General features: G+C 34.2%; 1 protein-coding gene and 1 non-coding gene across 10 annotated transcripts; both read right to left on the minus strand.

The window, feature by feature from the left end:
* Positions 1–33,163: 33,163 nt before the first annotated feature.
* Positions 33,164–113,784, minus strand: Rbm26 (RNA binding motif protein 26). Of its 9 annotated transcripts, none has more exons than XM_077795225.1 (22): positions 112,104–113,784; positions 89,926–90,044; positions 88,271–88,407; positions 84,890–84,978; positions 84,049–84,266; positions 81,985–82,245; positions 80,972–81,211; positions 80,390–80,560; positions 79,878–80,033; positions 75,343–75,454; positions 74,124–74,283; positions 71,146–71,310; positions 70,530–70,661; positions 69,414–69,485; positions 62,851–62,976; positions 62,329–62,403; positions 60,840–61,007; positions 59,327–59,431; positions 55,961–56,161; positions 53,110–53,196; positions 44,598–44,711; positions 33,164–37,126 (listed from the first exon to the last, which is right to left on the minus strand). In XM_077795225.1, exons 1-22 carry the CDS (start codon positions 112,172–112,174, stop codon positions 37,106–37,108), a joined length of 3,000 nt encoding a protein of 999 aa, XP_077651351.1. In that variant the 5' UTR covers positions 112,175–113,784; the 3' UTR covers positions 33,164–37,105. The 9 variants fall into 9 exon arrangements, with proteins under 9 accessions (XP_077651351.1, XP_077651350.1, XP_077651346.1 ...); XM_077795224.1 differs by having other exon boundaries at positions 33,164–37,129; XM_077795220.1 differs by lacking the exon at positions 33,164–37,126 and adding an exon at positions 42,157–42,905.
* Positions 36,201–36,305, minus strand: LOC113190777 (U6 spliceosomal RNA). The gene has a single exon (XR_003301827.1). It is a non-coding gene; the product is annotated as a U6 spliceosomal RNA (small nuclear RNA).
* Positions 113,785–144,179: the final 30,395 nt, after the last annotated feature.

Below are 144,179 nucleotides of genomic sequence, written 5' to 3' on the forward strand. Positions count from 1 at the left end.
TTTGGTGTTATGTTTAGAACCTCACACCTGGACCACTGACACTATCTTCTAACTGGACTCCCTTTCTCTCGGTTTTTCTGCATCTTACAGTTTCAGCATGCCACCTGTATAATCATCCTAAAATATAACTTTTATTGTGTTAGTCTGTTACAGCTTGCCACTAGGACCATACAGCATCAACACAAATTCCTTTTACTCATTAGAACTTTTATCTTTTGCATGAACTTCCTCTTAGATAAAACCAGGTTTTAGTCATTGATTTTAAGAAAGATCATCTGCTTTCTCTTTCTTTCCCCATCCATAGCCTCTACCTGGTACATGGCCTCTGGTTTTATTTTAGATAAATCCCATCTGCCATTTGCAGCCTCTTATCAGTACCTCCAAAATCCTCAGAACCATGCCTGGCTCTGTAAATACAATAATATTTGTGTGTAAGTACTCACAAAACAGGGTTCCACAAAAATGACATTCATGTTTGGGTTATTTTTTATGGTTGTTTTGTTTGGATGCTTCTTCTTGTTTTTGTGGTACTAGGGATTGAACCCTGGGGTACCCTACTACTGAACTACATTCCCAGATCTTTTATTATTTTGAAATTGGGTCTTGCTAAGTTACTGATGCTGGCCTTGATCTTGCAATCCTCCTGTCTCAGCCTCCAAAGTCATTGAGAGTACAGGAATGTGCCACTGAACCTGGCCCAGATGTATTTTTACAGTCAATATCATGGTACTTTTGAACTGTTGAAACTAAATTTCAGAGCTTTTAGGGGCCACATATACTCTTTACTTCCTTTAGCACTTGAGCTTGAAAACCCCACTCTGTGACATAGCTTGCTGATAACATAGTTTGTCTCATAATCGTTACCTATATTTTTTAACAAATATGTTTTGTTTATTTTTTCAACTAACTTGTAAATTTCCTAAGGTCAGCAAAATGTTACATACAATTAAAAATTTAAATAGGGAAGGAAGAGTGGAAAACACTTTGTAAGTATAATTAGCCACAGAATTTTGAAAGTCATGTGTCTTTTCCCCCAAGTCCTGCCAGCACCAAGAGCAGGAAGATATCTTAAAGCCACTCAGGTACAGAAATGGTTTTATTCACTGGAGAAAATTTATAAACATTTTTTGTCCTCTTTTTCCCCCACTTCCACCAAATGGACAGCTTTTATTTTCATATTAATTGATGGATTCCTTCGGTTTTTTACCTCAACTTAATTTGAATAGTCAAACAAAAAAATTCTATATGCAAAAGCATGCATTTGAAAGATCTTCAAATCCTAAATAAAAGAAGTAGTTGAGGGCTGGGGATGTGGCTCAAGCTGTATCGCGCTCGCCTGGCATGCGTGCGGCCCTGGTTCGATCCTCAGCACCAAATACAAACAAAGATGCTGTGTCCACCGAAAACTAAAAAATAAATATTAAAAAAAAATACTCTCTCTCTCTCTCTCTCTCTCTCTCTCTCTCTCTCTCTCTCTCTTTCTTAAAGGAAAAAAAAGTAGTTGAAATAGGTAGGTTCAATAGAGAAAAATGAGGAATGATGGTTTTAAAGAAAAAAATACCAAACTCAGTAGAGGACACAAAAAAGAATTTTAGTTGTTTATAATGGTTTGGAGATGGGAGAGGAAAAATGCCAGTATATTTTGAGAAAATAGAAGGAATAGGAACATAGAAGTGATTTATTAAATGAATAAATGAAATACTATTATTGGGTGCTGACTGCCAGCCAAAATTTTATGCACCTTACATCACAGGAACTATGTGAGGCTGGTACAGTTGTTCTTATCTGAAAGATAGGAATCAAAGTTCATGGAATGTACCTGAGGTTACACAGCGTGTAAACAATAGCATCAGGATTCAAACTCCCATCTGAGTGTAAAATCTATATCCTTGGAACTAGCCTAACTAAGCTTAACAGAATACAATAAAAATAGTATTCTTGGTAGATGACAATTGGTATCATGCTTTAATTAATAAAGACTTGTAACTTTGAGAAATAGAACAATTCTAACAATGTCACGAGACAAACAGAGTGGAATTATTCTAATGTGAAATGAACAAGAAGAGGGATGAGTGTCAGGCTGAGAACTGCAAGACCGTGGTAGAATTTTCAACCTGAGTCCTGACTTGAGATGATACCACAAAGGCAGGAATGCTAGCTAGCATGAGCAACACTGGGGAGGGCCGTGGCCACAGTTGACGTTGTAGGGCAGCTCAGTCTTTTGGGATGATGATTCTACAATATAATTTAAAATCCATACAGTGTCTAGGCCATGTAACACAGGAACCTCGCCTCCAAAACCTAACTCAGAGGACTACAAAGGGTAGGGGTAGCTAGGAAGGAAGCTTGAATGAACAAAATAAAGATAAGTGCATTTACTTATAAAAGAATAAAAGAAAGGACTGGGAAATGTTGCTCAGTGGTAGAGCTTTTGCCTAGCATGCCTAAGCACTGGCTAAGGGGAGGAAAACTTTGGAAAAGAATCAAAAACTAGTAATAATATAAATGGTTGGGGAAATACTAGGTAAACTATGGAACTGTATATAATACCATTAAAATGTAAATATGATTGCTTAGAAAAGGATTTAAAAATTGGTCAAATGCAAAAGTAATACATTATATGATAATTGTTTGAAGGGATAGCTATGCTTAACCTGATTTGAACATTACACTATGCATACATGGATCAAAACATCACACAGTACACTATAAATAAGCACAATTTTATGTATTAATTAAAAATTAAGAAAATCTTTAAAATTTTCAAAGTAATACATTAATCCTGAAAACACAATAGTAATACTACTAGTTTTGAGCAAATTCTGATCTAAAAAACATGTGCTAACTAATTTAGAGCTACTCTGTGAGGTATCCTTATCATCGTCTTTATGTAGAAGAGAAATTTGATGGAGCTCACAGCACAGATGCCCAAGGTCACACAGCTACGACTACAGACATTAGGCAGACTTGAACCCATAGACTCCTGCTCAAAAACCCAAATTATTAGCTTCAGTGGTGATGCTACAGCCATGATTATAACATCCATACATAACCAATACAACAATGAAATGTATGTGAATAAGAATAAGAAATCTTCCCGAAGAGGAATTACCACAATTTGTAAGTGTAATGAAAGTAGACTAGAATATTAATTAATTTTGTTCTTACTCTATATAAGGCTCTGTACTAAGAGTTTTATTAATTAATTCTCTGATAATGGTTTCAAACATTCAATCCTTGGAGTGGGTTGTGAGTTTTTTTTTTCTAGATTTTTGGTTAGAGACACAAAGATAATTAATATTTACCCAACCACTATTATTCATATGTAAAAATTGAAATTTGTACCACAGGCTCATAGAGACCATCATTCACAAACTAAGAAATTTAAATGACATAAAAGTAGTGAAGCATAAACACCATATATATAGTGGTAGTAAAATTATTCCCCTGGGTATTGAAAAACAAAAAAATTCAACTCTTAAATTCATCACATATGTTTTAAAGTAGTAAGCAATTCATTCCATTCTAAAATGGGATTAAACATTTTTAAGAGACTTGTGGACACTCAAATTTTCAAGTTAGATTTAGTTCCTCATCATCTTAGTGGGTTGTGACAAAAAGACACATTGTTTTCTTTAGGATATGAACGTAGAAAATGAAACTTAAGTATATACTTGCTACATATTTGCGTGTACACATTCACATATTTTCCCATTAATCCACTTCATATGACCTACTAAAAACAAATCCCAAAGGAATAAGGCAATAAATGATGCCACTTCCAACTTTTGCAAACCACAGACTGTCACTGGAATGTCACATTTCATTTTAACCCAATTTCAAGATTATCACCCTCAATTCTCAAAGGTGATTTAAGCCATATTCATCTTTAAAAGGTTTCAACTTTAGTTAATGCCAACTTGGTTGATGCTTGAACATCACATACCTAAAATATTAGAAATGAATTAATGCAGCAGAGCAGCCAAAGGTATTGTTTTAAACAAAAGACATTTTCTTGTGTGACTTCTAAAAACTGACTTTTGTCTATAGACATGCTACATTATTGCAGTAATGGGCATCAAGAAAATACCAAGCTAATGCCTTTAAAAATAAAATAGTTTAGGTGTCTTTATAACAAACACTGGCCTGGGTTGTGCATATTACACATACAGATTTTCAAAACATTCATATTACATACTATTTAAACAGAGCTTCTGTGATGGAGTATTGTAAGCAACAAAATTTTATCCATTGTTTCTAATACTATTTCAAATGAAATCATTTGAAACCTTGATTAAAAATGTATACCAGTATGTCAGGTCAGGTATTAAGGAATAGGAATATGCGTTTTATGACCCATTATGCAATTTTTGTTATTTAAGAAAGAGAAGGTAAGAAACAAAATAGCTCATAGGTTTTAATATGACATAAAGCTTGCCACAATACCCATCCTTAAATTTCTTCTACCAAAAGGTTATATAAAGAAATAAAATTATGAAAAAAAATGCAAGAGCACATGGAGGCATACACCAGCATTATGAAAATCAATTTAAGAAGTGCAACTACAGTTGTCTTTCCTGGGTTTTTAATTATGTGTTTGTTTGCCATGGTGGCCTAATTTAGTCCAGAAGATGAGCCAACATTAAAAGCTGGTAGGAGAGGTAAGTAATCCCCAGGGTGGGCTGCTTGTGCTCAAGAGTTTAAAAGCTACATAGACAGAGGCAGGAGCCAAGGCACATTTGAGAAGGGGGTCCACATGACAAACAGTGAAGGGCGAGCAAATCAAATTTTTCACAATTAGTTGAACAACAACTGTGACAGGTTTAGCGCTTAGCATTTTCATTTGTGTGCTCAAATTTGGTTATCTGTCCTCTTTTATGCAAATGCGATGTGACAGGAGAAGCTGGGAGCACTGGAGCAGGCCAATCACTCACAACAGGGGCTAGGGCTGCTCGGCTGAGAGGCTGGGATTAAATGGACTGAATGCTGATGGATAAATGACATGAGCCGCGCTGAAAGCCTCATGAACTGATTTAAAACTTCTAAGGGAGGATGCTAAGAATATAATTATGCTTTATGCTCCAGCCTAAACTGTCAAAAATAAAAAGATAAAAGAAGAATATAAATTGTACCAAATGAATATTATCAGCATTCATAATTTAGCCAAACCCAATATGTTTATCCTACATTGGAAAATAGATAAGATTGCAAAGCCGTGTCCTTACACCACAGGCCTTAGAACCCAAGGAAAGTTTAAACATTTACATGCAAGCACAATAGAAAGGAATTCAAGTCACCACAGGCCTCTTTTTAAAGGGTGCCATCTCCAATAAGACAGACATCCCCTCTGCAAAGTTGGCACAGTCAGTTCATTGTCAAAAGTATCTTTACTCCACTGTATTGCCTCTATAACAAGAAACAGGTACAAAGGAGTGGCTCCTTTGATCACAGAGTCTTGAAACACAATCACCAGTACCTAAGAGACCAGAGGGACCGTTTCTATGAATTTGCCCCCTGTTCCACCCACCTCTAACATTCTGTAATTGAATCAAATGCAAAGTTGTCAAAACATGCTGGACCCTGTTATCTTGTTTGCTTCACCTAGGTCTTACGATTCTATTATTGCAACAATTTCTTAATAGAATGCTTTACAGTGCTAGATTTCTTACTGGAGTCTCCTTCTGAAAACAGATATCTAAACTATTCTCAGTTCTTTTCAATATGACTTTACAATTTCTTTGTTATCACTATGTATGCACATATGCATGTGGCTTTCTGAGAAAACATCAGTGATATTAGACAAAAAGAAAAGGCCCATATATAAATATAAATATATATATACATATATATATACACAACACACACACACATATAAATTGATATACATAAAAGAGAGAATATAATCTTAAATCCGTTTTAGTAAAGGCAGGATACCAAACAGTACAATACAATAGGAGGAGAGGCAGAAAACAAAGGTGGTAGCAAAGGCAAACCATGCATTTTGAATTATTGTGTTGTACCCACATTCAATAAAATAAAGACATTAATGTTAAGATAATTTTCCCAGTAGCTGATGCTATTAGTTAATAGAATTTTTTTCATTCTATAAGATCTTTGACAAGATTTGCTACTGTAGACCATCTCTTAAAATTCATAATTGTTTACCACAATATTAACCACTATAGAGACTGTCATAAAATTCACAAAATACTTATTAGTGTAAATATGTGTATAAAGAAAAAGAAAAATATGAATTCCTAATGAAAGGTATTTGACCTTAATGTGCTGCTATGTAAGAAACAACCAAACTCATCCTTACCAGACTAGAATATTATAAATAAAATGTCTACTACTAAACCATTCTTGTTTTATAGAAATATACATGTATGTGTGCGCATGTGTGTGTTATATACACCCATTTTACACAAAAAAGTGCACAAACCATAAGTGTGAACAGTGTTGAAAGTTTATAATGTAAACCAACCTGTGTAACCATTATCCTTACGAAGAAATGGAGTGTGACCAACACCACACAAGTCTGTGACAGGCCCCTTCACAGGAACTGAGCCCTCCAATTGTAAGCATCGTTCCAAGTTTCATCACAGCAGTATGGCTCTGCCTGATTTTTTAAGATTCATACCAGTTGACTCACAAAATCTATATTCTATTGTCTGAATTGTTTTGGAGAGGCGTGTCTGATTTCTTTACTCAATAATACTGAGCCTTTATCTATATTGTTGCATAAGTAGTAGTTTCTTCTTTTTCATTGCATGATAGTTCATAGTATATACAGAATGTTCTACCATTGATGTACACTTGGGTTTCTTTCAGTTTGGGACTATTACAAATGCTGTTACAAATATTCTTGTACATTTCCTTTGCTGTAAATATATTTTAATATCTATGGAATATTTATATCTATGGCATTTCTGAGTCTTTGGATATATATTTTTTAATGCAAATTTTAATGAACATGATCAGTAGATCCTCCTTAACAGTATTCTAAAGTGAACAAATTGCTTTTTATATAGTAAAGGAGTCTCACTATTCCCTATAATTTACCTTTTAGGATACAAAAGAAAGAAAGAAAAGAAACCAGCAAGGAAAAAAATGGCCAAAATTAAATATATATACTACACACATAACTGTAAGCAAAAAAAAAAAAACTGTGGTTAAATTGAAAATTTATGTATCCTAGCCCTGCCCCATTGTATATGAAAAGAAAGAAGTGGAGGTTTTAACTGTGGACTCTGATGCAACCTGCTGAAGGAGTTCATTAATTGTACTGGAAAATAATCACTTTATTTAATGACTTCTTAAAAAGTGTGTCAGACTAAAACTAGATATATCCACCCACAAATCCTAACCTTATTTGGCAGACACAGCACTCATGCTATATCACTCAGAATATGAGATACATTTTTATTCAGGATATGAGTCATGTTTTTATTCCTCTAACACATCTGGGGTGTTTGTTTTTGTGTGTGTGAGTGTGTATGTCTGTGTTTAGGACAGAAGACTGATTGAGCTTCTAGTTTGTAACTGTGATTTTCCCGTGAAATAAATGGACAGATACTTCACTGCTTAGCCAAAAGATGGTCCAGGCTGTTCTATAAGCTAATCATTGCCCTCTGACTCATCTGCTGCCAAATAGATATACACAGTTTTAGAAAAAAATTCAGCTGCAACTCTTTATCTATAGACATGCCAACACATAGAACTCAAAGTATGAGCAACAAAACTCTCTGAGCGATGTCCAGGTCTCTGCCAAAAAGATTTGCAATTAAGTCCATCCCACTCCTTCCTTCCATTCCTTTTCCTTCCTCCCTCCTTCCCTTCCCTTCCCTTCCCTTCCCTTCCCTTCCCTTCCCTCCCTTCCTTCCTTCCTTCCTTCCTTCCTTCCATCCCTCTCTTTCTTTCTTTTTTTGAAAATTTACCAGTTTTATTATCCTGAATTTGAGAAAAGCAAAAATAAAAACAGTTGTTAGAGCAAACAATATCTGTCATACCTATCTAAACACACACATACACACACACACACAAACACAAACACACACAAAAGACACAGCGTTGCCAAATAGCACAGCATTGAAACATTTTTTAAAAAGGACTCTTTTCAAAAATTATCTAAGAATATATCCAAAAGCACTGAAGTTAACAGATTATTAAAGCGACAAAAGGAAACATACACTAATCTGGGAAGAGAATAATCTAGTCATTTTACAGAAAAAGGACCTAAATTCTAATTATATTCCTTTTTTTACATTATTCATATAATAATTTGGAGTTATAGAATTTATTAATATTTTTATATGTATATATTTAGTCATATGTGGAAATACAAAGGTACAGTACATAATAACTATAAAGTTTGGGGATATTGTTTCAAAGCACAATTAATATGTCAAACAAAACAATTTATGTATTATTATAGTATTACTTTCTTAATAGGCTATGATAACTTTTTTTTTTTTTAAAGATATAGTGAGAGAGGAGAGAGGGAGAGAGAGAGAGAATTTTTTAATATTTATTATTTTTAGTTCTCGGTGGACACAACATCTTTGTTGGTATGTGGTGCTGAGGATCGAACCCGGGCCGCACGCATGCCAGGCGAGCGCACTACCACTTGAGCCACATCCCCAGCCCTATGATAACTTTTTAATAAGCAAATTAGGATTATATCCATTATCATGGGTCCATATTCATATTGGTAGTTTAATTTAATATAATTAACCACTTAATGTCAGTCAGTACAAATAAAAGCTGTATACCTCCATTTTTATGAAATGCTAGAATAGATAAAACTAATACATGGAGACAAAATCAGAGCAGTGACTGCTCCTGGTCCCCAATATCTTTTAAAAGCTCACGGGAAAAGGGGGTTAGCTGTGGATCTCTTCCCTCCAAAAAGGTCCCAGTTCTGAGAATTTTCCTACTTCTCTCCAGAAATCCACATGTTATACACAGGAAGGGTTTTTTGTTTTCTCATTTTTTTTCCTTTCATTATTTCATCACACGCATTAATTAGCAGTGTTTCAAATGACTAGCACACAGTCGCCTTGTCACTCAGTGGCTTCCATATGACCTTTCTTCTGGTGACAGGCTCCTCATGCTACTTTGACTCTCACAGGCCCCTCTCATGGCACCTTCCTGTCATTCTCCAGCATAAAATTTCTTTTTTTGAAATTTTTTTATTTGTACTTTTTAGTCATACACGACAGTAGAATATATTTTGACATACATACATGGAGTATAACTTCTCATTCTTGTGGTTGTACATGATATGGAGTTTTGATGGTCATGTATTCATGTATGAACTTAGGAAAGTTATGTCTGATTCATTCTGTCTTTCCTATTCCCATCCTCCCTCCCTTCCCTTCATTCCCCTTTGTCTAATCCACTGAGCTTCTATTCTTCCCTCCCCAACCCCTTGTTGTGGGTTAGCATCCACATAATCAGAGAAAATATTTGGCCTTTAGTTTTTTGGGAATGGCTTATTTCACTTAGCATGATAATCTCCAGTTCCACCCATTTACAGCAAATGCCATAATTTCATTCTTCTTTATGTCTGAGTAATATTCCTTTGTGTATATATACTACATTTTCTTTATCCATTTATCTGTTGAAGGGTACCTAGCTGGTTCCATAGTTTAGCTGTTGTGAGTTGAGCTGCTATATATATTGATGTAGTCAAATCACTATAATATGCTGATCTTAAGTCCTTTGGGTACATCCAGCATGAGATTTTTGTTTCAATCTCTATATCCGTGGAAAAGCTAGGTCCTCTCCTGAAAGACTCCTGACTTCTGGACCCCTTTCCAAAGCCTCACATGAATTCCAAAATGGGCCCTCTAGCACCCCTGTCTCAGTCAGTACACCCTTCTTCTCTCCCTCTGATATTCCACTTTTGGTCAGCATAGTTCAGCCACTTTCCTTCAAAACTCTCCCCTAAGGCAACATCCCGGGACATATAAGTTTCCATTTGAAATGTCTCATCTCCTGTCCCAGGCAGTCAACTCACATTTCCAGACTCACATCATGTGACCACAGTTTCTCAAACAAATATCAGAATAATCATTAACACTGATACTTTCATTTTCTAGGCTCCAACTTAACCAAAATAACCATCCAAAATATAAATAAACTGTAGGTAGACATTCTGTTTTCAATAGTGTCAAAATGTTTAAATTATCTCTCAAGAACACATTTTTATTCATTATTGAACCCTCAGCTCTGCCGCAGTCCGGCTGCAGCAAAATAACGGGGGGGGGGGGGGGGGGGTGACGAGCAACTTGTGTAGATTGATACAGTAGGAGTGGGAGCCCTTTATTGTAGGACAGGAGGGGTATATATACATTCCACACAGCTTATCTTAATTAGCATAAACTAGATACAGCAGTCAACCAATAAGGAATCTCCACACTTAATGGCTCGCTGGCATTACTTCACAAACCACTCCCTCTAGCATTTTGCCAGGCGGCATCCAGACTTGTTTACAGACTCTAACACAGCTCAGCTGTCACCTCCTCTGAGGAATCTGCAGCAAACTCCTTGAGACAAGTTAGTCATTTCATTTTCTGGGTTTCACAAAGCACAGTAGCATTTAACAGGTTGTATTATAATTACCTGCCCACACGTCTTCCTTCCCCACTGGCCATGAACTCCACAAGAGCAAGGACTATAACCTTACTCCCCTTTCAATCCCCTATTTCAATTCAATTCAGCAAATATTCAACACTCAGCACTGTGTTAATTTTAAAGTTACCACTTAGTAAATATTTCATGTAGAATGAAAGTACTAAAGAAGATAAATTTACATTCTCTGAAGATACTTCCAGGGACACCGAGCTCTGGGGCCCCTTCTATTCAGTGAAGTCTGTCTCTGTTCTACTCATTTAAATAAAACTTGCTTTCTATGCTTGCTTCAGCATTTCTCGGATGTTCAATTTTCACATAGAGATATGGGACTTGGCTCTGATTCTTATCCCAGATATCATATTTGGATGTCCCACCAAGACTGTTGCTGAGGCAAGCTCCTTCACAAAACACATCCCACATCTTTCTGAGGTGCATCTTTCTCTTTCTTTCTGAAGGACAATAATGGGTACCTGTCAGCTAATTAAATGCAATTAGTGCAAGCCACTATTTACAAGACACAGGTGAGAGGATTCGCAGCCTAGGCAGTTCCAAATCACCTGTCCCGGTGGGTCAGACATGTTGAGTTCCGCCAACACTGTTTCTCACTGTCTTATCCAGGCTCGGAGTACATTTGGTGTGAGAACATAGTGTCTCTAAACCAGGTCTGCCTTTGGATTCATGGAGACTTATAGATCAATGAGCAACCATAAATTAAAATTTAAATGAGACATGGATACAAATACCTTTTAGTTAATGTGACCTTTAAAAAGCGGTTCAATTAGATAACAGATGAAAATAAAGATGCCTTTAAAATTACTAACTCACAAGTTTTTCTCTGTGGTCAGATAATTTAATAGAGTGTTGGTTTCTATAAACTGTCTTGAATATAATATCCATTGTTTCCAGGATTTTTCTTCAACAAGAAAAAGATGGCTAGTACTGTTAACTACACTTGTCTGATATCTTGTTTTTTATAGTTAAAAATGAGTAAATTAGATTTAACATCAACGGAATTATGTATGTGTTAGAGACATCTGATTAATTTACAAAGTTAAAGTGCTAAAACATCAACTGCTAAGTATAAAATCAAGTATCTTAACTTCTTAAATTCCACAAGATAATATATTTAAACATTAAATGTGTTTTCATAATTGGTAAATGGAAAAATATTTGAGATTGTTTTGTGTCTACGTCTTCACTAAAACAAGGTTACTGAGAGTTAAGATTCTATGAGGTATAATTTATATACAAAGAGTATAAGAGGTTTCAGTTGGGATTCAATTAAAGTACTGCAAAAACAAAGTATTCTATAATATTAAAGTGGAGTAATTTGTCTAAATTTAGACATTTCATAAGGATTGTTTCAGAATGTGATTTTAAAAAGGTTCAACAGCTAGGGAAGAGACACAAGAAGGTTCTAAGTAAGGAAATATATTTTAATATGAAAAGTAGAAGAAAAAATAAATGTTTCTGGATGAGAAAGTCTTTTATGTGATAAAGTAAAAAGTTGTAGAAAATCTAAGAAAGTTACAGAAGGTTTGTGGAGGGAAAATTTCAATAAGTGTGTGTGACTAAATTGGTTATTTATAATTAGCATAATTGGTTAAAGTTATTCAAGATTTTTCCCTATGTTGAATATTAATATACTGATAAAAAACCTTAATTCTCTATGGGTTAAAGTAACAAAGATTTCTTAAAATATTAACCTGCACTTATCTATCAAGATAATCTCTTATGTCTGTTAAGTTTTATTCTTTAGAGAAACTAGTCTTGAAAAAAAAAAAAGAAAGAAACTAGTCTTGAAGGAATTAGGGTTTGTACAACTCTGGTTAAACAACAACTTTTATTTTAGAGTGTTACACTACATTACTGAGTCTGAATTTTTCTTTAAAAGCTAAACTTGGTAAATATAAAAACATCAGTGTAATTGTAGTGCTACTACTGGCTTCTTGGTATAATAAATGTATTCATATCTTCAAAGTATACAAGTCTTTAAACTATAAGATTTAGAAGAACATTTTACCAAGCTAGTGTTCTATAAACTAAGGTTTAAAGTAAATGTTTGGGATTATATTTCTTGTTTTCATAGCTATTATAAAAACTCAATATGTTTTTATTCTTGTTAATTTAATTTTGTATTTTCCTTGTAAACTTTACCTGCTATATTACAGAAGTACAACTTCTAATATAACAGCTGAGTTAATTTAAGATAATAGGCCATCATCTGTAGGACAGAGAAGATGTAAGGCTAAATGCCAGTACTAATACAGACCCCAATTAAATAGAGGGGGTAAGTAAATGTAATGTTGTAGACATTGAAGTTAAAACCCAGTACTCTTACTTTAAGACTGGTGAAACTGGCTTGCTGGATGTTTAAGACGAAAGCTTAGAGACTAAAGTTAAGGAAGTAAAGGGCCAAGAAGAAAATAGCCAATATTTGGTTCTTTCTCTCTGAGTTAGCTTGAACCCAGGGAACAAGGGAACTTTTCTAAGGGTTCTGTGACTCTGGGGCACATGAACTTCCAATCAGAGGGGTCACTGAGACCCAGTACTGCAGAAAGCCAACCAATGAATATGTTGCAAAAAAGGAGGAAATATTGGATATTGGAGAAGGGAGATATCTCTGATGCTTCCAAGGGAAGCCACATGGTCAAGGAGATGCTGGCTCACCCTGGCAGATGACACTAAAGGAGCTAAGAGACTGCTCTCAAGTTCCCAAAAGTGACCGCCCTGAAGGAACTCAGCAACTCTTAACAGTAGATAGGTACAAGGTCAATTGTTATAAAAGATATATATATATATATATATATATATATATATATATATATATATATATAATATCGAAGTACAGCCATATCTGGACTTTTAAAAGAAAAAGAGAAAAAGACAATAATTCTTTTAATGTAACTTAAGATACACACTTGTGTTAGGCCCACCAAGATAAGTAAGATTGGAAGCTACAAAAGAGAGATTTCTAGATGAGAGTGCCAGATAACTATCAAAAGAGACTATCAGAGTCAGAAGGGTTTTGTTTTTGTTTTTGTTTTTTATTTTAGTCAATTTAAGGCCTACAAATCTTCCTAACCTCCTACACACATAGACTTGATCTTTGCTTGCTAGTATGATCTAGTCCTATGTGACAAAAATAAAGAGATCTTTACTAAACATAGAGGTTATGCCAATAAAAAGATATTTTACAAAAATCAGATGATATTAACTACATCTTATGGGGACATCTGTGACATTATAAAAACTAAATGATAGGTTTACATTTCTGATAACTCTGGCAATGTAACTAATAGCCTTAAAGGTTTACAGTCCCAAATCCAGGCCACATCCTCCTGACCTTATTATGGATACAACTTCTTAGCTCTTGCATTTCCTGGTGAGAGATTACTGATATTCATTGATATGTTTCAGATGCTGTAACATTTATTTTAAATTAATCTTATTCCGGTATTTGTGTCTTTTTGTTTCTCTCATAGAAGCACTCACATCTCAAATGACTTTACAATCTGTTCTTTTCAAACCAGACTTTCGCCAAGACCCCTTGTCTGACCCAAAACATTTCTGAGAAACCCAAACTGCTTGCCCCACATGGCCTCCTCTCAGCTCAAAACAGCAAGAACAGTAATCATAATCATCCATTTGCTCCTACAGCAGTAAGGATTTCCTTTGGGGTGGGGGTGGGAGGGTGAGGTGGGAGGAGAGGGGTTGAAGCATGGTGGGAAGGGACAAAAGAACAGTCACGTAGGTAATGAATGTTTGGTTCAGGAAGATAGGGCTGATTCAAGAGGAAATAAAATGCTAATAACCTCCAGAGCCCTTCCCTCTCTTCTTCTACCCTTTTGTCAAGATAACCTGCCTCCAGGGAATCTTACCCCCTGCAAGTGGTTGTTAATAAATGAACACCTCCTGGGCTGCTCCCTTCCTACCTGTACCCCTGGGTGACTTTATTCCTGCCCTTGGATCACTCCATTTTTTTTTTTGTTGGTCGTTCAAAACATTACATAGTTCTTAATACATCATATTTCACAATTTGATTCAAGTGGATTATGAACTCCCAATTATACCCCATATACAGATTGCTGAATCACATCAGTTACCCTTCCATTGATTGACAAATTGCCTTTCTAGTGTCTGATGTATTCTGCTGTCTGTCCTATTCTCTACTATCCCCCCTCCCCTCCCCTCCCCTCCCCTTTTCTCTCTCTACCCCTTCTACTATAAATCATTTCTTCGATTTGTATTATCTTGTCTTACCCCTCCTTTCCTCTTATATGTCCTTATGTATAACCCTGAGGATAGCCTTCCATTTCCATGCGATTTCCCTTCTCACTCCCTTTCCCTCCCACCTCTCATCCCTGTTTAATGTACATCTTCTTCTCAAGCTCTTCGTCCCTACCCTGTCCTTGTTTACTCCCCTTATATCAAAGGGGTCATTTGGTATTTGTTTTTTAAAGATTGACTAGCTTCACTTAGCATAATCTGCTCTAATGCCATCCATTTCCCTCCAAATTCTATGATTTTGTCATTTTTTAATGCAGAGTAATACTCCATTGTGTATAAATGCCACATTTTTTTTATCCATTCATCTATTGAAGGGCATCTAGGCTGATTCCACAGTCTTGCTATCGTGAATTGTGCTGCTATGAACATCGATGTAGCAGTGTCCCTGTAGCATGCTCTTATTAGGTCTTTAGGGAATAGACCGAGAAGGGGAATAGCTGGGTCAAATGGTGGTTCCATTCCCAGCTTTCCGAGAAATCTCCATACTGCTTTCCAAATTGGCTGCACCAATTTGCAGTCCCACCAGCAGTGAACAAGAGTGCCCTTTTCCCCGCATCCTCTCCAGCACTTATTGTTGTTTGACTTCCTAATGGCTGCCAATCTTACTGGAGTGAGATGGTATCTTAGGGTAGTTTTGATTTGCATTTCTCTGACTGCTAGAGATGGTGAGCATTTTTTCATGTACTTATTGATTGATTGCATGTCCTCCTCTGAGAAGTGTCTGTTCAGGTCCTTGGCCCACTTATTGATTGGGTTATTTGTAATCTTATTGTCTAATTTTTTGAGTTCTTTGTATATTCTGGTTATTAGGGTTCTATCTGAAGTGTGTGGAGTAAAGATTTGTTCCCAGGATGTAGGCTCCCTGTTTATCTCTCTTATTGTTTCTTTTGCTGAGAAAAAACTTTTTAGTTTGAGTAAGTCCCATTTGTTGATTCTAGTTGTTAACTCTTGCGCTATGGGTGTCCTATTGAGGAATTTGGGGCCCGATCCCACAGTATGTAGATCATAACCAACTTTTTTTTCTATCAGATGCCGGTCTCTGATTTAATATCAAGCTCCTTGATCCATTTTGAGTTAACTTTTGTGCATGGCGAGAGATAGGGATTCAGCTTCTTTTTGATGCAAATGGATTTCCAGTTTTCCCAGCACCATTTGTTGAAGATGCTATCCTTCCTCCATTGCATGCTTTTAACCCCTTTATCAAATATAAGATAGTTGTAGTTCTGTGGATTGGTTACTGTGTCCTCTATTCTGTACCATTGGTCCACCCGCCTGTTTTGGTACCAGTACCATGCTGTTTTTGTAACTATTGCTCTGTAGTATAGTTTGAAGTCTGGTATCGCTATACCGCCTGATTCACACTTCCTGCTTAGCATTGTTTTTGCTATTCTGGGTCTTTTATTATTCCATATGAATTTCATGATTCTTTTATCTATTTCTACAAGAAATGCTGTTGGGATTTTGATTGGCATTGCATTGAACTTATAGAGAACTTTTGGTAATATCGCCATTTTGATGATGTTGGTTCTGCCTATCCATGAGCAGGGTATATTTTTCCATCTTCTAAGGTCTTCTTCTATATCTTTCTATAGTGTTCTGTAATTTTCATTGTATAAATCTTTCACCTCTTTTGTTAGGTTGATTCCCAAGTATTTTATTTTTGGGGGGGATATTGTGAGCAGAGTAGTTTTCCTCATTTCCGTTTCAGAGGATTTGTCGCTGATATACAGGAATGCCTTTGATTTCTGCGTGTTGATCTATCCGGCCACTTTGCTGAATTCATTTATTAGCTCTAATAGCTTCTTTGTAGACCCTTTTGGGTCTGCTAGGTATAGAATCATATCATCTGCAAATAGTGATAATTTAAGTTCTTCTTTTCCTATTTTTATGCCTTTAATTTCTTTCGTCTGTCTAATTGCTCTGGCCAGTGTTTCGAGGACTATGTTGAACAGAAGTGGTGAGAGAGGGCATCCCTGTCTTGTACCAGATCTTAGAGGGAATGCCTTCAATTTTTCTCCATTCAGAATGATGCTGGCCTGTGGCTTATCATAGATTGCTTTTACAATGTTGAGTTATGATCCTGTTATCCCTAATTTTTCTAGAGTTTTGAACATAAAGGGATGCTGTACTTTGTCGAATGCTTTTTCTGCATCTATTGAGATGATCATATGGTTTTTATTTTTAAGTCTATTGATGTGGTGAATAACATTTATTGATTTCCGTATATTGAACCAGCCTTGCATCCCAGGGATGAATCCTACTTGATCATGGTGTATAATTTTTTTGATATGTATTTGAATCCGATTCGCCAGAATTTTATTGAGGATTTTTGCGTCAAGGTTCATTAGAGATATTGGTCTGTAGTTTTCTTTCTTTGAAGTGTCTTTGTCTGGTTTCGGAATCAGGGTGATGTTGGCCTCGTAGAATGAATTTGGAAGTTCTCCCTCTTTCTCTATTTCCTGAAATAGCTTGAAAAGTATTGGTGTTAGTTCCTCTTTAAAGGTTTTGTAAAACTCTGCTGTATACCCATCCGGTCCTGGGCTTTTCTTAGTTGGTAGTCTTTTGATGGTTTCTTCTATTTCCTCTATTGTTATTGGTCTGTTTAGGTTGTCAATATCCTCCTGACTCAATCTGGGCAGATCATAAGACTTAAGGAATTTATCTATGCCTTCACTATCTTCTATTTTATTGGAGTATAAGGATTCAAAATAATTTCTGATTATCTTCTGTATTTCTGAAGTGTCTGTTGTGATATTGCCTTTTTCATCCTGTATGCTAGTAATTTGGGTTCTCTTCTTCTCTTCGTTAGCATGGCTAAGGGTCTGTCAATTTTATTTATTTTTTCAAAGAACCAGCTTTTAGTTTTGTCAATTTTTTCAATTGTTTCTTTTGTTTCAATTTCATTAATTTCAGCTCTGATTTTAATTATTTCTTGCCTTCTACTTCTTTTGCTGTTGTTTTGCTCTTCTTTTTCTAGGATTTTGAGATGAAGTATGAGATCATTTATTTGTTGGTTTTTTCTTTTTTTGAGGAATGAACTCCAAGCAATGAATTTTCCTCTTAGAACTGCTTTCAATGTGTCCCATAGATTCCGATATGTTGTGTCTGTGTTTTCATTTAACTCCAGGAAGTTTTTAATTTCCTCCTTAATGTCTTCTAAAACCCATTGATCACTCAGCAACCTATTGTTCATTCTCCAAGTGATGCTTGATTTTTCCTTCCTTCTTTTATCATTGATTTTCAGTTTCATTCCATTATGATCAGATAAGATGCATGGTATTATCTCTACCCCTTTATATTGTCTAAGAGTTGCCCTGTGACATAATATATGGTCTATTTTTGAGAAGGTTCCATGTGCTGCTGAGAAAAAAGTGTAACTACTTGATGTTGGGTGGTATAGTCTATATATGTCAATTAAGTCTAGGTTGTTAATTGTGTTATTGAGTTCTATAGTTTCCTTATTTAACTTTTGTTTGGAAGATCTGTCCAGTGGTGAGAGAGGTGTGTTGAAGTCTCCCATGATTATTGTATGTTGGTCTATTAGACTCTTGAACTTGAGAAGAGTTTGCTTGATGAACACAGTGCACCATTATTTGGGGCATATATATTTATGATTATTATGTCTTGTTGGTGTATGGTTCCCTTGAGCAGTATGAAGTGTCCTTCTTTGTCCCTTTTGATTAACTTTGGCTTGAAATCTATTTTATTAGATATGAGTATGGACACTCCTGCTTGTTTCCGCAGTCCATATGAGTGGTATGATTTTTCCCAGCCTTTCACCTTCAGTCTATGAATATCTTTTCCTATCAGATGCGTCTCCTGTAGGCAGCATATTGTTGGGTCTTGTTTTGTGATCCATTCTACTAGCCTGTGTCTCTTAATTGGTGAGTTTAAGCCATTAACATTTAGGGTTATTATTGAGATATGGTTTGTTCTTCTATCCATATTTGTTTATTGATGTTACTAACCCTGATTTGTTATCCTCTTTGACTACTTTCCCCCCTTTACTGTCCTATCTCCCATTGTTGGTTTTCAATGTTATTTTCCATTTCCTCTTCCTGTAATGTTTTGCCAAGGATTTTTTGAAGTGATGGTTTTCTAGCTGCGAATTCTTTTAACTTTTGTTTATCGTGGAAGGTTTTAATTTCATCTTCTAATCTGAAGCTTAATTTCGCCGGATACACGATTCTTGGTTGGAACCCATTTTCTTTCAGTGTTTGAAATATGTTATTCCAGGATCTTCTAGCTTTCAGAGTCTGTGTTGAGAGATCAGCTGTTATCCTGATTGGTTTACCCCTAAATGTAATCTGCTTTCTTTCTCTTGCAGCTTTTAAAATTCTCTCCTTATTCTGTATGTTGGACATTTTCATTATAATGTGCAAAATCATTCGGCGTCCTGTAGGCTTCTAGGATTTGGGAATCTGTCTCATTCTTCAAGTCTGGGAAGTTTTCTCGTATTATTTCACTGAATAGACTTTTTATTCCTTTGGTTTGGAGCTCTGTGCCTTCCTGTATCCCAATGACTCTTAAATTTGGTCTTTTGATATTATCCCATAATTCTTGGATGTTCTGCTCATGGTTTCTTAGCAGACTTGCTGAGCTGTCTATGTTCTTTTCCAGTTGAAATACTTTGTCTTCATTGTCTGATGTTCTCTCTTCTAAGTGATCTACTCTGCTGGTAGTATTCTCAATTGAGTTTTTAAGTTGGTTTATTGTTTCCTGCATTTCTTGAATTTCTATTTGTTTTTTTTTTATTACCTCTATCTCCCTGTGAAATTGATCTTTTACTTCCTGGATTTGTTTGTCAATGTGATCTTTCATTGTCTGATTTTGCTGTCTCATGTCTTCCTTGAGACTCCAGATCATCTGAAGCATATAAATCCTGATCTCTTTATCTGACATTCCATCTGTTGCAGCTATTATCTCTTCTAAAGTTGAGTTGACCTGCATTGCTTGTGGTCCTTTCTTTCCTTGTCTTTTCATACTGCTCGCGTTTCTTTCTGCTTGGTGCAACTGTTGTGTTTTTGAAATTTACCCCCTATTTATTTATGTTGCTCTTGTATAGTTGGGAAGTCTCCCTTGCAGGGCGGGTATTGGCTGTGCTCCTCCTCTAATTATGGTGGTCTGTCTACCCCGCTGATTGGTCGCAGGTCTGCCCCCGCTGCGGGCACGGGTGGTGGCTTTGCTCTGCCCCCACTCCAATTGTGGTAACCTAACCACCACGCCCTGGGGTCGTTGGTCCTGATCTGGATGTGGGTGGCGGCTCTGCTGGGCCCCCACTCCAATTGGTGTGACGAGTCTACAGCGCTGGCAGACCTCTAGGCCGGTGGGTCGCAGTTCTGCACAGCCCCCACTCCCAATGGGGGTACCTGACTACCTCTCCAACGGGGCGCTGAGCCCCCTCCGGACCCGGGCGGCGACCCTGCTCCACCCCCACTCCAACCAGTGTGACGCGACTGCCTCGGTGTTACGTGTCCACCATGCTGGCAAGCTACCTGGCCTGTCTTGCCAGTTGGCGGCAGGTCTGCCTGCCCTGCTTGCTCGGATGTCAGTTCTGCACAGCCTCTACTCCAAATGAGGTTACTTGGCTACCACGCTGCGGAATCGCTGGTCCTATTCTAGGCGTGGGCGGCTGCTCTCTTCAGCCCCAGCTGCATTTGGGGTGTCATGGTACCACGCCAGCGGGTCACTTGGCCTGCTCTGGGCGCAGGTGAAAGCTCCACTCTGCCCCTACAGCACCCCGCCGGACCCTGATTGAGAAGCAGTCACCGCCTGTTCCCTAGCCTTGGGCCAAAGCAGCTTAGGTAGCCGGAACCCCGCCTCTCCGATCCCGATATACTCTCCGCTGGGAGCTGGCTCCAGGGAGCGACCCCACGGGTTCCCCAGCCCCAGGCCAAAACTGTTCTGGGAGTAAGAACCCAGTCGCCCCAAGCTCAGCGCACGCTCCACTTGGAGCTGGCCTCCACCGGCAGTCTCTGCAGATTCCTCAGACCTGGGCCAGGTTAGCCCCGGGAACCAGAATCAAGCTGCTCAGTGCCCAGCGCATGCCTTGCCCAGCACGCGCCTCTAGGAGTATTCTCCAAGAGAACCCCCGCCCCGAACCTGAGCAAGAAATCTGTCTGCTAGACGCAGGCAAATACCAGCCTGATATCACCTGTTCCGTAGTTGAATGGGCTGAGATCAGTAGAACACGGGGATGATTACATCATCTCTCTGAAATGGTGGCTGCTGTCCTCCACTGTGGTCCGACCGGTGTCTGGAACCAAACTGGGCCGCTTCTCTCCTCTGTTTCAAAGCCGGAACTCAGCACTAAGGGCTCCGATGTACCACTGGCGGGAGCCCCTCCCCCCCCCATCCGTATCGCTGTTCCCCCGCTCCGGCACCCTGCCGCTCCCCGGCACGCGCCACAGACTCCAGCCTCCGGGCGATCGCCTGTCAGGCTATGCGACCCTCCGTGCGGGGAAATGGAGCTCTCAGAGCCGAACTTCTCACGATGGAAATCTGTCCACTAGATTCTGGAGCACCTCAATTTCACTGGAACTTCCCAAAGATATCCTTCAGCCGTTTTGCATTGTCTTTCTCCCACTTGGGGTGATGCACTCCCTTCGCCGCCATCTTCCTATTCTCTTTCGGATCACTCCATTTTTGGTCCACCTTTTGGTCACTAGTCACATAGGCAGAATGGGGGAGGAGAGAGCATGAGAACAAAGGGAATCTAAAATGTACAAAAGGGGCAGGACACCTCCACTTCTTTGGACACCCAGTTCTGGGGCCCCTTCTCTTCAGAGAAGTCTATCTCTATTCTATCTACAATATATGGCACATGTAGCCTCCTCTCTACCTCCTGCCCCCATACCAGACAGCACTAACCGATCATGGTGTTCTTTCTCATTTAGCCCCACCTCAGCTTTAGAATCCTCAGCACTCAACAGGCTGCTTTCAGGAGTTGCTGATAAAGATGAATTCTGCTTGCTAACCTTGATCTGGTTTCTTCTCTTTTATTGCAGATAAGCAAGGTAAGATTCTGAGTGTTTTAATGAGCTTGCTTACGTGACAGAGCTAATTAGTACCAGATTGAGAAACTGATATAACTCCATTTTTGAAAATAAATAGCAGCTTCTAAGGAAGGGGGCGTGACCCTTGTCCTTGGAAAAGCCCACAGAGCACACCTAGGTACATCAGCACCCTGCTGAGTTGTTGTCTGCAAATAACAGGAGAGATCTGCAGTGCCAGGTGTCCTGACTCTGTTAGGCTAGATGAGGACCCATAGCAACCCCCTAGCAACCACCAATCAGAATGAGACAAGGAAAATACCTGGGATGCCAGATGACCCCCCAGTAGTTTACGATGGTTGATAACATGTTGTGGAACTATGTAGTTCAGCACATACACCCCTCATGGCTTAAACCAATCAGTTCAAAGACATCCCCCTCTTACACTAACCAATCACCCCTACCCAGTGAATGTGCTAATCAATGTTAAGAGTTGTTGTTTGATTTTCCCCTGGTATGGAATGATTTGCTGTGTGACGTTGTGATGCATAGAGTATCCCCCCAAAACCTATAAAATCTCACTGAACAAAGGACCGAGGCTCACTCCCTGGGACCACTGCGATGACGGGAACAGTTGTGAGTCCAGGCTCGAGCTTGCAAAAAAGACTCTTGTGTGATTGCCTCAGATTCTGCTCCTGGAGGTCTATTGGGGTCCCACAAATCCGGCATTACGAGATCACCTAAGATTCCTTCCACCAGAAAACACTTTAATTTTACAGCTGGCTAATAGGAATGAATACTTTAGGGAAAACACTAGTTTTGTTCATTATATGTATTTATGTTTTTTGTTCATTATATGAATTTATACATAAATGAATATGTTGTTATTATATGTAAACATAATTTACTATATTTATATTGTAAATATATTTATATAAACATACATATAATAAAAATCATACTTTATATGAAATATTCATTCCTTTTAACCAGCTATAGGTTATTATAGATATATCCCTGTGTAATATATTTTGTGTTATATAATATATACATATGTATTTTTAAGTCAAAGTGACATACTTCTGAAAGTGTGTCATAAAAAATAGTAAATTACAGAAAAAAAAAAACAGCCTGAAAATAGACAAAAGAAGACAAGAAAAGACCTTGGACATGGAATCACACAAAGTTTAGCCATTTGAGGGTAAGAAATAAAATGAACTATTAGCAAATAACAATGACAAACTTTGAGAAAAGATGTCTGATTTCTGTGGACCAAATAAAAACAGTTGCCACTGACTTCTGGTTTCTATTTGGGCTAGTTGTGTTCATTTATATCATTGCGTGGTTTACAAGGGTTTACATGGTTTACAAAAATATGAAAACTAAGCACTGGCTCTTGTAACTTATATCTTTCATTTAGCTTCTTAGCATAACCAAGTCATGTCTAAAACAAATAAGTCATGGTAATTAGAATATAAGCAAGACTCGTTTTCTATATTATTTTTGTAACTTGGCTATTGACTAATTTTTATAAATTTTCACTGTATAGGTTAAAATCATATTCCTCCACAGAAGCAGCACTGCCACCACACCACTACAAAAGAAACAGTCAGGGAGGATTTCAGAATATAATGGTGGAATTTTTTAGACTGCTCAAATGCTATAGATAGTTATCTCTATCATTCACAATGTTGATGTATAAAAGAATATCTGTAAAAGAAAACAAGAGTTATATTAAGAAGTAAGTGTAAGCTACTGTTTTCCTTTTCAGACCATGAGCTTAAAATTCTCCAAAGAGATTGACTTGTTTCTTCCAGCTGGGGTATGAGAAAGAAACAGAGAAAGTTGAAATAAATTAAAGTCTCAGATTCCTTAGCCTCCTTTTCTTTGAGAAGAGAAACTGAAAGATATTCTCAAAGAATCAACACCCAGGATACCTCATTACCAGAAATAGACAGGCAAATGAGAAAAAGAGTAAAGAGAAAGCAACCCCACAGTCTGAAAATAGATAAAAGAAGACAAGCAAAGGCCTTGGACATGGAATCACACAAAGTTTAGCCATTTGAGGATAAAAAATAAAATGAACTATTAGCAAATAACAATAACAGACTTTGAGAAAAGATGTCTGATTTCTGTGGACCAAGAAAAAATATTTGCCACTGACCTCTGGTTTATATTTGGGCTAGTTGTGTTCATTTGTATCACTGCATGGTTTACAAGGGTAGTAGACTCACAACAATGGCACTGTAGATGGAGACAGGGGTACCAGAGCAAGGCATTAACAATCCTCTTTTGGCAACAATTCCTGAGAGAAATGATGATGGCAGCCAAAGCAGTTATTTATCTAGTATCTATCACACCCAGTAGGTGTCTGCAAACTATATTTCCCAGACTAACTTGACAGCTAGCTTCCAATTAACTTCTGCCAATGGAAAGCACTATTGGGAGATCTTAAGGTGGGACAGGGAAGAAAGAGAGGAAAGATGCTTCTACTTCCAGCTCTTGTGTGTATCCTTCCAGCATCTTTTATCACTTTCAGAACAACCACGTTTTGTCCCCTTAGAAGTCTAGGTACCAGTTGTGAATAGGTCCCTTTTCTATGACAGCTGTCTTCTATTCTTAGAGAAAGCAGCAACCTCCCTCAATTACTTCTAAGCTGTTGTAAGCAACACTTATTATCCATTTAGGTAAAATGTTACATGAATTTATCACTGGGAGACAAGAAAGTAACACATCTACATGCTTTGTTGTATGTGCATAAACTGAATAAAACATGTACAACAACCAATCACTGACAGACTGAAAGAAGAAATGAAATTGTTCACAGATGCTGATGCACATCTCTTATTTACACAGTGGTTTTTCGACTAAAGAGCTACAGAGAATAGTGTTCTTTACACAATTAATCACAATTGATTTATGTGGCAACTAATTTTTGAACCATGGTATTGGAGTGCTGGTGTTAAGTAAGGAAACTATGGTAATTAAAATTCACAAAATCACAACAGTGTAATGCAAGGACTGCCCATATTTACTTCTATTGACTCAACTATTTGGGGGTTCAAAATTTCCTTTTGAATCATAATTCATTTCTTTCAACAAATGCATCTCCAGATAGACTTGATGAATCTTTTCCTTTTTCAAACAAACTCATAATAAAGATTTTCAAGGGCTGGGGCTGTGGCTCAGTTGTAGAGTGCTTGCCTAGCATGTGTGAGGCACTGGGTTTGATTCCCAGCATCACATAAAATAAATAAATAAAGGTATTGAGTCCATCTACAACTAAAAAAAATTTTAAAAAAGATTTTCAAATAAGAAGAGAAATATGTTCCCCTCTGTTTCTCTCTTTCCTTAAACTGTTTACACCTTTGTTGGCACTCACTAAGTAAGTCATGACCATTGACCCATTTGTTTTTTAATTGTGGGCTACTCTACTCAACTGCCTTTGTTCAAGGATATACAGCCAAAAAATAGAGGTGAGTTGAGGGATCTGTAGATTGCAGTTGGTCTGGAACAAAGTTTGGATGATTATTTGCAATTCTTAACCACATCCTCCTCCAGCCCTTGTAAATATGAGAATTCATCTGGATTCCATCCTTGGATTTTGCTCTTTGTAAGCTACATGTGCTTAGCGTGGAATCTCATCTATACATATAGTTCCCAGATCTGTATCTGCAGCCTAGACATCTCCCTGGGCTTCAGAAAGCACACATCTACCTGAAGGATATTTCCACTTTGATATCCCAAAAGGCCATGAGGATCAACATTTCAGAAATAAATTCAACTCATCCTCTTATTCTACAAATCCTTTCCTAACCCTGATTTCAGGATATCTATTACATGTCCATCAACTTGATTGTTCATCACAAAGACCTAGCACTTTTAAAATACCCAATGTCCTCCCTGCTACCAATTCATACTCTTTATCGTCACAATGATTGTTAAAACCTGAAAATATAATCAGTCCTTACTTCCTCACTCTTATTCCTATCCTTCTGCCATTCCATTCCCTTTCTCCTTCTAAACTTTCAATGATTTCCCAATACTTCAAGTTAAAGTTCAAACATTTAGCCATGCTCTGAACCTTCTTTCCAGACTCCTAGTTTCTTCTGTTTTTTAAAACACTTTACCTTCTGATCTCTTCATGCTCCTTTGCCACTCCTCTGAATAATTATTTGCATAAATTAGTATTCATGAGAAATGTTTTTCCTAAATAAGATAGTAGAAAAGAGAATGGAATAGAGCAGAAAAGGAAAATTATAGAAGAGACAGCAAGATGTTTGTCTACCCATGAGCTTCAGAAGTTTAGGCAGAAAAATAGAGTTGTGTTCAAAAGACACATTCTGAACAGATGCTATCAATTGGACCCCAGAAACAAGAAACAAAGATTCACAGAGCTGGGGATAGGTCATTAACTTCTCAGATTACAGTACAGCTTTGGTGAACAGAAAATGTAGGCTAGGAAGGAATGTAGGCACCAGAAGGACTGGGTGTACCCAGTAAAGCAGTGTTCATACTAAGGCCACGATGATTGGCCAGAAAGGCCAAAAGAAGGATCCTGATGAGATTGGAAAGAAGAATGTTAGGGGCATCCTTGAAACTAGATATTCTAGGGAATTCCCAAGTAAAACTTGGAAAAATGGTAAAAGGTAGGTGATATTCAGGACTTATGCAGATGAAGATTATGCAGCAAATTATATTCTCACTAGTTGAATAGAAAACTGAAACACTCTGATGAAAACTGTCTTGCTTCAATTGTCAAAATTAAAAATAGAAGGAAATGTTTTTCCTTGTCTTGCCTCTAGTTACAATGGAGGATTTGTCTTCAGTCCTATCTAAGGGCAATCCCACTAATTGTACTTTGAGTCTTTTCTCATTCATCTTTTTGGGTACTTTAAACTATAAATATTGTCTACTCTTCATACTGGCACACATTTCAGATGGGAAACACAAACATGATTAAGGCTGGTCTCTCTTTACCCTACCTGACTTGCAAACTACTACCCTCTCTCTCTACTACCCTTAAAAATGTTCTCAAACACAGGAAATAAAAGGGATAAAAATAGGAAAGGAAGAAGTCAAATTATCACTGTTTTCAGGTAATATAATCCTACATCTAAAAGATAAAAAAAAAACTCCATCAAAAGACTGCTAAAGCCAATAAACAAATTTGGCAAAGTAGCAAGTTACAAAATCAACATACAAAAATCAAACAATAACTTTCCTATATATCAACAATGAATCTGCTGAAATAGAAATCAGGAAAATAATCCCATTCACAACAGCCTCAATAAATACATACATACATATATACATACATACCTAAGAACAGATCTAACCTAGGAAGTGAAAGACCTCTACCATAAAAACTATAGAACATTAAAGAAATAAACTGAAGAATACCTCAGATGATGAAAACACTTCCCATGTTCATGGATAGGCAGAATTAATATTGTTAAAATGGCTATACTACAAAAAGCAATATACAAATTCAATGCAATCCCCATCAAAATACCAATGACATTCTTCACAGAATGAAAAAATATAGTCCTAAAATTTATTTGAAAGAATAAGAGACCTAGAATAGCCAAAGCAATTTTAAGCCAAAAAAGCAATTCTGGAGGCATCACAATAGTAACAAAAACTGCATGGTACTGGCATAAAAACAAACATATAGACCAATGGTACAGAAAATAAGATACAGAGATAAACCCAAACAAATACAGTAATCTGATCCTTGACAAAGGTGCCAAAAACATACATTGGAGGAAAGACAGTCTTTTGAACAAATGTGCTGGGACAACTGGTTATCTATATGTAGAAGAATGAGACTAGGCCCTTAGTTTCTCTCATCTGGCGCATGCGCGCGCGCACACACACACACACACACACACAAAATCAACTCAAAATGGATCAAAGAACTAGGAATTAGATCAGAAACTATGCAACTCCTAGAAGGATCAACACTCCAGCTTTTAGGCGTGGCAATGACTTTCTTAATAGGACCCCTAAAGCTCAGGAAATAATGCCAAGAATTAATAAGTGGGACAGCATCAAATTAAAAAGCTTCCACACAGCAAAGGAAACAATTAGTCATGTGAAGAAAGAACACACAGAATGGGAGAAAATCTTTGCTACCATCTCTTCTAGTATAGGATTAATATCCCAGAAGATTATTAGCTAAAATATGTAAAGAGCTCAAAAACTTTACACCAATAAATAAATAAATAAATAAATAGGCAAATTAACTAAAGATATTTCTTAAAAGAAGAAATACAAATGGTCAACAAATACATCAAAAAGTGTTCAACATCATTAGCAATCAGGGAAATGCAAATCAAAACTACACTGAGATTTCATCTCACACCAATCAGAATGGCAGTCATCAAAAATGCTGAAGAGAATGTGGAGAAAAAGAAACAGTTTTACACCGTTGGTGGAACTGTAAATTAGTATAACTGACATGGAACCACCATATACCCAGCTATACTACTTCTCCATATTTACCCTAAAGAATTAAGGGTAGGGGGGCTGGAGATGTGGCTCAGCGGTAGCGCGCTCGCCTGGCATGCGTGCGGCCCGGGTTCGATCCTCAGCACCACATACCAACAAAGATGTTGTGTCCGCAGAGAACTAAAAAATAAATATTAAAAAAAAAAATTCTCTCTCTCTCTCTCTCTCCTCTCTCACTCTCTCTCTAAAAAAAAAAAAAAAAAAGAATTAAGGGTAGGGCTGCGGTTGTAGCTCAGCGGTGAGCGCTCGCCTAGCATGTGCAAGGCCCTGGGTTTGATCCTCAGCACCACATAAAAATAAAATAAAGATAAAAATAGATATTAAAAAAAGAATTAAGGGTAATTAATTCTTTAGGGTAGCTGGGGCTGAGGTTGTAGCTCAGTGGAAGAGTGCCTGCTTAGCACGTGTGAGGCAGTGGGTTCAATCCTCAGCACCACATAAAAAAAAATAAATAAAAGTATTGTGTCTATCTTCAACTAAAAAACAAATATGCAACAACAAATCCCATCTATATTACAACTATAATGCACCAATTAAAAAATGAGGGGAAAAAATCCCCCCAAAATAAAACACCTTGCCTATATTCTGTCTCTATAACCTTAACTTCTTTTGGCCCCCATAGCCATCATTTTAAAAACAAACAAGCGAGAGCTAGGGATGTGGCTCAAGCATTAGCGTGCTCGCCTGGCATGCATGCAGCCCGGGTTCGATCCTCAGCATCACATACCAACAAAGATGTGTCCACCGAAAACTAAAAAAAATAAATATTAAGAAAAAGCAAAACATAAATAATAACTAAAATCAATTTCTTATCCTAAAATCTAGAGGATATTTTTGACATTTCATCTTATCTTATCTACCTTGCAACAGTTGACACTGTTTATCATTCTCATTCCAAAATCTTTTTTTTGTTGTTGTTGACTTTGTCCTGTAAACTCCCCTTTCCTGCTCTTCCTCCTACTTCTTAGGCTGCCCCTTCTAATTTTCCTGTGCAAAATAGGCTTACACTAGATTAAACAGAGTTTCAAACTCTATACTTGATCTCCAGAGACTCTCATCCTTACCCATAGATTAAGATTTCCATACGAATACATCTCAAGCTTTATGTCTCCACACTACAGCCATACTGGCCTTCTTTCAGTGCTCCAAACACATCACATTTGATCCCTCTTTACTTTTGCACAAATTATCCATCAAGAATACACTTCCCTCATACTAAACTCTAGCTCAGTTTTCATATCTCAATTGAACTTGTTATGAAAAGTCTTTCTTTACATCATTTTAGGTCATGTTAATTTGCTTTACACCCCCATTTGCCATTTTCCAGTCTGAGGTCTTTTTTAGGCAGCAGGTTTGTGGGACTGTTTCATTTACTGGCCATAGTTATAGTGTAACCAGTGGAATAAATGAGTCTGCGGTAACTTCAGAAATTCTCAGGTATGCAAACCCAGTTTATTCCTTGTATATATTTGAAATTCTTACTCTCAAGACCACATTCTTTTCAGGGAGTACACTTCCTTCCAAGGCAATACTCTAGATTCTATATCTCCTTTGTAACTACTTAGATGTCATTCTGGCTTTGTGTACCTTTTGATTTTCGTTTTTCTAAATTAAACTAATTTTGAGATCATTTTAAATTCACATGTGGTTTTAAGATACAATAGATATCCCATGTTCCCTTTACCAAGTTCCCTCTGATGGTATTATCTCGCAAAACTGTAGTACCATTACCACATCCAGAATATTGTCAGTGGTAACAGTCAAGACACAGAATACCTCCATCCTTATAAAAATCTCATTACTCTTTCATAATCATGCCTTCTTCCCTCCATTCTCCATAACCCCCTAAATTATCACTTCTATAATTTTGGCATTTCAAGAATGTTATATGAATGCAATTGCACAAGAACCATTTGAGATAGGTTTTTTTCACTCATTATTATTTCTGGAGTTTCTTCCAGAGTATCAGTGGTTTGTTTATTTTTACTGAAGAGTATTATTTCATGAATAAATAAACTGGTTTAAACATTCACCCACTAAAAGATTATCTTCAGTGTTTTACTACTATAAATAAAGCTCCAATGAACAATTGTGTATAGAAATAAGTAAATGCCCAGGAGTGCAAGTTCTGATTCATACGCCAGTTGCATGTTTAGTTTAAGAACTAGGCATACTGTTTTCCAGAATAGATGTATATAACGTTTTCACAAGCAATCTAGTTTCCCTGCATCCTTGTCAGCATTTGGTATCGTCACTATTTTTCCGGGCCACGTGGGCTCTCCCGAGCTCCGCTCCTGCCGCTGCTGTCGCAGAGCATGCCTGCTGCCTTCCTGCTGGGCGCCTTCCTGCTAGGATGTCAGTGCACGCTGGCTTGCAATCTTGCAAACCGGTTGGGCACAAAAACACAAGCCAGTCAAACTGAAACAAAGTTTTATTTTGTGAGAGGCCGTGTGCGTCCCCTAACAAGCCGGTCCACACACGTGTGTGTGTCTACCTGAGCCGGGGGCTCCACTTCCCCCGGAACACCCTCCTACCATCCTTTCTCAACCAATGGGAACTCTCCCATTACAAGAGTGACATGAGTAACCTGAGTCCCGTAAGGGGCCCAGGTAAACAGCAGGAGTCCAATTACCATATGAATGTAACTTAACATAATCATAATCTCAATGGCTGGCTGGCAGTCACTAAACCCAAAGGTGCCTGTATCAATATTTTTGCTGTGGCTCCTAGCAAATATTTTCGTCAAAAGCCAGAAATTGACCTATCATTCCTTAGTTTATTAACTAAATATTAAGTTGGTAAGAAAGTGTAAAATTGGCACATTACCCACTAGACTTACTTTTGATAGTTTTCTAACTCCCAAACTGCAAATACTTCTTATAATTTCTAAGTATTACTTCTAGACACTTCTAATATCATTTTCCAAAAATTAGGTTTGGTAATGTCCCTGACACTACAAATATCTACCTGCATTTCCAGACACACTGAAAAACTAAATGACATCTTTGTGATAAATAAAAGCATCTTAATATCAAAAATGCTTCAAGAATACCAGATACTTGAAAGGCTTACTTTTTTGTGTGTGATCTGTACATTATCTCCCTGAAATCAGAAGTATCAGTTGATCTCATTAACTCCATGTCCTAAAATTAAAAAAATCCTCAAACACACTGTATACTGTAAGAATCATGGTTCTCAGAGCACTGAATATAAAATACTGTGTGACACTTTAATATCAGTTAGACTTATAAAAAGTGAATCAAACTGTGAATTGAAGAAAATGCTATCATCACTGTATACAATACCTCAAATACTGGAGTTCATTTCATATATTGTATATTATATCCAAAATGTGCCCATTCCCATTTAAATAAAAGCATTACTATCACAAGGACAGCTTGAAAAATATAGTTTGCTGGATATAATTTTCCTATCCTTGTATTTGAATACACTATCAGGTTAATTCCGCATCACGTATGACCACAAGAATAGGATTCTAATTAGTATGTTATGCTCCATATATGTATAATATACCAAAATGCACTCTACTGTCATGTATATCTAAAAAGAAGTTATAAAAAAAGAAAAATATGGTTTGCAAGAAATTTTTCTTTCCAGTAGGGCGGATTTTCTTTCAAAACCTTTTTTAATGAAAGGAAAGAAAAAAACAAAAAAGGAAAACTAGGTGGAACAATTATCTTCCCATTATTTGATTGTCTTTTATACTGCATTTCATATTTATGTGCACCAGTATGAAGAAAACACAAATATTTTTCAGGAAAAAAAAATCAGTTCGAAGACAGAGATATTTCCTGGTTATGAATTCTTAATTAGTGACCAAATTCTTATAATATGGTATTAGAAATGGGAATTACAATCCTGATACTCCCACTATTTTATCTATTAAGATATGCCATACCTTCAACATAGACTACTCCAAAAACATTTTCTTAAAAAATAAAAATGTCATAAAAAATTACTTAAAAATATGTAGTTCCAAGAAAGGACTGCTGTGGTTCACAAAATCCTGGAGACTATATGTTGTGGAAAACATCAGTAACAGTTTCAATACTATATCACAGCTTACTTATTTTACTAATAAGCATAATATGATTTGCCATAATATAAACATGGAATAAATTCAATTGAGTTCTAAAATGTGCAAACAAACTCAACTTAAGCTATTTTCAAAGTTAAATTATGATAAGTACCTACCTAGATATTTGCATGTATTATCAGCTTTGTAAATGATAAAATGCAAAATTTATCAAAAGTTTTAAAAATCAGTATGCTTTGACTAAGCAATTCTGAGGATGTATCACAAATAATCGAAGGTACAGATTTTCAAGGATGTATTCATACATTCAAGGAATGAAAAGGCCTATCTACCCAAACTAAGAATTGATTCATTACATGATTCATCTACAAAAGATGGACTCTTAAAGATGGTATTAACTCTGCAATAGGCTACAAAATAAACTGTATAGTCACATTTTAAAAACGTCTAGTGATCATTTATAGATGAAAGGCTATTATACTACATTTTGGCCTTTTAACATTTCTAGCTTCTCTACAATGACACATACTACATATCTTTTTTTTTTAAAGAGAGAGAGAGAGAGAGAGAGAGAGAGAGAAATTTTTAATATTTATTTTTTAGTTTTCGGTGGACACAACATCTTTGTATGTGGTGCTGAGGATAGAACGCGGGCCGCACGCATGCCAGGCGAGCGCGCTACCACTTGAGCCACATCCCCAGCCCTACATATGATCTTTAAAAAGAACTAAAAAGGACAAGTTTGTTCTTTGTGGAAAAAATATATTTGGGTTTAAATGAAGGCTAACACAATCTTCAAATACTCTAAAGGCATGAATATATACACATACATCTGCAAATATACGTGTATATATAAAATGACTATACTGTTAAAATAATTTTACCAAGATTAACAAAAGTTCTCCATTTCACAACCGTTATCGCTTTAGATTTTTTTATTGAAACAGTGAGATGAAAATGCATTTTTGCAAGTTTTCATAAAATCCACTTGATAAAATTAAATATGAAATGAACATGCTAAATGCTGGGAAAGTAGGCCAAATCAGATCAGAAGGGAAAAAACTTCAGGTGAAAATTCAAGAGAAATTTGAAAGCTTTCAATGGCCTTGGGGATTGATACTTCACTTTTAGAAATCTATGGAATTCCTCCTTTGACATCATAATAGTATTTCTATACTTATCACTCCTAAATTGTTGGCCACAAATGAATAGAGAAAAATTCCACCAGTGAAGAGGCAGAAACTAGAGAGGAAAAGGGTAATGAAAATTTATGTATGCATATGTGAGAGGAGTTATTAAGCTATCAACACATCAGAACCAAAATTAAATTAAAAAAACAAGAATGAGGGGTGAAGAGGCAAGAGAAAATATGGAGCCATTTCTTTGTACAGACAATTTTCAGAATTCTCAACTGTTAATGCCCATTGGGTACATATCTTTCTAGTTCATAATAATATAGCTGATGCAAGATGTAGGACAATTCTAAACGTTAACAACTGTTTTTAGTAAGACTATTTTATTTTAAAATTTTTGAAATATAAAAATAATAAACATTATGGATATTTAACAAACAAAACATAATTCAACTATAAATAATAAAAATGTTGACAACCCCACATAAACCATGTAATACTATAAACATTCTAAGCATACAAGAGTAGTTTCTAGTTCAAGTTTTGCCTTTTTAAGTTCAAGTTTTATTATCACTTTAAAAATAAACAAAAAGCTGCTACAGCTTAACCAATTACTTTCGCTCCACTCAAAGAGCAGGGAATATTTTTCCCCATGCCAACACACATTCATGAAATGGGATACTTATGGGCACAGGTATTAAACACTGGAACAATCCAGTCTTCAGACAAGAAAAAACTCCTTTGGTGTTTTTAGATTCAGCAGTCCACAGAAACTAAGTTAAAACAAACCACTTGTTAAAGGAAATCTTGTGCCAGACAATATGTTCTGAAGTAGTACCACTCAAAACAAGTTCAGGATTCTGAGAATCAAAAGTAAACATATATGAATGCTTTGCTGATACTTAACAATAGTATCTTAAGAACATTCACTAAGGTGCTGGAATAAAATTTGGGGACAAAACAAAAACTCTACACATCAATGCAAAACTTGTACAATGTAATAATACATCTCTTAATAACTCATCAAGTATTCTGCAAATAGTCAAGAATTACTCTGCCTACTGTTGAGTGAAAGAAGGCAACTTGAAGCAGAGTAAGATTACATAATATTTTAGTACTAGAGAAGTTTTCCAATTGACGTATGAGAAAACAGCCATGCTGAATACATTTAAAATTTTAGTCAAATTAATAACCTTCTTATCAAAATAATCTTTTAGGGGAAGCTGGGCACAAATAAGTGTACAGTCATTCTGTACCATTTCCTTAAATTATGAGGTGTTTCAAATAGGCTGGGCTCTTTACTTGACTCAGCGTGAACCACTTTTATAATTATGCTGCTAGATTAGAATAAATCATAAGCAATCATAGATTAAAGCCTAGCAAAGTCTAGACAACAGGTTCAAAATGATTAACGAAAGGTTTTGTAGCACCAACGACTTTTTCCTAAGACACTTGAGGGGCCTGTATCACTTTAAAGTATTATCTTGTAAACAAGACCAAAAATATTCAGTTGATCTGTACTTTGAGCATAAATATTTATAAACTCTATTAAAAAAACAAATATAGCATGACTAGAGTGGCTAATAGTGTAAAATCTAAGTATATTGAAAAATATAAAGATATATAAAAGGCTTCCATAATGCAATCATGCAGAGGTAAACCACTTCATTCATTACATAAAAGTGATTCTGTACAGTTATCTACACATAGCTCCATGAGAATCCTATTTAAGAAAATTTAAAAAATGAGAACCTATCTTTAATCAACATATGAGGATTTAAATACATAACTGACCAACTGGATCTCACAGCAATTTTCAAAAAACACAATGATCTTAATGAGAATCAAATCATCTTGACTTTTGATTCCCACTGGCATATTCAATTTGCTTTAATTTAAAAGCAAAGGGAAAAACCATGACAAAGTTGAAGGTGGTGGTAGATGGTCCACATCCATTAAAAAAAAACTTAAGAGCAAGTAGGGTCTCTTCAGAAGATGTTCTTTGGGTTCTAATCTAGCAGCTGAACTACTACTTTAGGGGCAGAGGGTCCTTCCTTGAAAATCAAAAGTACCAAACTAATCTGGGAAAATGTTTTTGAATTCCCGGTAGCTAGCTACCTGCTAGTTTGTAAATGCGAGTGCCCCCGGCCCCCTCAAAAAAGTCAAGTTTAAGAAAACAAATGCCTTGTTAATAACTATCAGAAGACTTTTCACAATATGACTTTTCCCTTAACCATGCCTGTGTAACCAATGTGGATCAAAACAGATAATACTATGTATTTATTATTCTTTTCATTTTTTATGAAGACAATCACGATGCATATTCAAGGGGAAAATAATGTAGAATAGTCAGCTTTGCACACAAAAAAAGTATGTCTGGATGAACTTAAAAAAAATGGTGAATAGAATCAGTGTAACTTGACTTTTCTAATAAAGACTTGAGTGCTTAAATGCCTAAGAATCTATGAAGGAATACTGAGAAAATTTTTTAAAAAGAATATTGAGTGTACATGAGATTTAATCATAGTCTTGGTAATTCTAAGCCACTGTTTATAAATAATTTGTACACACATTTTTAAAAATATGGAATGCTTCACGAATTTGTGTTATCCTTGAGTATGGGCCATACTAATCTTCTCTGTATCATTCCAATTTTAGTATATGTGCTACGGAACCAAGCACTATACACTTTTTAAAGCAGCTGAAACTATATAGTCTTTAACAATGTTAGACACATTATACTATTTCCCCTTGCTCATCTTTGATCATCTTTTGATGTTTGATTACAAGTGAAGAAAACAGGAAAAGCTGTGTAAATTGGACATTTAATAGATCTCTTTCAATATTTATAATCCACAGATCATCATTTATTACTCAAAAAGAAAATTATTCTCCTTGTTGATTTTGAAGAGCTAAGAATTAAAAAAAATATTTGGGTAAGTGGTGCTGGCAATGAAGTATATTCATTAAGAAATGGGCAAGCATTACAGTGTGTAAAAATATCTCATTTGTTCAAAATTATTTTAAGTGACTATTGTAATCTCAGAAATATAACTTAAAACCAAGAAAAAATTAAAACCAAACTATGCTTAACTTTTTAATTCATTTTCTTCATTATAAATTGTTCATGCTCATGAACACACACAGTATCATGGCTTTATAGATTTCCCAGACACAATTCGCAATTTGGCTGAGGTTGATGTACTCATATTAGGAAACTAAGAGGCCTTGTTCCTTCTTTAAGGTGTTTAAAAAAATAGTGGCTATAATGTAAGGGGAAAAAACCTTTATGAATAAGGTCACACAGAACACACATTCAGATACTTCTGGACTCAGGTGTACTGTAAAGATAAAATGCTAATTATAGTACATGTAAACATCTATTCAATTGATAAAGGGCAACAAAATGATAGGATGATATTATCATTAACAGTCGTCTCCGGACAGGAACAGGTCTTGCTCTTGTAGTCACAAAACTAAATTCAGGCAATGATGATCTCTCTCTGCTGAAAAAAGAGAAGACTATTAAAAAAAAACTTTGCAAGAAGCAAATAATTCTAAAAATTGAGTCACACCATAAATTGATCTCCAACTTTTCTAAACATTAAAATAATCTTTTTGAGAAAGGAATCATAATCAAAGTTGCAGACAAATTACACAAAGGACTAGCTTTGGACTAAAGTGATTTTAACAAAACTTCTCTGCATCATGCTTCTTTGAAACATCAAGCTTCCAAAACTCATAGCACTATAACATGGTTCTGACTGAAATTTTCAGTTAGGAAATCTAGATCCTTATCAGGTTATATATTCATAGAGGTGTGGGTAGGCAGAGAAAAATTTTAAAAATATGAACTCCAAGGTATTTTAAATAAAAATAAAAATTTTCTTAAAAGTAATTGCAAGGTATAACTAATTTCCTTAAATTCCATTCAATTACCATTTCATTCTTTAAACACTCTGTATGGTATAAAATTCTATACTAAGTACTAAGGTCAAAAAGAAATGCATCAAAATGAGACAGTATCTGGTATACCAAGAAAGACTAACTTTGGATGATGAGAAGAAAAGTGAATGGATGAAATAAAGAAACAGGAAGGGAGAGACTTAGGAAGGAGTAAATATAAAAATGGGATGTGAAATTAAAAGTGTTTTCAATTAATTAAGTAATGAGCACAAAATACTAACAAAGTGCAAGATATTAGGTGTTTTTCTACTAAAGAAGTATGATGTTTCCATTTGAAATTATTGACAATGGGGGTAATGTTCACCAAAATTTCTTTCTTCCTAGGACTTTTAGGTAGCTATCTTAGAAGACTGTTTCATTTGATAAGTATATAATGTCAAAGAGAAAAAAATAGAACTACTCTTTTCTAAAAATCGTATACATACCTTAGAACTAGCCAGTTCAAGATGTTAACAAAAATAAGTTTCTAATACATGGGAAAAAGAAATTTTCCTTCTGCCTTACAAATATTTTACAGTGGTGATTTAATTCTACATTAAATTTCCATTTTTAATTTATAGGATTTTAGAAGTTCTGAAAGAAAGCTCAAAAAAGTGAACTAATTTAACAATCATACAGGACATCTGTTTTAAAAGGCTAGCAAACTTTTTATAAAAGGGGGAGAGGCTCATAAATACTTAGGTAAATTCTAGGAGAACTAAATCTAATTTTCTATAATTAGTCTGTTTTATGTGTAAGGGGAAAAAGAAAATATGGATGGATTAAATCTGTATGATACTCTGATACAATCATTAATATTTCAACATACCAAACAAGCAACTGCTTTTTTTTTTAAAGACCTTTATGCCCAATAGTTAGTGTTCCAAATAAGACTGGAAATACAGTGCCCCAAAACCAGTTTTAGTAACAAGATGTTTTCTTCTATTAAGTTCAGCTATACTTGTTATAAGTAATCAGCTAAAACAGTGAAGCCTTGTCTTTACACTACTGGTTGTTACATTGGATTATATGACGATAAAACAAAAGTTATGGGATATTCTCCATTCCTGCATCATAGTTTCATTAAATGTATGGGCATCAAATACTTAATTTTTAAAATGTTACAATTATCCAATAACACTTAAAACAACAACTGCTTAGAGACATAAAATACTGAAATATGTAAAATGACAACTCAACCATCCCTTGAGGTAATCCTAATCAATCTTTTAACCAGTAATATATAATTTTCCTGTTTTTTCTTATAAGCAGATAACCTACATTGCCCTTAATCCTTTCCCATCCCCAACTCTGCCTGCAACAGCTCATATATGTACAGTAAAGCAAAAAACTTGTTAGTTGAATTATAGAATTTAAAAATGTTTCTACTTTTAGGTAGCATATTGTAAAAAAAAGAAAGTAAACTGAAATGAATAGAGTAGATTTAAATCCATATTTGCATATGAAGAGACTTTTTGCATTACAGGCAGATATTTTTATTTTTAAACCTTGAGTTTAGAAACAAAAGGAAAAGTTATAATAGGGAAATGGAAGTTGCTAGTGAATAGAGAAGTTAATTTTTACTTATTAGTAGGTTGAATGGAATTTGGGAAGTCTACATATAAAACTGTACCAAGAGATATATTATATGTATTATCAAAATGACATCTAAGTTGTTTCCACTGATAAGATGATAGAAACAGCAGCAACAACAGACATAAAGAATTGATTTATGTATATTAAATTGTTTTGGAACACTAAAATAGCACCAAAGAAACTACACGTTTGAAAGGGATCTTAGAGATCATCTAGTCCAACCCCTTTCATTTTACAGACAAGGAAACAACTCTGGATAAGGTAAGAGACTTGTCTAAGGCCACAGTTAGTTGCAGAGCTGAGACCAAAAACTGTTATCTCTTAACACTTGTCCAATTTTCTATACTAGGTCACCTTTGGATATAAAAAATTAGTGGGATGGACTAGATTGGTGATTCTCAGTATTTGCAATCACATTCTCTAATAGAAACTCAAAGGCTATATTACCTCTGAAATCATAACATTTAACACTCCCAAATATTAATGCCTTACTAATTATTGTGGAAATTTCACTAAGACTGTAAGTATAAACCCTCTAAAGAGAAGTTTAACTGTATCCACTGTTTAGCAAAATGGTCTCAGTGACTGAAAAGACCATCAAAAGAAATTTTTGTAAAATTGATAAGAATTAACAAGGGAGGTAATTGTCACCCCATTACTGGAGATTTAAATATGCATTCATTCATTATATTATCCAACAAACATTTGAGTGCCCACATGAGCCAGGCTTTATGATAAGCAGTAGAGATAAAAAGATGAATAAGACATGGTCCCCTTCCTAGAGGAGCTTGTAACATATAAACCAGATAAATTATATTACAACATAAGAATTGTAACAAAGATATGAACAAAGTGCTGCATTAAAAGGGAGGGTAAAAGTATGAACTTCCTGATGACAAATAAATATATTAATTTTGTGCAGTATCTCTGAGACAAGAACTACCACATTTACTATAAACACAATCTCATGACTTATCAATAATTAGGAAAGAAGTAGTAATGTAGTTTAAATTTTTGGGGGGCTGGCACAGGTGGGGACGCCTGTAATCCCAGTTACTCGTGAGGTTGAGGCAGAAGGATCCCAAGTTTAAGGCCAGTTTCAGCAACTTAGTTTGGCCTTCAGCAACTTAGAGCTAGTCTCAAAAGCAAAACAAAACAAAACAACAACAAAAAAAAGGTAGGGGGTGGGGGTTGGGAGGAATCTGGGGATGTAGCTCAGTGGTGAAGCACTCCTGGGTTCAATCCCCAGTACCAAAAACAAAACACAAAAAGTTGGCACTGAATCAGAATGCTTATATTCAAATCTAGTCCTTCCACTCATGAGCCATGACTTTGGGTAAATCACTCCATTTCTATTACCCTAAGTTTCCTTATCTGTAAAATGGGAATTAATGACTACTTAAAATTAATGAATACTTTAAATAAAAGAACATGTAAAAAGTACAACACAGAGAATGAGTATTTAGAAACATACCCATAAAAATCCATAATAAGTAATATTTATAATTAAAACCATACTAATGTCTATAAAAGTATAATTTCTGAACCTAATGAATGTTGGTAATATTTAATCCTCATACTGTCAGATCAAAGTGAAACACACTTGTCTTCTGATTCATTTAAAGCAACATGGTTAAAACATTTAAAATTCTAGGTTACTAGGAAATTTAGGCTAGGTGTTTCTGGTTAGCTGTTTATGGGCTGAAATAAACAAAGCAGGTAATTTCAGGTACATTATAAGGGAATTTTACAGTAATTTTGGAAACATTGGGCGAAAATTTACTAATCAAATTATAAAGCCAAAAATCAGCATGGAGATTTAACTGGCCTTCGAAAGATTTACTTTCTTTATAATACCTGTTTGGTGTAAAGAGAAGAAACGTGAGCCTCTGCCAATTTGGCACCTTTCACGACTACTAAAAAGAAAAGAAAAGAAACTTACCTAATGAATCAAAATAGCACATAGTCAACATACAAAAGACTACATAAAAGTATATCATAGATATAAGTAAAGTTTTTGGTAAAGTAAGTATTTTTGACAACTGAAATCTGAGTGTGTAATTTTAAATATAAGCAACTGCAAGTCAAAACACTCCTACAAAATAGTATTACCATCAAGAAAGTACAACTTCAACCCAAAGTGTATGGGGAAGTTAAAAAAAAAAAAAAAAAAAAAACCAGCATCCATAAATAACTTCACTGGCAGCAGACTATGGTAGTGGTGGAATTAGTTTTTGATTATAAGGTCTCCAATATGAAAGAAAGTGATTTTTTTTAAATGTGATTTTTAATATTATCTCTATAATCTCAAGAGAGGCAGAAACACTTGTAATTGAAATGATGGATTTTAAAAATAAGTATAATAATCTCCTACCCCCTCATTCTACAAAGAATATATTTATTTCCTGAAAACTGCTATATCAACTTTCAATAATCATGTTCACTTGCCAGAGAAATCCACTTAAAAATCACAATATTGTTGCAAATTTCAAAGATTTTTATACAAGTATAAGAAATGCACACTTAAAGTATCAGACTGGAACACTTACCAAACAGTGTTTTCCTAAAGTAGTATCTATAGTACATTTCTTTATTCATACATCTTCAAATGGTCAAGTTTTCTTTCATACATCCAAAATGTAAAATGATGCTTTCTTATTCACCAAATGTTAGCTCTACTTGAAGTCTGGCTCCAAACTAATCAGCCTGCTTTTAAATTTTAAGACATCTGTTGAAAATTTATAGGATGAAACCAAACTGAAGTGGTAGAATTTTAAACATTGGATTGTACATTATTGTAAAGGTATCATTAATCATTAAGAATAAGTGATTATAGCTTCTTTTGTGATAATTGGGGGGAAGGGTAGATCACCATCTGGAATGGTCTATTTATTTTAATTTTTTATTTTCTTTTTTTTCCTTTGTTCTTTTTCTTTCTTTTCTTTTTTCTTTCTTTTTTTTTTTTTTTTTAATCAAGGAACATTGTCTTGGACTTTTTTTTCTTTTTGTCACTTTTTTCTTTTCTTTTCTTTTTAAGAGACCATTCCACTTTATTTTTAACATCCAGATGCATAAGGACTCATATGTAAAGCAGTCATACACCATTATCATTAAAACCCATGTGATAAAATACATACACAAGTCCAACAAAAGGCTAATACATAGTAAAGCCTAAGCATACTACTATGTAATATTATGAATACATAACTTGGAGACTTTAGTTAGAGTACTATGTTATCTATTCATTTTGAAAACATTCATTAAGATTTTAAATGCAAATTCATTCCTTATTTGGAGTAAAACAAAATCCTCTAAATTATAACAAGTATTGGGTCATATTTTTTCAGACCTATTCATTAAATTACAAAGAACCCAAAGAATTCTGTAATGTTCAGTAGAAGTATGTAATAAAAACATTGCATATGTTCTAGTGTGATGTCTTTAGCAATTGTTTACTGAAATAAAATGCAAACATCAATCTTTCAAAATACAGGATCAGAAGGTAGTTTTCTTCTCTTTTGTCTATTTGTGAAATCCATCTTCATCACATTTTACCAAAAAATTGTTTTTACAAATATGTAAAAGTACATTAGATAATACTAATGAAACACAGGTAGAGTTCTAGCATATGCCGATCAATGATCAGTCAAATCATCTTCTCCAAGAACGAGATTCATTGTCCTCTTCTTCTTCATCATCATCTTGAAGTAATGAGTCATCCACCAAAGACTCTTCCTGAAACTTTAGGTTAAAATGTATTTAGGAATTTACCCAACAAAAAAATAAAAAAGAAAAGAAAAAAAAAAAGGTGACACTTTTAAACACTGATCTCTCTGAGTCGAATACAATAGGTATTTTTAAAGCTAGAACATTAAAGAAACAAAAGTAATCGTTATCCACTCAATTATTTCTATTCTGTTGCTTGCAAGAAACAAGCATCAAAGCAATACCAAGTTAAGACTTTGTATATGCCATTTCTCCTGCATCTAACAAATTAAACCACCATCTGTACCTTCAAAATACTACTACTTAATACTTCTTTAAAAAGAGAAAACATTAGGCTTTTGATTCTAACTCTGAACACTAAATTAACTAATGGTTTGTAAAAATTTGACTAATTATTTCTTTTCTGCTATACGTAACAAACATTTTATAGCATTCTTTTCTTTTCCCCAATCCCTTCATAAAAGTTTCTCAGACTGCTGTTCCAGACTTTTCAAAATACCTAATACCAGGAGCTCTCCTGCTTTTCTCCCCATTCAATTCAAACTCATGGAAGGACAAAGGTATAATCTAAAACATAAAATGACAAATCATGTATATGAGTTTCAAAGTATACATTTTATTCTTTCATTTGACTACGGATATGTATAACAGCCTTGAAATGCTCTTCTAACAAAATGAAGTGCCATTATGAAAATCTAACAAAGGTTAAAAAAAAAAAAAGAATCATTTAGTCTCCTCACCTTACCTTTATTTCTTAACCTCTTACTTTTCCCTAAAGTTTCCTTTATGACTAGGCAAAACAGAGTTGTTTACTTTTAAAATTTTTGGTTTCAAAGCGTTCTCTCACTTCACTGTTTAAGATGCCCACACCTTTCAGTCATCATATTAATCACTATTACCCAAGAAAAATGCACTTTTCCATACCTATTCTGAAGTTTGTGGTTCTACCTAAAATACGTTTCTCACTATATTTCCAGCTCCAGAATCTGGTTATGGAAAGCTATGTTATCACTCAGGGTCCAGCTCCACTGTCAATACCACCCTTGTATATTCTTTTGGACAGAAACAATCTCTCCTCCCTCAGGGTTTTCACAGCACGTTGTTCAAATCTTTATTCAGCATAATAGACTGCCTATTATTGTAATTAGTTTCTCATGTATCTGCCACCACCCCCCTTTCCAGATTATAAGCTCCTTGATAGGGACCGTGTCTTATTCATTCTTGTGCCTATCACAGAATCTAGCATATAGTAGGCATTCACTAATGAACTAAAACGATATGAATTACAAGAAAGCTGAAACATTAATACAGCAATTGAATAGAATAGATATCCTAAAACTTAAAATATCACAAATTTCCTGTGGATAAAAACTAATGAATAATTATTGTCTTCTAAGAGTAAATGAAAACTAAGTGTATGTGTGTGTGCACACATAGATATTTAAATATATGTGTGCACACATACACATAAATTTAAAATATGACTTTCATATATTCTCTCTTTGGATTAGTAATCAATAATCCTTGTCATGAATCCAGAAAATTTAAAGTCATCTGCATTTTTCTGATATCCCCTGTCTGGAATATGGCTCAAGAACAAAAGCTTTATGAGGAGATCACGGCCATTTAAAAAAAAAAAAAAAATCACACTTTATATATATACTACGAACAATAAAGGGCAAAAACAAGTGGAAAAGAAAAACATACTTCCTCTTCATCAGGTTCAACATCTTCTGTTTCCACAGCTGAAATATTAGTTATTGGTTTATTCCATGCCAGTTTTAGATCCTGCCCTTTAAAACGAGCTCCATGAACTGCAGCCTAAAAAATTAAGAACATTGGTATATAGAACATTAATAATTTCTGAAAAAGATAAATTTTGTAGTGCCTAATATTTAAATCAAAATAGCCAAATTCAACTGTAGATGACTATCTACTCATTTGCTTTTTTGGTTTTACTATTTATTATTATAATTTGCAATTTACTTTTTATGGTTATTTATTTCTAAAAATCACCAGACTTGTGATTCAATAAACTTTACAAAAGAATACAACAATAATTTTTCATAACTGAGTAAAGCTATTTTACTACTGACCAATATTTGACCAGAAGAAATATATTTACAATACAATAATAGCTACTATATAAAACAACAATCCCAAGGCACTTCAATTTCAAATTCTTGGCTGTAGTTTCTGAATCAATGTCTAAATTAGAATTAATAGGCTAAGTGAATTTTATTGCATTTTAATTGTTAATTTAAAAATGACATGTATAGTAACTAATTAAACTAATTAAAGTTTGCATGTATATTATCATCAAATTACATTAAATAATCATAACTACCATAAAAATGTTTGATGTATAACTGTTATAAATATAAACATCTCAATAAATGAAGTGAAAACCCTGAGCTGTTCTACTGGAAAGAAGAGTATTTCCTACAAAGCTTTTAGAACTGAATATTATAAAATTTGAACTAAGGAAATAGTCAAGACTAAGTACTTGCTACATAAAGTGACTGGTTTGGAAACAGAACATTCAAATTAAAGTAACATGAATGAACATAAATCAATGTTAGCAACATATTGAAATAACTCATAGTCATAAGATTTATAGTACAATCTCAAAAGTACAGCATAATGTGAAATGTAGAAACAATTACATGTTCTGTGACTTGTGAACAGAGTTGTGTAATATTAAAGTCCCCAGGTATAAATTTTAAATCTGCACATATAAATTTATGATAAAGTCAAAAGATTTTGTGCCTATTAAAATCCAGCTGCAAGTTTTTTAGTTCATGGCCGCATAAAAATGTTACAGAATTAGAATTTTTTTAAAAGTTACACAGTGCAAATAACTTCTGATTTAAGATAAAATTACATTTCCTCATCCCAATGCAAATACAGTCAATCTATATAAAGATGACATTTCTTTGAAATAAACTACCAAAGTACCAAGCTAAAGTCAGAAAAGATATTTTAAAAATCTAAAGCAATTATTTCTTTTCTTTTTGGTGGTGCTGGGGATTGAACCCAGGGCCTTCTGTATGTGAGGCAAGCACTCTACCAACTGAGCTATATCCCCAGCCCCCTAAAGCAATCATTTCTACAGACTTTTTAAAAGATATGCTATAAAGTGTTCTAGGTCCTAAGTTTCACAGATGAATTCTAATAAACTTATAAGAAACATCTACCTAAATCTCAGAGCACAAAAAAAGATGGAAACTTTCCAATTACTTTTATAAAGACCGGTAATACAGATTCCTGACAAAAATAATGCTTCCCCTAAAATTTGCAATCCAATCCTACTTTTAAAACTTGGTTTAAAAAGGGAAGAGCAAGAGCCAGGCGCGGTGGCACACACCTGTAATCCCAGAGTATGAGGCAGGAAGATCACTAGTTTAAAGCCAGACTTAGCAAAAGTGAAGTGCTAAGCAACTCAGTGAGACCCTGTTTCTAAATAAAATACAAAACAGGGCTGGGATATGGCTCAGTGGCTGAGGTCCCCTGAGTACAATCCTTAATACCTCCCTAAGAAAAGGGGGGAAAGAGGTAGAAGGAGGAGGAGAAAGGAAGAGAGAAGAGCAGATTTCAATGATTTAGCAAAGAAAAATAAAAATGAGATTTATACCAGAAATGGTTAGTTCAATGTTAGGGAGCAATACAAATGGAAGGGAGGGGGACCTTCATAGCTTAATAAATAAAAAAGGCATGGTAAAAATCCATTTCTGATCAAAAACCTCTACAGCTTTTAACAAAACATGCAAAGTTTATATTCTATCTTAAGATAAAAATCCAGCATCATTGGGCTGGGGACATGGCTCAAGCGGTAGCACGCTCACCTGGCATGCACGCAGCACTGGGTTCAATCCTCAGCATTACATACAAATAAAGATGTTGTGTCTGCCGAAAACTAAAAAATAAATATTAAAAAATTCTCTCTCTCTAAAAAAAAAAAAAAATCCAGCCTCACACATAGTATTGAAAAACAAAAATATCAAAAGATAATTTATTAAGATGGTATTTATATAGCTAATTAGAGATGACCAATCTTCCCACATACAAAACAGCAATAAAAAGATGCATTAATGGTAGAAAATTTTACAAATAATATGCACTATACACTGTCTCTCCCCTCCCATATATATACATAGAAAAATCTAACTTATGGGATGGTGGCATAGCTCAGTGGTAGTACATTTGCCTAGAATGTGTCTGGCCCTGAATTTGCTCTCTAAGCACCATTATAGTAATTTATGAGCTGATTTCCTAACACAGTCCCACCTTACGGTGGTTTTACTTTCCAAAGTTTCAGTCAAACTTGATCCAAAAATATTAATGGAAAATTCCTGATAATAAACAATTCATTGCCATTCAGAGTACTATGATGAAATCTCAATTCTACATGGAAAGTGAATTATACCTTTGTCCACAAAGCATCCACACTATATATACTACTTGCTCCAAGAAAAATCACATTTATATAACTTGTATTATTTCTAATTACTATTGTAAATCTCCTACAATAGCTATCTCATGTTTGTGGGGCGGAGTACAGTATAAATAAGGTTTGGCACTGTCTGAAGTCTCAGGCATCTACTAGGGAAGGAAGACATTGAGAGGTATGCTTTGATAAGAGAGGGACAAACACATAAAGAATACACAAAAATCAATTATGAGAAATCAGTAGACCACTCAGCAAAATAATAGGCAAATGGCATTAAGTTAACAGAAATAGAAATAAACAGCATTTAAGCATGTGAAAACAGCTCAACTTCAATCATAGGAGGAAAGTGAATCAAAACTGAAATGAAAACTGGGCATGGTATCATAACCCTGTAGTCTCGGGTTCTCAAGAGGAAGAAGCAGGACAATCCAATATTTGATGCCAGCCTATACAACACAGTGAGACACTGTCTTTATTCAAAACAAAACAAAAAACAAACTGAATGAGTTCCCATTTTACAAGATAAAACTGTTTGATACCTCGCTGTATCAATAATGAAGACAAAACTACATAACCATGATTTTCTGTTTTGTTTTGTCTTTGACAAGTGGTAAAATCATTATGTAATATACACATTATGGCAAGAGCATTAAAAGTTAATGTATGCATATATGTATGTACACACGTGTATGTATAATATGTATATTTTTTTTATTCCCAGTTTTGATCACTGAAAAGGATTAGTGACTATAACATACTTAGCATCCCTAGTACTCAGACTGTGGTTTCTTTGTTTAATTAAAAAAAGAAAAGTTCCTTAGAAAAATAATAAATTCCATGCTTGAAGAGAAAAAGTATAAAGTGAGCCAAGAATACCTTTTTAAAATTAGAAAACAAGGACACTATTTAGACCACTAGAATCCTGTCAAAAAGATTCAAGAACCAATTTATACAGTTTATTGGGCAAAAATGGGACAATTTGAACATTAATAACTGAGAACAATGGATCAATAACCATGAAATGCTTAAAAATTATTATTAAAATATCAAGGAAAGTTAAGTTCTCACTGGATATTTGATATTTAAGAAATAACATATTTAAACATTATACTGTTCTATTTTTTTTTTACAGTTCTATTATTGAGATGTACACATTGAAATATGAACAGATGAAATGACATAGCTCCAATATAGGGAGGGAAATGTTGTTGTAGTGAATGAGATGTAAGATTGGCTGCAGTGGATAACTGCTGAAGCTCAATGATGAGCCTGTGGGAACTCATTTTACAATTCTAATATCTATACTATGACCTACTAAAAAAAGTGTCTTCAAGCTAAAGCATTTTATTCATAGGCTTACCTCCAGTCCTTTGACCATTTATTCATACACACATTCATTTGAGGCTTATTGCAATGTAGAAAGGAAAGCAAGCATACACACAACAGAAAGAAAAAAGGCTGATCATCTGACAAAGGAGAAAGAAATAACTATGAAAAGTAGTTATGAGTTCCAAGTCTTACATGGAAAAAGTTTCTGGAAAACAATTTTTTTAATGAAACTTTAAAAAAAGGTAGATTATGCAAAATTAGACAAGTTTGTTTACCTTCTCAATTCTCAAGTCCTTTAGATTGTGGTTCCATATGGATTATACAAAATGAGCCTTTCTCAAGCTTATCTGACAAGAAAATTCTTTGTTATGAGAGACTGTGCCAAAGCAGAGTTCTATGGAAACTGGCAAAAACTGTTCTAAGGTATAGGTGCTTAGGGGCAGGAGTTACTTTAGATGACCTCGATGAATTCCATTCCTTCAACTCTGGAACTCAAGGCACATAGCTACTTTCTCCCAAGCTTCAAACCTAATGTTAATTAATTCTGCAAGCACAGTGCCCTTCATATACCATTCATAATTGTTAAGACAATAAAAGCACACATGAAAAATATATAATATCATTTCTTATCTAACATTGTTCTTGCTATAAATTTACCATTTACTTAATAAATTTCATCAACTTCTGACTATTGATACTGTATTCTCTACAAATCCAATTCTGTACTTCTAATTTTAGAAGTTCTACAGAATAAGAGTTTTGATAACATTTACTCCATCTTGCCTTTATCCTGTTCCACTAATTTGCCAATCACTCCTCATATTAAAGAAAAAAAAAAAGCACAATAATACAATAATGGCTAATAGAGACTTTACTATATATCAGATCCTAACTTACAGGTTTTGAATCAGTAAAATCTTACAACTATTGCAAGTTGAGGGATGGGTGTTAAAATGTGTGCGTAGAACACGGTTCTTTCTTTTTGATATGAAAAACTATACTTCTAAGTTTCATGGGCTTCATCTTTGGGACTGATTCTTCTAAGACAGTAACTTAACCACCCCTTCACCATCTCATTTTGAAAACAAGAACCTAGTGTCCTAAAAAACATACTGGTAAAATTGAGAGTATGAAAAATAACATTCTATCTAATCAGTCATGTGATGAGTCTACTTTTTTCTAAATTCTATTTGGATACTTACTCATCTTGAATACACTGGCACAGTGATAAGTAGAAAGTAAAATAAAAAATAATAGTAATCACTTTCTTACTAACCAGAATCGAAGTGTAATAACTACCTAAACTTAAAATTTAAAGTATTCTGCTTATATTCTTTAAAATACTTCAATTTTTTTCCTGGGGAAAATTTTTCTCTTCAGGTATGCCTGAATGACTCAATTATATTATACCTGTACTTTCACCTAGAACTATTATGTACCTATTGGCTTATTGAAAAACAAAGAAAAATTCATTTGCTCATCAACAACAATGGTCCAGAAAATAAGAAAAGAATATCAGTTAGAAATAAACACTAGCAAAAGCTGATAATTTTCTTTTCTTGGAAAGGCCTATCTTTCATATTGAATTACATCCGCTTATATTTTTGGTATTAGAATTTCTTACATATATAATGGCAATAGTACATAACAATCTTTTTTAATTTTTTAAGCATTCTTCCCTGGCAAAAAAAAAAAAAAAGGCACCCCCTAACTCAAAAGCACCAATTTTCAAATTCCTAACCACTTTTGTTCCCTAATATCAAGAAATTTCAAAATTACTTTTCTCATCTGTATTTTGCTTATATATGATCAGCTTCAACCTTTTTATTCTTTTCAAAAAGTGTTATAAATTTTTAAGAAACTTTTTGGCTTAAGAAATGTTTATGGTTTCACAACTTTTATAACTTAATACCAAATATTTATCATAGCAGGGGGAGTTATTTCTTCCAGCCTATTAAAAAAATCCAACTAAAATGGTATTTACACTGAACAGGTAACACTCTCTAGATATATGTAACTCCTTAAGTCTTTCTTATATATTAATTCTTGGCTTTTAAATTGTTATTCAGTTTGGAAAATAAAAATACCCCAATGATTCAAATGTATGAATTGCCAAGATCATTGTAATGTCATGTGTAGCTAATAAAAAATAAATAAATTTTGAAAAATAAACATCTAAGGTAGAAAAGTCGATATCCAAGAAAGGAGTATGTCAATAGGGCTTACCAAGAGCAAAACTTCCAGAAATTATTTTAAAAGGTTTTTAGTTTTTTTCTTACCCATGCAAATATTCAGTGATTAGTACATATATTTTTTTATTTGTGCATTCTAATTATACATAATAATAGAATTCATTATGTCATATTCATACACACACACATAACAACTTTTTCATGTTTCATTCCATAATACCTTCCCTTTCTTTACCCCCTTCCCTTCCTCTGATCTACTTGCTCTCCTTTACTGATCTCCCTTTTAAATTATTATTATTTGTTCTACTCTACTGATCTCCCTTTATCATCATCATCATCATCATCATCATTATTATTTTGACTATCAGGATTCATTGTGGTATTTTTATACAGGTTCTTACTAAATCTACAAACTTGGTAATATCATTTTTAACCTCTTGTCCAATAACAATTATCATTGTTTTATAATATCGCTATTTCCTAGAAAATAAGAAAAACATAAAGAAATGTTACTCAAACAACCTATCAATGGACTTAAAATTGTCACCAAAACTGACTTTGAAAGGGAAGCTTATTACATGGCTTGTACATACCAATATCTTTCAGAGAAAACTTGATTAAAGTTCTACATTTTTCAACAAAACATAAATTTGAAAGAATATTTAAACTCTCACAATCATAAATAAATGACTTTTTACTTGGACAAAAGGTCTTTACGTGATATAAGACTCAAAACTAGATTTTTAAGTGTTAGGTGTAACTTGGTGGTAGAGTGTGTGCTTAGCATAGATGACAGGTCAATCTGCAGTACCACAAAACCAAAAACAAAACCTACCTGAGAGTTCCCTAGATTTTAAAGGATAAAAACTCAAGGATCAGGGATTCCTATTCTATGAAATAATACCCTAACTTAACCACCCATACACACCCCACCAGAAACTAGATTATTCTAGGGTTCCAGTAAATGCATTTCTAAGACTTAGCAGACTCACAATCTTAACACTTGCTATAATGCCCAGAGAGTAACTCCTACCAGGTTAACCCTCAGTGATGTTCCATTGTGCTGACAGGGGATACAAACAGAATAAAACAAGTTAGAAGGTTTTTCAAAACTGATTATTTAGATCACCATCAACCTAAAACTTTTAAAAGGCATCTTACAGTTAACTGTCTGGAAAACTATCTTGTGTTTTCAGTAATGCCAAAGACAAAATAGTTACATTGTCTTCCACATAAAGAATATACAGGGCTAAAAAGGCTATTATGAATCTCCCACACGTGAAGATAACTTCTGGTCAGTCTCTGAAAAGACCACTCAACATTAACAACTATACTAAGAGTACTCTAAAAACTAGAGCTACATATCATATCTTGAGCAAGAAGTACTAGTCTATTTGGGGATATGCTAAGCTAGAGGCACTTTAGAATTCAGCCTGCTGGAAACTAGGAAGCAACAGATGAGAGATAAGTATGAAGGGAAGACATGGACTGGGCTTGTGGTTCAGTGATAGAGCACTTGCCTAGCACACACAAGGCACTGGGTTCGACAAATAAAGGTATTGTGTCCATCTATAACTAAAAATAAAAAAAAAAAAAAAAAAAAGAAGGGAAGACATCAGGATTATATTCTCTGGGCTTCTATCTTAACCCTTACAACTCATTCTGTCAAAGCAGACTGTGTTCTGGGAGAGTTAAGAAAGAATAATAATGGAAAGTAGGGTAGGATCTGTATCCTTAAAAAATATTTGAAAAGATTTCATGATGTCTAAAAAAATATAACTTAACATTCAACTTGATGACTATTACATACTCTTTCACTCTCTCTACATATATGTATGCATGTACGTGTATGTATATATCTTCTAATTGTTATAACGCTACAGGCAGACTTGCCTAACTGCTTTAGGACATTTCTTACAGCATGAGTTCCACTTCAAATATTCTACCTATTGTCAAACATATTTATTCATTAAATTTAAACATTCATTATATTAAACCTTAAAAATTATTAATCATTTAAATCCAAATTTTTGATAAATTACTTTTTTTTTTTTTAAAGAGAGAGTGAGAGAGGGGGGAGTGAGAGAGAATTTTTTTTTTTTTAATATTTATTTTCTAGTTCTCGGTGGACACAACATCTTTGTTGGTATGTGGTGCTGAGGATCGAACCCGGGCCGCACGCATGCCAGGCAAGCGCGCTACTGCTTGAGCCACATCCCCAGCCCGATAAATTACTTTTAATACTTACTGCTTCTGCTTCTGCTCTTGTCTTGAATGTAATTACTGCATGAAGTGAAGAGTCATCAATCTGACAATCTTCAATTTCACCATATTGCTTTAAATTAAAAAGAAAAAAGTATTTTCACCAAATAAATATTCTGGAGCATCCACAATCCCAATGACATTAAAAACATATATATCACCCAGAATACATAACAATTCATACTGGTTAATAGAAAAGAATGGTGAATAATTTATTTTAGTACTTGGTATTATAAGATAAAGGGTAGCCCTATCTTCCAATCTCACTTCCAATTCCATACTTTCCAGAATTTGTGAACAGACTTGAGGGATATTATTCTTTAAATGAAGTAACAATGGTCAAAGTCTGAGTTCCCTAACTGACCTTCCTCTTATACTTACTACTCCAAGCCCAGAACATGCTATATTTGTTCTTAAAACAGCATACTGGATAATCAAAATACTATGAATTTTTTGTATCAATCCCAATAAATGGGGGTAAAAAAGATTCAGAGAATTTAAGTAATCTTCTGAAAGTAATTAAGTCAAACACTAAGATGCGAATCCTGGTCTTTTGATTAGAAAGTTTAACACTCCAACTAACCATGTTTTCACTTACTATACATTCTGTTATCCCACACCCTCTTACAAGACATTTAAAAATTAAGCACACTATATTCTGCCTATTTTTGGTTTGTGGAATTTTTTTTACCATATATAGGAGTAACTTTTATCATATAAAATTTAGGTCCCTTATATATTAAATTCTCACCCCTAACTAAAACTATAATCATTCATTAATCATACACGTGTGTGTGCGCGTGCACACATACACACACACACACAAATTCTGTAGAGCATAAGAGAATGGACAGTAGAGCTACTCAGAAACCAGTTCTGCTAGTTACTGTGTAAACCTAAACAAGTTACTTCATCTCTTGATGTTTCACCTTCTTCATCTCAAAAATGAGCATAACAAAGGGTGATTCAAATAACTCCTAATATAATGAATTGTTTTTTAAAGCATAAAGAATAATACATGCTATAAAATAAATGCTCTAAGTTTTAGCAATGATTTTTATCTCCATTATTACTGGTCTCAGCAGATAAATTAAAGAAAGTAGTCTGTTAGTCAAAATCAAAATGTGCAATAGCCAATGGTCCTTTGATTAATGTTGGCTTTTTTTTTCTTCTGATATATCTCATGTGTTTCAATTACACAAGTTATGATGAAAAAGTTCAACTTTAGACCTGTATTTCTATGTAAGATTGGTAATTTGTAATGTGAAATATCACTAACTTTTGAGTAGAATTCAAGTCTCCAAAGATATGAAAAAATTTCCATTTAGGGATTTTGAATATTTCTCAAAGCAAAATCATCTTAGTCTCAGCAAAACACAATCATAATAAACTGAACTTGCTTGTTTGGATTATTTTAGCATATTCATTGCTAGTTTCCTAATTAGCTATATAACTATATGCAAGACACTTAAGTTATCTGGATCTCATTTCCCTTGTGGAAGGTATGAAAGTGATGTACATAGCCAGGAAAAATTGGGTTATATTATCTCCAAATTCCTTTCTAGTTCTCTGATTCCTTTCCTTATCCCTTTGACTCCATCAAGCACAGGACTTTCCACACTCCTCATCCTTAAATATTAATCATCCCAGTTATTTCTTAAACATACACCGTTTCTTTTATGTCCTGACAAAATATGTTAGTTGCTTCAAGGCAGGAACATGACTATCAATAATTAAATCTAAATTTTCAAAAGGTTAAAATAAAAATCATAGTATAACTATATGTAAGTTGACCTATCCTTCAATATCTAAGCTTCAGTTCTACTACCTGATTTTTTTTTTCAATATTTTTTAAATTTATCTTTATGTGGTGCTCAGGTTCGAACCCAGTGCCTTGTTGTGCTAGTCAAGTGTTCTACCACTGAGCCACAACCCCAACCCCCTGATTAACTTTACATTATTTTCCATCATATGCCAGTGACAAAGATACTTCGCTAAGTTACTAAAGTACTTACAGTGTTTAATAAATTGCCTGAATCTATATTATGTTCACACTTTAAGTGGTTTATATTAATCAATACATATAAAATCCTTGAGGATAAGCATGGGTTACCCTATAATGCCTAGTAAAACTGATGTTTAGTAAATAATTATTGGGATACCACTAAGAATCACAATATTTAAGACTAAGCAGCACAAAGGTGGGTAAAATCTCCATTCTACACATGAGACTAATGAATTCCAGAAAGTTTAAGTTAAATAAAGGATTAGCAAGGACTAGAATCTCCTTTTCCTTTCTTTTAATTTATCTATTACCATTGTATAAAACTCTTTTAAGTAACTAAGGAAATTTAAGATCATATCAAAATTTTGCCTCTTTCAATTCTTACTAGATTGATCAAGAATATAATATTAACAAAGAAAATTCCATTCAGAAAAAAATTTGCTATGGCCCATGTAACATGTTAAATTTTCCTTGTAAGTAAATATCAAAACTAAATTACAGGGCCTGGTGTGGCAGAACATGAAGAATAATTAAACAAACAAAACAAACTATAGGATGTCTTTGTCTGAAACAATAAAGTTTAAATCATTCATTTCATAACACCTGAAGTCCTCCTAATGTAAGAATTTTAACATTCCTTCAAGATAATTTAAAAATACTAGAGTTCCCATTTTATAAATAATTAACAAAAGTATTATGGACTTAATCAAATCCTTGTTCAGATCAACTACTTTAAATTAGTCATGTCATTTTCATAATTTTTTATTTAATTTTATCGATTATCTACAATGATAATTATCAGTAACTGTTCTCTTGGGTAGTAAAATAGTACCGCAAAATGAGGAAGAAGATCTTCTCTATCACTCTCTGTAAATGCTGAAATCTCCAATGCTCTTGGACGATGATCCACCACAGCATGACCAGGCACACCTCGTCCGCGACCTCGACCCCTGCCTCGGCCATGAGTGGCACCTCGACCTCTTGAATGAATTCCTCTACCCCGACCAGATGAAAGAATCCCTCGTTTTGCAGCCTACAAGAGATCAGACGCTCAGGTTAAACAATGCAGTCGGAACACATTGAATATGTTTTATCTAAAATGTCTGGGATCAAAAACATTTCAGATTTCAGAGTTTATCAAATTTTGAAATATTTGCATAGACTAACACAAATCCAAAACTTTCCATTTTGGAGCATTTGGGGTTTCAGATTAGAAACACTCAACCTGTCTTAACATAAGCCAAGTATTATACTCTGGCAGATGAGCCAAACTTTTATGTAACTTGACATCATATTCAAATAATGTCCTATAAAAGGATCACATAATTTAAATTAGGGTTTTAAATTGAAACTTTTAGGGTAGTAAGTGAATTTAGATAACAAAATAATATTAAAGGTTCTGAAATTACTAAATGTGCCTCTTTTTACTAAATTCTTGCTAAACTGTCATGATATGGTACAAAAAGATCAGCAATTTGGGATTTCTTAAATGGCATACAGTGTTGAAGATTACTTCAAAAGTCAGGTTAATACACAGACACATAATATCCACATACACAATAAATACATTTTCAATATAACATTCTATTTCTTAACCTGTTGTCTCAATGGGTCAATTACTAACGGATCAGTTAGGTATAGTTATCTCAAAATCATAATTTTGATCACTTATTACTGACATCATTATAGGGCCAAGGTATTATACTAATTAATATTCTACCATAACACTCTGTATGAGTACTGTATTATTTCTTCATTCCAGAAATATTTACCAACCACTTGCACTATGCAAGTCCTTATCCTCAACAAGCTCAAAACTTAAGAGGGATAAAGAGACATCAAACAACTAAGTTATCTAGTTATATTAATGAAAAGTGACTTAAAAAGTGATGAAGTACTTTAAATATTTGAACAGAACTTTAAAGATCTGCAGTGAGCAACCACCTATGATGAAGTTTCTTGAAGGTGATTTTTAATTCCCTGCTTTATCCTCAGCACCTTCAACAGTAGCTGGCAGATTGTACTTAATATTTGCTCAATGAATCAAAGAAAAAAAATGCAAGTGCAACACAGGAGATTCAATATAAGAAAAGGCACCAAAGCTGAAAGGAACACTGTTTTCCAAATAGATAAAATTCAGTGCAGCTGCATTTAGGGATCAGGATCAGCTGAATTAGGGATCAGGTTAAGGAGTTTTATTTTTATCTCAGACCATAAAAATCTATTAAGAATTTAAGCAGTAAAATAGAGTAATGTAATCAATTCAGCATTAAAAATGAAATTATAGCTAGATTTTTAGGAATACAGTAGAAGAAAGAATGAGCTGGGAAATAAGTATGTCACTATAGTAGGATCAGCAAGGAAGAGAGAGAAGAATAAACATTTAAATATGGAAGTAAAACTGGATAATTAAATGGATATGGACATTGAAGGAAAGGGAGGAATCAATAAAGACTCCTATACTTCTAATTTGGGTAACTGTATAAATGGGGTTTAGGAGCAAGAAAAGCACAATTCTGAATTTACTGATGAGGATATTAGACATCCAAATGGAAATGACAAGCAGGCACAACTGTCAAACCTCTATTAGTGTAAATATTTTAGTTTCTTCATCTCAAGGCAGTTAATCTTAACATTAGCCAAAATAATCATCTAAAATCCAAATAATAATGTTAAGTGATGTAAGTAAGTCATGCATAGAAAGACAAATATAGTATAATTTCATTTATATATAGCATCTAAAAAAACCCCACAAACTCATAAAAGCAGAACCATGGTTAACCAAAGCCTGTAGTGGCATGGAGAATGGGGAGATGTTGATCAAAGGGTACAAAGTTTCAGTTAGACAAGAAGAAGCTGTTTTGAGTATCTTGCACAGCATGGTGACTATAATTGATGATAATGTATTATATACTTCTAAGAACAGATTTTAAATGTTCTATTTTCCTAAAAAAAGTATGCGAGGTGATAGATGTTACAGCAATATCCTAAAGTATGCTCCAAGGAATACATCTCAAGATGCTCCTTGAAAAATAAATTTGAGTAAACATGAATTTTTAATTGTATTTCAAGATTCACAAATTAAAAGCCTCTAAGAAACCATATAGTCAGGTTAATACATTCATGCCACCAACATTAGCATGAAAGGGGACAACACAATTTCTATAACATATAATAATTTTAACATATTTAAAATTATCCTGGGTAGGACATGATCAAGTCCCTAGAGAATGCAAATGTCTGCATGTTTAAAACAATTCTATAGTTTCCTCTAACTCTTGACAAAATATGGCTTTTAAGACAATTCTGGTAGCTGCTGTAAGTCTTTAATACCTACACAGTAGTACTCAATAGATTTCTACTACACTGAAACAAATATAAACAAAAGTGACGACACTGCCAAGAAACTGAAAACAGCATTATACTCAGATTAATCAAAATAATCTAAAACAAGAAAAATTTAAACTGTCAAATGATGAAAATAAACCTGTAAATAACATATTAATGACTCTTTCCATACATTAGAATGTAATTCTAGTTTTTAAACATTTCTGGGGAAAATATTAAAACTTATTATGTCATATAATTGCGATCAATTTTGCTAGGGGTTTTTCAAAACAAACCATATAATTGGGCTGAGGATGCAGCTCAGTGGTAGAGTGCTTGCCCAGCATGTGCAAGGCCCTGGGTTTAATCCCCAGTAGCCCCCACTCCAAAAAATAACCCTATGTAACTTTATTACAAGAAAGTGGTTTATTTTCTCTTTTAAAACATCCACAGCACCATCTATAGGCAAAACTTAAGCAAGCATGTTTTTCAGTACAGTTCTACCACTAGAAGTAGGACCTTTAGAGCAAGTTAATATGCCTATATATAAAAGAATATCTCCACAAGAATGTCTGAAAAGCCTTTAATAGTTCTTAGTCCTAGGGAAAAAGAAAGACCAAAAAGAAATAAAATTCACTAGAAATGAAGAAATCTGAGCATATAGGTAGAACCACTGCCTCACTTCATTAAATAACATTTTTCTATAATAGTTTTGAAAAAACCTGTTGTCCTCTTTCCTCTCCATTTTAATATACCAACACATATGGCAGTCAATATTTGTTGACTAGATGAAGGACATATTATTTTCAGTTAACCACTACAACTACATCTGCTTATTTTAAGTATACTGTGTAGCTGTGATAAAACATACTTCCAGCTGTAATTCTGTATACTTTCTCCTAAGTTCAGTGACTTCTTCCCCAGCTTGCATCTTCTTATATAAATCCAATTCTGTGTCAAGTAATTCTTTCTGCATCTAAAAAAATAAATATTTTTAGTTAATAATAACTAATATCCTGCATGTATACTAAACTTTAAAAAAAAACAAACAATGAACTTCTACATATTTTCCATTTAATCCATACATTTCTTTCCTGTCTCTATTACTAATATTCCAGTCCAAGCCATGGACCACCTCTGGTTAAAAATACTGCAAGGGTTTCCTCACTTGTTGCTAATTTTACAAATTTCCCTACAATTAACTTTCTGTACTACAGCCAGAGTGAGATTTCTATGGATTGATATATAGTATTTTCAGAAAGTAACTGTAAAACAACAACAACAAAAAAAGTCAAGGTGCTAATAAACAATATATAGTATGCTTTTATGTAGGTAAGAATGAATACACACACACACACACACACACACACATTTGGGTGTTTTAGACACAAACACATACATGTAGGGGTAGAGGTGTGTATTTTATGTGTTAGAAGAATAAACCAGAAATGAATGATATTGCTAGGAATGGGTCTTCTATGTGTACCTTTCTATGCAGTCTGGCTTCTGAACAATGTCACTCGTTTACTTGTTAAAAAATAATACTAAATCAACAAGAATAGGGCCAGGGAGAGGGGATCCAAAACTAAATAAAATCAGAAATAAACCTGTCAAATTCACAACACAGTATATACAAGGAAGAAAAGTAAACTAGACCATACTTCTAATGCTACCCTGAGTAGAATACATAGATTTTGCAAAGAAAGCAAACATATTCAAAATTATATTAATTAAGTTAGTTGTTGGAAGTATTATTGTTGTAACAATTTTGGAACTGTTTTGAATGTATTACAGATTCAGAATTGTCAATGAACATTAAATTAGTATAATAACACCAAGTCATTACTATAGAAATAGGGGATAAAATATAGAAAATGAAAAAGAGAACCATGTGGTGTTGGATTAGAAATACCAGTATGATGATTGTAGACACATATATACTACACACATACCAAATATAAATACTTTAATCAAATCTTGCTCACTGAATTTTCCCCTTTCCAATCAATCCATTCTGTATGGTACTGACAGAATGTTACTTCTCTGTCATTAACCTTTTATATCACCAACTACTTATAATATAAAACTCAAACTCCTTAGTCAATCAATCAAGTAAATATATTATTTTGTCCTCAAGCTAACTTTTCCATAATTATTTTCCTAATTACTGACTTTCCAACTAAAATGCCAAAGGATTCAAAAGATCAGTTGAGTTTACTTATTTGTATTTATTTACTTATTATTGGTGGGGTGGGAGAGAATGTTACATATAATGATCAGATAGATTCTGAACAACGGACAGTACCTAAAAATAAAACAGAATCTTGATATGTTTAATGTTTTTTAATAAACAGTAATATGAATAGTACATACAAATTAAATACCTGAGTCTTGGTTTTTATACTTTTTGGAAGACAACGTCCAGGAGAAGTAGCTTTCACCTCATCTTTCAACTTGGTAATATTTTTTGTCAAAACCTCTAAAGTCTTCATTATTTCTGCTTTATCTTCAGACTTCATTGCTTTATTTTTCTCTAACTTTGAAATTAACATCTGCCAAATTTTTAAACAGAAAAATCTTAGAATATTTGCTCCTACTACTATTTGTAAACAAATACAGCAAAGTAAATATAAAAATAAATACTACTATTCTTAATTTAGTATTCATGACTAAGCTAACAACTACCAAGTATCTAAAGAATGATTTGGTGATGCTAACTGTATCTCCATTCAAGTCTTACTACTGGTTTACCTTGTAAAGAAATTTATTACTGTTTGGCTCTCTTAAAACATATGTTCAAAGCATACAACCAAAAAAAAAAATTTAATTCAAATCCCGGAAAAGTTTTCAACTTGAAATAGATAGTATAAATTTCATTTTCTCATTCATTTGTTATTATGCTTCTTCAAATATTCTCACTCTAAATATAGTCGGCGAGCTGGGGGGGGGGGCAGAAAATGTATAATATGGCCCCTTTCATATATAGAAAAACTAGGTACAACGTACAATTACTTTTCTTTGCCATAGGGAACAATAATCAGTTACCCTGAGAATGATATCCTTAACATGGAAAGGAAATAAGAAGACAAGCAAAATATCATGGGGTGAAAGAAACCACATAGTATTGCAAGTTCTATGAGTTAAGATGGCTTTAGTTTTTAATGTAAAGCACTGTGATTTCTCTTTATAAGGTATACCCAAACTTAAATTAGTAAAGACATACATTTCTAATTAAAATGTGGTTTCTATATTTTCAAATGTCCTATATCAACCTACACATAATCAAGAACTGACACTAAATAAATGTTACAAATCAGAGAAAAACTACCCCCAAAAATGAGCAAAATGAATTCAATAACATTTAATCTAATACATCCAAAATGGTAAATTTCGGTAAAAATTTAGAGACATTATCAAATTTTTTTCTTCTACATCTTTGAAATTTGATGTGTATTCTACACTTAGATTACACTCAATTGTTAGATGTGGCTACTGCACAACACAACACAGGACTAAGAGATCCCAAGCCAGTAAAAGGAGGTACAAATCAACATTGAAATAAAGCTTTCATTTCATTAACTTTTGATCAACCTACTGTGTAGTAACACAGATGAATGAATACTATATTGTTTTAACTTCATGTTGATAACCATGGTTCTGTTTAACCCACACCCATCTTTCAATGTCTACTCTTCATTCTCAACACAAACTATTAATAATATTCATGGGACAAAATCATTACAGCTATTTCATTTTTATCATTAACAATGATAATCTGTTTCTCAGGACTAGTTAAATAGTATTAAGATAAAATTCACAAAAAAACATAACATTTGTAAATACATTTTACCAAATCTAACTTTAGCATTTTACCTTCTGTGTTTCAATGTGCTTTTCTAAAATTTCTTGTTTCCTTTTCCTGACGTCCTGCTGCAGTTTCAGTGCCTCCTAGAGTCAGGTATCAAAGATATCATTAGAATATTATTAACGTGATAAAATAACTCAAGAGGAGAAAAGTGTTTATAATTGCAAAAGATTGGAAACAAAAATTATATGCAAAATTTGGCTATGTAAAACTTCTATGTGCAAATTTCAAAGATTGTAGCTTAGCGGTAGAGTGCTCGCCTAGCATGCGCAGGGCCCTGTGTTCGATCCTCAGCACCACATATAAATAAATGAATGGAATGAAGGTATTGTGTCCAACTATGACTAAAAAAAATAAATAAATATATTAAAAAAAGATCAATCAGGAACCTTCTATTAAGAGACAATTTAATATTCACTGCTATACTATAGAACACAGAAGTTCAGCCACAGCCAACATACATCTTTTAATATTATTTTGTGACACTTTTCTTATATGCAAATTTTATTCACTATACTAGATGTACTTACCTGTTTTTTTTTCTGTGCTTCATTATTATCAACTGCAGGGGTGGAAACAAGTAAGGCTTTTTGTGCAGCCTTCAAAGCAGCTGGATTATACACCGTTTTTGTTAGGCCAGTAGATGTAGACAATACCTACCGATACAAATTCAATTTCTTAAAAAAAAAGTATAAATCTTTAATAATTTCCTAGGTTCTACCCTCTATGAAACTCAGCTTTAATTTTAATAAAATGTAGCAAAATTAAACTAGATGCATTATATACTTATAATAACTAAATCACATTTGATGATCTGAAAGGAAGAGTATGAATGAAGAATAAGCCCTAAATAAAAATATTTTCAAATTACCAAATACTTCTAGGGCAAGACAAACATACAAAAATATCAAATCAAGAACAACCACTGCCATTACCATATTGCTCAGAAAATACTAATTGCAGAATACATTAACTACTATCTATAGTGATTAAAGCAAAAATAACACAAAAGCATGGCACAGGAAGAAAACCTTATGTTGTTCATCAACAATTTAACACAATCATTTGCAATTTGCAGCTCTGAAATAAATGTATTCATTCTCCATTTCTTTGCTAGCAATATTCTCTCTGCTTAAACTTATTCTCTTTAAACACAATTTAGGTTCAGCATAACACAATCAAGACATTCAAAAAGTCCTGATCATTTCTCTTTATATGAAATTTTATACCTCCAGCTATCAGGTAAAAATACTACAAGCTACTTTTACTTAGCATTGGACTCAGTAAAAATGACTTGATAATATGTTGATGTGTCTTTCTTCTAGTCTATACTGTAAAGGCCTTGAAACAAATATCATGTCTTTCTCCTCTTTGTCCCTGTAGTACCTAAGTCTTACTCATCAACTCATGAATGGTGAGGCTGACCATGGCTAAGATGAGACACCTTTTGGGGCCTTAGTGCACTCATTTATAAAATGAAAAGGTTCAATTTGATCGTATCTAAAGTCTTTACAAATCTCAAAATTTTCTCCTTGAAGAGGAATTTTTTTTCTTGGTATATTGCTATATCTTATAGATACAGACATTATCACAACAGTGCCAGGGCACATGGTAAATACTCAAAACATTTTTGCACCCAACTAAACTGACATAGGTCAAAGAGCACAACCTTTTCCACAACAGGGTTAATTCAAAATAATAAGATTGTTTAGGCTACATATTTCTTTCTTTCAAAAGCAAAACAGTTAAAAGTTCCCTGGGGTGGTTCTAAGGAAAGAGCCTAGGGATCTCCTCAGGTAGATCTACAACTGCTACAAAAAATAAACATAAAACCAAGTGTGTGAACACTGTAAGTTTCCAGAGGAAAAAATATTGCTTATTTTAAAGTCTTAAAGGAATTCATGACCTAAAAAAGATTAAGCCATATACTCAAAGGGAAGAGTATCACTGAGAAAAATCATCCTACTTTTTAGCTACCAAAACATTAACATGTGGGTATATCAGAGGAGTAGCAGCAAACTGGAGACCATTTTCTAATCTTTTATCATAAAGATTAGAAACTCATCACTATTCTAAGTGTATAAGAAAGTCTAATAAGCCTTTCAAATAAAAATGAGATATAATTACTCTAACTCTATATAGCATAATTTTTGTCAATTAAAATTCTTAATGTTTGATATACCAAAACCTGATCATAATTTTCTTCAATCATTAAAACTAATACTCAGATGTTACAAAAGAACATAAAACAGAGTTAACCTCTTTAGTTTGTAGTCTAACTTTGATGACCATTCTCTATAACTTTGGAGAAAAATTTCTTCCCTGCTATCTTACCACACCAAACAATGCCAAACTCCCTGATTATACAAAGGAGAGACAATAACTTGGTAAGGGGAGAAACATAAGATAATATGCTGAAAACAGAGTCTAATCAAGTATATCTTTCTTTCTTTATGAAGAATACATAACAAGTTGAAAAGTTGTGACCAAAGATTTCTAAGTAAATTGGAAACATTGAATATCATAACCTCATTTTCTAGGGTCAAATGTTCACCTCATGCCAAAACCAGTGAGAAACCTCAAAGCAAGGAAATCCATGTAATAAATTTTATCTAGCATTTCTTTAACTTCAGTGAACAGGAAATACTTCTTTTCAAAGTGTCCTTACCATATGATATCAGACTAAAGAGTGTTGCTTCAAAGTGAATAAAAGTATCTGACAAGAACCAGAAGACTACTAATAAAGGAATCTTCTTATTTACCTAGAAGCAGTCCTAATTGCTTTGTTTCATCCAGTAACTTCCTTCTCTAAAAATATGATATCTGAAAATGTATTTCAATGAGCACAAGACTCAAGCACTCTAAGATATATGAGGTAAAGTGCTTTCTACTATCATATATCACTAAAAAACTGTAAAGTGCAACCCAATAGCAGAGGTATTAAAAGGTAAAAAATGTGGCACAGAAATAATGAATTATGATTATAAACACGGTTCCCTAACTGAATCTATTTGAATCTAGAGTTTAGATAGTAAGATATCTATATTTTCAAAAGATAAAATCATAAATAATGGCCTTTCCAAACAATCACACTGTTATGGTTTAGACATAAAGTATTAAGTATGCCCTAAAAGCTCATGTGTGAGACATATAGAAGTGGAATAATTGGGTTACAAGACCCTTAACTCAATCAGTGTGTTAATCCCAATAACTATTAACTGGGTGGTAACTGCAAGCAAGTAGGCTGGATCACTGGGGGTGTCCTTTGGAGTATATATTTTGTCCTTGGAGAGTGGAGCTCTCTCTGCTTCCTGAATGCCATGTTCCCAGATGCTTTCCTCAAATACTCTTCTTTAATATTTTTAAAGTTATTTTTAATTGACAAACACTGAATACATACATTGTGTACATTTTTAAAAATATGTATCTTGTAAAGTGGCTCAATTGAGCTAATTGCATTGCTTACATATTTTGCAATAAGAACATTTAAAATCTAATTCTCAGCAATTTGAATATAATACAGTTAACTACAATCACTATGTTATACTTATCTTTTGAACTTACTCATCCTATCTGACATTTTATATCCTTTGACCAACATCTCCCCAACTCCCAACTCCAAGGTAAATCACCACCCTTTTTGAGTTCAACTATTTTATATCCCATATATCAAAAGGATTAAAAGAAGCAAAAGGCTTAACAATTTTACAAGGAAGTACTTTAATAAATATCAAAGAAAAAAATGTATATAGTCAATAGTCGATTTTTGCTACAATAGCTTATTTCCCAGAAAGTTCTGCAAATATTTCCAAATAAATCATATTTTCCTGTAAGAAAAAATAATCCAGGTAATTATCCTAAAAAGGATGATGCACTAAAAAATTAAAATTAAAAATGGCCAGTAATGGTTATGAAAGGAAAAAAAACAACAAAACATAAATCTCCCTAATCTTTTCACTTAAAGTAGGAAAACTATATTAAAAATAATCAAATTTAAAAATCAAAGGGTCACCAGGCACAGTGGCGCACACCTGTAATCCCAGAGGCTCAGGAGGCTGAGGCAGGAGGATCGCAAGTTCAAAGACAGCCTCAGCAATTTAGCAAGGCACTTAGCAACTCAGCAAGACCCTGTCTCTAAAAAAAAAAAAACATTTAAAAAGGGATGGGGATGTGGCTCCATGGTTAGGCACACCTGGGTTCAATCCCCAGCACAAAAAACGAATGAATGAATGAATGAATGAATAAATCGAAGGGTCATGAAAACAACTGAATTTTATAGTTAGGCATACAGAATAAAACTTTTTCACCATCACATATAATGCCAGTTACTAAATCAACAGCTGAACTCTTGCAATGTTCTTTCAATTATACTAGACAATTTTCCTTGATACTAATGTTAATGTATCACAATACAAAGGGATCAAGACTTATTTTTTGACTAAAAAATATACTACTAAACTTGGTATCATAAATTTAATATCTAAAACTTTAATTTGAACACTTTAAGTTAAAAAAAAACTAACAAGGATGGTATAAACACCCACCAACCTTTATTCTTCATAAGTCTCTGTAGACTAAGCAGAAACACTCAAACATCACTTCAATGATCAAGTCTACTCAAATAATACTTAATACCAATTGCAATATCTTTATCAATTAGGTTTAAGTTTCCTCTCTCCCAGCCTTCTCACAAAAATGTAATTTTAGAATAAATAACAATTACTAAAGGATTAATGGTTATCATTTACAAGAAAGTTGTAAGAGTTTCATTTATATATTCATTCACTTTAACAATGACAGAAGATATTGTACAGATACTAGCTTTGAACTTTCTCCTGATTTCAATTTAGGAAAAAGAAATTAAAACCTTTAAAATAATATTCGATGATGGGAAACATTCTTCATCTTCCTAAGATTCTCTGGATCTTTGCCCTCTAAGGATTCTGAACCAAAACCCTCTATTGGGTAGAACAGAAACAACCAAGAATACGTAAAAATAAAATGTTATTCTGTAAATACATTCACTGAAGATGACTATATATGTTACATTCTTTTAAGTAACTGTTTTCCTTAAGATTTTTGTTATTAATAATTTTTTCCACAAATAGCCTATTCTCAATAGTGTTGTTTTTTTTTTTTACAAATTCAATTAGTGGTTACTATATTAGTATAATATATATTAATATATACTCTCAAACCCAAACTTTATTCTACTGCTAAATGAAAGACCTTAAAAAATAAAGAAAACCACATCAAAGCACAATACTAAAATTTTGTGAAAGCTTAGTATAAACTTCAATTCCAGAGTCTAAATCTTGATATAAACAGATCCTGAATACAACTGGGCATTTAAATGCCTCCAGAATTGCTCATCAATAAACAAGTATAGCAGATCTTACAGTGTGTTCTTTTCAATTCCTAATATACTTATTATGAAGCCAGGATAAATCTAATCAAAGTAAACATTAATAGCATAGACTAAAATACACAAAAATGGAGAGGAGATACACCACATGGTGGTTTCATGGAAAATGTTAGAAGAGATTTTTAATCTCTAAAGAACGAATAGAACTTAATTAGAAAGGGGGAAATGTAATCCAGAAAAATTACCACCAAAAAGGGGACGGGGGAGCAGGGAGGCAGAAAAGGGCAAGGTAAGTAGAAAAGTATTCCCCAGTGTAGAAAGGAAACCCTAGCGCAAAACAGAACCACAATAACTGAAATATGGATGAGCTGTAAATCAAGTAATTTTGCTGAGAAATTCAAAGTTTCTATAATGAATTAACATTAAGTCTGACAACAGAATGGTGACACATGTAAATAAAGAAGGGAAATTTCAAGATGCCAGCTCAGACACTACCATTAGAGGTCAGGGACTCTGTAGAGAAGAGAAAAAGAAATGAACTACAAATACGATTACATGAGTTTTGAGGAGTTTAGACTACACAGTTTAGAAAATGGAAGTATCACCTAAGTAGGGAGTAGGAGAAGTTAATTTATATGGGAAATAGTTCATTTTAGGCATGTTATACCTGAAATAACAGTGAGATGCCCAAGAGGAAGGTCTGATGTATAGAATGATAATCAGATTTAAGTTTAACAAAGTAAATGTGGGAAATAGTATACTTAAGAATAAGTGATGACAGCAGGTTAGCTATCTCACTGGATGTTTTGTTTACCTTACTGGATGTTTTTATTTACCTTTGATGTGAATTTCCTTTGTAATCTTCAGAATGGAAAGAGCCATGGACTAGAAATAGGAGACACAAATTCTAGTCTGGCTCAGCAACTAGATCAAACTATACAACCATTGTGCCTTGGTCTACTGGGGACTTAGGACTATTCAATTCTAATATTATGAGATTTCACATACCTCAAATAAAATAAAGACCAGGGCATTCACTCATACCTAAACAGAAAAAAATATATATCTACAGCAGACAGATCCATAAATGGTCTTAACATAATCTGCATTTAACTCCTCATTCAAAAAAAAAAAAAAAAAAAAAGAACTAATGTATTGCAAGGCTATATTAATAGCTGTTCGTAATAAACTTTAAAAAATTACAATTATGCCATCCCTCATCCCTTCCTGTTTACAAAATAGTTTTAAATAAAGATTTTATTTAATCCTCAGAAAACCCGGTGAGCAAGATGAATATTACCATCACCATTTTACCAATGAGTAAAAAGATTGAGAAAGGTTAAGAGCACTGCCCAACATCATGCAGTTAGTAAGTAAAGAGCCAAGGTTCAAACTCAGGTAAAATTCCTAGTTCATGGCTCTTACTATAAGGCTGCCAGAGTTTAACTAAAATGTATCGTGTCTCTAAAGAAAATAAATATAAAGAAAAAACTAACAAAAAGAATGGAGCAGATGGAAATAGAGAGGCAAGTATTAAAATGCTGATGCAAAAAGTAAAAAAACAGTAGGCTAATTTTTCATTTTCAGCAAATGGAAAGCAAAAAGGTAGGAATAAAAGATACAGATACTATTAAGAAGCAGTTTGGAACTATGAAAAAATTAAAAATTAAGATGCCACCTGAAAACATTTACAAAGCCAAGACAAACACATCATGCTATTCTTCTTACCTTTTCAGTTGCTGAAACAGATGGCTTTGATACAAAACCCAACCTGTCCTTCACAGATAACTTAGTTACATTCTAAAAAAATTAAAATGGACATATTCAGTGTTTCCCCAAACATATATAAGTCTGTTGGGATCTTGAACATTCTGGTTGTAATACATACTGAGTCTATGAGTATACAGATACTAATCATAGAAACTGAGGGGGGGGTGGAGGGAAAAATATGCGTAGAAAATCAAAAGTAAACAGTATACAATATTAATCATGAAAAATTATGATGTAAAATAATGAAGTCTGAACCAGGTGGTTACTGAAGTCCCTTCCACTGATAGGGTTCCCTATGTTAACAAGTAGAAAGCACATTTTAAATTAGATTTGGATAATGAAAACGTATGCCTGCTTCTAAAGCTTAAAAATGTGTGTCCCATACTTAGCTAAAAGATGTCATCTATTAGCTAAGTAGGATACCACATCCTAACTCTATTTATATAGCAAATCCTAAAACATGGAGAAAAAGGAAAGCTAAGTTTCATAGACTGAGAATACAGAAACAAGAAAATTCCACTTAAGGAAGTGGCAAGGAAATGATATACGGAGAAGAGTATCCCAAAGTCAGGATTAAGTGATGCAAAGTTTTGAGTGACCTGCTTTAGTATGTCAAACAGTATATCAAGCATACTTAACCTGAGGTATTAAAAGCCTTCCCTTCCCAAAAGTTTTCAGTTCAATACAATTATCTCTGGAACAGGATTCTAATTAAGTAAAAAGATGATGGAAAAAATAAGATTAAGTGTACTAAATTTCACTCTTCAGGCAGTTTTGCAGTAATATATCCTTCACAAAGTGAAAAAGAAATCTTTCTAATCAACAAGTGTTAAATAAAGAGAAGAATTTAAGATACAAATACCAAATAGAAAAATAAAGACAGTGAAAATGTTATGATAAAAACTTATAGGTGGGATTCTAATCTGTAAAGATCACATTTCTGTGTAAAACATATATAGTAACTATAATGCAAGTCACCGAGGGAAACTAATTTACTAGTTAATCTAATATTATAATAGATAATTTATTAGTAAATAATAGATTTATATTTGATAGATAAGACCTTCCATTTACCTGAGGAAGGTCTGAACTAGCACTCTGGGCTTCTGCTGGTTCAACAGTAGTTGAAGGTACCGGGCCCAGTCGCTCTTTAACTGACTGCTTCACAACAGGCAAAATGGGCTGCTGGACTAAAGGTGGCATTACCTCAGAAGGAGAAAAAAAATTTTAAACAAGCTGATTAGTTCAGGAGCTTGGAAAGTAAAACTTTGTTATAAAACTGTACTAGATTATCCATGCATAATAAGTTTTAAAAATGTAACTTATTATCAAAACTCAAATGCCTTTCAATTTTCTTTATGCATGCACATTTTTTTCCCATGAAATGACTTATAAACTACAGAAAGAAAATTTATGGAATACATATATAGCTACAATTTACTTAGTGCCACCTATCTGCCAGGACTGTTCCATCTCGTTCTCTAAACTAGGAATTAACTTCACAATTAAATGAGAGAATAGGCTAGAGTGATTAAGTAACTTTCTTTAGTCTATATAGTTAACAGTAGTAAAGTCAGGATCTCAACTCAAGTCCCCCCTGATTCATATATATATATATCTCTGTTCTTAGACAATATACTAAGAACTCTTGGAAAAAAGCATTCAATTTCACACAAATCTCTCTCGTTACCTTTGGAGAAGTAGTTTGTAACTGCTGGGTGCTTCCTTCTCTGTGCCAATAAACCTTAATAAAGCGATTATTTAAAACTGCTTCTGTACTCGATATTGCTTTCTTTGCTTCTTCATATGTTGCAAATTGGATAAGGGCACCTTCAGGATCACCATTATATGCAACCTATGATTTAAAATGTTAAGAAAAGTGAATTTCTAAAGGAATCGGTTTCTTCATACAGCAAAATTCCTCAGGATGTCATACACTCTTCCTTCCAAGTAGGATACTTTATATTTAAAGTATGACCATAGTCTACTTTTATTTCAGGAGAAATAGTAAATAGCCAAGGATTGTTAGTGCATTAAAAGAGACTCTTGTTTACCAGCAAAGCTGACTGCACAAATATTATATACAGACCTTTAAACTATTTCTTTTTACCTCAAATTTTAATACAGACCAAGAGAAAAAAATTCTGTACATCAATGAATGTGATGGCAAAGACTACTTTGGAAGGGGTGATTTCCAACTAAATATCATAGAAAAAAAATCTGTACAATATTTTAAATCTGTAATTTTCACAATATTTCTAAGATCAGAAGAAAATAAAAAGACCTATATAACAGCACCATCAATCACATTTGACACATAGGAAACAGATTCAAAGAATGTTTCTAGAGATAGACTCATACAACTAATTAAAAAAAAAATCCAAGATTTTCACTCCCAATTTCCTATTCTTGCGTAATAGCAGTGTTTTCGAAAGTGTGGTATATAAGCCACAGGCAACAGCAGTAAAGGATCGAGATTAACAGCTTGGTCTGAATCTCATTGCCTGGCTCAAATCCTGAAATTGACTCTCACATAAGAGCAAGGAAGTCACTTAATCTTTCTGTGCCTCAGTGTCCTCTTCTATAAATAAGAATAACAATACCCACTTATTAGTGTTGTTTTAAGAATACAGCAATAACACATAAAAAGAGAATACATATTCAATAAATATTAGCTAAAACTATAAAAATAATATTTTTATAATGTTATTTATTAGAATAACATCAATTTTTATTATGATAACAAGGGTACTTTTAATGATTTTGCAAAACATGTATTTTGTGAATCATAATAATGCAAGTACTATGAAGACACAGGAAAGGACCAACAAAAATAAGATATTAACCTCATTAGTAATTACATAAATACAAACAGAAACAATAGGGAGATACCATGTTTTGCTTTGAAACAATTTTTAAATTAATATTACCAGTGTAGTTAATTTTGTATATCTCAAAATTATCTGTTAAATGCATTCAAGCACAGATGTTTGTATGAAAATAGGAATATTCTGAAAACTTTTTTATGTCTAGATATAAATGTGGTAGAGTAAACTGAACTGCCATAAAAAGATACTGAGATATTCCACAGTAAGTAAATAACTATAAATAACTACAGGGTAATATACATGCTATGGACCCATAAACATTTTTAAAATTTTTGCATGTACACAGCAATAAGTATATAAAAACAATCTAGGACAACAAATGATAAATTATAACAATTATATTATTTTATATGGGTAGAGAAATGTGTGGAAAACATCAAGTTGAAAAGAAAACATTTCCTTAAAATTCTCCATTCATTTCTATTGCTCTACTCTAAACATGCATTTTTCCCCTCCATTACTTTTATACCTGTGCTTTATAAAAGAAAAGTTTCTAAAGATCAACTCAGAATGAGCTATATCCTCTAAAATTGATTTTATTAGATTATAAAACAATTAATTTAGTTGAAAAGTAGGCATAAGGGGGAAAACAACACTTTCAACATGTCACATAATTTAAATAATATTTAAAAATCTCCCAAGTTTTATATACCCAAGGACAAATTTTAAGTGACATCAAACATAACTTATATTGTGTTTTTCTTAAAGAATGTTCAAAAGTGGTAGAGAAAAGGGGACAAAAAGTGTGACCCAGAGTGTACTGCTGGCCTTAAATCACAGAAATAATCACAAAGCCAGAACTAGAAACTATGTATTTTTACATGACATTGGTTCCCAAAATTAACTGTTAAGTGCATCCAATCACAGAAATTACAGAAATATATTTGACTGCTCAAATGATTTTACTGAAATGATTCTGACAATATGATCTTGAAAAACTCAGGAACTGAAAACTACTATATTATATTTTACTAGAGTGATTATTTAACTTTGTGTCATCCTTTATTAGGTAAAATATTTATACTAATATTATCAATCAAAACTCTTGCCCTCCAGCAACGAAGGAGACTGAGGAACTTAACTCAGTGAGGCCATATCTCAAAATAAAAAGTCCAAAAGGGCAGGAGATATAACTCGGTGTATAAATCAAGAACTTATCAATCAATCAATCATTTTTTTTCCCTAAAAGGTAGTTTCATTTCATGTCTGCTATAGTATGGATATGGGATGTGTGTGTCCCTTTAAGCATTCATGTGTTAGAAGCCTATATTCTTCGTGTAATGATGTTGGGACATAGTGTAAACCTTTAAGAAGTGGGGCCTTATGGGAGTTCTTTAGGTTATCAAGGAAACAGCACTTAGAAGGGTTAAGGAATTTGTTTAGATCTCTGAGCTCTCACAATAGCAAGCACGACTGAAGGAATTTGTTTAGATCTCTGAGCTCTCACAATAGCAAGCACGACTGCATCACTTCTTGTTTTGAGATGTAATCACTTCTCACATGTATTCCCATTTCGTAATACCATCCACCCTTAGGCCCTCATTAGAGGACAAGCCAATGGCACTACCTGATCTTTCGGCCCCCAAAACTAAGAGCTAAATATGCTTCTTTTGTTAGCCTGCATCAGGTATTTCACTACAGTAACTGAAAACAGACTATTATAATGCCCCAACTTTAGAATATTAACAAATTTCCATAATATTGCTTTATAAAAGTGGTTTTCTTATTAAGGTCCCTAAATAATTAAGCAGGGACAAGAGAATCATTTTACAGCTCTTACCTGTAAGTTAACCAATGTTCCAAATCGACTAAAATGTTCATTAAGTTTGCTGATATTATTTAATTCTGGAGGAACTTTTCTAAGTTCAAGTTTGGTATTTTCATTTCCAAACTGAACCTTCTTCTGGAAGCCTGGGCTGTTTGTTCTATTAAAATTTGGCCTATAAACAAAAATCAAGTTGATCAACACATTTATAAATCCCGAGCCCTATCAAGTACAAAAGAATAAAGTTTTAAATATAAAACAAAAGTCCAAATTTTCCCCCAAAACTGAAAATACTGAAAATTAATAAAAACTGAAATAATTATCTTCCAAACAGCTTCTAAATTAATAGTGTTATCATCTTTCATGGTTCTGCTATTATAACACTGGTTACTTTTTCAAACTTCTGATCTGCTCTTATTTAACATTTAACTCATACCCCAATTTAGTCAGTTTTCACAGATAACCTCTGTTCCATTTCTGCCAAAGCTAGTTTACTGAAATGTATCCTATTTAAAAACTTCAGTTAAATTTTAAATTTGGTTATTATTGGTTATTGGTACAAATAATGACCACCTCAACCTCTTTCCAGGTTTGTTTTTTTAATGTACACACAATACACTTGACATTTGAAAAGGGGACAAAAGTGTGACCCAGAGTGTACTGTTGGCCTTAAATCACAGAAATAATCACAAAGCCAGAACTAGAAACTATGTATTTTTAAATATTAAAGCTCAAAAGCATGGTCCTCATCTCAGTTCATAAATGAAAATTTATAAATGACTCATGACACCCTCCCCAACATTCTGATTCCTTATACCTTTCTCTGAACCTTTCCTACCTCTTCAATCCTTTCTAGCTCTTAAAGAGAAATGGCCTATATGCTAAGATCTTTCCAGATCTAATCCATACCTTTTTTTTCCTAATGATATGGTATTATGACCACCCTTCACATAGCTAGTATTAAAATACATGTCAAGTAAAGTGTAATCTCTCTTTGAGGAAGTTGGGAAGTAGATAGAAGAAAAAGCAATGTGGTTCTTAGCCACTATACTGCTTTTACAAGAAAATGCCTTTCTAGTACCAAACAATGAACTTTAAAATTTCTAGGAAAAAACTTTAAATTTTATTTGGGGATTTGCTTATAGAACAGAAAAAAATGTAACATATTGTGATACAGTAATAATCCCAAAAATCTGTGTACAATATAATTCTCCAATTTTTCCTGTCAGCTTACTTATCAAACCAAGTCTTCTTTGTAGGAACTCCAGGTTCTCCGGAACCTATGGTTCTTTTCCTTGATTCTGAATCCACTACTATCCTCATACTGCTTTTATTAGGAGGCTTTTCTGTGTTAAAACAAAAGAAAAGGAAAGAAAGTATAGATTAATATTTCAGTTTTTTATAGCTACTTCCTTAAATTTATATTTAAAAAGTTCTGGCTTTTTGTCTGTGTGTGTGTGTGTGTGCGCGCGCGCGCGCGCACACATGCACGAGAACATAATCAATAATTCTCAAAAGCCAAATAAAAATGTGATTTGTAAGCTACTTTTTTTCCCTAAATGTTTTTATTACTGCCGTATAGTATACATAATAGTGGGGTGGGGTTCATTTTGGCATAATTATGTATGTATGTAATATAATTTGCTCCATTTCAGTCCCTAGTGCTTCCTCTTTCCCTCCTCTCACCTTCCTCTATTCCCCTTCTCTACTCTACTAGTCTGTAGGCCACTTCATTAACGGTAAAACCCATGTCACCACTCCCATTTGCCATCACTTTCACCACAATACCATATAAAAATATACAAATAAATCACCTTGAAGCAGAAATTCAGTTTTAAAGTCAAATGCACAATCTAAGATTTTAATTTACCACTGACTGAATGACCTTTAGCAGAGCTGTGAATGAACTGAGCTGCCTATCTAAAGAGGAACATTAATATAATGAAAGTTGTCCCCACTTAAAAAGGAAAATATTTGAGACTGAAATATAGTGCAAAAGAGCTATAAATATCATCTATTTTCAATATTTTACACATTTCCTGCTAAAAGAGCCTTGGAACAAAACTGCCTTACTTTCTTCTAGTCTGTTCTAAGTGGACTTTTGGCTTCTAGATTTTTCTGGCTGTCAACTAATCTATACAGAAGGAGGCCCAAAATCAATACTCTAGAGCCCGATTGTTTTTCTTATCTTCTACCTTTCTCATGGCACTTCTCATCAACAGATAAACACTTAACACCACACCTCAAATTATTCCATTTTTACAAACAAAATCCTATAAAACAAATATCCCCTTCAGCTACTTGCTCTTCTCTCTCTGTTAGTCCCTCCATATCTCATTCCCAGCCATTTCCTAAGAGAATTCTACTCTTGGCTAACTTCCTTACTACCTACTTTTCTCACTCACTCACTCATCCTCTGAATGTTGACAGTTGCTTCCATTATTGCACTTAACTTGCTCATACTAAGATCAATGATGTCACAACTTGTTGCTTGGTCTATGAATACTTCTCAGTCTTCCTCTTACTTGACTTTAAAGGAGCACTTGCTGTTGTTGATCACTTTCCTCTCCTTAGATATTATCCTCACTGTATTTTCAGAAATTCCTACCCACTGCTTTTATCTTGTACCCTTTGGGCTTCATTTTCTTCAGTTCCTTATGTATCTTCCCCTATTTATTTGGTCTTTCTCCTCTCACTCTATGCAGTCTCTAGGACATCTTGTATCCATTACCATGGTTTCATTCATCTTTTTCAATGATTCTTGGGAGTAGGCTGTGTATGTGCGGCTGGCATGGGGATAGTTATCAGAAGCACAAAAAAAAAGGGTTTTAGAACTTATATTCAGCCAAACTTGCAAACTTTGTTACAGCTTCTTTGATATTCCCTTACCTTCACACTGTTACTAATATGACAGAGGAAAAGATTAAAAGCCAATGTACTACATATTTGTGACTTCAAACATCTTTATCTTCTAGTGAGCTCTCTCTCATGGACCTCATACTTCTAAATCCTACCTCCTACTGGATATTTCTACTCAAATAACTGATGGGCACAATAATTAAAAACTTCCAAAACTAAATTTATCTTCCTACCAAATCCGTTCTTCTCAGTGAATGATATTATCATTTGCCTAATTATCCAGGGCAGAAATCTGGTACCTAATTTTATCCTTTCCATTTGTTCTATGTTATACCCCACACACAAGTCAGCAAGTTGTAAATGTCAATTCTATTAAACCTATTTTAGCAATTCCCACTGTTATTACCCTAACCCAGATACTATCACCTCTAGTACAGAATTCTTTAAATACCTCAACTGGCCTCTTGACTCCCTCCATATCTCTTTCTTCCTATTCCAAAAACAAATTCTTTCAGTTTCTCAAAAATATCATATAAACAGTGCACATTCTTTATCTATTTCTTTACTCTAGTTGATTTATCTTCCATCTCCACAGAAGATCAGGTGGAAATCTCTGACTTGCATTAGTGATGGTCATAGTGCAAGTAGCAGTTTCTGCACCCACTAGAACATTGCCATGACCAATTCTGCAGTGAGATTTTTAGTCTTATTCCTGTTTCCTATCTCTGGCTCACTGGCCCTTTTGGACAATCTTTGAGCTCTCCAATATTTGTTTTTTCACTTGAATATGTTCTATATCTGAAAACTCACTAAAGGAGATGGTAGTGTTTTCCTTCCAGTAACTGAGATGGGTTTGTGCCAATTCACCTTTATTCTCTCACTCAGATTCCCTTTCATTAATATTTACTTAAAAGAAGGGTGTTAAAAACAAAGATGCAAGTTCCTCTTGGTAGATAGTCAGTAATATGTGTATAACCCAGAACAGTACATTTGAAACCTAAATAGGAGAAAGATGAGAACATATGGATGAAAGAGAATACTGAAAAAAGACATGAAAACAGAAGTACAGGAAATCCTCAATTTAAATGGGCTACAAAGTCAGTTGTTTGGTACATTAATATCAATGTTATTAATGTAGAATATATCCATAAATTAGCTCACAAAAATAGTGCACAATGTAAAGATGAGTACCAAAATAATCACTATGAATTACAATGTTTCTATGAGAAAAGGCATTCAAGTTTCAAAGTAATGATGCCAGACTACAAGACATTTACCTCTCCATCACTTCCTGTAACTTATAATTATATGCATTAAGAGTTGAAATTAACAAGAAAGAAATAGTTGAAATTACCATTAACTCCAAATTCTACATAGTAAAAATTATATGCAAGTGTTCTAATGGCTCTTCCTTCTTTCAATCACAATTAGAAATCAGTCTGTCATTGGAATGGGTCTAATATATATCAGTCTACAGTGACATATATTTATGCCATTCCAAATCAAGAAGGTAAGAAAGACATGACTTGAAGTATCAAGATGGCAAGGAATATTAGTATGAAGAAAAGAAAGTAAGTGTTAAATAAATAGTGACCTAAGGAAGGAAAGGGGATTTCTATAAACTAGTCAGACAGGATAGGCATGCAGAGGATGGGTAAATATCACAAATAGCTACGATTTTAAATGTGTATAATCCAGAACAGTACATTTGAAACCTAAATAGGAGAAAGATGAGAACATATGGATGAAAGAGAATACTGAAAAAAGACATGAAAACAGAAGTACAGGAAATCCTCAATTTAAATGGGCTACAAAGTCAGTTGTTTGGTACAGAAACTATCTTTAAAATCTTTTTCTACTGTTGTTAATGGTAATGGTAATTATTGCAATGCCTTGAGGTGAATTTTAAAGACAGATGTGAGAATATAGGCATATATATTAAATATCCTCTAATCTCAAAGAGAATATAAATTTGAATTAAAATATTCCTCACACTCCCATCACAAAAGGTTCTTCAAATTTAAGAAAGATGCTCAGAATCTGATTGATAGCTGCCAATGAACAAATAAAAAGCACAAAGTATAAGTAACCACAGTTTATTAAACCACATTAGGCAATGATTGTTACTTAGGTTGAACTTTTATTCACAACCAATGAGCTTTGATTTTGTTTAGTCTGGCTAAGTAAGACAGAAGAAAAGCCTGGAATACACTTGAGGTTTTAAAGTTAATTCCAGGTAAACAGTCTCTATTACTTCTGGTAATTCCTTGGTTTTCCTGTACCGAATGTTATCGGTAGCAAATGTTTTTCTTTCAAATTAGTGTGAACTCTGTCCTTCCTCTAAACTTACTTAACAATTTATACCTCTAGTTTAGCACTTTTCTTGGTGCCCTGGCCTGTGATGGTATCAGTCTAATTTTTAGAAATTTTATCTACACGTTTTTAAAAATGAGTCACTTCCTAACACAATTCCTGCTGCTTAAAAATACCATAAGCAAACCTATACAGGATTTTAACATTTGAAAAGTGAACAAAAATAAAAATATACATCAGCCCAAGTTTGTAAAGATAATTTCATTATCCAAGCAAGGACAGAATTAAGGAATTAAAGCATTACTGTCAGGAATTTAAATGAACCAATTAAGACTACAAGTTGAATAAAATATAAGAAACTCCCCCCCAAAAAAGCTACCTGAGAAAAACATACTTTGGGGAAATTTCCCTCTTTAACAGAATAAAGGCCCCTATGATACAGATATAAAAGTACACATTACCTTTTTTCTCACGTGAGACCAAAGGATTCAGGCAACAAAATCACCATCCCTAACTCAACCCAAATAAGTGCAGGAGTAATTGTTCTTTATAAATGATTTCCCACTTTGATATCATAAAAATAAGAAGATTCAGTACCTCTTGGTGGTAAATCCATATCCCCTGATGTTAGTCCTATCAAGTTAGGCCTTTGTGCATGCACTCTGTGTCTATACATAGGTCTGGAAGTGTTTGTTATGCTTGGGGCTTCAGGATTGTAGCCATCTGTGTCATATGTATCTGGTAATACAAAAACTGTAATTAAAAAACAATTATAAAACTCCATGTGGTAATTTTAAAAATACTGTTAATAGAAAAAGTAACTCAGATAACATTACTAACATAAAACTTAACTAACATGTTTTATATTATTAAAATGAAAAGTTTTATAGAAAGTGCTACTAAGAAGAAAACTGACAATTTTCCTAATAATTATAACTGAGGGATTATTTGATATATATTCACGAAGACTACATTGTATCCTATTTTATTTTAGTAAGAAAAACTGTCCTGAGACAGCAATGAACTTTCTAGAGATTTTTAAATTCCTCATCTAAAAACTCTGCTTTAAAACTATATTACACTATGAAAATAGAGGGCCAAAACTGCACCTGCAGTAAAAAGAGAGGGTGGAGCAGGAGGAGGTTGGTGATGAATGCCAGTTGTTACTACAGTAGGAACAGAACTGGTTGCAGAGTTTGGGGGAGCATCCATGCCAGATGGCTGCAAAGGAGGAAGTGGAGGTGGTGGTCCTGTCAAAACCAAAGAATAAGAAATATCATCTGGAAGCAAACAAATAAAATAAATTATTATATATCCAAACATGATATTCTCATTTATCAAACTGTAATCTTCTACAAACACCAAAATCTTACAACTAGTTTTCTATGGCACATCATCCTTTTAATGTATTCCAAAAGAGGTTTGCTTTAAACTATAAAGGACTAAAGGCAGATGGGATATATCAGTGACATACATAATTCACAAGGTCATTCCAAACCCCAGAAAAGTGTTTAGCATAGGATGCAACATGTAGGTATATTCCAAATAAGAATATATTGCTTAGTTTCTATTAGGCATCTATGGACATTCTTTAGATGCTTTTACCAAAAGCAAGTATCAAACTATTGACTTTATAAAAAGAGTATAAACAAACAGATAATAAACACAGACAAACAAACATATGTTCTGACCTGTTACAGGTGGGAGACTGGGTGGTAATGGACCTGGAGGTGGCACTGGGGGTCTGAGATTCACAGGTGGGGGTGTAAGAATTGGTGGAGGTGGGGGGAGTCCAGGAGGAGGTGGTCCTTCAACAACAGGAGGCTGTGCTGGGAAAGGCAACATGCCAGGAAGATTGACATCTTCTACAACTACTGGGTCACTTCCATGATCAAAAGGGCACATGTCTCCTCTCATACAAAAACCCTTTTCTGTGAGGAAAGTTAAAAAGAAATGTGAAAAACACTGGAAATATAAATTATCTCTAAATTAAGAAAACTAAAATACTTACAAGGTGACTGTTTTAAATATTGGGCAAAAATGTAATTAATTAACCACTTCACATGAATAATCTGCACTTTTCCAGTAATATAATCAAGTGAAAATACATCTAACATACACACTTAAAAAAAAAAAATCACCAGAATTAAAATAAGTATACCCAGTTAGCAAATAACATAAAACTGATATATAATTTCTAGTGTGTTTTTCTTATTAAAAACATATTCTTCATTTAAATCTCTTGTTTAAAACTAAAAGAATAGTGTGACTATGGTTTTAGCCCTACTCATAAAATTTTTACACCAAATCCTTATAAGTCTTCAATTCTCATAATAAGTCTCACATGTCAAGATCTTTTTTACATTCCAACAATCACTCATATGTAAAGAAGTCAGTTTTGCCAAAAAGGTTTTAGTAGCCAATTTCTTTAAAAATAACTCAGTAGATATTTATTCTTATTTGGTAAACGTGAACAATATATTAAGACTTACATACAAATAAATACTATTTTTAAGCTGATACAAAGTTATCAGAGGTGACTATCAAAGTACAATAATATTAGGGAACTTAAGAGATGATAAAAACTGATTTCTGACTATTTCTACTACCAGAAATTAAGTGTCTGAATAACTATACAACTGAAAGAAGTTAGGAAGCTGAAGTATTAATTTAATACTTTATGAAACAGTTAAAAAACACTTACCATCATAGTCTCTACACCTTTTCTTTGGCATTGGTGGTCTTACAAAAGAGTTATGGTCCACCTGGTCTTCATGAAATTCAGACCAACTTTCAGTAGTGTTATTACCATGATGAGTGGGTGCAATTACGGTAATGGTGCTGCTCAAAGTAGGTACAGGATAGTGGCCAGAAGAGATATTGGGTACCGAAGACACTGGAGTATAATTATTTTCTAATGGATCTGCTCTATCCAGGTCGTATTTAGGTTTTACTAGATCCCTTTCTGCAAACAAAATATAAATGACTTATAAAACTACACCCTATTAAAAAAAAAAACTGTACAAGATATAAATATTTTTGCTAAACAGAGAAAGTTTAAATTTTGCACAATCCTTGTTTTATTTTAAAAACTATTCAATTAATACACACTGTTCCAAGACAAGTTATTTCAGTATGAACTAAACTATAAAACTACATGAAGATGCTGTATTTAATGAGTTTTTCCTATGCATTTTGTTTATAGAAAAAAACAAATTTGTTATTTTCTTCATTGCAATCCTAGTATGTATAATTGCAGCCTACAAAAGTATTTAATAAAAAGTATGGCTATTTTTCCTGTGATAAATATTTTCTTATTATCCACCTAAAGATATGGCTTTTTTATAGTGAACACAATATTTTATAAAATAATAGAGCCAGAGATGATAGTATACACCTATAATCCCAATGAGTCTGGAGGCTGAGACAGGAGGATCACAAGACTAGCATCAGCAACTTACAGAGACTATGAGCAACTTAGTGAGACCCTGTCTCAAAATAAAAAGGAAAATGGGCTGGGAATGTGGCTCAATGTTAAGTACCCCTGGGTTAAATTCCTGGTAGCAAAAGAGGGAAAACAAAGGAGTTCATATTAAATATAAAGAAAACTAGGCTGTATATGATTCCAAGCAAGAGAAAATACATTAAAGAGGTTAAATGGCAAAATGTGTGAAGAACCTAGTATACCTACTCACAGAAGAAAAGGCTATAAGAAAAGAATAAACAAGTTCAGGGCTCAAACAAAGCACATTAACAGTATTAAAAGTAACAAAAATCTAAGTTTGAATTAAAGTGTTTTATTCAAAGATGTTTTACTCAGATATCTCTTTCAATAGTATATACTGGGGGCAGGGAGGGGGATCACAAGTTGGAAATGACAGGTTCTTGCAAATATACACATCTGAAATAAAACTTTTAAACTATTATAGTTCTGAGGTATAACTGATAAATAAAAATCTAAATGTAAAGTATACAATGTAAAAAGTTGTGATTCATGTATATACCTCTGAAACCACCACCATAATCAAACTAAATATACTCATTACCTCCAAAATACACTCATATTCCCTGGTAATCTGTAATCCATTCTTCCCTACTTCATCTTAAGCAAAAATTGATTTGCTTTTTGTCATCAAAGCTTGTATTTTTTAAATATATATATACACATGCACACACCATATATGTATATATACTTACCTGTATTCTTTCACTCAACATAACTACTTTGAGATTGATCTACTTTGTTAAATGTATCAATATTTTCCCCCCTTTTTATCCATGTATGGTACAACTATGTGTTTATCCAACTACTCATAGACATTGGGGTTGTTTCTAGTTTTGGCTATTACAAATGAAGCTGCCATGAACATCTATATGCAAATCTGTGTGAACATATGCTTTCAGTTCTTTTAGGTAAATATCTAAGAGTGGAATGGGTGGGTCCTTTATTAGATGCACATTTAACATTTTAAGACTCCTCCAAAATGTTTTCCAAATAGCCACTTAAGTAGTCTACATTCAAAGAATGAATACAGTCTTTTGCTGTAGATATCCTGCTAAATGTACAGTGATAATTATGGTTTTAACTTTCATGGAATAAACTTTTAAAGTAATCTGTTTTAAAATATAGACTTAGACCACAGAATACATCATAACAGACAAAGATAAAATTGGCAAAATGTTGAACGATTTTTAAAAACCCATAATGTGAATTTTTTTCACAGTAAAAAAATGCTAACCAAAAAATATATAAACTTGTATTATTTACCCCTGCTTCGTGTTCTGCTTCTGCTTCTAGTCCTGCTTCTATCTCTATCTCTGTCGCGAAGCCTTTCTTTACTCCAACTCCGACTTCGACTCCTGCTGTAACTGCGACTTCGCCCTCGTCTTCTATTGTACCGGTCTCTGTATGAATCTCTTCGAGGAGGGTTTCGATCATAATCTCTTTTGCGAGAACGATCATCTTTTTTCCTCTCATCACGACTTCTAGAGATATATGATCACTTTTATGTAAATAAAGCTAAAGTGGACAGGGTAGAAATCTCTAAATGCAAAAAGTTGCATTTAATTCTTGTAACATCATTATTTTTTATCTCACCATCAGAATACAAGTATGGGAACTACCAGAAAACTTTTAAGTACTCTAAAAATATTTTAAAAGGAAAAATTTTTTTAACAGCATAACCTTAATCTTATACACATCTACATCTACACAATTAGTCATCTGTACATAAAGGCCTCTATACCTGTCTTTACATTACATACAGTACAAATAGTCTTATACATATAATCAGGCATGTACTACATGTATATACTAACACTGCTGAAACCATAAGGGAAAAATTAATTTAATTACATTAAAGCAAAAAGTAGTTGGATTCCCCTGCAATCTGAAGTTAGAAATAAAAATAATAAACAACAACTAATAAATGTCAAATATTATTCTCAATCTTTCCAAGCTATACAAATATGATCTAGATTTTCTTGGTAGAGAAGGACCTAGTTATACTTTCCAGGATAGCCCTTATGTAAAAGATAATCAAAGACTATACATTCTTATAAAAGACAATCTCAAAGTCTAAACATTGAGTATGATTTAATGAAATCACCTATTTTCTCTGTATCGGGAACTTGACTGGGGAGGACTGTGATTTAGCCTTCTGGAAAACTTCTTCTCTCGCTCTTCTTCTTTTGTAATCTGATATTTTTTAAAAAGTACAAATTTAGCAACAATTATTCACTGCGATATTACTATTTCAATAATTTATGATATTTAAATTAATTTATATAATATAGGAGCAATATTTTCCTCTCATCATGACTTCTACAGAGATATATGGTCACTTTTATGTTAAAAAAAAAGCTAAAATGGATAGATATGCAAACAATATGCAGATATTCAAACAAAATAAATTTCACTATTAAATATAATCATTTAACCATAATGGAGTCTGCTCAAATTTAAAGTATAGAGTAAAAAAATTCATGTTTATCTTAAATAATAGTGGTAAGAAAACAAATATTTAATTGTCCTCATTTTAATATAATTAACAGAAAAACACTTTACAATTTCTTTCAAAAATCTAACATACATGCTATGTTTTGGTTTCACAGATTTAGTCTTATACCAAACACACCAAAGAATATAACAGAATGCATAAAAACTAACCAAGTATTAAAAAAGAAAATATTTGAGGACTGGGAATGGGTGCAAGGCCCTGGTTCATCCCTAACACAGGAAAAATAAAAGGACGGGAATGGTGAAGAGAATATTTGACAAAAATATGTATAGAGCTAAATAGTTTCTCACTGCATCCTGTCAACTATATAAGGAAACATTCCCTTGATCAGTGCTACTTTTTCCAGGTTGTACAGCCCAGAACACTAGTTTCACAGGATATTAATGTATAATAAGAAAAAAAAGAATTAATACTGAACATAGTTTCTACACATGTGTCAGGGCTTAAAATTACTCATTTGCATGAAGAACCCTATTCTGATTCAAATAATCTATAGGCAGGGTATCCCAGTTAATACCACCTTTTTCAGAATTCCTTTGGATAAAAACGTCTATCAAAAGTGTACCACTTAAATAAATTAAATGGAAATTCTACCAATAGACTAAACTAGGTGAATATTTTATAATGCTTTCAACAGTTTACTTCTTTATCAAGTACTTTTCTCTTCCCATCTACTCCAACTCCCCTCTCAACCCAGACAAAAAAACTGCGAACTAATAACCGTCCTGGTGCACTTTTCCTTTCTATTTGCCTCAGTTGTCCTCTTGCAAGTAATTTAAGTTAGCAGCCATATTCCACAGCACATGCTCAATTGAAAATTTTTAATACACCACAGCATTTTAAACCCAAACTGCCACCTGGAATTATGACAGTTCTAAAAGATCAGGGATAAATATTCTCCACAACTGGCCAAGTAAAAAGTATTACTGCATCAATAGACTTAAGACTAAGCTTTATCGCTAACTTGCTTTGGAAAAAGACTATTTCTTAAACCAAGGGCCCATTATTTACTCAAGTTTTTTTAGAGACAGCAAAAATCTGAAACCAACCCAAATTTGTATCAATGAAAAAAGCTTAAAAATTATTATATATATATTTACGTGGCACAAGAAATTGCCAACAAAATATGTAGGTCTTTTCCTAATATATCCCACACAATGGTAGGTATGAAAATGCTCAGTTACAAAATTACAATTCTTGTCTTCCCCTGCACATAGAATTGACTGGGATGTTTGTGTGTAGGTGTAACTATATATAAAACTATACATACATGTAAATAGCTTCTGTATGTACAGATGTATATAAATATATTCAGAAAGACAAAAATACACTTGAGAATTATTACACAATATATGTACATATTATTACATAATAAACTATATTGCTTATATCATCTAGGAAAAGAATAGGAAAAAATACTAAAAATCACAACCATAATTCCCTTGTGTTTGACTACCTTAAAAATAGTTCCTTACTGGGCTGAGTTATGGCTCAGTGGCAGAGCACTCACCCACACATGTGAGGAACTGGGTTGAATCCTCAGCATCACATATAAATGCATAACTAAAATAAAGGTATTGTGTTCATCTACACTAAAAAAAAAAAAAATTTTAAATAGTTCCTTACTAATAAACAAATGAAGGATAGAAGCAAACAAGTCTATTGTCATTCTAATTGTTTTCATAGGACACAAATGATGAGACTCCATGTTTTTAAGATATTGTGCACAAAAGAGTTAAAAGCAGGTTTAGACTGCTATTTTCAGGAGGGCATGCTTATAAGACTTGTCCTTGGCTGGTGTTATGCTTTGGATCTGCAATGTTCCTCAAAAGTTCATGAGTTGAAGGCCTGGTTCCCAATGTAGCAAACATTCAGAGGTTAAGACTTTCAGAAAGTGATGGGATCATAAGAGCTCTAACATCTTCAGTGGATTAATCCACTGTTGGCCTCATGATTTCAACTGGACTGTTAAGAGATGGTAAAAACTATAGGAGATGGGAACTAACTGAAGGAAGTAGTAGATCCTTGGGGGCATGTGCTTAAGGACCATATTTTGCCCCCAATCCCTTCCTCCAATTGTCTCTTCTTTGGTCAGTATCTTTCCTTTGCCACATCCTTCCACCATTATGTTCTGCCTTGCCTCAGACCCAAAGCAATGGAGCCAAATTAATAATGGATTGACACCTCTTAAACTGTTAGCCAAAATAAATCTTTCGTCCTCTCAGTTGTTGTTCTCAAATATTTTGATCCAGAAATGAAAAGCTGACTAATATAACTGGCTTCTGCAACCCTTGATTTTGTTAGGGTTTCCACCATTCACTGATTAAGAATGACTCACTGGCCAGGTACATGTAATCCCAATGACTCAGGAGGTTGAGGCAGGAGAATCACAAGTTCAAAGCCAGACTCACTCAGCAACTTAGCAAGACCCTGTCTCCAAAATAAGCAGCTTAGCAAGACCCTGTCTCCAAAATTAAATGGTTCCTGGAATTAGTGGTCAATTAGTGGTTTAAAAAAAAAAAAAGGCTAAGTCTATTTGTGGTAACAATATGATTTACACCCAGTACCTACTTTCCTTTTGGGAGTATAGAATCTTGGTACATATTAGGTAGAGGGCGCCTACCACAAATAAAAACCCTGGGAACAGAGTCTCTAACCAGCTTCCCTGATTCACTTGCATCATCAAAACTCATTTTGGGGAATTAACATATCCCATGTGACTTTAAGGACTTTGGAAACTTTAGTCTATATTCCACCAGATTTCACCTAATACACCTTTTCCTTTTACAGATTTTTGATTTGTATTCCGTTAAGAAGTCACAGCCAAAAGTATGACTGCATGCTGAGTCCTATGGGTGTTCCTGGTAATATCACCAAACAGAGGTGGATCTTGAGGCCTAGTAACACAAAGACACAGAAAAGAAAACTATTGTGCTGAAAGGACCTGTAAGGGATAACACAAATTCTTACCTCTTCTTTTTTTATATCTTTTTCTTGGTGCTGAAAAAACTCTACCTTCAGGCTTCCTGATGATGGCTGCTCTGGAGGAGGTAGATAACTTTTTGTATTCACAGCATCAAAAAGTTTTTCCACAAATATCTGTGTCTCTAAAAATAAATAAATAAACTAGATTAAAAGACATGACAAAAATTTTGCACTCTTACACATCAGACCTCCAATATGATAAAATATATCTTGACTTATATAAATCTAGAAATTATACTAAAACCAACAGCTTCCCAATCATCATATAATAGCCATGGTAATAATGATTTGTTTAATCTGTTTTCAAGGTAGGAGAGACTGGAATGGCTAGAGCTTCTGGGCCAATCACTTCCCAGTCATGAATAGTCTATTTGATATAGCCCACCCACTATGTAACACAAACACTATTATTATCTAGATATTGACAAAGTGTAAAAGTTGAAAAGCAACATAGCTAGAAAAGAATCAAAGTGGTTTCCTAAGTGATACTAGTTTTGAATAAACATTTAGTCATTTTCTTAATCTTTTAACCTATGTCAGAAAAAAACATCAGCATGCATGAGCATATTCCTGTAATCCCAGAAGCTCAGGAGGCTGAGGCAAGAGGATCACAAGCTCAAAGCAAGTTTCAGCAAATAGCAAGATTCTGTCTCTAAATAAAATATAAAAAAGGATTGAGGAGAAAACTTGGAATGGAACCACCATTTGACCCCATTATCCCACTCTTCAGCATATACCCAAAGTTAGCATACTATAGTGACAAGGCCACATCAATGTTAATAACAGCTCAATTCACAACAGCTAAGCTATGGAACCAACCAAGGTGGCCTTCAACAGATGAATGGATAAATAAAATGTGGTACATATACACAATGGAATATTACTCAGCCATAAAGAAAAATGAAATGGAGAATATCATGCTAACTGAAATAAACCAGTTCCAAAAAACCAAAGGCCGAATGTTCTCTATGATATGTGGATGAAGACTCACAATTGGGCAGAGTAGGGTGGAGGTTCACTGGATTGGGGGAAATGGGAACAGGAAAGATAACCCAATGAATCATACAAAACTTTACTACATTCATTTATGAATAAACAACCAGCGTTAACTCCACATCATGCACAATCACAAGAACGGGAATTATACTCCATGTATGTTGATGTCAAAATACATTCTGCTGTCATGTATAACTCAAAGAATTAAAAATTGTTCTATTTATTTTTTTAATTCATTTTTTAGTTGTAGTTGGACACAATACTTTTATTTTATTTATTGTATGTGGTGCTGAGGATCGAACCCAGGGCCTCACACGCACTAGGCGAGCACTCCACCACTGAGCCACAACCCCAGCCTCCAAAATTGTTCTATATTTAAAAGGGGTGGATAAGGATAGGTCTCAGTGGTTAATTGCTCCTGGGTTCAATCCCTAGCACCAGAAAAAAAAAGAAAGAAAGAATGAGCATATTAATGAGGAAGTTTCCATTTTAAAGCTATGGATATAATCAGAAACAACACTGTTTAACTGTTACAATTACAACCTATCTCATACTAAATTCCTTTAATGCTCTATGAATAATCTTACTATAAATAATTTATTAAAACAATAACAAAATACTAATTTTAAAACCATAGGTCTTACCTTTTTGAAGAAATACATCCAGCTGATCAATACATAATGCCTTTAACTCTTTTTCACTTTTGTCTTTCTTTACCAAAGCCAGAACATATTTTGCTAGGGCTGATGGATCTGCATCACAGCTAAAAAAAAAAAAAAAAAAAAAAAAAAGGAATGTTGAGGGTCTGGGGTTGTGTCTCAGTGGTAGAGTGCTCACCTAGCATGTGTGAGTCCCTGGGTTCAATCCTCAGCACCACATGAAAAAAAAAAGATACTGTGTCCATCTACAACTAAGAAAAAAAAGAATGTTAAAGAAAATTTAGCTATAAATAACAGCACATCCTATAAATTTTAGGTACAAACTGACTTATAAGATATTACAGTTGTAAATTAATATGTGTAAAAATACTGCCTCATACAAGGCACTAAAGAAATATGTTCTCCTTATGTTAAACACCTTACATATCATAAATTCTATTATTCATACAAGAAATGATACACATAAAAAATGACAAAGTTTTCATCTTAGAGAAATCAGTTTGTTGAAAGGGTAGAGAAGAACTTTATACAGTTTGTTACCATTTGTTGGGGAGGAGGAGAAATCAGGTATTCAGATTGCTTACGTTTGAATAATATGTATGATTCAAAGGATAGAAGGATTAAAAAAAAAACAACTAATAACTATGGTTATTTGTGTCAGGGGAGTGATGGTGAGATTCAAGAACAGAAAAGACAGGAAGGAAAGTTTCTGATGAGTGAATCATGTTCAAGATTTAACCCTAAATTTCACTGTCCAAAGTCTACACTTAACCACTACACTAGACTGCTTCTTACAAAAAGTGGCCCAGAAACCAGACCTCCAATTTTCACATCTAGTTGGTTTATTTCAGTTAGCATGATATTTTCCATTTCCACCCATTTACAGGCAAATGCCATAATTTCATTTTTCTTTATGGCTGAGTAATATTCTATTGTGTATATGTACCACATTTTATTTAACAATTCATCTGTTGAAGGACACCTACCTCCTCCTTTTATTCTCCCCTTTTCAGTTTAATTTTCAAAGCCCATTATTTAATACAGTCTCTAACCAATTTCTCAATCTCCTATATCTTTCCTTTTACCATCCTTCTAACTCATGGGCTTGGTGAAATCCCAACCTAGAACTGCCACCATGCCTAGCTGGCTAACTACTTTTTAAAATTTGTTAAGAATTCAAAATATAAACTAGAATCAATGTTTATAATTTCATATCTAAAACCAAAACAACTTGCACTTGGGAGGCAATTTTTTTCAAGTTATATATGTCATTCCATCATTATTTCTGTATTCTGAAAACAAAGAAAAGGTATGTACTTGGCAAATTTGAGCAGAAAATAAACTGAACCATAAAAATTTTAATGATATACCAAAATGTTTTGATTAGGAATAGAAAGGCTAAAGATGTCCTACTTTTGTCTTAATTAGAAGTACCAATACTACATTATCTGAACACCTAGTAATGATAATCTGCTATGAAAAGCTAATGAAAGCATTTAAATTTACCTAATCAAAAGAAAATCATACTCAGATAGTAACGGGTTATTAAAAAAAAATAGTCTCCATGGCAAGCAAGACTGTTAGGGAGATATTTTGCTATACTAGTTGCCACTGCTACTAACAGTTTTGTGATGTGAATGACACAAAATGTATCAGAGTTAGATTATTTCCTTCACTGAAATCTTCTTACAAACCATAAGAAAGAGGGCAGGGAAAATCAATTTTTGAAAATGTGACATACATCCTTCCTATTTAGGAAACCGGTTCTATTTTCCCTGTGTACTTTTTAACCACCCCTGCAAAACAATCATAAAATCTGCCATTAAAGAATGATTCTGACCAAACTGCTTTAACTCTCTTCACCTGTTGGGGGTACAGGTGGGAGAAGAAGAGTAAAGAAAACAAAAATTTAAAAAAAGAAAATCAGAAACTACAAAATAAGAAGGCAGGACACCTTACTTACCAACCACATTGGTAGAAAGCAGGCAAAGGGGGAATACCGTAACTATTTAGTGAAAAAATATATTAAAATAAGATTAAAGTGTGAAACGGTAAGGGGGAAACATAATTCATAATGATGCAATAAAACAGAGAGAGAATAGTGCGGCTCTCCCATGTACAAGAGTGCTATGGCTTGAAGTTCTGGGTGCCACCTTTTATATTTTTTTAAAAAACAGATTCTTAGAAAATGCTCAAGATGGTAAATAGATGTTATTATTAGATGGCTTATGAGGGATTCTCGGCCTAGAGAATAGAAATGTCAGAGAGAACTCAGTAATCCTGCAAATAACTGACGGGCTATCACAAGGAAGAAGAATTACATTTATTCAAATGTCTTCCATGGGATATAATTACAAAGAGTAAATAAAAACAACAGATTTTTGTCTTAAAATAGATGTACTTTAAAAAAAAAAAAAAAGGCCTCCCCAAAGCAAAATAAACTGCCTAAAAGTACAATAAACTACCTGAAAGAGAATTCTTCATTATTAGAATGATTTCAAGTATAGACTGGAAAATCCCTGGCAGATAAGCACTGGACTAGATAGTAAATGCCCCACAAACCTGAAAGAGCATAATCATTAGATTTAATTTTGTTCACAAGATATCATGCAAACATATGAAACATCCCTTCTCATTACCAATCTACCTAGCTATATGTATGTGAAAAATAAAAAATATCTTTAAAAAATTACACTATAAATCACAAACCATAAAAGATGTTTTACTGAAAAAATGAAAATTCAAAAACTAATTTTTTTAACTCTTAGAATCTGGGCCTATCATGGATCATTTTCATCTTCATAAAGTTTGAATAAAATAAAATAACTTATTATGTTTGGCTTGGTGGTTATCTTCCAATATTGCATTCAATCCTCAAATACTTAATATATACTCAGTATGTCAGACATTATTCTAGATACTAAGGATATAACTTTGAAAAGAATAAAGTACCTGTCCCCACAGAATTTATATTGGGGTTGAGAGGACACACATATACATACACATATTTATGTAAATAATATGTACTGTCATATAGATAAGTGCTCTATAGAAAACTAATTCAGGGCAAGATAATGCATAGAGGAGGAGGAAAAACTAGAGAGAAGGAGAGAGGGAAGCAGGGAGGGAGGAAATGAGTGAAGAATTACAATCTTAGAAGAGATCATCCAGGACTGACTCTTGACAAATTGTTTTAAATAGAGATCTGAATCTAGGCATGGATTGCAATGAAGTACAACAAGATGTTTTATGGGAACAGTCCAGACCCAGTGAACCCAAGAGAAAGAATGTCTGAGGCAAAAGCCTATTTGACATAATACAAGGAAAGATATTCCAGTGAAATGGAGCAAAATGAGCATTCACCAACATTTAAATTTCGAATCTTTCATCTCTTCAAGGATTTCAAATTAATTGCTTCAGTGAACTTTGACAAATTAAACATCCAGATCACCTTAAAACCATTCACATAATGATTTAAAGGCATAAAAATAAAACTTTATCAATCTTTGAATATGCCATGTGAAGAATACAACAGATAAGAATGCCATTTTTATTTTGGAGGTTCACCTTCTTGCATAATTTTAATAAGTATAGGGGTGACTATCTAAGAGGGTTATTTTTCTTCCAGCTATATATGAGAAAGTATACAAACTAAATAAATTTGATAAGTCAAAGTAATACAGAATATCAAATGCTATAATAAATTCTCCCCCAAAGAACTGGATTTTCTTAATATTGTTTAAATAACATGAATCAAAGTGCCCCTAGAAATAAGGGTTGCAATTTTTCCTAACATACTCATCATATAATTGTTTTAGTTTATGATTTAGGATTTTTCAAAACAGTAATGAAACAAAGAAAACTGTAACACTCCACAATAATATTTCAGGAGTTTGTTTTGCTCAAGTTTCTTGGAGGCTTTAGAAATTCAGTGGAAGATAACTGATAGAATTTAACCCCAGCTTCCATTTTCAGTAATCTTGAAAAGAAGGAGCTGGAGGTGGTAGTGGGAATTAAAAATTAAATTTAAATATGTTAACTCAGTAACTGAAGAACACGGATATACACCCACATCTGTTCCTACCAATTTTTCATTTTATATTCGTGAAGAATACCTAATTTGCATCAGTCATAATTCTTTATTCTGTACTTATGATTACTTTTTAAAACCCAAATTTCAAGCAACAAATATGATACACACACTGAAATTTTTAATTGCTGTAGTTTATTGTGCAGTTTCATATAATCCAAGTAAGGCAAAACAGATTGATTGTGGTTAACTGTTAAAGTACATGTTATTCATTAAGAATTATTATATGCTCAGTTCATTCTACAAAATAAAATTACCACCAAAACATATTGAAACATGATCTGAACATAAGAATCACATAATCCACTTAATTTCCTCCCACCTTTCTTTACAAGAGAGGATCTCCAATGTTTTCTCAGATTCCCTTTATGTAAAAATTAGAACTCCAAAGAGCTTTTAGGGCTATAGCTATCAATATTTATTATATTAATAATGAAAGTGAGAAAGTTTTTAATTCCTTTAAACTAACAACCAATTACAACTTAGCATGAATATTATTTTCTTGAAGTCATCAAAGGAAGTATTGCTACAAATAAATGAAAAATCCAAAAGCATCACCAGCTTTAGGCATAGCTGTAAATAGGAGTTCAAGAGATATTACCAGGATACTACTTAGCTTTCCCTTTAGAGCATCTCATTTTTAGACCACAGAGAAGCAACAATAGATCCACAGCTATGTTATTCTCATAGCCAGAGAAAGGAACCTATCATTCTCTCCCTCAGGGTCTGTACTGGCCCATACTGAAAATGACTCAACCTCCCAGTCTGGGTCATATCCCCTCCGCAAGGTCAGGGATAAATAGAATTCCAAGACTGACCACCTCACTTAAACTAGATACTGTACTTTTTACAGGGGTCGAGGGAAATCCTATATTTTATAAAACAAAAGATTTTTTACAAGAATTATAATATTTCACGTTTTGTTCAAATACCTTTAAATGTCCTGTTAATAGAAGGCAGATCAATACTTCTGCATTCCATCTGTTGTGACACTGTTTGGAAGTACATGAAGAAAATCTGGTCCTACACAGATTTATAGTTAAAAAAAAAAAAAAGAAAGAAAAATGGGAACCTCACGGATGACGTGAAAGTGTTTTAGGGAAACCCTAGGAGTCCTCACACCACACACTGCTTTAAAAGTTATTAAGACATTTGTCTAATTCCAAGACAAATTAATATCTTCACAATCTCAAAGACCCAATAATCAGATCACAAAATCAAAGTAAAAGTTTGTACTGTTCAGTGCAAAGAGCAGTAACCCAAATAGCAAATTAAGCACACATACTCCTGGGCATAACATCATACCTCTCTTAGCTCTCTTTTTTGGGGGGACTAAACCTAGGGGCATTTAACCACTGAGTCACAGCCCCAGCCTTTTTTTTTTTAATATATTTTATTTAGAGACAGGGTCTCGCTGAGTTGCTGAGGCTAGCTTTGAACTGGTGATCCTCCTGCCTCAGCATCCTGAGCTGCTGGGATTACAGGCATGTGCCATGATGCCCAGCAAAAAAACTCTTAAGAGAAAATTGGAATGGCAATATGGAAACACACAACAAAATTCCACATTTAGATATTTGCTGGTATTTTTTATTCTAATTCATAGTTGAAGAAGTATTTGAGTTTTCTGGGGAAAGTATGGTTTCCAATAGTCATCATTTTATTTACATTCTACCTAGTTACAAAATAGATCTCAGGTAATCCATCCCTTCTGTTATTAAAAGATGACATAAAAGGCTAGTAATATTTTCTTTCATGACCAAGCAAAGGCAGAATTTTCCAAGAGAAAGAGTACCAAGGACTACAAATATAAACTATCATTCTATTGTATAAACTAGGCCAAGTCAGTTAAACCATTAACATCTATTTCTTAAATATTTAAAAATAAAACAACATACTGGCTAAAGTTGTGTGGTAGGCTACACCTAATACACATTCACTTCTAAGTCTTTTTTAATATTGCCAACAAAATTTTCTAATACTGATAATGATGCTGAATATTTTCCTTTAAAAAGAGTAATTATAGACCTTTTTTGATTCAGAAATCTCAGGACTAAGAAATTAATCTTTAGTTTCTTCATCTGAGGAAACAGCCGTTTTGTCAAATTAGAAATAATTGTAAATGTGTTTAAGGAAGGCTTACTTTTTTTTTCTTTTTTTATACTGGGGAATGAACCTGGAGGCACTTTACCACTCAGCTACATACCCAGTCCTATCTTTTATTTTGAGACCGGGTCTAGCTAAGTTGCTCAGGGCCTCACTAAAGTTGCTGAGGCTAGCCTTGAACTTGAGATCCTCCAGCCTCAACCTTCCAAAAGTCTCTGTGATTACAAGTATGCACCACCATGCCCAGCAAGAAGACATTAACCTGGTAAACATCATAACACAGGTTCAAGAATTACTGAAGAATAAATTACAATAAAAATTTGAAAGTTATAAAATGTCTATACTTACTTCTAAGAATATGCTTTATTTTAAATTCTGGCTGCATTTTAAGTAATATATTTGCTTTCGAGCTCACCCACTTAGTCCTAAGCCATATTGTTGGCCTGTCTTTGAAGAAGTCTGGTATTGTTTAAGAAGAAAAGAAAAGCATGGACTGAATCCCAAAATACCTGGGGTTTTAAAATTTCTAATCTGGCATTAATTCTACTTATTCACTAAGTATATAATCCTGGGTTAGCATTTTACTTCTCCAGGCTTCAGTTTACATATTTTTAAAATAAAAACACTAAACTACAGCATTTGAAAAAGTGGGTCATTTCAAGGAGTAAAATGTTAAGCTTTCCCCATCAATGCACCTTTTCTGTTTTCTGCTCTTCCCATCCCTAATAACTTTTAGCTAATTGAACTTTAAAATTCAGTATACTGTTAGAATCTTTAGGGGCAAAAGAAATTTTTCCCTTTATGTCTTTTTTCAAGAACCATGGGATGCCATTTTCTCAGCATACGCAAGCAAATTTTAAAGCTCTGGGAGGGATATATAACAACTAAATTCTACTAAATAGAAACATTTTGTATATTTCCCCTAAGTTGAAGACCTAAAGATCTATACATATTTCTACCACTGCTAAATTGTAACTGTTTTATGTTTGTCTGTTTCCCCTCAAGGGGATTCTAGGTAACTATGTCTGCCTTTTTTCCTAGAACCAACCACAATGTATTGAGAAGTATCTACTAATTACCAACATTACACAAAAGGTCATATAGAAGTAGAGGCATAGCAACCAAAACTCAGAAAAAGCATGTCTTAATTGATGTCACAATTAGGACAAATGTATAAGTGTACTAATGAATTCATAAATCTGTCACAGATACAAAAATGTAAATAAAAATGCCTCTAACATTTTGACAAGTTCCTCTTCCTTTGACAAGTTGTCTTTTCTTCCTATATCCTGACTGCTCAGACTTAACCTCCTGTGCACATTTAGCACACATTTTCCAAGATTACCACCTTCTCTCTTGCTAAGTACCTAGACTAAGTACCACCTACAAAGTCCAAGTTTAGTTATTTCACAATTCACTCCTAAGCTAGAATGATCAACTGCTTGCTAAAATTGTCTCCACAATACAAGTTAAAATTAAATTATCTACATACCATTAGCAACATTCTTGAAAAAATATCTGATCGAGTTGCTCCTACTTTAATCTTCTCCAATTTTCCAAAATATCCAAATTCCAGCATGGCAGTAAAACCTCCTCTTAATCTGAAATCAATAAAGGCTATGTGGATTCAGAAGCCTCTTCTTAGTCCTAATACAGGTGGTTCCTCAAAACCTCATGTATCCTCACAGAACTTAACTTTTATTTCAATTTGACGTATTTAATCTCATCAGAGGCACTCAAAAGTTAACAAAATTCAATCTGAAAAATATCAAACACACACACACACACACACACACACACACACACCCCACTCTTTATTTACTGGTGATATATAAAGCAGTTTTCAAAATAAGATCTACTTCTTCCAATCAATATTCTATTATGGAATTAAACTATTTAAAATGGTAACTTAAGTACTTGAGATCATGAAAGAACATAATATAAGCATTAAAAGGTCAGTTTTCCACTGCTAAATCAAATACCTGAGATAATCAACTACAAACAGTTTTGTTTTAGCTTAATTTTAGAGGTTTGGGCCTATGGCAGCACATCATGTTGGAAGCTGGAAGCAGAACAAAAGTATTTATTTCATGGCTAGGAAGTGAACAAGAGTGAGGAAGTGGACGGGGTTCCACTATCTCCTTCAAGAAAACACAGCACCTTCAATGACCTAGAAATCTACCAGGAGGACCTCCCATTAACACTAAGTCTGAGGACCACAGCTTTAACACACAGCCTTTTGGGGAACATTCTAGATTCAAAGTATAGCAGTCATGCTGACAATTTTAAATATTCCCCAAAAAGTCATAAGTGATAGCACGCCATGAAGTACCTGTTATCTTTTAAACTCATACAAGGAACAACAAATAAATGATCTCCTGAACTGCATATTAATGTTTATGTGAAATTTATAGTCACACAAATTTTATTTACAACAACTGACTTCATTTAAATTTCATAATTTTTATATCAACTTTTAAACTTCCAACAAGCAATGGAAAATAAATAACTGAAGAATGTATGTATAGCAATAGAGAGTATAGGATATCAGAATTCAAAAAACTCAAAAATAGTCTAGAATTTATAATGACATTCATTATATTATGTCCAGTCACTTGTTAGAAATGGTTCTTTAAAACCATGGGGAAGGGTTAAAAATGCAATACAGGACATAATTAAGTAAGTTTATCTGGACTAATAGGTTTAAAGAAACAAGAAAATACCTGGCCAAGCTTCCAAACATCCATTTTCCCCTCTTTTTGTGGTGCTTAGGGTTGAGCCCAGGGCACTCTACCACTGAGTTACACATTCCCAGTCTTTCTTATTTTTTATTTTGAGACAGGTCTAGTTAAGTTGCCCAGGTTGGGTTGAACTTGTGATCCTCCTGTCTCAGCCTCCCAAACAGCTGGAATTATAGGCCTGAGCCACCTCACCCAGCCAAACATCCAGTTCTTAATCCTAAAAAACCCTCCAACAATAACATTAGATGATTTCTGGCAATCAATTCCTACTAATGAGAATAAAGTGTATATACACATGGAAAAATACACAGAGGAAGATGTATATTTATAGAGTCAAAAAATAGGAAAACAACCTAAATGACAGGAACAAAATAGTTATACAAAGTGTAGTATGTCCACACAATGACACTAAATTTCAGGCATTTTAAACATAAAAACTACATGTTATACTAAAAGTCCAAAAGAAAAGACATTTCAAACCCTTCTGCTATATTTGCTATCTTTTCACACTGTGAAAATTAATTTAAGAGGCTACTAGCATCTGCTATAAATTGGATGTCACCACCATAACTCACGTTAAAATTGTATCCCCATCATGAGGTAGAACCAGGCGAGGTCTTCAGGAAGTAATCAGAATTAGATGAAGTCATGAGAGTAGAGCTCTCATGATTGCATTAATGAGCCTATTCGGACTTGCTATGTGCTGCTCCATACCAAATGCCTTGAGACTTTAGACAATACTCATCAGAAAGAAGAAGAAAGAAGGTTCTCACCAGATATGGTCCCTCAACCTGAGACTTTCCAGTCTCTGGAACTGTGAGAAATAAGTCTATTTTCTTTATAAATTACCCAATTTGTGTTACTGAGTTGCAGCAACAGAAATGGACTAAGACTGGTCAAACAGGTCATACTGTAAATACAACACTATTCAAACAAATTGCATTGTGTTCACTAAATGTAACACTATGGAGACACAGGAAAGAATAGGATTCTACTTAATAATATACCCTTATGGCAGGATATGCAGTGTTACCTGGAATATTAGTTGCAGTAGCATGGGCATAATATGAGCTAATAAAATTTTTTAAATTATCTACTTACATAAATATGTAATAAGTGTGTGTTAAGTTTTACATGTTTATAAGTATATGTGAAAATAAGAAAGGGGACATAAGACTCACTTTTAGTTTATATTTTTATACTATTTTAATTAAAGTAAGCATGTATTATTATCAAGTAAAAGATTTAACAAGAAACTGTGTTAATCTGAACTAAAAATAGTATTGACATTATTATAATAATTATACATTACTCTAACAATGAAATACTACTCAACAATAAAATGAAACAAAGTATTTGCAACAGTAAAACCTTTTAAACATTATTTTTAAAAGAAGTCTTACACAAAAGAATACATACTCAATGATTCCATATGTAAGAAGTTCTAAAACAGGCAATACTAATATATAGTGGCAAAAACATCAGAAAAGTGTTTTCAGGCAATACTAATATATAATGGCAAAAAAAAATCAGAATAGTGCTTTCTTCTAGTGACAGGTGTGGTCACAAGAAGGAGAATGATGAAAACTTTTCAGGGTGATGTCAATGTTCTTTACCTTGATGGGAGACTGGGTTACAACAATGGATGCATTTGTTGAATTCATTAAATGGTACACTTAATATTTATCTGTATATTTGATTGTACACAAACTCTAAAATTTAAAAAGAAAACTAAACCAATACTGAACTGTAATGATATACATCTTTGGGGTAAAGTGCACTGATGTCTACAATTTACTTTTAAATGAATCAAAGAGGACACAGTGACATGTACACTAAAATGTTAATGGCAGAATCTAAGCAATGGGTGTATCACTGTAAGATTCAAAACATGTTTCTTATATATTTGACTTCTCATATACTATAATCCTGTGGGGGAGAGGGTTAAGCAAAAATAGGCAGAAAATTCTGAAAATGAGTATTATTTAACAGGGAACTAATCTTACAGGTAATTATAAATCCCCCCAAAATAAAAGTGTGGTATAATAGACATAGATCAATAACACATATAGAAAGTTAGAAAAAACCCAAATGTACATAAAAATTTATTATAGAATTAAGGTAGTCTCCCAAATCATTAGGAAAACACATATATTATGCAGTTAATTGTATAAGGATAAATTTGTACACATGTGAATATAATAAATCAAGAGCACTGGATCCAAATATATTTCAGGTGGGTAAAAGACTGAGGTATTCAAAATAAGAGCACTGTCAGGGGTGATGGTGCATGACTGTAATCCCAGCACCTTGGGAGGCTGAGGCAGGAGAATGACAAGTTCAAAGCCAGCCTCGGCAACTCAACTAGGCCCTAAACAATTTATCAAGATTGCAAAACAAAAAATTAAAAAGGGTTGAGAATGTGGCTCAGTGGTTAAGCACTCCTGTGTTCAATTCTCACTATCAAAAAAATTTAAAGACTATAAAGCACATGGATGATACCACTAGGACTCTCTGAAAGACTGTATTTAATCTCTGGCTCAGTATGTGTGTAGTATGCCTATCATTTATTAAAGTTCATTCACTGTGATAAATCAATCAGTACATGGGCAACCTGGTAAGCACTATTAATGATAGCTATCAATACATTACCACCATCATCAATATCCTCATCTCAGAATAGGAAAGATTTTGTGTAGCTTATAAACAAATCCAGACTCCATGAAATAACTCCACTCTCTATATTAAAACAATTTCCAAGCCAGGCATGGTAGTACATACTTTTAGTCCCAGCTACTTGAGAGACAAGAACAGAAAAGCTGCCTCAGCCCAGGAGTTTGAGGCCAGCCTGGGCAACAGAGTGAGACTTCATCTCCAAAAGGAAAGAAAGAAAAATTACTGTAAGCAGAATCAACATAAATGTCAATATGGAGAAGAGAAGTTGCAATCCATATAGTAATTTCTCTAATATATGAAAATCCCTACAAATAAAAATTTTAGGAAAGCAACAATGTAACAGAAAAAAATAGAATATGAGGAACTGACATGAAAAAAAAATACAGATAGATGAAGCAATTAAAAATGTCTCCCAACATAATTCATAAAACAAATTCACATTAAAACTACAGTAGACTTTCCACTTCTGGATAGATGCAGAAAAATCAAAAGATACCATTCCTCTCACCCTAACTACAAAAACAAGTCACTTAAGATGGGAAACTACAATATTTTTTAAAGCCTCAAGAGCTGAGAGGACACACACATACACCTAACAAATGAACTAAACTCTAGAAAGTGACAAACCTTGCATCAGAGAAAAGAAAACCCCAAACCACGTTTTTTTTTTCATTCCTGATAAAAAGTCAAGAAAAATCTGCCACATATGGAGGTATCAACCAAACTTTAAATTATTTTTAAGTCACATACATATTGGCTATTAAGATAGACAGAATCCCCACATCCCTAAGTCACAATCACTACATCTACAACCACTCATCAGCACTTACCAACTAAAACTTCTGCAGTAGTTCTAGGAGTAGTAAAGAAGAACCAAAAGAGATCACCTAAGAACATAGTTTTGAGATCTATAGGACAATATCAAAGAATCTACCACACAAGTAACTGAAATCTCAGAAAAAGAGGAAAGAAAAATGAGGCAGAAAAAAGTTTGAAGACATATAACCAAGAACTGATGAAAACTGATTAAGGACACCAAAACAGATCCAAATTAGCAAACCCAGAAAGAAAACACACACACACACACACACACACACACACACACACACACACACTCCTGAGCCACCACAGTCAAACTGCTGACAAATAAACGAACTAAATCTTAAAAGCAGCCAAAGGGGGAAAAATAGACATATTACACAGATGAACAAGGTTTAAATGACAAGTCTGCTTCTCACCAAAAACAACAGAAGACAGAGGCAATGGACAATGTTATAAAACAGCTGAGAAGTGAAAAACTGGTGACCAAGGTTCCCCCGTAAGAGGGAAATAAGACAATAAACTAAACATATAATAAATAGATTAAAAAAGAAACAAAAATAAAAATGTGAAAGAGAAAAAGGAAACAACAAAAAACCTAACAACATTCTTTAGAATGAAGAAAATTGACAAACTATTAGAAAAATTGAACAAGAAAATAAAAGAACAAAATTATCAACAAAAAAAGTAAAACACAGTAAATCCTATAGTCATTAAATGAATGACTACAATGTAAGCAACTTTTATGTTAATAGTTTTAACTGCTAAACAGGAAAATTCTTGAAAATGACACATAAAGACCAGAATACCTATTAAAGACTGATTTTGTGTAATCAACCAACCTTCCCCAAACCAAAACTTCAGTCTTAGATGGCTTCACTGGTGAAGAACACAATTAACTAAGAAAAAAATAATTGTAAAATTTTTCAGAAAAATAGGACAGAATGATTCTCCACTTTTTTTTAGTATTAGCAAATCAAATCCAGCAATTGTTTTTTAAAAAATAATACACCATGATCAGGAGGATTTATCACAGTAAACGCAAGGCTAGATTAACATCTAAAAGTCAACCCATGTAATTATACCACTCAAACAGATAAAAGGGAAAAAACACAATATGCTCATTTTAACAGATGCAAAAAATAATAATTTAACAAATTCAATACCCTTACATGACAAAAACAGCAGTTAAAAGAGAATTTCCTCAATCTGGTAATATACCACTTGCAGAATATGTGCCAGGGAGGAAAAAGAAAACAGAAGATTTGTAAGACCTCGACACAGAAAAGAATAAAATTTGCCCGTATAATGGTAAAATTTCTCAGAAAGAATCATAAGTAACAGATCTCAAACACCCCACTACTTACACAAACCAAAGACACTAAATATAATCCTAAATTAAAAATAAGCTTCTAGCCGGGCGCAGTGACACGTGCCTATAATCCCAGCAGTTTGGGAGGCTGAGGCTGGAGGTTCACAAGTTCAAAGTGAAGTGCTAAGCAACTCAGTGAGACCCTGTCTCTAAATAAAATACAAAATAGGGCTGGGGGCAGGCATTGTAGCTCAGTGGTAGAGCGCTTGCCTAGCAAGTGTGAGGCACTAGGTTTGACCCTAAACACCACATAAAAATAAATGAATAAAATAAAGGTCCATGCATCTAAAAAAATAAACATAAATAAATAAATAGTTTCGTACCTATCTGCAACTAAAAAAAGAAAAAGAAAGAAAAATACATCTGGGGATGTGGTTCAATGGTCAAGTGCCCCCGAGTTCAATCCCTAGTACCCCCCCCCAAAAAAAGGCATTTAACAGTTTGTAAAGTGAAAGGCATTTTCTTACATAAATAAGGTACTAAGAGAGTAATAAACCTAGTAGGAAGGGTTTACTGTATCTTGTTTCTTTTATTCATTCCCTTTTCTTGGGGATAAAGAAAGTATTATGAAGAAAAAAAATATTCCTGGAAGTCATTTTGCTCAAGCTTGAGTTATGTCATTCTCAGTATGTTCACATCACACATGAGAATATCTTACTTTCCACTTTACTGATAATACTATCACTGTCTCTTGATTTATACATATAAAATGATTTTGAGAAGTACTATAAAAATGCTGAAACAAAAAAATGCTAAATTTAAATTTAATTAGTCAGGAACTCACAGTGAAAAATCAAATAAGAATGTAGCAGTAAAATGTGGTCATAAGATTCAACTTGTCAGGGCTGGGGATGTGGCTCAAGCGGTAGCGCGCTCGCCTGGCATGCGTGCGGCCCGGGTTCGATCCTCGGCACCACATACCAACAAGGATGTTGTGTCCGCCAATAACTGAAAAATAAATGTTAAAAGTTTCTCTCTCCCTCTCAAAAAAAAAAAAAAAAAAAAAAAAAAAAAAAAAAAAAAAAAAAAAGATTCAACTTGTCAAAAGTTAAGGGAATGAATGGGTAATAAAAAGCATTTTGGCCAATAATTAATTGCAAAATATTAACTCTTCTACCAACTGTAAAATTTATCAGATTAACATTACTGAAAGCAACTCTTTTTTGTGCAGCTCTATGAAAGCAGCAATCCTGAACACTGTACCATGTAATAATACTTTACTGAGTAGCTATTAATATTCTTCAATGTCTTCCCCCCCACAAAAACTAAGTTACCTGAACAACTTTAAGCTTAAACATTTTCTCCTCTTGAAGGTACTATGAAGTAAAAATAGAGAAATAGGTCCACAGATTATTTAATTTGCAAACTGCTCATATAAGTATTTCTCTGAAGCAAAATTCAACGTGACAGAGAATGGAAGTTGAGTTCCATCAAGAATAAAAATGATTACATGAGAAGAAAAAAAAAAGTAGGAATACAAGTAGAAAGATAATTTAAGCAGATCATTAGATTCTGTAAGCCAAGCTAAAAAGAATGCAATTTATTATCTAGAAATGCTGAAAATCTGGATTAAACAAAAGGATATTAAAAAGGTTGGAGCCAGATGCTGTGATATATGCCCAAAATCCAAGCAACTTGGGAAGCTGAGATAGGAGGATCACAAGTTCTAGGCCAGCCTCAGCAAGCTGGCGAGACTGTCTCAAAAAAAAAAAAAAAAAAAAAAATTGTGGAATGTAGTTCAATGATAAAACATCCCTGGGTTAAACCCTTCTACCAAAATAAATAAAATAAAAAAGGTTGGGTATCCACGTCAAAAGAACTGGAAGGTAGAAAGACTAAAGACAGGAAGATTTTGTTAGGAAACAAATTGTGCTGGTAGAGATATAAGGAATATGAGCTTCCTATTAAGCAATGTCACTAAGATTTGTTAAAAGAATGAGATAGGACCTGATGATTAAGTAGGGGGACAAGAAATGGAGGGAAGAAATGCTAAAACGTAAAATTTCAAGCCTGGATAATCTGCAGAAATGAAATGAAATGAAGTGAACCTAGAGAATGTTTCTTTTCAGAAATGTAACTGAATGTTCAGGTGACAGATGCAGGCAATTGGAAATAAGATCTTAAAGTTTTGAGAAGTAGTTTAGTAAACATTTATGTGAAAAATAAATGCCCACAGTAGAAGTTCTCACGTGGAGTCCATTAACAAGCTCTGAAATTTGAAGAAAATGTTTTAAGTATATTTATGCTCAGGAAGGGAGTCTTTAATCATTCTTTGGATCTTAAGCACCAATGGCAGATTATTAAACAGAAACCATCTATAGCAATTATCTTAGTCCATCTGGCTGCAATAATAAAATATTCCAGACACCGTAATGTTTAATGAACACAGACTTTTTAGCTCCCTATTCTGGATGCTGTGAAGTAAAAAATAAGGGCATTAGAAGGCTTGGCAATTCTGATCCCAAGGCAGAGCCTAGAAGAAAGGAACACACTGTTCCTCACAGAATGGCAAAGAAGCAAAAGGGGGTTAAAAAGGCATTAATCCTACCCATGAAGACAGTCTTTATGGCCTAATCACCTCTTAAAAGGTCCTAATTTAGCTGGGCAGGGTGGCACACACCTGTAATCCCAGCAGCTTGGGAGGCTGAGGCAGGAGGATCACAAGTTCAAAGCTAGCCTCAGCAGCTTAGCAAGGCCCTAAGAAACTCAGTGAGACCATGTCTCTAAATAAAATATAAAAAAAGGCTGGGGATGTGGCTCAATGAAACACCTCTGGGTTTAATTTCTGACCCCCCCCCCCCCCGCCAAAAAAAAAGTCCCACATGTCTATGTGTTATATGAACCATTAAAATTTGAACATGAGTTTTGGAGGGGACAAAACACTCAAACCACAGCAGAAATGAGTAAGACATCAAGAGTAAAAATGATTACATAAGAAGGAAAAAAAAAATCAATGTAATGACTTTGAAAAATACAATTCAGAGTCAAGAAAAGGAATTAAAGTCCATAAGACTAATTTAAAAGAAAGAGAGCCAAAGTATCAGGTATCCAAGCAAATAGGAAGTTAAATACGAAGTTAAAAAGGCACCAAAGGGCTGCAGGTATACCTCAGACACAAAACCCTACATTCAATACTCAGTACCTCAAATCATCATTAACATTGTCTGATGTTACACACATAGGTCAAAGAATATAAAAACTTTAGTCTTTTTTTGTAGTTGTCGATAGACGGCATGCCTTTTTATGTTTATTTTTATGTGGTACTAAGGATTAAACCCAATGCCTCACATGTGTAAGGCAAGCACTGTGCCACTGAGCTACCACCCTAACCGCTAAAACTTTAGTCTTTACATTTGGTAAACATAAATTCATTGATAACACTGAGGTAAGCAGTTTTGGCTGAATATGCATGGTAAGAAATTATATTACAAGGGATTAAGAAATAGGGCAAATAAGTATTGGATTTCACAATTTAACAGTGAAAGGAAAATGAAGCCAGCAAAAAAGTGACTAGAAGAAAAATACAATTTTATTTTTGCTACTACTCTTGTTGAGTCTTTCTTCCTTATGGAATAGAAAACTGACTCACTTTGCCAAAAGGAGCCAGTAGAAAGGGAAAGATATAAAGAGGTCAACACGATCAAACTTTCAGAAAGAAAAAGATCATTTTGCAAACTCCAAAGAACATTTATTCCTCTAAGTTAGGAACAAAATAAACTTTAATGTGGTGAGAAAGGTAAAGGTATACTTGACAGTAACAATTGTGGATAATGGGGAAAACACCACAAAAACTTCCTTGAAGTTTCATGATTAATCTCTGCTAAGGATCAATAACCACTATGCTAGAATTTTGTCTTTTTCAATAAAGTTACTAGGAAAATATAAAAGTAAAAAAGTACATATAGAAATTGAAAAAAAAAACACTATTGTGTAGTAGTAAATTAAGAATAGTCATGGCTCTAGAGTTAAAAAGCTTGAGTTCAAACCACTGTGAAGAAGTATCAACTGTGCTTCAGTGCCTCAGTGTCATCTTCTTCAAAACACAGGTAACAATGTCTAATAAAACCTGGAATACAAAGCATTTAAAAATGCATGCAAATGTCAAGGTGGTAGTGGCAGCAGTATTAGGAGAGACAATACAAACAATAACAATAGTAGTGAAACCTATTAGTGTTTAATCAACCAGTATGTAAGAAAGAGGGAAAAGCTAGGTTCTTTAATATGTGTCTCACTAAATCCTTGCAATTACAGACAGAAACCAGTATAATTCTCCCTATTATATTCAAAAAGAAAGGACAAGTTAATTTGCCTAGCACTCAGCTAATAAATGGCAAAAGGGAAATCTGAATATTGATCTATGTAGACAAAAGGCTTCTTCTCTTTCCACTACACAATACTACCTCCACAGCATCTCACAAAAGCAAAAGAGGAGGTATTCTATTCTTCCCAACTAAACTCCAGAATCTGAACATAACATTAAATCTATCCTGCTGTTTTCTGAAAAACTGAAGAATCTGATTACTACATCTTGAGGTGTATTTTTAAAAAAAGTCTATAATATTATTAAAATGTGGACATTTAGTGATTGTAAGCCTATAAAAAAAACTTTTAATATGGAGGTTTACATTATTATTAACAAGTATGACTAAGCAAATGCTTGAGACAACAAATGACATTTTAATATCTACATTTTCAATAATTTAAAAACAAACTTAAAACACTGATCCAACTACAGAACTCATAACCAAATAAAATACAGACTTACAAACTTTTATTTCATGCTAAAAATGCAACCAGGCATTCACCCAACCTCATCTCTGTCAATCTGAAAACTCATCTGCCCTAAAACCTTTCATTGGCTTCCCTCTATCCTTCAATAGCATCCTAAATTCTTAACATGACTCAACAAAGTACTATGTGATCTGGCTCCTCTCTCTGGAACTCTGCACTACTATTTTTATTTTGCTCTTTTTTCGATTTCTTTGAATCCCTCCAAGACACCTTTTTTCTCTTTTTAGGACTTCTATACAATCTGTTCTCCCAAACCTTGAGAATGGCATGCTTTCATGGATCTCTGTTTCCATTCTTTTACCCTAGCAAACTGCTCTTCATCCTTCCAAGTTGAGATCAAATGTTAGCATGCTAGCAAGGCCTTTCCTTACCTCCCCATGTATTTTCACTTCATTTATATATTTTGACTTAAAAAAAAACCCACAATTTTGTAATTTCTTGTTCAACATCTGTCTTCCCTTCCAAATGGTAAATGATATGAAGACAGTCATTTTGTGTCTTGTTTCCTAATATTTCCCCAATATCTGGCACACCGATGAACACTTAAGTAATAGGTCAAGTGCTCAATTAAAATTTGCAGAATTAATCATTTAAAATCTGTGATAAATCCCAAACCATAAAATACTAATATAAGTCGCTTAAATTTTCTATATAAATCTCAAGTTGTATCTTATCCTTGGTTTTTCCTATGCTCCTCTCTCAAACAGGTGTAGTTTTTCTGTTACAATGTTAAACTGAAGCCAAAAAAAAAAAAAAACCCATTGGATAACAAACTAAAGTTAGAAACCACTTGTCTTAAAAAGAATTAGGATAAGTCATCATCTAAAAGAAATGGAACTAGAGAGAGAGCAACACAAGTAGTTGCAAATAATCTCTTTCAGGTTAATGAAAACAAGGGGAACTGACAGTACAGCTGATTTGAAACTGAATACTCAGTTGTTCAAATTTAAAAACTGAATGTTTACAAAAAAATTGGAAGTTATGTCAACCCAAAACAATTTCCCAAATTTTCTTTTAACTTCTTATCAAGTGCTAAGCACATATCAGGCAGTGTTCTATGATTTTCTTTATATATATTATTCTCCCCATTCTACAGGTGAGGAAACACGGGCATTAACTTATTGAATATGATACAGCTGCTAGTTAAGTGGCAGAGATACAAGCCATTAGGCGCTAGAGTTCTTCCCTCTCAACTCCTATGCTGTGCTCTTTTCATTCCACTGCAATAGAACTACTTTATTTATTTATTAATTTTTTTTAAAGAGAGTGAAAATGAGAGAGAGAGAGAGAGAGAGAGAGAGAGAGAGAGAGAGAGAGAGAATTTTTTAATATTTATTTTTTAGTTCTCGACGGACACAACATCTTTGTTTGTATGTGGTGCTGAGGATCAAACCCAGGCCGCACGCATGCCAGGCAAGCGCGCTACCGCTTGAGCCACATCCCCAGCCCCAACTTTATTTTTTTATCTTTGTTGATTTGGGGTTTTCTTGGGGTCCTGGGGATTAAACCTAGGGCCTTGAACACATTAAGAACATGGTCTATCACTAGGCTGTATATTCCAGCCCCCTGAAATAAAACTTCCGTCTGCACTATTCCACTCAAATGAAACTACTTTGCCAGGATTACCAATGACCTCCACCTTGCCAGATCTAAGGGCCACTTATCTGCCTCTATCTTTTTTCATCCATTCTGCAGTTTTCTATCAAGTTAATGATTCTCTTCTGTCACACATTTGTTCTTTCTTTAGTTAACATACAGCCCAGTTTTTCTACTTCAGTTCTAGGCCTCCCCTCTTCCCTAACCACGCTTCCTAGGACATCTCCCACAATACTATGACTTTATATATCACCTGCATGACTACAAATTTCTCTAGTGCTGACCTGAGTTCTAGAATCATATATCCAACTTCCTAATTGACATCTCATTTAGGTGTATAATACCTCATACTTAATAATCAAAGCCAATCACTTTTCCCTCCTCCCCCAACCTGTTCTCTTTCAGCCTACTATCACCATCCAGTGATAACTAACTTCTTTGGCATCATCCTTGATTTCCCTTTCCCTCATCTCCCATAGCCAATCTATCAGCACATTCTATTAGATCTACTTAAGAAATATATTTGGTTACTTCTGTCTCCACTATCTAATGCAAACAACCACATCTCTGTCAGAATAGGTCCTTCATCTCATTCTTTCCCCCTTAATCTCCTTTAAACAAAGCAGGCAGAGTTAAATCAGTCCTTGCCTGCTTTATATCTTCTAATATCTTTGTATTACACTTTAAATAAAATCCTGATTCCTCACCACGGACTAAAAAATTCTATATGACTTGGCCCTGCTACTTCTCCAACTTCATGTCTTTCCACTTCCCCATCACAAGATACCTTACAGCCATAATGGCCTTTCTCTTCCTTGGAACACAACAGGATCATGTCTGCTACTGGGCCTTTGCATCTGCTCTCCATTCTGCAAAGAATGGTCCTTGCTCAGACTTTCACACAGATGGTTCCTTTCCCTCTTTAAATGTTGCTAAAATGTGACCTATTCAAAGGCCTTCTGTCTGACCATCCTATGTGAAGTAGCCCCAATTCTAATCACTCTTTTACATGATCCTCTATTATTACAATGGTCATAACACTATTGATACTATCAATATCTGAAATGGACCTATTCACTTGTTTATTACATCCTGTAGCTTTGAAACTTAAAAGCTCTGTTCCCAAAGCCTCTCACAGTTCATAACAGGAGCTTAATAAATGTCTCAAATAAATGAATTTCCCCTTTGTATTTTAATTTGCTGACTGTAAACCAACCAAATCCGATAAAGCACTCAGTCCATGATTTATTTTGTATTAACAGGTAAGTGTTTGAAACACTCCTTAAAATTTCCAACAGAAGACATTTCGGAACTCTAAACTCACCCGTAAGCCCAGGCCACTTACAGCATTCCACTTAAAACTAATATTCCAGATGGATGGAGACTGAATTTTCTCCCACCTCTACAAGTGAACAAACGTGTAGGCGGGAAAAGGGAATTTTACTGGGAACCCTAGCACCTGTTACATCTTCAATCAGTTAAGAGAACTGGTGCAGATGAGCTAGACAGCACATGGGAGACGTGGCCTTTCTTTTAGTGATTGTATTTAGGTGAAACATGAGATATTTAACTAGAACTGTCCTAATGTCTAATAGAGGCCATCCATTTCATTTTTTAAAAAGTGAAATAGTCTTAGGGCAAGAAATTATGCTCGAATTCACTAAAAGAAAAAGAAACGGATTTTGAGGCCCTCAGAAAACGTGTGTGCGAGGAGGTTGAGGTCGGTCTACACATAACGGGAAAACGAGAGACACACCGGTTCAAAATTCAGCTCCCTGATAAAATAAAGCTCAGCTCAGGCTCTCGGCGTTATACTTGGACCTGGACGCGAGAGTGGCCGAGGAGAAAACAGCCCTGGGACCTCTGATCACCGTTTCGGCCTCCACCGCGGGCACTTTGGGGAAACACCACAGATCTAAGTGTCTGCCTATCCACCACAGCTATCCCTGCAAGGAGATATCCCCCGGATACTCACATGGGTTCGAGAGTCTTGCTGAGCCAGGACTTGAGTGCCTCGAAGTTTTCAATGATCATTTTAGAAACCATCCACAGGGGCCCCGAGGCCCGTCACACTCCTCCGCCCGCCCAGGTCGCGGCCGCTACGGCCGCCGCTGCCCCCGCCCCCTCCTCCGCGCGCCGCCCGCGCGGGCCGCGGTGGGAGGCGCCGGTGGCAGGTTCCCGCGAGCCCCGATCGGCGAACAGCTCCGCGGAGGATCGCCGCAGGCCGCGAGTCCTCGGGGTGCTAGGAGCTCCCCCTTCCCGGACCCCGGCCTGGGCTGAGGCAGCAACGGTTTGCCCGGGCCCTCCCCCTTCCCTACTCCCCAGCGAGTCTTCCAGAACCGGGAGCGCGAAACGCGCTTAGACCCGGGCTTCCTCTGAGCTTCGGGACTAGGTGCTTGTTGGCAACGCAAGAGACAAAAGTAAAAAAAGCGAAGACGAAGGGCAGCTCAATGGGAACGATTCGGGGGGTCTTCCCGGCTCCCAGCACCCCCAAGAAGATGGCTGCCGATAAATCTCGCGAGAATTAATGAAGTCTCGCGGTGACTCCCGGAGACTGTCGGGAAGAGACGTAAATTCGGCGGAGTGCGCCCTGGACAAGTAGGATGGTTTGGTTTGTGCGTGTCTGCGTGGTTTGCGTGCCTGGTTCCGTTTTACCTTGTGGCTCTCTTAAAGGCTAAAGACGAAACCTGATTACGGATCTGAAAGACAGAATCTGCGAGAGCTTCAGCTCCTCAGTGTGAGGGCTGTCGCTGGAAAGAATAAGCGGGGTGGAGAGCCTCTTGAGAGCGGTCATGTTTACCTTAGTATCCTACCGAAACCTTATACTGCGTGGTGTGGACAAGATTGGAAAACACGGGCTACCCTAAGCTAAACCACTAACTCTCCAAAGGATTAGTGTCCTCTCCAAAATTACTCCACTTACAGACAAAATCCTAATGACCTAGGGATGCCCCCCCAAGACAAAACTTGAAGTAACTTTGACAGCTCTCGGATACTTTCCAACCACCTGAAAGATAAGCGGTGGGGTGTTCTTTTAAAGTAGAGCGGATTTCTCTATCTCAAGAGAAATTACCTTGTATCAAAAAAGAGAGCTTTCATATCACATCCTCAGAAAGTAAACTTCCCTTCAAGTTTGATTCCTGAGTTCTATTTATTTTATGCTCCCGTTAAGACTAAATGGAACTTTGCAAAGGGTCTAAAATTCATGAACTATAATTGAAATGAAAATATTCACAAACTGAAGACACTTAATAGACCAATAAAGTTCTGTATGGGAGACCCAGTAGTAGACTAAATTGTCCTTATGATCTCTGAGTTTATAATTTCCTAGAATGAAATGCCCTTAAGCATTAAGTGAAAAAAAAAATATCAAGTACAAAGGTAGACATTTATTCTAAAATATAGAATCTAGAATGAAAATTAGAATCCAGCTACTGAATAACCAGGGTGTTAAGTGATTTAGATAAATGAAATAAGCCAGAAACAGAGGTACAAACATTAATGATTTTACTTACATGAGGTTTCTAGAGTTATTGTAGTGAGAGAAAAATAGAAAGGTGGTTCCCAAGAATGAGACATGAAAAAGGAGGCAGGGAGAAAAGGACATCAGTTACTTTTCATTGGAGATAGCATTTCAGTTTGGGATGATAAGAGTTATTATAAAGAGGAATGGTGTTGCTGTTTGCACAACATTTTGAATATATCAAATGCCATTGGATTGTATAATTAAAATGATAAGTGTTATGTTGCATATGTTAAAATAAAATTTATAATTTTAATGTTGTTGAGAGAATGAAATCATTTTGTTTTATAGCCTTTCCACTGTGTGACTTCACCAATATTTTCAAACTAGTCACTAACTGTTCCATAACTCTAGTTCTCCACACAAGCCTTTCAAACGTCTATCAAATACCAGAGTCCAAGTAAATTGATTGCTCATGTTATTTCCCACAAAGAATGCCTCCACTTCTTTTTCTCATTGCTCAAACTTTTCCCATCCTTCTCTAAGACCAATGCTACTGTCATGTTTTAAGGTCTTTTCTGGCTCTTCCTAAACAATAGCAATAGTTTATTAACTCTGTGTTTTAAGCTGCCCTCATATCAGTTCATCTTCAATTGCCATCATCGTCATTGCCTTTAACAGCAATAATTCTAAAACTTGGCTCTAATCATGTCAAAAAAGAGAGCTTAAAATTTTCATCATCTTCCACATTGTCTTCAGGATAAACAGAATTTTTAACATCCTGTATAAAGCCTTTCCTGTATCAAACTCCTTCCTAGTTGCCTAGAAACTTCTATCAAAACCTTTCAGCCTTTTTTTTCTAGTCATCCTGAACTAGTATAAGTTCCTTGAAAGAACTGTGTTCTCTTACTAAACTGAGCCATTACAAAATGTTTCTCTCTTTCTCATTTGAAAGATTCCTACTTGCCTGTCAAAATTCAGTGTGTATAGTCACCTTCAAAAATCCATCCCTGACCTTCCTGCTTTAAAGTGATAGTCCTCACATCAGTCTGTGCTTGCTTCTATGAATAAAGCCCTCATTGTTTTAATAATTATCCTATTATCTGTTTCTTTTGACTATAACTTTAATCTTCTACTCCGACATCAGCCCCTGATATATAGAGTCAGTTCTTAATCACAGTAGTTGGGTTCTATAAACATCTGCAAATGCTGAATTAGCAAATATGGAACCATTTCTCCTAGGGGAAATGCAGGGTTAGATTCCTGTGAGCCTCTAGTCACATTTTTGTCAATTGGTCAACAAATAATCATGATTTCTGTGTTTCTGTTTAAAGCATCTTATTTAATATATATTGGTGATTCATTAACATTGAACTCATTACACTATAACTCATGCCTAATCAAAGCGTATGTAATGCATGTATTTTTCTCTATAAGAAACATCACAGCCTTCTTGCATATAACTAAACAGCACTCCAGAATTATACTTGCGGATCATTTTAAACAGTAAAATTATCAACAAAAAAGCACAAAATTTTGTTTTAAAATGGTAATAAAGAGACTGAGAAGAGACATTTGTCTCCAGTATGAGAGTTAAAAAAAAAAAGAAGGCAGAGGATCCCCTTGTTCAACCTTAGCAGGGAACACGAACATTGGGTGGCTCAAATTTTTCACCAAATATTTCACAAATACAGAATCTGCAAATAATAAGGTTCAACTATATTTTTTGAACAACCAAGGGAAACCCTATCATTTCCATGAAATCTTTCCTGCCCACTATAGGTCATAGCAATCTCTTCAGCTAAACCCAAAGAATGGTGCTTGCTACCAGTCCCTCATTAGTCATTGTTGCTCTCTAGCATGCTGTTCCTCAAACATCAATTATTGATCCCACATTGTGTCACTGGTTCATTTTCTTTGATATTTCAAAGAAGGAAAAATAGCTAATGTGATAATCGGTACTACTCAAAGAAGACAAAACAACCACCATAGACTACTTTCTCTATTCAGTAACATGAACATTTGAAATGTTCAGTGTTTAGTTAACCAATTATCATTTCCAACACATCATGCTCTTTGAAAGGCCTGTGAGTTTGTTCATACTATTCCTTCTGTCTGGGATGACTTTCCTTGTTTCTCAAATGCCATTTCCTCACTGATAACCTATACCAAGGTATTTTCCCCCTTTGTTCCTGGCTGTATGAGTTAAAACATTTTATTTAGTTTTCTCATCTTTCTCAGCTCCTTAAGGACTCAGACTCAAGCTTATTCTTTGTACTTCCTGCACTTAACACAATATCTGAAAAAGATAAAAAGTTTATTGAAGGATATATGCTTCATTATAAATAGGAAGGAAACAGAGTCTGGAAAAATATTTAGATTGGCAAGATAATGATGTATTATCTAGCATACCTGTATCTCTATGTTTTTGTGGGTTTTTTTTGTTGTTGTTGTTGTTGTTTTTTTTTGTTTTGTTTTTTTACCATGAGTTGTCTTCATCTTTTAACTTGATTCCAGGAGTATTTTCTATGGTATTTTACCTCCTTCTTGTTTCTTCCAGTTTTCTGTTCTAAATGATAGATATAGTATTACTCTCTGTAATGCTGTTGGAATATTGTTTTAAAACTCAGCCACATGAAGCAAGATAGAGACTAGAACATTTCAGGCACATATAATAGTTTTGTGGGATGTTCCTGAGGTAAAGAAGATCCAGAATCTTAAAGAAGGCCCGAGAGGTGGGAGGTATCAAGGTTGGGGAGGGGGACAGCTGTAGGTCAAGTTAGAGGGGGAAAAAAGATCATGTTAAGATTTTTGTACTGAATTTTATTTAAAATAAAATAGCCTCTGAAGGATTTTCAGTGTGACAAAATCAATTAAAAACATGAGCACACCACACAGAGAACTCAATTAAATTTGAAATTTTTAAAATAAAAACATAAAGGAGGTAATTGTCCTTTAATATAATAACCCAGAATTTTTATTTCCCTAGAAATAATATCAAGGTTATGTTACAAAGGAAATATATTTTCTAATCTGAGAATGCAAAGAAGAATAATGCTTGCTTGGGTGAGGTATTGTTAAACCCCTACGCAAAGAAAAGAATACCAACTCCAATTTTAAAGCAAATTAAAGCAAACTTGTATTGGTGTACACTGGAGCTGGCCAGGGCTATCTCTCCCCAAAACCCTGAGCTAGAGATCAGTACCCCAGCTCTCCAGGAACACAGTTTTATAGCACAAAAAGTTGCAAAATGGGGGAGTCTTGAGAACTTACAGATAACAGGATTTTGACAAGCATAATACAAAGGCAGATAGTAGGTTAATGATCTACATGGCTTAACATTTCAAGGAAGGGAATAAATTTAGATCTCAACACCAGAATTTATGAGGCGCCACTGAGGTTTCAGGGAGGGTTATTATCTGGTCAGGGAAAGCCAGGCATGGGTGAGTGCAAGGCATGGGCAGCAATTCCAAACAAGTTTAGAAATCACAGTAATTTATAGTAAAACAGAAATTAACTTTTCATGACTTTGTGACATGATGGCTCCCAAACTTAAGATGGAATTAGGCTGGGTTCATCAGTATGTCATAGATAGGAGATGCTTTAGCAATTGTCATTGATACATACTGGGATCAGAAGACCTACTGCCATTTTCCCCTCATAGAACCAGAGCACTTCTGGTATCAAAGAGTTTGGGGATAATCACCAACTCCTCAGTGGGAGATCTATTCATATCCATAATTAATTATAATGATTCCATCTCCAGTGCAGAGTTGTTGTGGAAATATTGTATGTGGATATGGCCATGATGAGTAGTAATCAAAACATAAAAAGGATAAACATTCATATGTACATATATTGCATATTCATTACAAACACCCATTTATATATAAAATCTTGTACAAATTGCCACAAATAATGAAATATGATAGAGGTAAGTGTAAATCTTAGTGTGGGAGAGGCAATATAAAAACTGTCAGTGAAATGATGTGATGTGTATGATCAAAGTAATTCAAAATGGAGTAAGGGGAGAGAGTATCAATGAAACAGGATTGACTACAAGTCCATTATTGGTGAAACCGGATAATGGGAGATTACACTTCTTTTAGCTTTTAAATGTGTTTGAAGTTTAAAAAACTTATTAAGGCAGGGAGACCTAGAAAAAACAAAAAGATCTGGGAATGCCTAACAGACTGGCTAGACCATGAGAGAAGAGACTTCGCCTATCTTGTTTACAGCTGTCTCTAATGACTAGAGAAATTTGTAGCACTTAGTATATTCTTAATAGACATGGAACTAATGAACACTGGAGAATAAAATGTGATCCTGGAGGAGTCTGACATCTCAGACTGAGGGGCAAGAACTCTGGGCTTTATTCATCTATCCTACAACATATGGTATTCTATTAGCTGTTGTAAGGATAAATACTTCAAGAAAGCCACCCCCAAGAGAAAGGCGATTCACAAACTTTCATCTTGGGGTTCCCTAACAAGTAGGTATTAACATGCATATATATACTGATCCCTACAGAGTTATTCGTAAGGTCTCTATCATATTTCATTCCTGTTTATTTTAACAAATATTTATTGTATAAAGTGCCTTCAACCAGTGAGCCAATATCAGAAGAAAAAATAAAAAGCACAAAGTATATATCCTATCCTCTCATTCTCTAATTGGAGTGGGAGAAGGAATAAATATTCATTTGAAGAAGTTTCACCTCTGCAAGCTTTTTTTGGCTCCTTAAGTAGCCTTAGGACAAAACTGTCTGTACAAAGGTAATGATGTAGAACCTGTATTATGGCTTTTGAAATTTACATCCATTCTTTTTGGGACCAGAACCTGAACAGAGAAAAACATCCAATAAAATTGGAATAACAAATATCAGGCACAATTAAATGTCCTTATGACACACTCTCTTGAGTTTTGTTTATTCATTTGGGGGTAGCAGAGATTGACCCAGGGGCAATTTACCACTGAGCTACATCCCCAGCCCTTTTTAGTTTGTATTTTGAGATAGGGTCTTATTAAGTTGCATAGGTTCCTGTTAAGTTACTGAGGCTGGCCTCAAACTGGCAATCCTCCTGTCAGCCTCCGGAGATGTGGGGTTACAGGTATGCACCACCATTCCTGGCTGAGACACTATCTAAATTTTTAAAGCTGCACCAGCATTGTGTGAGTATGGAGCACTTTTAATGTTACTAGTTTGAATTGTAGTATGTATTAAGTGTAAAATATGCACCAGATTTCAAACACTTAGAAACAATAATGGCAACAATAAAGTAAAATATCTCAATTTTTATATCATTCACACAATAAAATGATAATACTTTGAATATGTTCGGTTAAATAAAATATACAATATTAATGAAATTAATTTTACCTATTTTTTTGTTTGTGCCTTGGTTTTATTTTTTTAATGTGACCAATAGAAAATTTAAAACTATATGTGAGGTTCACATACATTTTTGTTAGTGTTTTTCTAAAATGTAAGAATTTTTTTCCTCTCCTTTGGAATAAAATAAAGAACTCAGTGTACAAATAGCACAATTCCTAGTTCTCTTGCTATGTACTACTTTGGTGTGTTTTAGACACCTTCTATAAAAGTAGTGCTGAAAACACCATTGGCATTTGTTCAGTTTGGAAAGTTCAGGTATGACAAGACTCAAGTTGGGAAGAATATGTGCAAGACAACCAGCCAATACTGAGAACACCACTGTCTCCCTTTGGTGAAATACCAAATAAGGATGGATACTTACTAGCAGATGAATTATTGCATGGAGATGAACACTTACTTGTGAAGAAACCAGAGCATGAATATACAGAGAGAATTTATATTTTGAAGTATCAAATTAAACATGACAAAAATCAGACAGAAGGACTTTCCTACCTGTATTTTACAGTTGGTGTTATTTTTGTTTTCAATTTCAAGTGGGAAAGCCATATAATATTTTGGTGTATAAGACCTGTAAAACCTTAATCTCTTCCTATAAACAGTCCATGATATCCTCCATTCTATTCTTTCTTTTCTTTCTTTCTTTCTTTCTTTCTTTCTTTCTTTCTTTCTTTCTTTCTTTCTTTTTTTCTTTCTTTCTTTCATTTTAATGTGGTGCTGAAGATCGAACTTAGTGCCTCACACATGCTAGACAAGTGCTCCACCACTGAGCTACAATCTCAGCCCCTCCATTCCATTCTTTATACAAGTAACCCATATGTGTAGAACATTTACCATACCAACCACACCCTTCCCTTAACTCTTGATCCTTCAAGACTTATCTTCAAAATCACTTTCTCCAGGAAGCCTTCTCCTATGGGGCCCAAGTTGAGAGTGTTTATCCCTATTATAATGATGTCATACCAGATTTTAATATTGATCTGTCTACCACATTAACTTCCTTGAAAGGGGAGGTACTGAGGAATAAAATTGACTAAATTATTGTTGTGTTCATTATTAATATGTAATAACAAATCCCACTAATTATAATGTATCAGTAAAATTTTTAAACTTTAGAAAAGATTAGATTCCTTGAAGGGAAAAGCTTTTTTTTCATACACAATTTTATTTCCAGAATCCAACTTGTAATACATATTACATTTTTTAAATTGTCATTTATCACTTCTTTTCTTCTGCAGTAGTAATGATGCTCATGTTATTTGACACTCATCTGTCTTTGAAGATGCCACAAAGCGGAACATTAGTCCAGAAAAGAGATTTTTTTTTTAAATAGCCTTCCTTTGATATTTGTCATTTTCCAAAGAACAATAACAACAACAACAAAACTGGTTTTTAAAAAGAATTACAAAGTTTTTGTTTGTTGTTGAATTGATTTATATTTTAAGGGGCTAGAAAGGTAAAGGAGTTTAAAGCTTATCTACATTCATATTTCTAAGCCCCTGGTAAATGACTATCATTAATGGCCCCCAAATCTGTTTATATTTCCCATATTCATGACTTTGAGATGTTTCCTCCCACACTGATTCTAGACTTAGCAAAGTGAATATTTTGGCTAATCAGATTAAAGTAAATATGATGTTATAAAAATAAATGTGATACAAGCAACATCTTAAAAAGTGATTGCACATTAGGGCTTGTCATCTCAGGAGCTCAATGGAGATCTACCATGTGAAGGAGTCCCAGCTAGACCCAATCTGCCAATCACCAGTCACGTGAATGAGACAAACCAAAACCCCAACTTGCCCAGCCAGCCTAAACCAAAAGAACTCCCCAGTAACTCACAGAATGGTGAGAGGTAATAAAATGTTTTTAAGTCACTAAGTCACATTAATTGATACATAGCCCAAAAAACACAGACCGAGGCTTGTGACACAGCTTTTAATTTCACTCCATCATTGATTTAATAAATACTCAAGTTGATTTTGTCCCATAAAAAGAGTCTTCTTTTGAACACGACTTAAGTAGCTCATAATTTCAGTGGAAATGTTGAACAAGACTTCAAGTCAACAGGAACCAACACACCCCTAAGGATCATAGCAACCAAAATTTATCTATTCATAGAACTTTTCTGTAGAATTCTCTTGCATTCAAATGATTCAGTGACAATCTCCCACCCAGGGAACCTCTGCTCAAGACTCAAATTTACGGGGATAGAGAATCTAATTGACTTTGCCTGTCTCCTTGACCAAGAAAGAGGAATTTATTACAAAATGAGTTAGAAGACTATTTGGCATGCTAAAAGATGTGACTTTAAAACAGTCAATATTTTAACAAGAATGAAATTGATTTTTTTCCTTTAATATATTAATCCATGTTTGCACATCATTTTTCAGACAGTAAATATTAGTTTAAGTTAGAGTGTGAGCTTCAAAAGACAAGTTTAAATCATAAAACACAAAAAGCACACAACAATACTTAAAACTAATGCAAGTTGCCATTGTATAAGATTTACTAGGAGATGATGAAGAAATAATGAACTTACAAGGTTTGAGGGGTTTTTCATTAACGTTCAGATTCTTTAGATTTATATTGTGTTATGTTTCCTTTGAGTTTCCATGACTTCTACAGTCTCCATTTACCTCTCCCTCCAAACATTTCTAATACTTAAATGACCATGTACTTATAATAACATGAATTTTTTTTGCAAAATAGATTTTAATCTGTTTTAGGGTAAGAATTGGGTTTCCTATTTCTTTATATCCTTGCATATAATTAGCAATTCACTCAATAAATATTTAAAATTTTATATAGTGCATCAGAGATTAGGGACAAACTAGATCATTATCTTCATATTTACAGAAGACAAAATTAACAGAAGTCAAGTAGAATGACTTTTCCAAGGTCACTTCAAAAAGTGATAGAAGAAACAAGTTACTCACTATAAGATTCAGAGCTACAATCAATTCAGGATTTGTTAATTAATAGAATACAACTGCTATTTAATTGAAAATAGACTGAAATAAAATGTTAAAATAAAAACTAGCCTCACATTTAAAATATTAAAATAAAAACTAAGTGCATGCCTGAAATTCCAGCTACTCCAGAGGCAAACGCAGGAGAATTGCAAGTTTGAGACCAGCCTGAGCAATTTAGCTACATCCTGTCTCAAAATAAAAAATGAAAAGTACTGGGGGTGTTGCTCAGTGGGAGAGCGCCCCGGGGTTCAATCCCCAATGCTTCAAAAAAGAACTAAAAAAAAAAACCTAACCTTACAAATTAAGATCAAATCACATTACTATTTATGCATTAGTTTCTTCAATATTTTAGCTACAAAAATATGAATATATAGTAACAAAAAATTTAAAGGAATGCTTTTAATGCTGGATGCAAATGGCAAATGTATGTTTTGGTAGTTATGAAAAGCAAAAAACACAAAGACTTTGATCTTTTATTCTTTCTTTCTTTTCTTTTTTTTTTCAAGACTATGCAAGTATATATTTACTGATTGACACAAATGGAAAGCAAAGATTTGCCAAGCTACTAGTGACTGAGAATACTTCCTACTCTACATCTGGCTGCTGGAGGATTTTCATGATCACTGTTTTAGTTAGCTTTTGCATCATTCCTTCTTTCTTTTTTGCATATTTTCCTATAATTTTAATGTTGCAATGAGTATTTTAAAATTTATTGATGGTCCAAAGGCATTAATACAAGAAATGTTGGCCTCTCTTTATACTTTGTTTTTGAAAAATGTATAAACTAAAAAGTGAAAAAAAATTGTTATTCTGTTTTCTCATTTACTGTATGCCTTTAAAACATTTTCAACTAACTTTTAATGACTTTATTTTGTGGCAATAAAAGATTAATAATATCTTTTTTTAAGCATATACCATACAGGATATTCATGAAATATGACAACTTATGGATAACTCTGTTCCATTTCTTCACAATTTCAACTCCTGTGTCTATCTTGAGCAAGTCCTGGCCAGGGCCTATGGAAAGTGACTAGAAAATGAGACTTTGCACTGTGTTGGAGATCCTGGTATGATAAATTTGGTAAGATTTTCTCTCCCCTGAACTCAGAAAGCAAGGGAAGAACAGTAATGTTGGCTTCTGAACATCTTGAACCCTGTTTGGAGTTTAGTTTTAGTGATCTCTGGACAGACACCTCCCTTCAACAAAGTTGGTATGTGCACTATGAGTTCCAAAGCCCAGGAAATTTAGTGAGAACAATGAGCATTCCTTAATTATGGTAGATATCTATTACCATTTAATAAGTTACTCCCAAAGCTAGTGGCTTAAAGCAACAAACATTTATTATATCACAGTTTCTGTGCTTTAGGAATTTAGGAGTTGCTTAGCTGAAAGGTTCCCACCCAAGGTCTCTGGTGAAGTTGAGGTCAAGATGTCTGCTGGGGTCACAGTCATTTGAAGCTTTGCCTGGGACTGGAGAATATGCTTCCCAAGAGTCATCAGTTCCAAAGCACATGGGGCCTCTTCACGGATGTTTGAGTGTCCTCATGACATGGTCATTGGCTTCCCCCAAAGCAAATAATCCAAGAGAAAGCAAGTCAGAGGCTACAAGGTTTTTATAGATTAGCCTTGAAGTCTAACATTACTTCCACCACATTCTATTAACTAGAGTCTTTAGGTACAGTCCACATTTAGGAGGAAGAAAATTAGGCTTCCCTTTAGACAGAAAATGTATTAAAGAATTTGTGAACTTGTTTTAAAACCACAGCACTGCTCTTAAGGATGGGCAGGTACTAAGTCAGGGATTCCCCCAGAAGCCTCACAGAATTGACTGTGTTGGGGAGGAACCAGTGGCTTTCCTCTCCACTATAATACATTTTTTTGGTTAACATGAGACAGATTATGAGAAAAACATACTTAATTGTGTACATATACACAGGAGTAACACAAAATATGAGATTCAAAGAAGGATTGGGTAATAAAAACTTATATACCATCCCACGCTACAGACAGGAATAGAGTCCTAGGGCTTCTGGAGGTGGCAATAAAACAAGTTATGAAACAGAAAGAACAGGAAATACATGGTAAATAAAGGTTGTCTTGTTATGCAGGTAAAAAGTCAATCAGGTAATAAAAGTTATCTCTGAGGAGCCTTGGAAGAAGAGAATTGTTTGGGCATGATGTCAACCTCTCCTCTCTTCTGTGATCTGAGTTAATGTTCCCTTGTTAATAAGATTTCTAGGGAAGGAATCCATGAATGCTGAGTTCCTTTTAGAAGATCCTTCTTTAGGCAGATAAGGGGCACTCAGAGAGAGTCTCCATCTGAATCTGGTTATCCAAACATCTTCAGTTCAAGGCCTTATATTTTGGGATGTCATTTCCTGAATTCTTTTAACTTTTTGCCTGCCTATTACTATCTCTGGGGGTAGTACACATTAAAATTTAACACTTGAAATTCTAGAAAACAAATGGTAAGGATATGTGTACATGTACATAAATTTTACTGATGTAAATAATGTGTAACCCCCAATTTTCAAATGACAATAAAATATATAATATCCTTTTATATTAGCCTTGAAAGTCTGTTACTTCTACCACATTCAATTAATCAGAGTCATTAGGTATAACTCACACTTAAAGGAAGGAAAATTAGGCCTCACTGTTAGATGACTAATTGGTTTTCACAAAATGTTTTAGTGGATTTTTCTCAAAGCTTGTATCTGTAACATTTTCTGCATGACTTTATGACATCTAGGCAATCCACAAAACAATAAATCAAATTCAGCTTTATAGCATGTGCCAATTTCCGTGGTTTCAGTGTTCCCACCACAGGTGATTCCAAGTACAATATGACTTCATTGAATGTAGACTTGGAAAGAGATGTTTACCATTCAAATACCATAGACAGATATAAATTACCTGAGTATAAATAATCATAAAGTTAAGTACAATGATTAGGAAATGATGAGTTTTGATTATTTATTAGCTTGCTTTTAATATAATTAATGCAATTTTAGATTATAGAAGTTAGTTTAAGGGCTGGGGCTGTAGCTCAGTGGCACAGCGCTTGCCTAGCATGTGTGAGGCATTGGGTTTGAACCTTAGCACCATAAACAAACAAACAAACAAACAAACAAATAAAGGCATTCTGTCCATCCACAACTACAAAAACAAATTTAAAAAGTTAATTTAAATAAATTCTGGGTGTAACAATTAAATTGCAAAATTCTTGAAAAATGACCAATAAGCTCTCACAAGCTGATGAAAACTGCTAACTAGAAAGCCTTCTGCATTCTACCACGTGTGAAATTTCCAATATTTATTTATTAATTTATTTGTTAGTACCAGGGATTGGACCCAGGGGTGCTTAACCACTGAGTCATTTCCCTAGTCCAACATTTTAATAATCAAATTTAAGCTCATCAATCAACCAAGAAAATTATCTTATGTAAGAGGCTCTGATAGGTTGAGAGAGGAGTTTCAGTTAGAAGAAAAAGAACAAACAAGGGGTAAATAAAATTTTATAAAAAACAAATAAAATCTGAATTGTTTTTTTTAAAGCCATGCTTAAGGAAGTTTAAGTACAACATAAAAAAAGTTAAAGGAGTAGATAATGGAAGGATGGGATGTCCATCATTGAGATACAAATCAGTGATCTGGAACATAAAAATAGAAATCATAAAGTGAAAACAAGTAGTTGAAATTTTGTACTTTATCATAAACCACTGTGTCACAGATTATACTGTCATGACAATAAATTAAACAATATAGACATTCAGAATTATATAAATCATTGCTTAACTCTGCAAATATTTTATATTCTTCCTTTCATATACACCTATAGTATTTTATTTTATTTTTTTAAAGATTGATTTATTTATTTTTGGTTAGACATAATACCTTTATTTTATTTATTTCAATGTGATGCTGAGGATCGAACCCAGGGCCTCACACATGCTAGGCGAGCGCTCTACCACTAAGCCACAACCCCAGCCCCACCTACAGTATTTTAAATCAATGAAATATTAACATAACATATACATTTTATGGTTCCTGAAATTTAAAAGTCATAATAAATTTAAACACCAAAATCCTTCTATCTGTATTGTGGTGTATATAGGACATTTCGCTGCACAACACACTATGCAATACTTCTTTTAGTATTCTTCCTTGAAGTACTAACTTCTCTCTGGGTTTACCTGCTTCTGTTACCTCCTACTTCGTTCAGAATTTAGGCAACAAAAAAAATTTGTTTTCTAAGCAAATTTTTTTTATCCTGAAAGTTTAACAAGGGATGATGATGATGATGATGATGATGATGCCAGTGCAGAGAATTAGGTTTAGTGAACAAAGATTGAATCAAATGGTCCAGGCAAATACAACTTTAATATTTACATTAAAATGCTATTTTTTCTTGCCAATATTAATGACATATATTAGCATAATTTAAAATTTATAGAATTATGAAAAATAGTTTAAAACTGTTCTTCCAAACATTGGCAAATTCAATTAATGGCGTGAACCATGTGCCAGTTTTGTTTCTGAATAAAAACAGATTACACTCTGATATGCTACTACAGAGCCAGTAGAGGGAGCTCCTACTTTTTTGTTGTGTTTTTTAACTTACTAAAGAGAATTTTCTTTTAAAACCTACAGGATTCTGAAAAATAGTGTAATGATTTAAATAATAAAATATGTTAGTAGACAAAAGAATATCATACTGTTGGATAAAATAATAAATTAATTACTATATAAAAAGATGCCAACGTTACTTATTTTGTTTAGAAATGGCATTAAAATTACATCCTTTTAATTTATTTTCCTAATAGCCTTTACACCAAAAAAAACTTCTTTTGACCAAGATTAGTAGGTATTGAAAGACAGACTAAACTAAAATGAAAAGTTTGGTGCTATAAGCAGAAAATATAAGAGATAAAATATGACAAATGTGACATTTTAAATTTAATTTTTAAAAATTAAACTAAACACATAATTTAATAATTTTCCAGAATGTCATATAGTAGAAATCACACAGTACACAGCACTGACTTCTCATATTTTGAAGTACATGTATAGAGGCTGTGGGTATAACTTAGTGATAGAGCGTTTACCCAGCATGTTCAAGGCCTTAGGATCAGTCCCCAGCACTGAAAAAAGTAATAAGTGCTTACAGTTCCTCCATGGTTCATTTCTTTCTAACTCTGTTCCTCATCTGTTGCCACTTCCTTCCTTGAAGTGCTAACTTCTCTCTGGGTTTACCTGCTTCTGTTACCTTCTACTTCGTTCAGAATTTAGGCAACAAAGAAAATTTGTTTTCTAAGCAAATTTTTTTTATCCTAAATGTTTAACAGGGGATGATGATGATGATGATGATGATGATGATGATGATGCCAGTGCAGAGAATTAGGTTTAGTGAACAAAGATTGAGTATAGGAAACTCCAGCTAACAGACTGAATGATGGTGGAATGAAATGAGACAATGATAGAATAAAGACAAAAAGTTCATAATCTCTACATGTTCACATTGGCAAAGCAGTGATGCTGAACTGCTACAACTGATTTACCAAAAATATGAGGAGGAGGCTAGACCTGGTGACACAGGCCTGTAATCCCAGTGGCTCTGGAGGCTGAGGCAAAAGGATTGTGAGTTCAAAGTCAGCCTCCGCAAAAGCAAGGCGCTAAGCAACTCAGTGAGACCCTGTCTCTAAATAAAATACAAAATAGGGCTGTGAATGTGGCTTCATAGTTGAGTGCCCCTGAGTTCAATCCCCAGAACAACAAAAACAAAACAAAAAAAAAATTATGAGAAGGATGAGAAAGGAAGTTGAGGTAGTAGTGGCCAGCATTATTCGAAGCTTCTCACCTACAATGCATAATTGAGGCAAAAATAAGGGAATTACACACATATATGTATATACACACATATATGTTTTTGTATATATTAATTCTTTTTTTCTCTTTTAGAAAATAGGGTCTTGTTTTTATGTTGCCCAAGCTGGCCATGAACTCTACCTTTTAAACAAAAATATTCTTGTTCCAGTTCTACTCATACTGCATCCACACAAAATAGACCCAGGCATTTTGTGACAAACCATTGGAGTTTGATTATAGAGATGTATTACATCAACGAGGAATTTCGTTAGTTATTAGCAATAGAGAACTAACTCCAATGATTTGAACACTTGAGGGTTTATTCTTTTACATAAGAGAAGTTCAGAAGTAGGTGATCCATTCGGGCATAGGATTCCAAAGGGTAACAAAATTTAAGGTCTTCCTATTTATTTCTGTCATACCTTTTTAAATACACGACTTCCACTCTCAAGATCACAAAATTCCCACTGGGATTGCAACAATCACATGTCCATTTCAAGCAAGAATAAGCAGAAAGTTAGGGAGCAAAAAGGCTCATCCAAGATTTCTGTTAATAAATCCCATCCTGTAACTTTTGCTGATATCTGTTCGGCCAATACTTTAGTTACACAAACATATTTCTCTACATAACAGGTCAAGAAGTACATTTTTAAAGCTGAGATGGTTGAATAAAATTGAAATTATGTTACTAAGGATGAAGATAAGAATGAATATAGAATAAGATACCATTGTCTCTGCCTTATATGCCCAACTATTTAATAAAGAAAAAAAGAGAGAAAAGGAAAGAAAATATATTGGCCCACACTACCAGAACTCAAGCATTACCCAATATTGGTGATTAAATCATTTGAAAGTTGCTCTTTTTCTCTCAGGTCCACTTCAGTTTGGAATGGAAACAGGTTTAGAAATACTCTCTTCTCATGGAAGCATGATAACTACTTGAGCAATCCCATTGGAAAGATATCACCTGTTTCTTACCAATTTCATTATGAGCCAGGGCAGAGATTTGTGGTCCTTGGTGTTACATGCCCATTCCTAAGCCAATCGTTGTAGATAAGACATGTGCTGCTCTGATTAGTCAGATCTACTTCATGGAACTCATTGTTCCAGATGAGTCCCAACTAAAGCATATGAACTAAGTTGGGAGAGGCATATTTTCCTAAAGAAACTCAACCCTGCCAACACCAGAGAAAGGATGAATATTTAGATGCTAAGCAAGAAAAGAGAGGTTAAAAACATGGAAGAAAAACTGGATATAATGTCAGCCTAGAAATAAAAAGGCAAAAATGGGAAAAATACTAGAGTTGAAATCCCCGGCATGATATCCTATTGTTTTCAATAATATTTAAAAATACAATGTCTGTAGTGAGAAAGAATGCCACAAGCCAATGTGGGTAATACTTTGAGCTTTGGCAAAGCATTTAAGTTCTAACATAACAACCAAAATATCAACAGGAGGATTTGCATAAGTGTACTATTTATAGGGATATTTATTTGTGGTAACTTCTTTAATACCTAAATCATGGAGATTCAAAGAAATGCACAATCATAAATTAATCCTTTCAACACTCTGTAACATAAACCCTGGGGAAAAGATCATGAAGAGAATAGGGCACAAAGCAATGACGTGGTTTTTTCCAAGGTCGTGAATTGAATCAGCGGCCAACCAAAGCTGCTGACTCCCAAAATATGACTCATTTTTTTTCCATATTTCCATACCTTTTTTTAGTTTATCAAAATGATTGGTCTTTTTTAGCATGGGGGGGGAGGTGATTGGCAGAAAATGAAAATGACCATATGTTTGAAACTCAGCATCATCTGCCCTAGGGAAATAACAAACAAAAGAGGAAAGCATAAATTCTCAAATGAGGAAGCAAGTAGGGCATAACAGAAAAATCTATGAAGAAAAAATACCAGTAGCTAAAAATAGCTGATAATGGGGTATAAATTGAGGTCTGAGAACTTTTGAAGTTACAAAAGTACAACAGTAAGGACACTTAAGACTAAGTACTTTTTTTTTTCTCTTTTCACACAATTTTGTACTTATGGAAAAAGTTGCAAGAAGAAGACAAAGAATTTCAGAATAGCGTGTATCCAGTTCCCCAAATGTTAACTCTTATTATTCTCACATTCTTTTTCTCTTCCATTGGTTCATTCTGTTTTCTGTCTCTCTGTACACACACACACATTTTCTGAGCCATCTAAGAATAAGTAGATACAATGCCACTTTCCTGCTGCATACTCCAGTATGTATTTCCTAAAACCAAGAACATTTTCTTATGCAATCACAGCATAACTATCAAAATGAGAAAATTGTAATTTTGTGGGTTAGTCTCTGTGTCCTCTATTCTGTACCATTAAAATTACAATTTTATTATATCAGACAAAGGTGCCAAAAACATACATTGGAGAAAAGATAGCCTCTTCAATAAATGGTGCTAGGAAAACTGGAAATCCATATGCAACAAAATGAAATTAAACCCCTATCTTTCACCATGCACAAAACTCAACTCAAAGTGGATCAAGGACCCAGGAATTAAACCAAATACCCTGCATCTAATAGGAGAAAAAGTAGGCCCTAATCGTCATCATGTGGGATTAGGTCCCAACTTCCTTAATAAGACTCTTATAGCACAAGAATTAAAATCAACAATCAATAAATGGGATGGATTCAAACTAAAAAGTTTCTTCTCAGCAAAAGAAACAATCTATGAGGTGAATAGAGAGCCTACATCTTGGGAGCAAATTTTTACCCATCACACATCAGACAGAGCACTAATCTCTAGGGTATATAAAAAACTCAAAAAGCTAAACACCAAAAAACACAAACCCAATCAATAAATGGGCCAAGGACCTGAACAGACACTTCTCAGAAGAGGATATACAATCAATCAGCAAATATATAAAAAAATGTTCATCATTTCTTGAAATCAGAGAAATGCAAATCAAAACTACTCTTAAGATTTCATCGCACTCCTGTCAGAGTGGCAGCTATTATGAAGACAAACAACAATAAGTATTGGCGAGAATGTGGCACATATAGCAAAAGGTACACTCATACATTGCTGGTGGGACTGCAAATTGGTGCAGCCAATATGGAAAGCAGTATGGAGATTACTTGGAAAACTGGGAATGGAACCATCATTTAACCCAGCTATCCCTCTCCTCACTCTGTAGCCAAAGGACTTAAAAACAGCATATTACAAGGACAAAGTCACATCAATGTTTATAGCAGCACAATTCACAATAGCTAAACTGTGGAACCAACCTAGATGCCCTTCAATAGATGAATAGTTAAAAAAAAATGTGACATATATACACAAGGGAATATTACTCAGCAATAAAAGAGAATAAAATCATGGCATTTGCAGGTAAATGGGTGGCGTTGAAGAAGATAATGCTAAGTGAAATTAGCCAATCCCCAAAATACAAATGCAGAATGTTTTCTCTGATATAAGGAGACTGATTCATAGTGGGGTAGGGACGGGAGCATGAGAGGAATAGACAAACTCTAGATAGGGCAGAGGAGTGGGAGGGTAAGGGAGGGGGCAGGGTGTTAGAAAGGATGGTGGAATTTGATGGTGGATATCACTATCCAAAGTACATGTATGAAGACATGAATTGGTGTGATACTTTATACACAACCAGAGATATGAAAAATTGTGTTGTATATGTGTAATATGAATTGTAATGCATTCTGATGTCATTTATTTTTTAAAAAAATCAATAGAAAATGAGAAAATAACATTGATACAATACTATTAGAACATAGCTTTTATTCAGATTTCATCCATTTTTCTAATAATGGCACATATAGCAAAAGAATTTTAGGGCCATGCATTAACATTTAGTTTTAATGTCTCTTTACTTTTTGATATTAAGAAAAATCTGAGGCTCACTTTGTATTTCATAAAGCTGACTTTTTTAAAGCATATATGACAATTATTTTGTAGAGCATCCCTCATATTGGGGTTTTTATAATGTTTTCTCCTGATTAGATTTATGTTTTGCACTTTTGACAGGAATAACAGAAGTGATGCTTTGTTCTTCTCAGTGCCCCATATTGGAGACACATGCTGTTGATTGGTTCTATTATTGGTGATATCAGTCTTGATCATATATTTGGCTAAGATGGAGGCTGTCATGACTCTCCACTTTAAATGTACTATATACTGTAATTATATAATTATAATGCCCATTATAATTAATGAATGCCTTTCGAAAAGTTATTTTTAGCATATATAACTATATTAGTATTCCTCATTTACACACAAGTTTGAGTATCCACTTTTTCTCCCAAGTTATTACCCTCTGCACCAGGCATACTATTTTTGCTTGCCTAGCATATATTCTCCATTTTTCTTGCATCAGCAAGCTGAGTTTCCTTTAGGAAATAAAACTTGTTTCTAAAATGTCAGGCTATGCTAAGTGTTGGCATAGTTCTAGGACTTTTATTATAGACTATTTCTTGTAACCCCTAAAACACAACATTCAATTAGAGAGGCAGAATACAATTTCAAATATTTCTTTCTTTCTTTCTTTCTTTTTTTTTTACCCTTTGGTACTGGGGATTGAACCCAGAGGCGCTTTACCACTGAGTAACATAGGTCCTTTTTATTTTTTATTTTGAGACAGGATCTCACTAAGTTGCATAGAGCCTCACTAAATTGCTGAGGCTGAATTTGAATTTGCAATCCTCCTGTCTCAGCCTCCTGAGCCACTGGGATTACAGGCATACACAACCATGCCTACTTCTAGTTCAATATTTCTAACAATTAGCTAAAGCATATAATGAGCCTGAGGGATATTAATGGGGTAGGGATACAAATATTCTCAAAGTAATTTATAGTGATGGTTGCACCGCTGGATGACAATACTAAAAATCATTGTCTTGTACATGGAGATGGATGAATTTGATAATATATAAGATAAGTATATCTGTTAAAAATATAAAATAGAAAAAAATTTTGACTTAAGGAGATAATAAAATGATTTGAATGGGTTGTGGCTCAGTGGCAAAGCACTTGCCTAGCATGTGTGAGGCACTGGTTTCGATTCTCAGCATTGCACATAAATAAATAAAAATAAAGGTCCATTGACAACTAAAAATGTATTTTTTAAAAAAGCAAAAGCCAATGAATGTTATGACTTAGCTATAACAATTTACATCAAAGAAGGATTTGTTAACCTTTTATATCATGGGCCCCTTTGGCAGTTTGATAAAGATATGGGTCCTCATTAAAAATAATATTTGGAATATATAAAATATATTTTATAAATAAAATCAATTACATTGAAAGTTATAAAATATTATTTTTGTAATGTAAAAACAAACTTTAAAAATGTGAACACTTAAAACATTGGCAAGTCAAGATTAAATTTTAATTTTACAGCATTCGTCATTGTGAAGGCTATTGTTACTCAGCATAAATAAGAACAGTTAGTTTTGGGAGGGCAATATGCACATCATGTGAGATGTCCAGTTGATGTTCAGTTTTATTTGTTTTTGTTACAAGTGTTGACAATCTAGATTCTTAAAAATATATTACCATAAATATAATTAAAGTTTCCATAGCCCACTTAACAAGAAATGTGTAGATTCTCCCAGGGAATTGTGTTTTAATTGGTTTGGACTACTACAGTGAATTAACAGAGGCTGAGTAATTTTAAAAACAGAAATGTATTTCTCACAGTTCTGGAGACGAAGTCTAGATGAGGGTGCCAGCATGGTCAGGATCCAGTGAGATCCTGTTCAGGGTTGAGGAATAAAGATTTCTTGATATATCCTTGCATGGTGGAGAGCAGAAAGAAAGGAAGCAAACCCTCTTATGTCTTTATTTATAAGGGCACTAATCCCATATCTGTGGGCTCCACAGTCATGATATAATCACCTCCAAACTCATTCCTTAGTATCGTCATAGTAGTGGTCAGAATTTCAACATAAGAATTCCTAGGGGACACAAATATTCAGTCCATTGCAAATAACAAATTCTGTATATCTGCTTGAGTTAAATTATTATTTGAGATTATACAACTTCATAATCTGGAGGTCCAGAATTGTCCTCTAGTTGGCCAGTTGCAGTGCATGAATGTCTGTAGATGGGGAAGCTGAGGATTAATACCAAATATTTTTGAAGGAAAAATAAGCATAAATAATATTTTCAGATATCTGCAACAACTTCATCGTGATATCAAGTCTGTGTTTTCTATTGGTGGCAAAGTCACTGTGTCTAAGATTTTTGTCAGCATTCATACCTGAAGGACATTCAAATTTTCAGTTAAATGTTACTGAAAATAGCTTTGTAATTTCTTTTTTACATATTTAATTTCAAGGACTCTCGGGATTCTATACATGGACCCTTAGTGCATAGACTCTAGGGTTAAAATTCCTCCAACTAAACGAATTTATGATCCTCACATTTTTCCTATTTGGGATGATTACAGAATCCTTAAGACAGCATAAATAAACCTATAAAGCCAGAACATGTTATGAGAAAAGGGAATGCCTAGTTTTATCGGTGTCAGTTCTAAACACTTGAAAATAGAATCCTGACTCTCAGCTTCTTTCAGTATTCTTCTTCATAAAATGTGGTCTAAATACTTAGTGCTATTTAAAAAGTGATGATGAAGAGACATCTCTTTTAGCTCTCTCTTTTCTAGGCATTATTCCAGCCTGGTGTTTTTCTGCCTCATCACTTGTGTTAGGAAGGAATTGATATCCCATTTCTTGTTCTTTTGTCCAGTTTGGGGATTTTTCTTTTGCATTCTCATCTAAATTTTGGTATTGATTTCTTCTTAAATTCATTGTAAAAGTCACTCTAACCTGTTCTTAAGTAGTTAATTCTTTCCTATTACAATACTTCTTTAATCCCAAATTATGAATGAAGCCCTTTACTTCTCTGAAATAAAAAAGATTAGACATAAGTTTTCTGTTAGTCATATAATAATCAAAAGAAAGATTTCTGGATTAAATAGGGAATTCAGCTATAATAAAAGTTACACCTGCTGTAAGTCAAATCCATGCCTCAATTCAAATTTTGCCAAATAGGGTGCTTTGTGTTTCTGAGCTTTACGTGGAAAATGAATTTTGCTGACTTATATGATATCTAAGGTACTTTTCACCTCTAAAAATTGAGTAAGTCATAACTGTATCAAACACAGTCACTAGTGGACAGTGTATGCTATTGCAGTCCCACCCCACCTTGACCTGGCTGGCTTGCCCATCCCCTAGCTTTTACGAAACTTTGCTGTTAATAGCTCAAAGCTGTCCCCCATCTCAGGAGAACTGTTCTTTTCAATAGAACAGGAGACTGGAACAGCCACCCCTTGAGGATTACAGCTTTCATCTAATAATTGACTGACACAGGGCACAAGTTAACCCTCTTCCCTTAAGGAAACCAGAGTTCCCATGGACCTACTCTGAAAGTAGTGTCCTAATAAGATTGCATCCTTGCTAAACTCTCACACATCATGCACTTTTCCTGAGATCAATCCCTCAACTAATCATTTCACCAAGAATCCCCATTTCAAGCATTCTTCTAAGGAACTTGATAGATAATTATCTAGAGATGGGGATTACCTATCAAGATACTTGAGAAAACTTGGTTAAGTAATATCTTATAGTAGGTATTCAATAAATCTTTGTGGACTGACTGAATGAATAGAGTTAGTCTGTTAATCATAAAAATTATAGTCAAAGACTAGAATGCATCACATAGTTTTTTTAAAAAATATTTTTTAGTTGTGGATGGACACAATACATTTATTTATTTTTTCATTATATGGTGCTGAGGATCGAACCCAGTGCCTCACCCATGCTAGGCAAGTGCTTTACCACTGAGCCACAACCCCAGCCCCACATCACATAGTTTTTAGCAATAACTATATATTGGGAATATTTCTTAGAAAGTACTGTAAATATGGCTGTAGATATTCCTCTGACCCTTTCTTATAAAATTAATTTATTCATTTCCAAAAAGATCTTTCCCCAAATGCTTATTAATGTTCAGAAGAGGAATGGCTAACCCTAACCACTAGCCCAAGTGATCAAAGTAATGGACTTAGTATTTACGAAGAAAAGGAAGGCTGACATCTCATATTCCCAGAGTTTGGCCCTTTTGATTAATTATTTATTTCTAATATAAGGGGATACATTATCAACTTAATAGCAATACAGTATTAAAAATGTATGAGAAGACAATGTAGTAAGTGCTCAAATGTGAGGCTAACTTTCAATTATTCAGTGTTAGAAGTGAGTAATATAGATGAGTGGGTTGGAACAGATTATACAGCTTGTATCAAACCACAGAGATCAGACAAAAGTTTCATTTATTAACATTTCTTCTATTAACTAATATCCCAGAGGATTTTGTTTTTGTTTTTGTTTCTATTTTATTTAGTGGAAAATGCAGCTGTGAAAGTTTCAAAACTTTTTACTGGAGTAATTACAAATTCTCTGTAATTACTCCTCCAAACAAATACAAGAGCAGTTTCCATTTTACAAGAAGAGTACAAGTCTGGGTATCACAAGTAGGATGATAGCTCCATTGGTGTCTGGACCCTGTTATCCACTTGGTTCTCGTTACCGTATCCCTGGTATGATCTTTTAGTGGGTGCCCAGTTGTTAATGAGTACCTGTTTGGAGATCATTAGTACATTATAAATTAAATGTAGTATAAGTTTCACTACTTTTGCTTCTGTATTATGATTTCAGTGCAGCTGAATTGGAAAAAATATTGCTTCCCATTAAACTTTCTCTGAAATTGAACTACATTTACAAGTTCTTGAGGGGTATTATAGTCCAAACAGACATTGTAAGATCTGTTTTAGCCATATGATGTAAACATTCACTTTTCTGTTTATTAAAGAATATAAGAAAATATATCTATGAAAATATGAGTAAATGAATGTTTTTGTTTTAGCATATTGTAGGCATTTTTAAGCTGATGTTTTTATTTATTTTATTTTTTTTAAATAATTAATTTATTTTAATCAGGTATATATGCAACAAAATGCATTTTTTTTTTTTTTTACCTGTCCAAGATTTTATTAGCAGGACCCTAGCGGCCAGTCGCAGAAGAAAAGTGGGGAGAGAGAGAGAGAGAGAGAGGAGAGGAGGGAGAGAGGGGGAAGGGAGAAAGGGGGGAGAGAGAGAGAGAAGAGGAGAGAGGAGAGGGGGGGGGAGAGAGAGAGAGAGAGAGAGAGAGAGAGAGGGGGAGGACAGGGGAGAGAGTAAGACAGAGAGAGGATGGGGGAGGGAGAGAGTAAGAGAGAGGGAGAGAAAGAGAGTAAGAGAAGCAGAATGCATTTTGATTAATTGTACACAATTGTAGCACAACTTCACATTTCTATGGTTGTGAACGATGTAGCATCACACCATATGTGCAGTCATACAGGTACCTAGGGTAACAATGTCCATCTCATTCCACCATCTTTCCTGTCCCCATGCCCTCTCCCTTATTGTAGGCATTTTAAACACAATGAAAAAAGTGCTGGAAACTCCTTGTATTGGTTTGTGGTGACTTCCATACACAACAGAGTAACACAGGCTGCCTCTTGTTGTGACCCCACATGATGTTTTCTTTCTGTGTGTCTACATACTATCTCCTAATCACTTTTTATAAGGACACCGGCTATACTGGATTAGGACCCACCCATATGCCCTTTATTTAATTACCTCTTTGGAGGTCCTATCTCTATAGTGTCATTCTAAGATACTGAGGGTTAGAGCTTCAACATAAGAATTTGGGGGGCAAACACAATTAAGCAAATAGCACTTCTTTATATTGTTCTTATAATTTTGGTTTACCAAGTTTATATGCCACAAGAAAAGTTCTTTAATTATTATTATTTCTTTATTTATTTTGCAGTACTGGGGAAGGAAAACAGGGTTTCACACTTGCTGGCAAGCAGTCCAACATCAAGCTACATCCCCAACACTTTTTTTTTTTTTAAACACTTTTTTTTTTTTTAAGAGAGTGAGAGAGGAGAGAGAGAGAGAGAGAATTTTTAATATTTATTTTTTAGTTCTCGGCGGACACAACATCTTTGTTGGTATGTGGTGCTGAGGATCGAACCCGGGCCGCACGCATGCCAGGCGAGCGCGCTACCGCTTGAGCCACATCCCCAGCTCTTCTTTTCTTGAATTTATTTTGAAACAAGCTCTTAACAGGTTGCCCAAGTTGGTCTTGAACTGTGATCCTTCTGCTACAGCCTCCTGAGTGTAGCTGGAATTACAGGCATGTAACAACACACAGAGCAAGTACTTAAGTGATATTTAAATAAGAGACATGAATTATAAAATCAACTTTTATAGTCATTTGTTTGGAAATTTGTGTAAACTAATTACAATTTATTAGTTGTTACAAGCTATATTTAAGATTTCATCTGGTCAGAAACAAACATGCATTAATGAGGCTGATGAGATAAATTGAACTTGACTTTCCCAAATTTTTCATGTAAGTAGAAGTTAGTACTCTCTGAATAAATAAAGAGAGTGAGTGCTTAAAGTCTGAAGCAGGTTTTTGGAATTGCAATATATCACATATTGTGTTGTATAAATAAGATAATCATGTTACCTTTGAGTATACACATTAAATTATAAAAGTACTTTCTGTGTATTATAAGTAAGGAAAAAGTTGGGGACTTTTTTCACAAAATTACTTTTCTTTGTTGCAACTATTATTATAGCCATTTTAGCTAACTGAGAAACTTTTGCCTTTAGTGAAAAGATAAAAAGGTAGAATAAACTGCACTTTGGAATTTTGGCACTCCTTTTTAACCAAAAAAGATTACAATCATCAGAAGATAACATCCTGGGAAAATGGAAAGAAAAAAAGATTTGTTTTTATGTATTATGTATGATAATATGTGATCTACATCATCTAGAGAAAAATTTTTATATCAATTTTGTAAAATGTAAATACCTTACTTATGGCAAATATACAAATATATACAATTTTTTTTTTGATATTTGGTTTACCTGTTCACCTTGAATGTTAGCTACAGGCTTTTTGTAGAAGCTCTTTGTCAGACTGAGGATGTTCCTTTCTATTCTAGTTTGTTGATAGTTTTTATCATGAATAGATGTTGAATTTTGTCAAAAGCTTTTTCTGCATTAAATTGATAATGATCATGTGCTTCATCTTTAGGTCATGGTGAATTGAAATGATTGAATTTAAATATTGAACTAGCTTTGCATTCTTGGGATAAGTTCCATTTAAAAAAAATTTTTTTTTAGTTGCAGATGGACACAATACCTTTATTTTATTTATTTATTTGCTCAGGATTGAACCCAGGGCCACACATGTGCTAGGCGAATGCCCTACCACTGAGCCACGACCCCAGCCTGATAAGTTCCATTTTATTACCATGAATTTTTATTTTTAATATATTGTTGGATCTTATTTGCTAATGTTTTGTTGATGATTTTTGTGTTTCAAAGAGTTTTATAGAATAATAGTTATTTCTTCCTTAAATGTTTGGTAGAATTCTTGAGTGAAATCATTGGGGCCTGGCTCTTTTTTTCCAGAAGATTTTAAACTAAGAATTCAATTTCTTGAATAAAGGACTATTCAGGTTCTCTAAATAGAGATTGATGATTGTTAATTAAATGATTGTTAGTAGTTTGTGATTTCTAAGGAATTCCTTTTCATCTTGTGTGATAAGGGTCATTAAATTTATATGCATAGAGTTGTTTCTAATATAACCTTATTATCCCTTTATTATCTGTGGTGTCTGTAGTGATATCCCCTCTTTCATTTCTGCTATTAATATGTTACCCCTCTCTTTTTCTTTCAGTCTTTCTGGAAGTTTATCAATTTTACTATTTTTTCCAAAGAATCAACTTTTTGTTTCAATGACTTTCACTATTGTTTATTTTCAATTTCCTCACTTCTGCTCTCATCTTTATCATTTCCTTTTTATCCCCTACCCTTTGGGTTTATTTCGTCTTCTTTAGCTTCTTCCTAAATTGGAAACTTACATTATTGATTTAAGACTTTTTTCCTTTCTAATATAAATATTTAATGCTATGAATATTCCAATAAGTATTGCCTTGATTATTGCCTCTCAATTTTAAGGTTTGTTGTATATTAAGTTTGTTAGTCCTCTGTCTGATGTCATCAGCATTTCTTCCAGTATGTCAGTGTATGTTGACTTTATGGATTGTATGTTTTGTCATAAGAACTTCTAATTTTTATAAAGTCAAAATTTATTTTCTTATTGACTCTAAGTAGAAGTCTTTCCTTATGCCAGGATTAAGAGGAATATCCCATGTTTTCTTCTAAGATTCCTAATCTATTTAGAGTTTATTTTTGTGTATGGCATATGACTCTAATCTTATCTTTTTCCAAACAGCTACCCAGTTGTTCTGGTAACATTTATTTAAAAAAATCTTTATCCAGGCATGGTGGTGCATGCCTTTAATTCCAATGACTCAAGAGGCTGAGGCAGGAGGATCACAAGTTCAAACCCAGCCTTAGCAACTTAGCAAGGCCCTAAGCAACTTAGAGACACCTGTTTCAAGATAAAAAATAAAAAAGAGCTGGCAATGTGACTTAGTGGTTGAGCACTCCTGGGTTCAATCCCTAGTAACCCCAACCCTGGGGGAAAAATCCATCTTTAATTCAATGTTTTAAAATGTCATGTTTATTACATACTAAATATCTTTAAGTATCTGGGTTTAGCTCAGGACATTCTCTTATTTCACTGGTTTGTCTATTCACTCATGTTCCGGTTTCACACAGTTTTGTTTCTGCTTTTGTTTTTGTTTCAGTACTGGGGATCAAACCCAGGGGCATTTTACCACTGAGCAACATCCCCAGCCCTTTTTTTTTTTTTTTTTTTGAGACAGGGTCTTGCTAACTTGCCAAGGCTGGCCTCAATCTTGTAATCTTCCTGCCTCAGCCTCCCAATTCACTGGGATTGCAGGCCTGCGTCACCATAGTTTTAATTATATATAATATAGTTTTAATTAATTATCCCCTCCCCATAGTTTTAATTATAAAGGGTTTGTGTGTACCATATTTTAGTGTCTAGTAGAACTAGTTCTCTTGGAAGTTTTTCTTTTTTCACTTTTTTTCTGTCTCTTCTTGCCTTTTTGTTTTTCTATATGATCTTAATATCAATTTGCCTAATCCTAATAATAACTTGTTAAAATTTGCATTAATTCTGTGTTGCATTTCCTCTTGTTAAATTAAGTCCCAAATTTAAATTTGTTAAATATTTTAGTATCCTGATTCTTGTTCAATTTATTCATTATCCATTCTAATTTTGTTTAATCCACAGATTTGAAGACTATGCCCTCAATATCACAAGCCGTATCATTTATCAAAATGTGACCCATTAGTGGGCCAAGGAGAGTATTCTGCATCAATATACTAGACACATCCCTCCCAGGCAACATTGACCTGTGAATATTTTGAGAATAGATGTTCCAACATTCTCTAATCCAAGCCATCCATTCAACTCATCTTTCCAGAAATGTTCCATAAATGGGTCATAATCCACCTTGTCAAATGTGGCACTGTAGTTCAAGCCACAATAGATCTAAGCCATTTTCATTATTTGCTCCAAAACTAAACATATCAGTTTTCTCTTTTAGAAAAAAAATGTATAAAATCAAAGGACTGAAGCTGCCAACCACTTTGAATGTAGTACGCTACTTACAGTAAGTACACTACTTACTGAAAACTCCATTATAGTGTCAGTGTGGAGGGGTGTGTGTCTTGAAGAGATGTAATTCCATCTTACAGAGTACATACAGTATACAGTTTGAATAAGAAGAGATTATTATATGGTAGTCACTATCCCATAACATTTGAGAATCAAGGGGTGGATGTGGAAATGGCTTCTCTTACCACTGTACCTAGTAACTCACTGCTGAATTTTTGTTGACTGTCTTAGAAATTTTGAGCTGTGCTAATTTGGAGGTCTTAGTTCCCTGAAGGGAACACTTCTAGCAAAGACAGAACAATAGTGCTATGGAATTAAAAAATAAGATTACTACCTGCTCATTGATGTTCTTTTGCCATATAATCAACAGGAAGAAAACAAAAAGTTCTTCCACTGATTGGTATAATGTACTCCAATTACCAAGGGGAAGTAGGGTTGCTATTAGAAATGGAGGCAAGAAATATTACGTCTGGAACTCTTTGTGCTCTCTCTTGGTATTTCCATGCTCTCAGTTGTATGAAAAACTCAGCAACACCCCTTCCCACCAAAAAAAAAAAAAATGAAGATGAGAAAGGAAAGTCAAAAAAGAAAAAAAGGCAAGATAATTGAAAATGCAGATCTTCCAGGAAAAGAGCCCCACTGGTTCATGTTTTCCTGAGAATAATGGAAATATAAAAGGAAAATTGAAGAAAAAAGTCATAGGTTATCAGTTACAGCCTTGTGGCCAATTAAATAAAACAAAGACTGTAGTAGCTTTGCACATTTTCAATTTTCTTGCTGTGTGTATACATATATTTGTATATATTAATGATTTCTTCTCTTATTTTTAAATTATTTATATATAAATACACATATATATGTATGTTTGAAGGTTTAATTTACAATTTAGACTAGATAACAAAATATTTAGTTGGGCTATGGCTGAATTGCAATGCAGTATTTACAATATCCTTTAGAATTATATATTCCCCCATTTGGCAGAGAACTTCACTTTAGAAAGCAGCACTTTCTTGGGTGGGAAATTCAAGTTGTTTTGTTTTTGAGTGGAGGTGTAAATGTGTGTACAAAAGTGTAGATGAAAACTGAGTAACCAAAGTGTGAACTGTACAGCTATCAGTTTATTGTCTCTCAGCTTCAAATGCATCATTCTTTGCCCTGCTTTTTAATACTGCAGCTGGATTCTGCATTTTTCACTTGCCCATTAGGGGAAAGTTAGATTTTGCCAGTAGGGGGCACTGGTGTGATCCTACCAAAAAAAAAAAAAAATAGCAGGATGACACTTCCCTTCTGTTCCTGAGATATAAGTATTCATAGCAGATCAGTAGGCAGCCTAAGTGCTCTAGCTGTGCTCTGAAGCTGTGATCTTCCTACAAGCAGCCACCTCTGAGCAACCATGGCCTGCTGTCCACTGCTGGTGATGGTGGGCCTTTTCTAGAGACCAGTACTAACCTGGACTGTGGCAACCTCCTTCATCACTGGTTGGCCATGTATGACTCTGTTAATTGTTGTCTTTCAGAACAGGTCAGAATCTTGGCTGAGGGTTGGGTGTTAGCCTTCTTCTAGTACTTAAGTCCCTGAATGTCTCTTCACAGACTAGCAGAGCTAGAGAAGTATCAACTATTTTACAACTGATCATTCTAGACTCCTCATCTTTGTTGATGACCACCTTCTACTATTGTACTACTTTGTTGATGACCACCTTCTACAATTCTTTGGGACTTTTCCTATTAAAATAACTGATGTAGTTCTGTCTCTTGACTGGACCCTGATACATAAACCTTGTGTCTTAGTCCACTTGTGCTGCTGTAACAAAATACCTGAGACTGGATGATTTATAAATAATAGAAATTTATTTCTCTCAATTGTGGAGGTTGGGAAGTCTAAGATCAAGTTCAGCGTCTGGTAAGGGCCCTTTCCTCATACATGGGACCATCTAGTTATCCTCACATGTAGAAGGGCAGAAAAGCAAAAGAGACAGATGGCTCCTTTTCTGAGGGTATCAATCTTGTTCTGTGCTTATGACTAATCCCTTCCCAAAGACCCCTCCTCTTCGTACTATCTTATTGGTCACTAAGTTTCAACTTATGAATTTTGAGGAGACACATTCAGCCCATAGCACCCTGTGAGAAGGAAATCATGTCTATTTTTTTATCAAGTAAATTGCACTTTGCTCAATGAATTTATTTGGATGGGTAAAACATCCTAAATCAGATTGTATTTCATAGTGTACTCCCTGTTCTCTAAGCTCCTTTCCCCAAGAAGAGGATGTGCTATGGAAACTGATGTTATCTATTATGAAATATACAAAAGGAACCTTAATATGTAACTAGAGTTCAGGTTTTGAGAAGCATTCTTGTAAACAATTGCCTGAAATCATGATACAATAGCTGGATTATAAGTTGATGATGGTTCATAAATTTTATTGGTTGGTACAAATGAATCAGTGGCAAGTTCACTGAGTTCTCTTTTTTGGTCTTTTATTTCAGAGCTATAAAAAGCTCATTTTAACTCTTGGTGGTTAGGAAAAAAAATGACATTCTTTTCTGCAGAACTTTTTAACAAAAGGATTTGTGATTAAACCCTAAAATATAAATGCAATATAAAGATTGCGAATGGTAAAACACAAACCAACAAAAACTAAACCAAATGAAACCAAAATCATTTAACATGACAATCAA

Source organism: Urocitellus parryii, chromosome 2, assembly GCF_045843805.1.
Source record: "Urocitellus parryii isolate mUroPar1 chromosome 2, mUroPar1.hap1, whole genome shotgun sequence".
Taxonomy (NCBI): domain Eukaryota; kingdom Metazoa; phylum Chordata; class Mammalia; order Rodentia; family Sciuridae; genus Urocitellus; species Urocitellus parryii.

What these genes read in the sequence shown, in the direction of transcription:
- Rbm26 (XM_077795220.1), bottom strand. Translation starts at nt 112,174, where the DNA reads ATGGTTTCTAAAATGATCATTGAAAACTTCGAGGCACTCAAGTCCTGG. An exon ending in CTAGTTCAGACCTTCCTCAG is followed by an intron (nt 69,486 to 70,529) that starts GTAAATGGAAGG and finishes TAATTTTTTTAG; the next exon opens with AATGTAACTAAGTTATCTGT. An exon ending in ATACAGAATTACAGCTGGAA is followed by an intron (nt 56,162 to 59,326) that starts GTATGTTTTATC and finishes GATCTCTTGTAG; the next exon opens with GCTGCAAAACGAGGGATTCT.